Source organism: Chiloscyllium punctatum, chromosome 5, assembly GCF_047496795.1.
Source record: "Chiloscyllium punctatum isolate Juve2018m chromosome 5, sChiPun1.3, whole genome shotgun sequence".
Classification (NCBI taxonomy): domain Eukaryota; kingdom Metazoa; phylum Chordata; class Chondrichthyes; order Orectolobiformes; family Hemiscylliidae; genus Chiloscyllium; species Chiloscyllium punctatum.
Genome location: NC_092743.1, coordinates 109,375,451 through 109,519,629, shown reverse-complemented (window position 1 = coordinate 109,519,629; position 144,179 = coordinate 109,375,451). Strand labels below are relative to the sequence as shown.

The 144,179-nt window shown below is 40.8% G+C and overlaps 2 protein-coding genes and 2 long non-coding RNA genes across 5 annotated transcripts; 2 read left to right on the top strand and 2 right to left on the bottom strand.

Annotated features, from left to right (window-relative positions):
- Window positions 1-26,100: 26,100 nt before the first annotated feature.
- LOC140476769 (secreted frizzled-related protein 4-like) lies at window positions 26,101-56,107 on the bottom strand. 2 transcript variants are annotated; one of them, XM_072569571.1, is made up of 6 exons: window positions 55,610-56,107; window positions 55,204-55,275; window positions 54,254-54,319; window positions 51,572-51,770; window positions 43,862-43,925; window positions 26,101-27,642 (listed from the first exon to the last, which is right to left on the bottom strand). In XM_072569571.1, the coding sequence occupies exons 1-6, from the start codon at window positions 56,046-56,048 to the stop codon at window positions 27,460-27,462; spliced, it is 1,023 nt and encodes a 340-aa protein (XP_072425672.1). In that variant the 5' UTR covers window positions 56,049-56,107; the 3' UTR covers window positions 26,101-27,459. The 2 variants fall into 2 exon arrangements, with proteins under 2 accessions (XP_072425672.1, XP_072425673.1); XM_072569572.1 differs by having other exon boundaries at window positions 55,766-56,107.
- A 34,447-nt stretch (window positions 56,108-90,554) lies between these two features.
- Window positions 90,555-110,613, top strand: epdr1 (ependymin related 1). The gene is made up of 3 exons (XM_072571030.1): window positions 90,555-90,861; window positions 104,427-104,635; window positions 109,380-110,613. The coding sequence occupies exons 1-3, from the start codon at window positions 90,617-90,619 to the stop codon at window positions 109,574-109,576; spliced, it is 651 nt and encodes a 216-aa protein (XP_072427131.1). The 5' UTR covers window positions 90,555-90,616; the 3' UTR covers window positions 109,577-110,613.
- Window positions 110,614-110,794: 181 nt separating this feature from the next.
- On the top strand, window positions 110,795-136,341 carry LOC140477340 (uncharacterized). Its single transcript, XR_011960710.1, has 3 exons — window positions 110,795-111,276; window positions 134,599-134,696; window positions 135,129-136,341. It is a non-coding gene; the product is annotated as an uncharacterized lncRNA (long non-coding RNA).
- Window positions 126,576-128,900, bottom strand: LOC140477341 (uncharacterized). Its single transcript, XR_011960711.1, has 3 exons — window positions 128,787-128,900; window positions 128,160-128,232; window positions 126,576-127,867 (listed from the first exon to the last, which is right to left on the bottom strand). It is a non-coding gene; the product is annotated as an uncharacterized lncRNA (long non-coding RNA).
- Window positions 136,342-144,179: the final 7,838 nt, after the last annotated feature.

The window sequence follows — 144,179 nt, the reverse complement described above, 5'->3', positions numbered from 1 at the left end:
GGCAATACATGATCAATAACATTCAACAATATATAATTTCATATTTTATTGCATTATCAAAAGTCTTCATTATTTGGAACCAGGTAAACATTCAATAAATATTGGTTTTGAGTTAGTCATTGTTGATTCAAATACTTTACTATGGGTAGGATAGTATCATACAATGATTAAACATTGTTGCATGACTCAATGGGAGGTGAATTTATGATTGCAACTGATGGGTTTCTAATTTGGTCACAATGTTGTTGGGGAGTTAAGAATCTCATTCCTTGCATATTTCCTTGAGATATTAATGACCTAGACTTGGATCTGCAGGACTTCAAAACTTGTGGATACCACGCCAGTATAAAACTGGAGCATCTTCAGTACTGGCATCGTGGGTATTAAAAAATTATAAATTGTGAAGAAGATAGTATTAATCTTCATATTAAAAAGAATGAGCTGGCATGTCCAATTTAGAGTTGACGTATGAAGTCATCCATGTTACAAATGATCACTTCCACCAGAGATGGTCCAAAATGATTTATCTCATGTGACCATCTACTGTTTAGTACATAAACAGGCAAATCTGTTGCGCAGGTTGAAGGGAGAATCATACTGGATAGGCAGCCAGGTAGTTCTCACCTTTGTAGTACATTCTGGAGTCAAAGGTTCAGACACCATATTCCACAGCCAGCTAGACACTTCTTCACTCATTCACTCACTCAAAGCAGTCCTCTGGAGAGGTTCACTAACTTAAATCATTTATATAAATGATTTAGATGTGAACATAGGAGGTATAGTTAGCAAATTTGCAGATGACACCAAAATTGGAGGTGTAGTGGACAGTGAAGAAGGTTAGGAGAAAGTGAGGGCTACAGATGCTGGAGACCAGAGTTGAAAAATGTGGTGCTGGAAAAACACAGCAGGCCGGGCAGCATCCGAGGAGCAGGAGAATCGACGTTTCGGGCATAAGCCCTTCTTCAGGAATGAGACTGGTGTGCCAACCGGGCTGAGATAAAAGGTAGGGGGGAGGGGCACTGGGAATACGAAAGGTGGAAGGAGGTGAGAGTGAGGGTGATAGGCCAGAGATGGGATGGGGGCAGAGAGGTCGGGAAGAAGATAGCAGGTCAAGAGGGCGGTGCTGAGTCCGGAGGTTGGGACTGAGATAAGGTGGGGGGGAGGGGAAATGAGGAAGCTGGAGAAATCTACATTCATCCCGTGTGGTTGGAGGGTTCCTAGGCAGAAGATGAGGCGCTCTTCCTCCAGGCGTCATGTGGTCAGGGTCTGGCGATGGAGGAGGCCAAGGACCTGCATGTCCTTGGCGGAGTGGGAGGGGGAGTTAAAGTGTTCAGCCATGGAGTAGTTGGGTTGGTTGGTGCGGGTGTCCCAGAGATGTTCCCTGAAATGTTCAGCAAGTAGACGGCCTGTCTCCCCAATGTAGTGGAGACCACATCAGGTGCAGTGGATACAGTAAATGATGTGTGTGGAGGTGCAGGTGAATTTGTGACAGATATGGAAGGATCCATTGGGGACTTGGAGGAAGGTGAGGGGGGAGGTATGGGCGCAAGTTTTGCACTTCTTGCGGTTGCAGGGGAAGGTGCTGGTAGTGGAGGTTGGGTTGGTGGTGGGTGTGGACCTGATGAGGGAGTTGCGGAGGGAGTGGTCTCTCCGGAACACTGATAGGGGTGGGGAGGGAAATATGTTCCTGGTGGTGGGGTCTGTTTGGAGGTGGCGGAAATGACAGAGGATGGTACGATGTATCCGGAGGTTGGAGGGATGAAAGGTGAGGACCAGTGGGGTTCTGTCCTGGTGGAGATTGAAGGGGTGGGGTTCAAGGGTGGAGGTGCGGGAAGTGGAGGAGATGCGGCGGAGAGCATCGTCGACCACGTCGGAGGGGAAATTGCGGTCTTTGAAGAAGGAGGCCATTTGGGTTGTTCGGAAGTGGAATTCGTCCTCCTGGGAGCAGATGCGGCGGAGGCGAAGGAATTGGGAATATGGGATGGCGTTTTTACAGGGGGCAGAGTGGGAGGAGGTGTAATCTAGGTAGCTGTGGGAGTCGGTCGTTTGTAGTAAATGTCTGTGTTGAGTCGGTCGCCCGAGATAGAAATGGAGAGGTCTAGGAAGGGGAGGGAGGAGTCTGAGACGGTCCAGGTAAATTTGAGGTCGGGGTGGAAGGTGTTAGTAAAGTGGGTGAACTATTCAGCCTCCTCGTGGGAGCACGAGGTAGCGCCAATACAATCATCGATGTAGCGGAGGAAAAGGTGGGGGGTGGTGCCAGTGTAGCTGCGTTGAAGAAGGTTACCTCAGATTACAATGGGATCTTGATCAGATGAGCCAATGGGCTGAGGAGTGTCAGGTGGAGTTTAATTGAGATAGATTTGAGGTGCTGCATTTTGGGAAAGCAAATCTTCACAGGACTTACACACTAAGGAGTGTTGCTGAACGAAGAGACCTTGGAGTGCAGGTTCATTGCTCCTTGAAAGTAGAGTCACAGGTAGATAGGATAGTGAAGAAGGCATTTGGTATGCTTTCCTTTATTGGTCAGAATATTGAGTATAGGAGTTGGGAGTTCATGTTGCGGCTGTACAGGATGTTGGTTATGCCACATTTGGGATACTGCATGCAGTTCTGGTCTCCTTCCTATCAGAAGGATGTTGTGAAACTTGAAAGGGTTCAGAAAAGATTGACAAGGTAGTTGCCAGGGTTGGAGGATTTGAGCTATCGGGAGAAGTTGAATGGGCTGGTGCTGTTTTCCCTGAAGCATCAGATGCTGGCTCTTCTCTATTATCTTTTGCATTTTGGGAAAGCAGATCTTAGCAGGACTTATACACTTAATGGTAAGGTCCTAGAGAGTGCTGCTGAACAAAGAGACCTTGGAGTGCGAGTTCATAGCTCCTTGAAAGTGGATAGTGAAGAAGGCGTTTGATATGTTTTCTTTTATTGGTCAGAGTATTGAGTACAGGAGTTGGGAGGTCATGTCGCGGCTGAACAGGATATTGGTTAGGCCACTGTTGGAATATTGCTTCCAATTCTGGTCTCCTTCCTATCGGAAAGATGTTGTGAAACATGAAAGAGTTCAGAAAAGATTTACAAGGATGTTGCCAGGGTTGGAGGATTTGAGCTACAGGGAGAGGTTGAATAGGCTGGGGCTGCTTTTCTTGGAGCGTCAGAGGCTGAGGGATGATCTTATAGAGGTAAAAACAATGACCGAAGATGCTGGAAACCAGATTCTGGATTAGAGGTGCTGGAAAAGCACAGCAGTTCAGGCAGCATCCGAGGAGCAGTAAAATCAGGTTTACAAATTATGAGGGTCATGGATAGGATAAATAGACAAAGTCTTTTCCCTGGGGTCGGGGACTCCTAACTAGAGGGCATAGGTTTAAGATGAGAGAGGGAAGATATAAAAGGGACCTAAGGGGCAACTTTTTCACGCAGAAGGTGGTATGAGTATGGACTGAGGTGCCAGAGGAAGTGGTGGAGGCTGGTACAATTGCAACATTTAAAAGGTATCTGGATGGGAACATGAATAGAAAGGGTTTAGAGGGAAATGGGCCAAATGCTGGCAAATAGGACTAGATTAGGTTGGATTATCTGGTGAGCATGGATAAATTGGTTTGAAGAGTCTGTTTCCGTGCTGTACATCTTTATGACTCATACTAGACAAATACTTGACTCCAAAGATTTGCTAGAGGTTCTGCTGCTGATCATCCAGGGAAAAACAAACTTTCCCACCAGACCCAGATGACCAGGATGAAGGTAACAGCCTGTTGTTTGCACAAAAAAAACCCAGTTCCTGCGTTCAACACAGGAAAAGGATGAGCCAACATCTGGGCTCCATAAGTTAAGTGGAACATGTGTTCATTGCAAGCTCGCACTCACATGGTCATCAGCCAATTGAATTGTGAAATGGCATAGGCATTTCATTGTAGAACAATCACATAAAGTTTCAGCATTTTTATTCTTGCATGGAATGTCAGCATCATTGGCTGGTCAGTATTTGTTGTTCATCCCTAATTGCTCTTGAGAGGGTAGTGGTGAGCTGCCTTCTTGAACCACTTTTGTCCATTTGATATAGGTAGACTCACAATCCTTTTCAGAGCAAGTTCCAGGATATTGACACAGCAACAGTTTCCAAGTCAGGATAGTGAGTGCCTTGGAGGGGAACTTGAAGATGGTGGTGTTCCTATATAACTGCTGCCCTTGTTTATCTAGTTGAAAGTATTTGTAGGTTTGGAAGATTCTGTCTAAGGAGACTTGGTGAATTTCTGCAGTTCAATTTGGAGATGGCAGCTATTGTTGTTCCTGGGTGTTGGTGATGGAGGGAGTGAATGTTTGGCCATGTGTTGCCAATAAAATAAGCTGCCTTGTCCCGAATGATATCAAGCTTTGCATACCTGATACGTATTGAAGGTTGCACAGTCACCTTTTGCCACCAATGGACCAGCACCTCAGAATGACTTACCAAAAGAGCTCAAGAACTGGCATAAAGTATTCATTCACCCATTATGATCACTCACAATTCTTCCCTTTGTCTATTTGTTGGAGAAGATGGACCACACTGAGAGGGCGAGTACCCAGACAGTACCAGGAATATGAATCCTAGCCTTTAACTAACAGCAACTGCAGATCCGGCAGGTGATGACAATGACCATTCTTCCACCAGTGCAAAATAGAAATGTCACCATCAGCCAGTGAGAAACATTGCAGCCTGCTACTCTCGGATATGCAGGTAATGTTAAACATTCATTCACCAACTTTTTTTCTCCTTCTGTACAGGTACTAATGTGTGTCAGAGGAAGCACAGGATGCCACAATTTCCTTCTCCTCCCCTCACAGCAGCACCACCAGCACCTCTGACAATGCTATCTCTGAAAACACAAGGGAAACACCTGCACAGTCTTCACCTGCATTCTCCACTACCATTCACCTCTAAGGGTAGGTTGCCTTTTAGGCTTATAGAGTCATAGAGGATGGAAACAGACTCTTCGGTCCAACCACTCCATGCTAACCATAAACCCAAACTACACTAGTCCCACCTGCCTGCTCCTCACCCATATGCCTCCAAACCTCTCATATTCATGAACATATTCAAATATCTTTTACGAAGTAATTGTACCTGCATCCACCACTTGCTCTAGAAGTTCATTCCATGCGCGAACCACCCACTGCATAAAAACATTTGCACATGTCTTTTTATTAAAATCTCCTCTCACCTTAAGAATGTGTCGCCTAGTCTTGAATTTCCCCATCCTAGGGAAAAGGCAACTACCATTAACTCTATCTATAGCCCACATTATTTTATAAACTTCCATAAAGTCTGCTTCTTAACCTTCTATACTACAATGAAAGGAAGTCCCAACCTATCCAGCCTTTCTTTATAACTCAAATCTTCTATACCCAGCAACATCCTGGTAAACCTCCTCTAAACCCTCTCCAGCTTACTAATATTCTTCCTACAAATGGGTGACCAAAATTGGACACAGTATTCCAGCAGAGCACATACATAAAAACATAACAGAAGAACTAGGAGCGTGAGTTGGCCACTTGGCTCTTCGAGCCTAATCCGCCATTCAATGAGATCATGGCTGATCATCCCATAGCCTCAGCTCCACTTACCCATCCTCCCACCATAACCCTTAATTCCTTTACTGTTCAATAAATTATCTATCTTAGCTTTAAAAGCATGTACTGAAGAAGCAGAACTTCACTGGGCATGGAATTCCATAGATTCGCAACCCTCTAGGTGAAGACGTTCCTTCTCAATTCAGTACTACTTTTGAGGCTATGCCCTCTTGTCCTAGTTTCACCTGCCAGTGGAAACATCCAATTTACTTCTATCTTATCTATTCCTTTCATAATTTTATAAGTTTCTATAAAATCCCTCCTCATTCTTCTAAATTCCATTGAATGTAATCCCAGTCTACTCATTCTCTCCTCATAAGGCAACCTTCTCAAATCTGGAATCAACCTAGTGAAACTCCTCTGGACCCCTCTAGTGCCAATACATCCTTTCTTAAGTGAGGAGACCAGAAGTGCACACAGTATTTCAAGTGTGGCCGCACCAGCACCCTGTACAGCTGCAACATAACCTCTCTGCTTTTAAACTCAATCCTTTTTGCAATGAAGGACAAGACTGCATTTGCCTTCTGTTATGAAGTAGAGGGTACTATATCTTTAACAGATTTAAAAGCTAGCAGAACTACCAACAGTACCAAATGTTCTGAACAAGGTAACATTTTGTCGAACAGCTAAATTAGCTGGGTTACCTGGAGACAAAATAAAATTGAAATTCAGCCAATCAGTTTAAATTATGCCCCAAAATATCAAAGTCCAATCAAGTTTGAATTTATTATTTTGACAATATTAAAATCAATGAAACAATACAATGCTTTGGGGTATAAAACCGAAGAAAATTGAACAGTTGGTGGAGAACTGTCAAGCCACCAACACATGCAGACTGCCTGCAGAATAGCTCTCTTATAAGGACCTTTATCTATCAGTTACCTGTGAAACATAATCACTAAGAAGAAGAAAAGAAGACAAAGGAAAATGCAAAGAGAAGATTCAACAGCTGGCTGGTTTTGAAATTTGAATTTTTTGTTAAATCTTAATCGGGGGTTTTATCGAACTAGTATTATAGAAGGGAATGTAAAAGATAGGTTAGAGGAAAGAGTTGTAAACAGTTGTTAGTTAATTATTCTCTGTTAGACTTTTAAGTAAAAATAAAGTTGTTAATTTTTTTACTATGAATGGTTACCTTTGGAATAGTTCTTGGCCTCTTGAACTTTAACAGTTTACAGCTCAGAATGAATCTTTTCTGTTTTGCAGATTTAAATTAGCAGAGGGGTTTGCTCCGTGTTGTAACAGTTTGGGAGCTTGTCTGGGATTTGAACTGGTTTGGACAGATTTGAATAGATTTGGGGGCATGAAAAATCCCAGCTGATTTAAGCAGTTTGGTGACATAGACTTTTAAATAAAATGTAGGTGAGGCAATTTGTTTACTTTCGGTGACTTAGAGTCATAGAGGTGTTCAGCATGGAAACAGACCTTTCGGTCCAACCCGTCCATGCTGACCAGATATCCCAACCCAATCTAGTCCCACCTGCCAGCACCCAGCCCATATCCCTCCAAACCCTTCCTATTCATATACCCATCCAAATGCCTTTTAAATGTTGCAACTTGTGGATGATTAAATTTGAAGTGAGAGAAATGGCTTTTAAAATTGCTGAAGACTTTCCAGGATTTGAAGATGATTCTCAAATTTGCCAAGGAAGTTTAGAAGGAAAGAAAAAGGCCACACCTTTACAATTAGCAAACAAGAAGACTTGAGTTTAACCAAGGACAAAAGTAAAGCTAAATTGTAAGTGAGTTACTCAAAAACTTAAGTGTGTCAGAGAAACAAGCAAGTGCCATACAGGTAGAAAAACTTAAATTACAATTGAGGAAAATGGAGTTAGAAGATAAACAAAGGGAGAGAGAAAGAGAAAGAGAGAAAGGAGATAGAGAGAGAGAAAGGAAAAGGAGGGAAAGATGAGGTTCTTGGCTGAGCAAAGAGAGAGAAAAAGAAAGGGAGAGAAAGAGAGAGAGGAAAAAGAAAGAGAATGTTCTTAGCTGAGCAAAAAGAGAAAGGATTTGAAGTTAAGAAGTTGTGACTTAGTCAGCAAAGTCAACTGAACAGGATGGAGATTAAAAGAGAAGGTAATGATATATGCAATATGTCAAAGTTTTGCCACAATTTGATGAGAAAGATGTTGAAGCCTTCTTTATTTCATTTGAAAAATTGGCAAGGCAGATGGGGTAAGGATTTATGGGTAATGCTAGTTCAGACTAAACTGGTAGGCAGAGCTAGTGAGGTATTTGCTGCACTGTCAGATGAGGGGTCAAGAGATTATGAAGGTAATTTTAAGTGCTTATGAATTGGTACCAGAAGCATATAGACAGCAGTTCAGAAACATAATGAAGGAACCAAGTCAGGCTTATGTTGTGTTCGAAAGAATTAAACATAGTCATTTTGATAGGTGAGTGCGTGCTTTGAAAATAGATAAGCCCTTTGAGGCTCTATGAGAGATTATTATGCTGGTTTATTCTGTGTCATAATACTTCTTAATTACATCTGCAGATCAACTTTCTGTGATTGATGCACAAGGACAGCCAAGTCCCTCTGCACAGCAGCATGCTGCCATTTTTTTAACCATTCAGGTGACAGCCTTTTTACTGTTATTCCTCCAAAATGGATGACTTCACATTTATTAACATTGTACTCCATTGTGCTATGTCCTTTTGCAAAGTTTCACAGTCCTCAGTGCACCAATGTGACTCCCAACTTCTATACTCAAATGACTGAGCAGTGAAGGCAAGTATGCCAAATGCCATTTTAACCACCCTGTCTATATGTGACACAAGCTTCAGAGAATTATGTGCCTGAACCCCTGGGTCCCTCAACTCTACAATACTAACCAAGGCCCTATCATTAATTCTATAAGCCTTGTTTGATGTCTCACAAGTTATCCAGATTGGACTCCACCTGCCATTTTTCAGCTCAATAACCCAGTTCATTAAGATTCCTTTATAATCTTAGAAAACCTTCTTTACTGTCAAATATGCCACCAATTTTGGTGTTGTCCACAAAATTACAAGCCATGCCTTCTATATTCTCATCCAAATCATTAATATAAATGAGAAGCAAAAGAGGACCCAGAACCGATCCCTGTAGAACATTGCTGATGACAGGTCTCCAGTCTGAAAAGCAACCCTCCATCACCACTCTCTGTCTCCTGCCAACGTAACTGATTGGCAAGCTCACTCTCAATCCCATGTGACATAACTTTACTGATCAGTGTGTTGTGCGGAACCTTGTCAAAGACTTTACTAAGTCCAAGTAAACAATGTCTATTGCTCTACCCTCAACAATCTTTTTGGTAACTCGCTCAAAAAACGTTATCAAGTTTGTGAGACATGATTTTCCTTACACAAAGCCATGCTGATTATCCCGAATCAATTTTTGCCTCTCTAAATGTCCATGTATCCTATCTTTTAAAATCACTTGCAACAATTTACCGACAACCAAAGTCAGACTCACAAGTCTATATTTCCCTGGTTTCTCCTTACAAGCTTTCTTAAGCAAAAGTACAACACTAGTCACCCTCCAATCATCAGGCACATCTCCTGTAGTTACAAATGATGCAAATTTTTCTGCAAGAAGGTCTCGCAATTTCCTCCCTAACTGCTCACAATGTTCTGGGATACATGAAATCAGGTCCCAGAAACTTATCCATTTTTATATTCTCTAAAACCTCCCAAACATCCTCTTCTGCAAAGTGAACTGTTCTGAAAACATCAAAATGTATTTCTCTGTGTTCACGGCATCCAGTTCATCATTGCTCAACGTGGCTTTTCTCTTCTGCACTCTTCTGTCCTTCACCTCATTGATTATGCAACAGGCCTCCTGGCAGCCCTCTCGTAGAAATGCACAATTGGAGAAGCAGCAGTGTTTGCCGTAACTGGGACCTTCAGGCATTTATGCCTCTGGTGTCATATGTCAAGTCTAATTCCACACTACTTACAGTGCTGCAACCAGTCATACTATGGTGCTCAGACCTTAACACAAAGGATCTGGTCAAAAAGGCAAGTTAGCTCTCCCCAGTTCTTGGACAGGAACCTGCAGGTGCTTGGCAGATGGAGCGGTGATAAAGAAGCACATCTTCATTTCCCCTCTCTCCACCTTATCACAGTTCCAACCTTCCAACTTGGCACCTCCCTTATGGCCTGTCTTACCTATCAATCTTCCTTCCTACCTATCTGCTCCATCCTCCACTCCCACCTATCACCTTCACCCCCCACCTCCATCTACCTATCACCCCCCCAGCTACCTTGTCTCCAGCCCCACCCCCCTCCTATTTATCTCAGCACCCCGTCAGTTCACAGCCTCATTCCTGATGATGGGCATTTGCCCAAAACGTCGATTCTCCTGTTCCTCAGATGCTGCTTGACCTGCTGTGCTTTTCCAGCACTACACTCTTGACTCTGATCTCCAGCATCTGTAGTCCTCACTTTTACCTTATAATAAAGGGGGTGGGGGGGGGGCTGCGGTTCATCTTTTTATTCTGCAGATTTCCAAAATAGGTCATATTCTTAGAAACAGCCAGTTTGAACAATGATTACCACCTGGGTCAGTACTATGTTTCAGGTTAAACAGAGTTATAGAGTCATAGAGATGTACAGCACGGAAACAGACCCGACAGTCCAACCCGTCCATGCCAACCAGATATCCCAACCCAATCTAGTCCCATCTGCCAGCACCCGGCCCATATCCCTCCAAACCCTTCCCATTCATATACCCATCCAAATGCCTGTTAAATGTTACAATTGTACTAGTCTCCACCACTTCCTCTGGCAGCTCATTCTATACATGTACCACCCTTTGAATGAAAAGGTTTCCCCTTTGGTCTCTTTTATATCTTTTCCCTATCACCCTGAACCTATGCCCTCTAGTTCTGTACTCCCTATTCACAGGGAAAAGACTTTGTCTATTTATCCTATCAATGCCCTCATGATTTTATAAACCTCTATAAGGTCACCCCTCAGACTCCGACGCTCCAGGGAAGACAGCTCCAGCCTGTTCAGCCTCTCCCTATAGCTCTAATCCTCCAACTCTGGCAACATCCTTATAGATCATTTCTAAACCCTTTCATGTTTCACAACATCTTTCCGATAGGAAGGAGACCAGAATTGCACACAATATTCCAACAGTAGCCTAAACAATGTCCTGTACAGCCGCAACATGACCTCCCAACTCCTGTACTCAATACTCTGACCAATAAAGGAAAGCATACCAAATGCCTTCTTCACTATCCGATTTACCTGTGACTCCACTTTCAAGGAGCTATGAACCTGCACTCCAAGGTCTCTTTGTTCAGCAACACTCCCTAGGACCTTACCATTAAGTGTATAAGTCTGCGAAGATTTGCTTTCCCAAAATGCAGCACCTCAAATTTATCTAAATTAAACAACATCTGCCACTTCTCAGACCATTGGCCCATCTCATCAAGATCTGAAGTAACCTTCTTCACTGTCCACTACACCTCCAATTTTGATATCATTTGCAAACTTACTAACTACAATTCTTATGCTCACATCCAAATCATTTATATAAATGATGAAAAGTAGAGGACCCAGCACCGATCCTGTGGCATTCCACTGGTCACAGGCTTGAGTCTGAAAAACAACCCTCCACCACCACCCTCTGTCTTCTATCTTTGAGCCACTTCTGTATCCAAATGGCTAGTTCTCCCTGTATTCCATGAGATCTAACTTTGCTAATCAGTCTCCCATGGGAACCTTGTTGAACGCCTTACTGAACGCCATATAGCTCACATCTACTGCTCTGCCCTCATCAATCTGCTTTGTTACTTCTTCAAAAAACTCAATCAAGTTTGTGAGACATGATTTCCCACCCACAAAGCCATGTTGACTATCCCGAATCAGTCCTTGCCTTTCCAAATACATGTACATCCTGTCCCTCAGGATTCCCTCCAACAACCGATGTCAGGCTCACTGGTCTATAATTCCCTGGCTTGTCCTTTACCACCTTTCTTAAACAGTGGCACCATGTTAGCTAACCTCCAGTTTTCTGGCACCTCACCTGTGACTATCAATGATACAAATATCTCAGTAAGAGGCCCAGCAATTGCTTCCCTAGCTTCCGACAGAGTTCTAAGGTACACCTGTTCAGGTCCTGGGGGTTTATTCACTTTTATGCGTTTCAAGACATCCAGCACTTCCTCCTCTGTAATATGGACATTTTTCAAGATTTTACCATCTATTTCCCTACATTCTATATCTTCCATGCCCTTTTCTACAGCAAATACTGATGCAAAATACTCGTTTAGTATCTGCCCCATCTCCTGCAGCTCCACACAAATGCCACCTTGCTGATCCTTGAGGGGCCCTATTGTCTCCCTAGTTACCCTTTTGTCCTTAATCTATTTGTAAAAACGCTTTGGATTCTCCTTAACTCTATTTGCCAAAGCTATTTCATGTCCCCTTTTTTCTCTCTTAAGTATACTCCTCCTGCTCTTATATTCTTCTAAGGATTCACTTGATCTATCCTATCTATACCTGACATACGCTTCCTTCTTTTTCTTAACCAAAACCTCAATTTCTTAAGTCATCCAGCATTCCCTATACCTACCAGCCTTTCCTTTCACCCTAACAGGAATATACTTTCTCTGGACTCTTGCTATCTCATTTCTGAAGGCTTCCCATTTTCCAGCCGTCCCTTTGCCTACGAACATTCTCCCCCAATCAGCTTTTGAAAGTTCTTGCCTAATACTATCAAAATAAGCCTTCCTCCAATTTAGAACTTCAACTTGTAGATCTGGTCTATCCTTTTCCATCACTGTTTTAAAACCAACAGAATTATGGTCGCTGGCCCCAAAGTGCTCTTCCACTGACACCTCATTCACCTGACCTGTCTTATTTCCCAAGAGTAGGTCAAGATTTGAACCTTCTCTAGTAGGCACATCCATATACTGAATTAGAAAATTGTCTTGTACATATTTAACAAATTCCTCTCCATCTAAACCCTTAACTCTATGCAGTCTCAGTCTATGTTTGGAAAGTTAAAATCCCCTACAATAACCACTCTATTATTCTTACAGATAACTGAGACCTCCTTACAAATTTGTTTCTCAATTGCCCTCTGACTATTAGGGAGTCTATAACACAATCCCAATAAGGTGACCGTCCCTTTCTTATTTCTCAGTTCTACCCACATAACTTTCCTGGATGTATTTCCGGGAATATCCTTCCTAAGTACAGCTGTAATGCTATCCCTTATCAAAAACGTCCCTCCCCCTCCTCTCTTGCCTCCCTTTCTGTCCTTCCTGTAGCTTTTGTATCCTGGAGCATTAAGCTGCCAGTCCTGTTCATCCCTGAACTATGTTTCTGTAATTGCTATGATATCCCAGTCCTATGTTCCTAACCATGTCCTGAGTTCATCTGCCTTCCCAGTTAGGCCTCTTGCATTGAAATAAATGTAGTTTAATTTATCAGTCCTACCTTGTTGTCTGCTTTGTCCCTGTCTGCCCTGACTGTTTGACTCACCTTTGTTCTCAATTGTACCAGTCTCAGGTTGAAATCTTTCCTCACTATCTCCTTGGGTCCCACCCCCCACTTTACTAGTTTAAATCCTCCTGAGCAGCTCTAGCAAATCTCCCTGCCAGTATATTAGGCCCCTTCCAATTTAGGTGCAATCGGTCCTTCTTGTACAGGTCACTTCTACCCCAAAACAGCTTCCAATGATCCAAAAATGTGAATCTTTCTCCCGTACGCCAGCTCCTCAGCGATGCATTCATCTGCTCTATTCTCCTATTCCTGTCGTCACTAGCTCATAGCACCGAGAGTAATCCAGATATTACTCTTCTCACGGACCTCCTTTTTAAATTACTGCCTAACTCTCTGTAATCTCCCTTTAGAATCTCAACCTTTTTCCTTCCTATGTCATTGTTCCAATGTGGACAATGACCTCTAGCTGGCCCCCTTCCCCCTTGAGAACATTCTGCACCCTCTTTGAGACATCCTTGATCCTGGCACCAGGGAAGCAACACACCATTCTGATTTTTCACTGCTGGCCACAGAAACATCTGTCTGTACCTCGGACTAGAGAGTTCCCCCAACACAATTGATCTCTTGGAAGCCTACGTACCCCTCATTGCATTAGAGCCAGCCTCAATAGCAGAAACTTGGCTGTTTGTGCTACATTCCCTTGAGAAACCATCACCCCCTACATTTTCCAAAACAGCATACTTGTTTGAAATGGGAATAGCCACAGAAGACTCCTGCACAGCCTGCCTACCTATCTTACCATTCCTGGAGTTAACCCATCTATGTGACTATATCTGAGACTTTCCCCCTTCCTATAATTGCCATCCATCACATCCTTTTGCTTTTGTAGGTTCCTCATTCCTTCTAACTGCCTCTCCAACTGATCTATTCAATCTGATAGAATTCACAACCAACAGCATTTATTGCAGATATAATCCTCAGTAACCTGTAAACTCTCCCTAAACTCCCACATCCCACAAGAAGAGCATATTACTCTACTATGGGCCAATTTTGTTTCTTTCAATCTACAAACCCAGAAAATAGCATTGTCTATTTCTCTGCAAAACACTGTTCCAGGATAAATTAATACTTATGGCTTATATTTTAAATTTAATCAAGGGACATAGCTCAATAAACATATAATTAAGAAAGAACCCACTCTACTCATTACTGCAGACTTATTTTAAGGCCACACTTAAAATCCACTTATCTGCTTCTGTGCTGTGACCTTTCCCAAACAGGTTCCTCCAAGATCAGTTGTGAAGTTCATTGTTTTTTAATTTTCCCAGACGCAGTCCGATGTCCAGCGATACATGAATTCAACAGCAAAAACAGTAACTACTAACTCTGTCAGTTAGCAATGTGGGTTTCTTTCTTCCTCTCTCTCCTGCACTGACCTCACCATGTGCTTCCTTTGTCTGTCCTTCTCCCTTTTAAAAGTGCTGTTGTTTTAACTTTTTTTTCTCCAAAGTCCCAAAACAATGCAACAGCATATAAAAAAGTAATTGCTGCTCCTGGAATTCGAGGAAATCACCTCCAGCACCTAAAATACCTCAAAAAAGGAGCAGCTGTTACAGCCAGAAACTTTTCTCATGTTCCATCTTGGATTACCCGTAATGAAATGCACAGCAGTGCAAAAAGAGGATAAATCATATTCTATGCTCCACTAAGATATGTGCCACTATTTCTATGCTGCCTCACTTTAATTTTGTCATTAGACACATCTCTCACCAAAGGTCATAGACAACAACTCTTGTTATTGCCTGCATCATGTTGACTCGAAGGCTCTCAACCACTTCATCCTCCTCAACAAGTAAATAAAGTCCAAACCCAGCACATTCTTCTTGGAATTGGGTTCCAATCAGATTAGCTCTGGCTTCTTGCATTCCTGATGTGGAGGAGCCGATGTTGGACTGGAGTAGACAAAATTAAAAATCGCACCACACCAGGTTATAGTCCAACAGGTTTATTTGGAAGTACAAGCTTTTGGAGCACTGCTCCTTCATCAGGTAGCTAGTTGGGGCAGGATCATAGGACATAGAATTTATCATAAAAGGTCAAAGTATCATACAAATGATACAATGTAATAGACAAATCTAGATTGCTGTTAAGTCTTAATCACTTAGAATTGCCTATTGATTTCAATTCATTAATATAAAAATCTCAGAACTCCTTTAAGTCACATTACTGAGATAACTTAAGGTTTTATTTTAAACTAGTGACATCTCAGCTCAGACAATATATTAAAGGTGTGAATCTGTCTGTATCCCAATCTTGAGTCAGACTGGTTTGGGGGAGGGATAGAGAGGGAGTTAAAAGAGGTGGACGAGTTACATTACTGGTCAGAGAAGATATCACAGCTGTGCTGAAGGAGGGCACTCGAGCAGTGAGTTCAGAAATAGGAAGGGTGCAGTAACAATGTAGGGACTATACCATAGGCCTCCCAATAGCAAGCGTAAAGTAGAGGAACAAATATGTAGGTACATTATGGAAAGATCTAGGAGCAAAAAAGGATGGTGGTAATGGGAGATATTAATTTTCCCAACATTAACTGGGATTCACTTAGTGTTAGAGCTTTAGATGGAGCAGAATTTGTAAGGAGCATCCAGAAGAGTTTTATAGAGCAGTATGTAAATAGTCCAACTCGGGAAGAGGCCATACTGGACCTGGTGTTAGTGAATGAGCCCGGCCAGGTGGTTGAAGTTTCAGTTGGGGATTACTTTGGGAAAGTGATCATAATTCCATAAGTTTTAGAATACTCATGGACAGAGATGAGAGTGGTCCTAAAGGAAGAGAGCTAAATTGGGGGAAGACCAACTATAGCAAAATTCAGTAAGAGCTGGGGATTGTGGATTGGGAACAGTTGCTTGAGGGTAAATCCACATTTGATACATGGGAGGTTTTCAAAGAGAGGTTGATTAGAATGCAGGACAGAAATGTCCTTGTGAAAATGAGGGATAGAATTGGCAAGATTAGACAACCATGGATAACTGGTGAAATTGTGAGACTAACTAAGGAGGAAAAGGACGTATACTTAAGATCCAGGTGACTGAAGATAGACAAAGCTTTGGAAGAATATCAGGAAAGTAGGTCCAATCTGACATGAGGAATTAAGAGGGCGAAAATGAGTCATGAAATATCTTTAGCAAACAGGGTTAAGGAATATTCCAAAACCTTTTATTCATATACAAAGAGCAAGGGGGTAACTAAAGAAAGGGTTGGCCCACTCAAGGGCAAAGGAGGAAAGTTATGCATTGAGTCAGAGAAAATAGGTGATATTCTTAATGAGTACTTTGCACCAAGTGTTCACCAAGGAGAGGGACACGACAGATGTTGAGGTTAGGGGTAGATGATTGATTACTCTAGATCAAGTTAGCATAAGGAGGGAGGAAGTGTTGGCTATTCTAAAAGGGGTCTATCCCAGCTTACTGAGGGAAGCAAGAAAGGAAATAACTGGGACCTTAACAGATATCTTTGCAGCATCCTTGAACACAGGTGAGGTCCCGAAGGACTGGAGAATTGATCATGTTGTCCCCTTGTTTAAGAAGGGTATCAAGGATAATCCAGGTAATTATAGACTGTTGAACCTGATGTCAGTGGTAGGGAAGCTGCTGGAGAAGGTACTGAGGAATAGGATCTATTTACATTTGGAAGAAAATGGTCTTATCAGTGATAGGCAGCATGATTTTGTGCAGGGAAAGTCATGTCATACCAACTTAATAGAATTCTTCGAGGAAGTGGCAAGGTTGATTGATGGGGGAAGGGCTGTAGATGTCATGTACATGGACTTCAGTTAGGTGTTTGATAAGGTTCCCCATGGTAGGCTGACAGGGAAAGTGAAATCACATGGGATCCAGGGTGTACTAACTGGATGGATAGAGAACTGACCGGGCAACCGGAAACAGAGAGTACCAGTGGAAGGAAGTTTCTCAAAATGGAGTACTGTGACCAGTGATGTTCCACAGGGATCTGTGCTCGGGTCACTGTTGTTTGTGATATACATAAATGATCGGAGGTAGGTATAGGTGGTCTGCTTTAGAAAGTTTGCAGATGACACTTAGATTGGTGGTATAGCAGATAGTGAAGGGGACTGTCAAAGAATGCAGCAGAATATAGGTTGATTGGAGAGTTGGGCAGAGAAATGGCAGATGGAGTTCAATGCAGGCAAATGTGAGGTGATGCATTTTGGAAGATCCAATTCTAGGGTGAACTATACAGTAAATGAAAAAGCCCTGGGGAAAATTGATGTATAAACAGATCTAGGTGTTCAGTGGTCAGAATAGGGTCAAGAGGCATGACCCATACTTTCCTTCAGCAGACGGGGTATTTAGTACAAGAGTTGGCAAGTCATGTCACGATTGTATAGGACTTTGGTTCAGCCATATTTGAATTACTGCATACAGTTCTGGTCGCCACATTCACCAGAATCTTGCCTGATTTGGAAGGTGCTGTCTACGAAGAGAAGATGAGTAGGTTAGGATTATTTTCATTAGAAAGATGGAGGGGTTTGGGGGGACCTGATTGAGGTCTACAAAATCATGAGAGGTATAGACAGGGTCGATAGCAAGAAGTTTTTCCCCAGAGTGGGGGATTCAATTACTAGAAATCACGAGTTAAAGGTGAGAGGGGAAAAGTGTAAAGGAGATATGCATGGAAAGTTCTTTATGCAGAGGGTAGTGGGTGCCTGGAATGCATTGCCATCAGAGGTGGTAGAGGCGGGAACAATAGCATCATTTAAGATGTATCTAGACAGATACATAAATAGGCAGAGAGCAGAGGGATACAGTTTCTTTGAAAATAGACGACAGGTTTAGAAAGAGGATCTGGATCAACGCGGGCTTGGAGGGCCAAAGGGCCTCTTCCTGTGCTGTAATTTTCTCTGTTCTTTGTTCTTGACCCCTAGTTCTGGACTTCCCCAACATTGGAAACAATCTTCCTGAATTTAGCCTGTCCAGTCCCATCAGGATTTTATATGTTACTATGAGATCCTCCCTAAGTTTTTGAAATTCCAGTGAGTACAAGCCCAGTCAAATCAATCTTTCTTCACATGTCAGCTCTGCCATCTTGGGAATCAGTCAGGTAAACCTTCGCTGACCTCCCTCAATAGCAAGAATGTCTTTCCTCAAATGAGGAGACCAAAACTGGATACAATACTCAAGGTGTGGGCCTCACTAAAGCCCTGTATAACTGTAGCAAGATATCCCTACTCCAGTACTCAAGTCCTCTTGCTCTGAAGGCCAGCTTTCCTCACCACCTGCTGCATCTGCATGTCAATCTTCAGTGACTGTTCCACCATGACACCTAGGTCTCATTGCACCTCACTTTTTCCCAAACTGTCACCATTCAGATAATGGATAGTCTCACATTTATCCACATTCTATTGTATTTGTTAAGTATTTGGCCACTCAGCTAGCTTGCCCAAGTCACACTGCAGCTTCTTAGCATCCTCCTCACAGCATACACTGCCATCCAGCTTAGTCTAATCTGAAAATTTGGAGATACCGCATTCAATTCCTTTGTCCAAATTGTTAATATATATTGTGAATACCTAGGGTTGCAGCACTAAATTCTGCAGAATCCCACTCGTCACTGCCTGCCATTTTATTCCAACTCTCTGCTTCCTATCTGCAACCAGTTCTCTATCCACATCAATGTATTAACTCTGATACCCTGAGCTCTAATTTTGCTTTCTAATGTCTTGTGTGGAACCTTTCAAAAACCTTTAGAATGTCCAGATACACACCATCTACTGATTTACCCAAGTCTCTATTGGTCACATTCTCAAAAAGTTCCAGAAGATTTGTCAAGCATGATTTCCCTTTAGTGAATCCATGCTGACTTGAACCGATTCTGACACTGCTTTCCAAATACTCCGTTAGTGCATCTTTAATAATTGATTCCAGCATTCTCCCCACCATCGATGTCAGGCTAATCAGTCTATAATTCCCCATTTTATCTCTCCCTCATTTTTCAAAATGTGGGGTTACAAGTGGGACTGCCCTCCAACCCATTGGAACTCTTCCAGAATCTACAGATGCTGAAAAATGATCACCAATGCGTCCACTATTTCTATGGCCACTTTCTGAAGTATTCTGGGATGCAGAACATCAGGCTTTGGAGATTTACCAGGTTTAATTCCATTAATTTCCCCATTACCCTACTAATAATGATTTATTTCAGTTCCTCCTTTATGTTTGACCCTCTGTCCTCTAGCATTTCTGGAAGATTTTTTGTGTCCTCCTTGGTGAAGACAGATCCAACATAATTGTTCAACTGGCCTGCCATCTCTTTGTTGTCCTTTATGAATTCACCCAAAGCCAACTGTATGGCACTTACATTTGTCTTCACATATTTACAGAAGCTTTTGCTGTCAGTTTTCATGTTTTCCTCAAGCTTATTTTCATATTCTATTTTCCCTTTCTGATTTAAACCCTTTGTCCTCCTTAGCTGAATTCTAAATTTCTCCCAGTCCTCAGGTTTTCTGCTTTTCCTGGCCAATTTATATGCCTCCTCTTTGGCTTTAACACTATCTCTGATGTCCTTCATTAGGCATGGTTGAGCCACCTTCACATGATTTACCCATACACCAGACAGGAATGTACAATTGTTGAAGTTTATCCATTTGTTCTTTAAATGTCTGTCATTATCTATCCACCATCAACCCCTTAAGTATCCCTGACTACCTTATCCTAGCCAATCCATGCCTCATATCATTAAAGTTAGTTTTCTTTATATTCGGGAACCTGAAATGTATCTTCTCCATCTTAATGAAGAATTCTACCACATTATGGTCACTCTTCCCCAAAGGATCTCATACCTCAAGGTTGCTAAGTAATCCTCTCACATTACACAACACCCTGTCTCGGATAGCCTGCTGTCTGGTTGATTTTATGACATGTTGGTCGAGGAAACCATCTGTCAGACATCCAGGAAATCTTCCTCTATCGCATTGCTACAGGTTTGGTTAATCCAAACAATATGCAGATTGAAGTCCCCCATAACAATTGCTGTACCTTTACATCTGCAATTTGCTGTTTGATGCTATCCCGAACCTTACAACTATTGTGGTCTGTACGCAACCCCACTTTTGGTGTTTCACTGCTCAACCCATACAGATTCCACCTCATCCAGGCTAATGTCCTCCCTTACTACTGTGTTAATTTCCTCCTTAACCAGCAACATTAGCCCACCTCCCTTTCCTTTGCATCTATCTTTCCATCATGACAAGCTGCCTGTCTCTACTTCTGTGCGAGAAAACATACATGCCAAGAAGGCTGACAAGCTGCAACTTAGCACTGAAGAGCTGTATACTAAAACGCAATGGAAGTAAGGCGTAACTTAGCACAGAGGAGACTCTGTGCTAAAAACAATGCAAAACACAGAGACTGAGAGCTCCAACTAAGCGCAAAGTGAATGAGCACGAGGAAGGCAAGTTAACAGAAATAGATGCATTCCATGAATGAAGTGCATGTATGCCCCTGTGCACAAAACAATCTGACAGAAACATGCAAATCATGGGTATCTCTGAGACACAAAAGAAAGTGGTGAAGGGCTGAACTGGTGTAACAATTGGTCTGAGAGCAGCCATGGTACTGCAGTAAGGCTGGTGATTTGTTGATGCGTGGATGAAGGTTTGAGGAGTTGTGGCCATGGAGCTGGGCCTAGTATCCATCAAGCTGCTATTGCAAGATATCCAGTTAGACATTGTTAGGAATTAGAAAAGAGGAAATTGGAAGTGGAATAGAAATTAGGCACGTTAGGCAGTTAATGAGATGCAAATACATGGAACTAAAGTAATCAACACTGAATAACAAGATTCTAAAATTGCTATTTAAAACTTAAGGGGAAAGTCACAAACATTTTCTTAGTATTGAGATTAGAGTCAGAGTCATAGAGATGTACAGCATGGAAATAGACCCTTCAGTCCAACCCATCTATGCCGACCAGATATCCCAACCCAATCTACTCCCACCTGCCAGTACCCGGCCCATATCCCTCCAAACCTTTCATATCCATATACCCATCCAAATGCCTCTTAAATGTTGCAATTGTACCAGCCTCCACCACTTCCTCTGGCAGCTCATTCCATACACGTACCACCCTCTGCATGAAAAGTTTTATATCTTTCCCCTTTCACCCTAAACCTATGCCCTCTAGTTCTGGACTCCCCAACCCCAGGGAAAAGCCTTTGCCTATTTACCCTATCCATGCCTCTCATAACTTTGTAAACCTCTATAAGGTCAGCCTCCGATGCTCCAGGTAAAACAGCCCCAGCCTGTTCTGCCTCTCCCTATAGCTCAAATCCTCCAACCCTGGCAATATCCTTGTAAGTCTTTCCTGAACCCGTCTCACAAACTTGAATGAGTTTTTTGAAGAAATAACAAAGAGGATTGATGAGGGCAGAGCAGTAGATGTGACCTATATGGACTTCAGTAAAGCATTCAACAAGGTTCCCCATGGGAGACTGATTAGCAAGATTAGATCGCATGGAATACAGGGAGAATTAGCCATTTGGATACAGAACTGGCTCAAAGGTAGAAGACAGATGGTGGTGGTGCATTCTCATCATATTTTACCACCTTCCCCGCAATACACTAGGAAGGGGGAAATTTCATTCTTAAAGTACAAAAGCAAGCATGTTCTTGTATACCAGTATACTGCACTTGTTTGGCCTCAGTTAGACTATTGTGTTCTAGGTGCCAAACCTTAGGAAGGATGTGAAGTTAATAGAAAGAGTACAAAGGACATGCAAATTATAGGTCCAGGAGTGAATAACTTCAGTCAAAAGGTTAGACTGGAGTAATTGGAGCTGTTCTCCCTCAAGAAGAGACGATTAAGGGAAAATTGGATAAAGGAATTAAAATTCAAGAAGGGCTTTTGCAGAACAGATAGAGAGATTGGTTTCATTGCGGACCAGAGCATACCAATTTAAAGTGATTGTCAAAAAAGGTAATACCAAGAAAAATCTTTTTTTACGCAGCATGTGGTTAGGATGTGGAATGCTCTTCCTGAGACGGTGGTGGAACCAGATTCAATCGAGGCTTTCAAATGAGAAGTTGATATTTGTCAAAAATTAATATGGTTACAGGGTAATGGCGAAAAGCAAGGGAATGAGACTGCATCGGTTGCTTTTGCAGAAACCTGGCACTGACATGAGCGGCCAAATACCAACCTCTATACTGTAACCATTCTATGCTGCCATGCGACAGCAAAAATAGTAGAAATAATGATTTTCTGGAGCAAACATCTGTATTTTCTCATGGTTGATTCAGTGTGCCATTGGTTGAATGTGGTGGAATGCCATTCAGCCATGCTGTCAGCCACAGTTACTGTAGAAAGGAGGTGGAAAGGATGTTTTCTCTTGTCACTGATTCTAGAATGAGGGAGTATCCTTAGAATTAGGGAGCATCTTTAAACACATAGAAGGGGAGAGATTATTTTTCTTTCAGTGGGCTGTGTAACCAGAACACTATGCCTTTAAAGGTGTAAGCAGGTAGATGAATATTTTTAAGGTAGAGGTGGGCAGATAGATTTTATTTTAAGCATTGTAATCAAAGGTTATTGGAAGCAGATGATAAATGTGGAATTTGAAACATAAACAGATCAGTCAAGATCTTAGTGAATGGTGGAAAAGTTCAAGGTTTGAATGGCCTAACCTGCCTCCTTATGCATATATTTTTATGTCCATAAGTAACTCAGGAATATTATGGACAAGGTAGTTGGAAACAAAAACAAAACTTATTTAATTAATTTCATCTGGGAATTGTTGGCAAGACTGATATTTATTGCCCACTAAAATGGCAGTGATGTACCTTAGAACATAGAACATTGTTCAGTACAGCACTGGAACAGGCTCCTCAGTCCAGGATGGTGTGCTAAACATGAAGCCAAATTAAACTAATCCCTTCTGTCTGTCCATAGTCTACATCCCTCCATTCCTTGTATATACATTTGTTTATCTAAAAGTCCCTTAAACATCCAAACTGTATCTGCCTCCACCACTACCTGGCAGCGCATTCCAGACTCCTCTGTGTTATATACTTGCCCCTCACATCTCCTTTGAAGTTTCCCACTCTCACCCTAAATGCGTGCCCCCGAGTATTCAACTCTGGGAAAAAGATTCTGACCATCAACCCTATTTATGCCTCTCATAATTTGATCAACTTCTATCAAGTCTCTCCTCAGCCTCTAACACTCCAGAGAAAGCAACTCAAGTTTTTCTGGCCTCTCCTTATAGCTTATACACTCTAATCCAGATATCATCCTGGTAAACCTCTTCTTCACTCTCTCCAAAGTCTCCACAGCTTTCCTGTAATGTGACGATCAGAATTGTACACAGTACTCCAAGTGTGGCCTAACCACCATCTTATAAAGGTGCAACATGACATTCTGATTCTTGTATTCAGTTCCCTGACCAATGAAGGCAAGTAAGCCATGCCCCCTTATTACCCACCCTAACTACCTACATGACCACTTTCAGGGAGCAATGGACTTGAACCCCAAGATCCCTCTGTACATCAATGCTGTTTAGAGTCCTGCCATTATCTGTATACTTTTCCTTAACATTTCATCTCCAAAATTGCAGTACCTCACACTTACCCAGTCCAAAGATGTGCAGGTCAGGTGAATCGGCCACGCTAAATTGCCCATCGTGTTAGGTTCTTTAGTCAGAGGGAAATGGGTCTGGGTGGGTTTCTCTTCAGAGGGTTGGGCCAAAAGGCTTGTTTTCACACTGTAGAGAATCTAATCTAATCTAAATCTAATTCAACTCCACCTGCCAAAACTACAGCTGATCTATGTCAGTTGTATCATTTGACAACAGTCTTCACTATCTATAACTCCACCAGTCCAGAGTGAAAGACAGAAAAATGCCATTCATCCAAAGTTTCAGCCATAGTTACTGCACAGCCAAGAACATCATGGATAAGGTAGGCAGTAACAATGATACAAGTTACTTTGTTTTCATTGATTTCTAAAATATGGATCTTACTGGCAAGACTGACATTGACATCCCACCCTAATTGTCCTCAGATGATGATGATGATAAGCCATCTTCTTAAACTGCTGCAATTCATGAGGTCTCGGTACTGCCACAATTTTGTTAGGAAGGGCGCACCATTATTTTGACATAGTAATAATGAAGAAATACAGAAACTGGCAAAGTACGAAAAAAACTTATGAAGATATTGATACACTGCTTCTGAGGATCAAAGTGTGTTCACAGAAAAAAATTGGATAAATGCATGAAAAATAAAAAAAAACTATGGAGAAAGAGAAAGGGAAATGGGTTAATCGAATAGATCTTCCAGAGATCTGGGATAACCATAAATGGTTGAATAGCCTTTTTCTATTCTGTATCCATCGATAAATCAATAAATTTGCCAGACTGAGACATCAGGAGCAACACCCACATACTTGATACTGCTACTGGATAGAAGAAAATGACTGTACCAAGTAGAGATGTGAAGGATAGAATTTCTGTTCAGGGAAGCAAGGATCATGAAGAGGTGAATACCACAGAATCAATAGACAATTCCTTGCGATACGAATTCCATTTGATTATACTGAATGAAGCAAACTTTGCTTTGTAGCCATCCTACTAAAGGTAGAAGGAGCTTTGCACTTTCAAATGAATTTAGAAAGAGTACAGCAAACTCTATAAAAATACAGTGTAGAGTTTTCAGTTGTGTTAAAAACTTAACTTTAACCTACCTTTTTTACATCTTAGTATATTATTTAAGTTTTAATTAAAGTTTATTCAATTTTGATTTTAGTTTATTTATTTGAGTAAGACTTAAAACTTGAAATCATGTTGTCTGATCTTTGTGTAATTAATTAGGATTTTTTAAAAATCTATTTTCATTCGCACCTGCAGAAATTGTAACAGCATCTATGAGGAAGCTGCTACTAGCTGACTGCTGCTTGGTAGCATTATCAATAAACCTTTTCATTACTTTGATGATGTTTGAGAGTAAGCAATGGTAACCACCTTCCGTTTAAACTTGACATGGTGAAAAGGTTTGCGTGTTCCAATGATACCTTGAATGATTTCACCTAGAGCTCCTTGCTCCAGGTAGTGCTACTCAATGTGGAAAAGTAAGAAGAAGTGCAGTCCAAAAAGTCCCCAAAAGCATAGCTGGAAAAGGAAACTTAATCAGCTTCTTACTGGTGGAGAAGGGCTCAATGACAAGTTGATCTCAACCTTTACAGCTTGACACATCACTCGCACTCTGTTCATCAAACTGTCAGGGTTGAAAGCTCCACGGTCTCTACATTAAACAAAATCACATGTAGGCTTCTACCAGGATCCATTTCCCACATTCTGTGCCAATTGAGAATTGGCAATGGAGTCAAAACTATGAACCTGGGAGTCCTTAATCAAGAATCTGCACACTGTTAATAGATGCATGAAGGTCACTGAATACTTATGTTGAAATAGAGTTGTTTTAAGCAGTTACATTTGTAACTGAGCAGTCCACTTCATGATATCCTATGCTCACCCCAAATAGAGCTGAAAAATGTGTTGCTGGAAAAGCAGGTCAGGCAGCATCCAAGGAGCAGGAGAATCGACGTTTCGGGCAGAAGCCCTTCTCCAGCATCTGCAGTCCTCGCTTTCACCCCAAATAGAGACAAAGAAAAAAAATGCCCAACATTACTGGCTGGGTGAACTTTACCGAATGTTCAGAATGACAACTTGTCAATCAAGCTGCACACACTGTAAATCGCAACATTTTAGTGATGAGGGAGCTTCTGTGAAGAATGTTTCAGATCATTTACCTATCATTGGAACTGGAAGTATTTTAGCGATCAATAGTTTCAATAACATCTTGCATTTCTGATTAAAATTAATTGGCCCAGAATTTTAATTCTGTTTCTCTCTAGGTCGTTGATCTGCGGACTGTTTTAACACCATTTTCATTTTATTTTCAAAAAAATAATGTTCACCAGTGGGATTGATTTGGTGGTGATTATTATTTACCTGAAAAGAAAATACTAAATAAATACAAAGAGGTACACCTGTCATGAATGTTTATTTCATATTTCTGTGGGAGAGGAATGTTGAATTTTAGGCATTTAAGAGATGCACTTGAATGGGACAGGCAAGCTCTAAAAACTTTTCAGTAAAAAATTTCTTGTTATTTCCATTAAAATGTTGTTATAATCAATTAATTGTAGCTGTGATTGATCACATGCAGATATTCTATATTACTAACGATCTACTTTCAGTATTTCCAGCAATCACAACATAATCATTGCCAACAAAACCACCACAATCAACATTTCAGTTCTTAGGGATTACTTATTTTTGTTTCTGTATTTCTGCCTCAACTTTAATAAAATCATTTAACAGTTTGCAAATCCCTAACATGTCTTACTGGTTTGCAACTTCTATGACCAGCAGCAGAAAGATCCTGAACTACATAAAGACAGCAACACTGACTAAGGAGCTAAAATTGTACTAGCAGGTAAAAATATTTATATTCTCTTAAAATAGCTGCTTTTCATCTTATCATCACATTTTATGTTGTAAAGCACTTCTTAAACATATTTAGAAGTTCCCATGTTGACACTGATATGTCATTGTCTGTAGTCAGCAAATTCTCCAGTCCAGTAAAAACCTAATCCTAAAACTGCCAGATTATGGACATACAATCTGGATTTGTAAAAGTCACAACTAGTTTTAACATTATCAGAAACATCCATATCACTGTTTTGTACAAATTACAGGAAATTAACAAATTTGATGCATGTTCATTAAGGTGCATTCCTGGAAACACAAAACTCTTAAGAATGGCTTGAAATTTTCAAAAATTTATAAAGATAATAATTAAAAATACAAAGATAAAATCCAGTCTGAAAATCTGCAGCTCTGTATATTAAGCTGTGCGTTGCAGAATAATGTTTTAAATAAGTAATGCTAAATATCGTGTATTGCAGCAACATGATCTATGCAATGGGAAGAGTCAGTTCAAATGTAAAGAGTGACTTGTGGAGACCACTTTGGCACAAACCCAATACAGCAAAACAACAAAGTCAGTAGCACAAGTATCGACATACTAAGGAGCATTAGCTGCAATAAAGAGATTGATATCAGATGTACCTTTGCTATGAAAAATGGTAAGTGAGAAAGATGAAGGCATATAAATGTCCACCGTTTTGTAGTGCAAACCAATGAACATGGTTAGCAGTTTCTGCCTATGACATTTAAAGTTTTAGAGTTTTAACAACGTTAAACAATAATTTGGAAATGCAATAGTGCAATAATTACCAGGTTGCTTATAGGTAGAAATAATCTGCAGATTGTTACTTGCTACTGAACCAAGATCTGACTTTCCAAATATTAGATGATTGCAGTTATAGAAATTTTCCAGTTCATACTTCCTTGGCTTCCTTCTTGCCTTTATTTTTGTTGATCTTCCTGGGGTTGCTAGGAGATTTATTTGCATTCTTTGAATTTGACTTTGGACCACCACTGTGTTCACTACGTCCTGCATTTTGCTTTCTTTCTTGCATGATACGCATCTGCTGTTGCTGATCTAGTCTTTGTTCCCAGCGCTAATGAAAGCAAAATAACAAGACACCAGTAAAATGAAACAATATGGAAAGATAATTTCTAAAATAAAGCACCATCTTTGATATTAAATATGGCAAATACAGCAGTAGGTCCTTAGGGTTCAGGTACATAAGTCTTTGAAGTTTGGATCACATATAGACAGAGTGGTTAAAAAAGCATTTAGCACACTTGCCTTCATTTGAGTATAGGAATTGGGAAGTTATGTTGAGGTTATACAGGACATTGGAAAGGCCTCTTCTGGAGTATCATATCCATTTGTGGTCATCCAATTATAGGAAGGATATTATTAAGCTGGAGAGAGTTAAGAAGAGATTAACCAGAATGTTGCTGGGTATGAAAGATTTAAGTTGCAAAGAAAGGCCGAATAGACTAGTTCATAAGAGGTTGAGAGGTGACCTTACAAAAGTTTATAAAATTAGGACAAATGATAAGTGTCTTTTCCTTAGTATGGGGGATTTCAAGACTAAGGGGCAGAGGAGAGATATTTACAAAATACATGAGGGGCAAATATTTTACACAGAGGGTGGTTCATGTGTCAAATAAACTTCCTGAAGAAGTGATGGATGTGGGCACAGTTACAACATTTAAAAGACATTTGGATTTGTTTATGAATAGGAAAGGTTTGGAGAGATATTGGCCAGAAGCAGGCAGATGGGATTAGTTTAGTCTGGAATTATGTTCAGAATGGACTGGTTGGATTGAAGGGTCTTTTCCATTTTGTATGATTCTAATACTCTGTGACTCCGTGAACATGTATGCTGTGGAAAAGCACTAAGGTGACAATATATTTGGATCAGGATATATCATTACATCATTCTCATTTTATGGTAATGTGTGACACTATCAATTGGTAAATTTTTTTTATATCTTCTAAGTAATAAAGTTCGTTCAAGAAAACATCTCAAAACTTTGGTCAACAATCAGTATGAACTATTTTCTCCACATTCCCATACTTTACTGAGATATTGATAGGATGCTTCTGGGTTTGCCTGGAACTGCTGTGCATTAATGATTGTGTATGTTGGCAGGTTCTTCAGTATGGGGAAGGCACAACATTAGAACACAGTGGATTTGATTGTTGGAGAGAGGAGGAACTATAGCAGGAAGTGAAGCAAAACAGCATGTGCAGTTAGAGAAAGGGATAGGAAAGGTAGGAGGACCAACAGTTGCCCAATGTTATGAGTGCAGCATAGCGATTCCAGCATACATAGATGCATATAGATGTACAGCACAGAAACAAACCCTTTGGTCCAACTTGTACAAGCCAACCAGATATCCTAATCTAATCTAGTCCCATTTGTCACAATTTGGCCCATATCCCTCTAAACTCTTCATATTCATATACCTATCCAGATGCCTTTTAAATATTGTAATTGTACCAGCCTCCACCACTTCCATTCACACAGCACCCTCTGCATGAAAAAGTTGTACCTTAGGTCCCTTTCAAATCTCTCCCCCTCACCTTAAACCTATGGCCTCAAGTTCTAGACTTCCCAACCCAAAGGAAAAGACCTTGTCCATTTAGCCTATCCACGCCTCTCATGATTTTCTAAACCTCTAAGGTCACACCTCAGCCTCTGACATTCCAGGGAAAACTGCCTCAGCTCTATTCAGCCTCTCACAAAAGTTCAAACCCTCCAATCCTGGCAACATCATTGTAAATCTTTTCTGAACCCATTCAAGTGTCACAACATCCTTCCAATAGGAGGGAGACCAGAATTGTACACAATATTCCAAAAATGGTCTAACCAACGTATAGCCACAGCATGACATCTTAACTCCTATACTCAATGCACTGACCAATAAAGAAAGGATACCAAATGCCTTCTTCATTTTCCCATCTACTGTGACTCCACTTTGAAAGAACTATGAACGTGCACCCCAAGGTCTCTTTGTTTAGCAACACTCCCCAGGACCTTACCATTAAGTGTATAAGTCCTGCCCTGATTTGCCTTTCCAAAACGCAGCACCTCACATTTATCTAAATTAAACTCCATCTGCCACTCCTTGGCCCATTGGCCCATCTGATCAAGATTCCATTGTACTCTGAGATAACTTTCCTTACCATCCACTGCATCTCCAATTTTGGTGTCATCTGCAATGAGATAACAAGAATCAAGAGAAAGTATATTCCTGTCAGGGTGAAAGAGAAGGCTGGTAGGCATAGGGAATGCTGGATGACTAAAGAAATTGAGGGTTTGGTTAAGAAAAAGAAGGAAGCATGTGTCAGGTACAGACAGGATAGCTCTAGTGAATCCTTAGAAGAGTATAAAGAAAGTAGCAGTATACTTAAGAGGGAAATCAGGAGGGCAAAACGGGGACATGAGATAGATTTGGCAAATAGAATTAAGGAGAATCCAAAGGGGTTTTCCAAATATATTAAGGACAAAAAGGTAACTAGGGAGAGAATAGGGCCCCTCAAAGATCAGCAAGGCGGCCTTTGTGTGGAGCCACAGAAAATGGGGGTAATACTAAATGAATATTATGCATCAATATTTAATGTGTAAAAGGATATGGAAGATATAGACTGTAGGGAAATAGATGGTGACATCTTGCAAAATGTCCAGATTACAGAGGAGGAAGAGCTGGATGTCTTGAAACAGTTAAAAGTGGATAAATCCCCAGGACCTGATCAGGTGTATCCGAGAACTCTGTGGGAAGCTAGAGAAGTGATTGTTGGGCCTATTGCTGAGATATTTATATCATCGATAGTCACAGGTGAGATGCCAGAAGACTGGAGGTTGGCTAACGTGGTGCCACTGTTTAAGAAGGGCGGTAAAGACAAGCCAGGGAACTATAGACCAGTGAGCTTGACCTCGGTAGTGGGCAAGTTGTTGGAGGGAATCCTGAGGGACAGGATGTAGATGTACTTGGAAAGGCAAGGACTGATTAGGGATAGTCAACATGGCTTTGTGTGTGGGAAATCATGTTTCACAAACTTGATTGAGATTTTTGAAGAAGTAACAAAGAGATTGATGAGGGCAGAGCAGTAGATGTGATCTATTTAGACTTCAGTAAGGCGTTCGACAAGGTTCCCCATGGGAGACTGATTAGCGAGGTTAGATCTCATGGAATACAGGGAGAACTAGTCATTTGGATACAGAACTGGCTCAAAGGTAGAAGATAAATGGTGATGGTGGAGGGTTGCTTTTCAGACTGGAGGCCTGTGACCAGTTGAGTGCCACAAGGATCGGTGCTGGGCCCTCTACTTTTTGTCATTTACATAAATGATTTGGATGTGAGCATAAGAGGTACAGTTAGTAAGCTTGCAGATGACACCAAAATTGGAGGTGTAGTGGACAGCGAAGAGGGTTACCTCAGATTATGACAGGATCTGGACCAGATGGGCCAATGGGCTGAGAAGTGTCAGATGGAGTTTAATTCAGATAAATGTGAGGTGCTGCATTTTGGAAAAGCAAATCTTAGCAGAACTTATACACTTAATGGTAAGGTCCTAGGAAGTGTTGCTGAACAAAGAGACCTTGGAGTGCAGGTTCATAGCACCTTGAAAGTGGAGTCACAGGTAGATAGGATAGTGAAGAAGGCGTTTGGTATACTGTCCTTTATTGGTCAGAGTATTGAGTACAGGAATTGGGAGGTCAATGTTGTGGCTGTACAGGATATTGGTTAGGCCACTGTTGGAATATTGCGTGCAATTCTGGTCTTCTTCCTATCGGAAAGATATTGTGAAACTTGAAAGGGTTCAGACAAGATTTACAAGGATGTTGCCAGGGTTGGAGGATCTGAGCTACAGGGAGAGGCTGAACAGGCTGGGGCTGTTATCCCTGAAGCGTCAGAGGCTGAGGGATGAACTTATAGAGGTTTACAAAATTATGAAGGGCATGGATAGGATAAATAGACAAAGTCTCTTCCCTGGGGTCGGGCAGGCCAGAACTAGAGGGCATAGGTTTAGGGTGAGAGGGGAAAGACATAAAAGAGACCTAAGGGGCAACGTTTTCATGCAGAGGGTGGTACGTGTATGGAATGAGCTGCTGCAGGATGTGGTGGAGGCTGGTACAATTGCGACATTTAAGAGGCATTTGGATGGGTATATGTATATGAAGGGTTTGGAGGGATATGGGCCAGTCGCTGGCAGGTGGGAGTAGATTGGGTTGGAATATTTGGTTGGCATGGACAGGTTGGACCGAAGGGTCTGTTTCCATGCTGTACATCTCTATGACTCTATGACTTTATGACTCTACTAACCATACTTCCTACGTTCACTTATATAATCATTTATGTAAATGACAAAAAGCAGTGGACCCAGCACCAATCTTTGTGGCATACCACTGGTTACAGACCTCGAGTCTGAAAAACAACCCTCCACCACCATCCTCTGTCTTCTACCTTTGAGCCAGTTCTGTATCCAAATGGCTAGTTCTCCCTGTATACTGTGTGATCTAACCTTCCGAACCAGTCTGCCATGAGGAACCTTATCAAATGCCTTACTGAAGTCCATACGGAGCATATCCACTCCTCTGCCCTCATCAATCCTCTTTATTACATCTTCAAAAGACTCAATTAAGTTAGTGAGACAAAATCTTCAATGCACAAAGCCATGCTGACTATCCCTCATCAGTCCTTGCCTTTCCAAATATATGTAAATTTTGTCCCTCAGGATTCTCTCCAACAACTTGCCCACCACCGACATCAAGTTCACCAGTCTATAGTTTCCTGGCTTTTCCTTAATACCTTTCCATTTAATTAAGTCAGGAACTGTTAGTTTACATCTAGGTAGGCAGCCAAGCTGAAATGACGATAATGATGGCAGTTCGGTTTCAAGTGTTGCATCCTATTCTGTTGCACACTGGGAATGCTCCCCGATACAGATAGTGCTGTGGTAGCTGCATGAGTTGAAAATGTTCACTGGAATTTGGTTCTATGTCAAAATACTCAGAGAATTAGTACAGACACAGTGGACCAAATGGCCTCCTTCTACATGATAACAATTATGTGATCTGCTGATGATCATGTCCAACTGGTCCTGAGGTCGTCTTAGATATCCCCAGATTTTTTTGGTCTGGACATTGGTATTCTTCTCAGAAAGCTTGTTAAAACAGCAGTCAAGTGGTCTCTGCCCATGGTCGACTACCCAAGCTATAATGTTCACAACAGGAGGGCCATGTCTCATAGTCTGCACCCACTCATAAATTAAAATCCCCAGGAGATAAATGCTCTGCTGAAAACAGTGCTAAACTCACAAACTTGGTCTTTCTCCTCTGTAGTGGAGTACATCACTGTAGCATAGATATTAATGAGGTTAGCTGGTTCTGTTTGAATTGAGAAGCTGATGGAGAAAACATAACCTGAACCTTTTGTGAGGATCTCTATCGTTGGAAATAGCAAGTTCCTTACAGTGAGGTCTATCTTGTGCTTGAACATTTCCACTGAACTCCTCCTCTACATGACAAAGGTATAATAAGTTTCTTTCTGTGATCAGCTGTCAGTGAGCCTTTCTCTTCTCTGGAAGCTATGTCAATGTTTAGTCATTGTGATGGAATCTGTACTATTTAAGTATAATTTTGAATGTTTTTGAGGCAGACTGAACTTTAAAACAACAGTTAAGATGAAAGGCAACAGAAATATTAAGCATAGAAATGCAAAAGAACTTCCCAGACTTTAAGAAAATCTGGACCAAGCTGAAGTTGAGAAATTGAAACTAAACCTTAATACAAGATATAAAAGGATAGAAATGTGGTTAAAGCAAACATTGTTTCTGCTGTTGTAGCACAAACAAATGTAAGAAAACTTAAGGAAAAGAGGCTAGATCAAGAAGCTAGGAATAAGCAAAGAGAATAAGTCACAAGCTCAGGACTGCAGGATTATGCTCATTCCATCAGCATGCACTCATGGTGAAGTCAATGACGTCTGTACTGATAAAGCCAGATTCATCAGCTGGATGCCAGCCATATTCATTAGGATATGGTGCAGTGGCCATTGAGCCATGATCTCCTAGGCATCTGTGCCAAGGACAACCGCAAGTGAGATGTGAGGATGGCAAGCATTTATTTTGACGACTAGGAGTCAGTCAAAAATGGTCATGCCCTCTGGAGACTGGCTGTATAGGGGAATCATTGGAGAAATAATGTAACTAGATTGCCAAAGGCATTTGATAAGGTACTACATAAAATGTAATTACACAAGACACAGGGTTATGAATTTGAAGACAATATATTAGCTAAATAAAGGATTGACTACCAGACAGAAAGCAGAGAGTATGGATGTACAGAGAATTTTCAAGTTGACAGGCTGAAACTAGAGGAGTTTTTTTTATTTGTTCATGGAAGGCAGGCATTACAGACAAATTCATCACTTATTCCTTTCCTAATAGCTCTTAAGAAGGTAGTGAACAGCCACCTTTTTGTACCACAACAATCCATCTGGTGTAAGGATACCCACAGCGATCCATCTGGTGTAATCTTCGTATTCATCTAGATCTTGGAACTCTCCAATATTGCTGTGGGTATCCTTACACCAGATGGACTGCTTCATATTTAAGATCTAGGAATGGAGTTGAATATTGAAAAAATCATCAATGTGCATCTTCACGTCTGACATTATACTAAAAGGAAGGTCACGGATGAAGCAGTTACAGCTAGTTGGGCCGAGGAAACTACCCTGAGGAGTTCCTGCAGAGATGTCCTGCAATTGAAATACTTACCTTTATGCAACCACATTTCTTTGTGCTAAGGTTCCATACAGTGGAACATTTTACCCTGCTCCCCATTGACTCTGGTTTTGCTGAGACTCCTTGATGCCACACTCGATTAAATTCAACCTTGATATCAAAGCCGCTTATTCTGCCTTCACCTGTGGAGTTCACTTTCTTTGTCCATGTTTAGACCCAGCCTGCACTGAAGTCAGGAGTTGAGTGGTCCTTGCAGAAACTAAACTGAGCACCAGTGAATAGGTTATTGCAGAGCAATTTCAAATGAACTGGATTGTCAACAACAAAGTCAGAAATTGCTGGAAAACTCAGCAAGTCTGACAGCATCTATGGACAGAAAGCAGAATTAATGTTTCAGATCCAGTGACCCTTCTTCACTTCTTTCTCTCCACAGATGATGCAAGACCTCCTGAGTTTTCCAGCAATTTCTGGATTTTGTTTCTGATGTTCAGTATCCACAGTTCTTTGGTTTTTGAATACTATTATCAATGACCTCTTCCAACACTTTGTCAATGATCAAGATCAAGAGCAATTGGTATATTGGAAGCTAGTCTGCTTGCATTTGACCTGATGATTATCACACAGCGAGTGGTTAAGGTCTGGTATCAATGGTCTGAAAGGATGGTGGAGGCAGCTTTAGTTGATGCATTCAAAAAGGCATTAGCTAATTATTTAAATAGAAATAATGTGCAGAATTATGAGAAAAAGGCAGGAGAATGACACTAAGTCAAAATGCTCAAAAAGCTGAGCCAGATATAATGAACTGAAAAACCTCCTTCTGTGTTGTAACAGTTCTGAGATTCTGTGTTTGTGAACAGGACATACCATTTCAGGTTGCCAGGTAAATACTAGAGTTAAAGCTATACTACTCTGACTGTTGTTAGTCTTGGACTACAAGTATTCAATAGTGTTGTGGGAATGTTGTCAGGTCTCATAGCCTTTGCAATTTTCAGTGCCTTCAGCTATTTCTTTGCATCATTTTTTAAAAATTCATTCACAGGATCTGGACATAATTGGCCAGGCCAGAATTTATTGCCAAGTGGGTGGTCAACCACATTGTTGTGGGTCTGGAGTTGCATATAGGTTATCATTTGGCTCTTAATCCCAGATTTCATTTTTTCCTTTTGTCAGACAGGATTTGAAGCTGGGTCTCTGGATTAATTGTCAAGTGATAATGACACTAGGCCATCACCTCTTCCTAAATGCAGTGAATCAAATTGGCTGAAGTCTAGAGTCCTCAAGAAAAGGCCCAGATGGATATATCAGGATGGAAGTGTTTGCAAATTCTATGGTATTATTTTTCCACTTACAAAAATGAGGATATTTATGAAGCTTCATCCTGCTGTTGTTTGGCTATTTTTCTACTACCATTCCTGATTGGATAGAGCAGAACTGAAGAGTTTTGATCTGTTCCACGTGTTGAGGAATTTCTTAGCTCTATCACATGCTACTTCATCTGCTTGACACGCAGTTGAGTCCTGCATCGTAGGTTCTCCAAGTTGACACCTCACTTTTAGGTATTAATGGTACTGCATATAGATGTCTCATGCACACTTAATTGAACTAGGGTTGCTCTTTGAGCTCGATGGTGATAGTAGAGTAGGTGAAATGCTGAACCACAGTTTACAGATTATATCAAATGCAATTCTACTGCTGTTGCTGATTCCCAATAACTCACAGATGCCCAGGTTTAATTGCTAGATCTGATCAAATTGTATCCCATCTCACATGAAGGTAGAGCTGCAAAATATGATGGGCAGTACTGTCCAAATGAAAAGAGGACTTCATCTTCTCAAGGATAGTGTGATGCTTGTTACTATCAGTGTTGTCAATGACAGTTACATTTGTGACAAGGTCAAATAGTTTTTTCCTTCTTGTTTCCTTGCCACCAGCTGCATATTCAGTCTATTGGCAACCTCACAGCCTTAAATGTTACAATGTCCTTTTGAGGAGCCAGATGAACCTTTCTATCCTGAAATATATAGAAACAGATTCCACCATCTCTCCCTTAAGGAGTGAGAGAGGTGAACAATTTGCACATATCAGGTATTGGCATCTGCATTACATCTTCCCTCTAGTGTTAATGTCAGGCATTCATCTTTAGTGTATATCCTGCATCTTGGCTGCATTATGCAATTGAAGTGGAAGTAAATATATATTTACAAAAGTGTACATTTTACAAAAAAAATGAAAACTTGTAACACAAATGAGCCTTTCAATTATTTTTTTCCTCTCCCTCCCACAATTTCTAAGTGCACAGCTAAGTTCTGCATATAGGATGGAGTGAGTGCATTGTGTGATATGATCTACAGACTTCAAAGATTTGGGTGGTTGTCCCTGAGTAAACTTTGACATAAAAGTTGTTGAAAATGTTCTGCCCAGATACAGGTTCACCCTCCTCAGATTCAAATGCTGGAGGCATAAGGATAATAGGCAGAGGATGAGGTAGAGGCCAAGATACTTCTGGAGTGCCTGTCTATAACTCCTCCTCCCTATAAGTGTCTCCTTGAGAGGAAACGGCATCAGAAGTGAGGTAGAGATCTTTTATCCTTTTTTTTTTGCTTTTCCATTGAGCACCCATGGCTAAAGCAAAGGAGTAAAGATCTGAGTGTATATCCTGCATTCACAGAGTTCTCTGCTGGACCTGGGGGGTTTCCTCACTTGTCAGTGATGCAGGCAAGCATCGCATGCTATAACCACCACAGTAACGAGAACAAGGATGGACAGCTCCGTCTTTTGGCTAGGCAAAAGTGAGGACTGCAGATGCTGGAAACCAGAGTTTAGATTAGAGTGGTGCTGGAGCAGGAATGATGAAGGGCTTTTGCCCGAAACATCGATTTTCCTGCTCCTCGGATGCTGCCTGACCTGCTGTGCTTTTCCAGCACCACTCTAATCTAAGCTCCATCTTTTGTTCGAACCTACCAAGGACCTTTGGTAGACAAGCAGGAGGCTGGGAGAACACAGCAAGCCAGGCAGCATGAGGAATTGGAAAAGTTAACGTTTCAGGTCTAACCCTTCTTGGCTTTAGCTTAGTAGTTACCAAGGACGTTTGGTCTGGTATACTTTAACTTCTTTCTGCACTTGACAATGTGACTGAATGCTGAGTACATGGGGCTGAGCAGTTGCCTGGTCTCCAGCTGTCCTTTGAGTGTCAAAGGAGTTTCTTGCTTCTGACTGCAGACATGTATCAATGAAGTGCTCACTAGATTATATCCCTGAGTCTACTTGTAGCTAAGGTGATAGTCTCTGCACTGATCAAGGGTTTGGGTGAATGCCTTGCCAATGCATCCTTTGTAGATCCACAGGCTTGGTCCTCAGAGAGAGTGCTCATGCAGAGAGGCACAGTGTGAGGCCTCTTCTTCATTGAGGATTATTGGGTACCATTAGTGCCTACAGAAGAGAAGAGAGAGAAATGGTGAAGATAGAAAGAAGCAAAGTGTTGGCACTTGTGCTCATCCGAGAACAGTTGAGCAGAACTTTGCTTATTGGTTGCTGGTCTCCCCCCATCACCACAGGAATAGACCTGGTTGTCCCACCCAGTTTGATGACCCTTTCGTTAAAGGGAGTAAGGAACCCAATGTCTACCAACCTCTGCTAATCCTGTCTACCTCAGCCCTGTAATGGGTAGATCTTTCCTTCAATGAGATAAACAGAAAATTTGAATACGATGGAAATGGATGCTGAAGTAATCTGTGATCATGCATAACTGTTTGAAGTGGTGAACTGTCCCCAGTGAGTGAGGCAGGAAGTGCAGTGGGCAGAAAGGGTTAGTGGTTTGAAAAATTGAGTTGATTGTAAGCCCTTAATGGAATATGATGGAATGTGGTGCTGTCCCACAGTCCAACACCCTTGGTGACATGTTAGACTGAATGATATGAGTGTGAGGTATCCAAGATTGCATCACTTACCCTTGAGGAGCACAGGAGATCAATGACTCAATATTACTCTGGTTGCCATTGTTTTTGCTATCAAACAAGATTGACCTGTGCTGTTATTTGTGCATAGGCTGAATGGGTATGATGTCATGCCATTTTGATCCTAACCATTGCAAAGTGGGCATCCCATCTTTCTGTGCTCCCCTCCAGCAAACTCTGCAGGAATGTTCTGTGAAAGGGGGAGCCATTCTTATCTCTTCTGCTGTAGGAACATCCACCTCAAACTGAGGGGATGGTCCTGGCTGCAACAAGTGAGGCAGTTTACATCTGACCTTTAAATATGGTGCAAGACTCCTTGAGTTGAAAGTATTGCCAGTAGCAAGAACTTTCAGCTCTCTCACCTTACAATTTGCCAAGTAATTTGCATACCATCTTTCTTCCATAGATAATGAACTAAGAAGTATATGATCAAGTTAGATAACTCAACCCATTGGTGGATATGAAGCCACCTAATTAGTTTGCTGCCATGCTTTAACCTAAAATGGGAAAATTTCACTCATACAACTGTAATCATTGTTTATAGAAGTGCTCTGTAATATGATTTAAAAATAACCAGAAGCATAAATCTTACATCATTGATAAAATTGGACAAATTTTGGAAGATGTGTTACAAATAAAACAGGACTGACCAGCTCTTATACAGATAATTCTTGATCTGGTTCTGTCTAAGATGTCAGTCCTTCATGTTACTCTCAGTATAATCAGTCTCTGGTTCTTGCTTTAGCTTATCATTAACATTCACATCGCATACTGAATTTTACCAGTTTCCAATAACCATAGCGACTTATAAGCTTCCTTGAGTCATAGAGTCACAGAGTCATACAGCATGGAAACAGACCCTTCAATCCAACCAGTTCATGCCAACCATAATCCCAAACTAAACTAGTACCATCTCCTGTGTTTAACCCAAATCCCTCCAAACATTTTTTTATTCATGTATTTATCTAAACGCCTTTTAAATGATATAACTACTCACATCCATTCCTTCCTCTGAAAGTTCATTCTCCACACGAACCACTCTCTGTATAAAAAAAAGCCCCTCATGCTTTTTTTAAATCTTTCTCCTCTCACCTTAAAAGTATGTCCCCAATCTTGAAATCCCCCACCCTAAGGAAAAGGGACTTGTTATTCACCTCATCTATACCCCTCATGATTTTATGAACCTCAATAAGGTCACCTCTAAACTTTCAATGCTTTTGTGAAAAATGTCCCAGCTTATCCAATCTCTCCTCATAACTCAAACCCTCCATTCTCAGCAACATCTTGTAAATCCCTTCTGAACCCTCTCCAGCTTAATAACATCTTTCCTATAACAGGGACACCAGAACTAGAACAATATACTCCAGAAGAGGTCTCAACAATGTCCTACACCACCTTAACATAATGTCCCAACTCCTATACTGAAAGAACTGAGCAATGAAGACACACATTCTAAAAGCCTTCTTAATCATCCTATCTATATGTGAGGCAAACTTCATAGAACTATGTACCTGAACCAATCAGTCTCTATGTTCTACAACACTGTCCAAAGCCCTACCTTTAATTATATAAGCCTTGGTTGTTGTTTGTTTTACCACAATGCGCTACCTCACAATTATCCAAATTAAACTCCACTTGCTACTCTTCAGTCTATTGACCCAATTGATCAAGATGTTTTGTATGTGGGCAGCATAGTGACACAGTGGTTAGCACTGCTGCCTCACAGCGCCAGAGACCCAGGTTCAATTCCTGCCTCAGGCGACTGACTGTGTGGAGTTTGCCCATTCTCCCTGTGTCTGCGTGGGTTTGTTCCAGTTTCCTCCCACCTTCCAAAAATATGCAGGTTAGGTGAATTGGCCATGCTAAATTGCCCGTAGTGTTAGGGGCAGGGGGGAATGTGTCTGGGTGGGTTGTGCTTCAGCGAGTCAGTGTGGACTTGTTGGGCCGAAGGGCCTGTTTCCACACTGTAAGTAATCTAAACTTAGATAACCTTCTTCACTGTGCCATCTGCAATCTTACTATCCATACTTTCTATTAACTCAGAAAATAATTTATATAAATGAGAAACATTATGTAAAAGTGGACTCTGGAACATAACTGGTCACAGGCCTGCAGTCTGAAAAATAACCCTCCACCATTACTTTGTGTCTTCTGCCATTAAGCCAGTTGGCAAGCTCATCCTGAATTCTATGAGATCTAACTTTACTAATTAGTCTACCATGTGGGACTTTGTCAAAGGCTTTATTAAAGTCTAAGTAACCAATGTCTACCAATCCAATCAAGTTTGTGAGACACAATTCCCCTTGCACAAAACCATGCTGACTATCCCTAATCATTCCTTGCCACTCCAAATGCATGTAAATTCCATCTTTCAGAATAACTTCCAACAGCTTTTCCCCCATCGAAGGCAAACTCACGGGTCTTTAGCTCCTTACATCCCTTTTTAAGCAAAGGCACAACATTAGCCATTCTTCAGTCATTTAGCACCTGACCCATATTTATAGATGATAGTTCTGCAAGGACCCCCGCAATTTCCTTCCTAACTTCCCACAAAGTCCTAGGACACTCTAGATCATGTCCTGAACATTAATCCACCTTTATATTTTCTAAGACCTCCAGCACATCCTCTTCTGTAAAGTGAACTGTTTTCAAAACATCAATATTTATTTCTCTAGCCTTTAATTCTTTCTCCACAGTAAAACCTGATGTGAAATACTCATTTAATATCTCTCCCATCTCCTGAGGTTCAACACAAAGATTACCTCATTGATCTTTTTTCACTCTAGTTGCTCTCTTGTTCTTAATGCACTTGTAGAATCTCTTTGGATTATCCTTAACCTTATTTGTCAAAGCTATCTCATATCCTCTGTTTGCCTTCCTGATCTCCCTCTTAAGATGCCCCAATACTTTTTATACCATTCAAGAGATTCATATGAACCCAGTTGTTTATATAGTTCTTCTTTTATTCTTGACTATAACCTCAATACCTTTATTTATCCATTGTTCTCTAAATCTGCCAGCCTTACCTTTCACTCTAAGAGGGACATTATGACTCTCAACTCGCATCATTACACTTATCAGATGTCCCTTTATCTGCAAACTGTCTACTCCAATCAATTTTTGAAAATTCTTGTCTCATACCATTAAAATTTGCTCTACTCCAATTAAAAACTTCCATTTTTATAGATGGCTTGAACTTTCTATAATTATTTTAAAACAAATATTGCCCTGTTTTATAAGCCAAGAGAAGGTCAAGTTTTGCTCCATCTCTAATAAGAACATTTACATATTGATAAAGAAAATTTTTTTGAACACACTAACAAATTCTTCGCCATCCAGACCTTTAATATTATGGTAGTCCCAGTCAATGTTTGGAAAATTAAGATCACCTACAATTACAATCTTATTATTCTTAGATAAAACTGCGATCTCTTTACATATTTGTTTGTCAATTTCCCTCTGACAACTGGGAGATCTATAGTACAATCCCATCAAGGTGACCTTTTTATTTCTAATTTCAGCCCATTTATTTCACTGGATGATTTTTCAGAATGTCTCCTCTAGTTACAGCAGTAATGTTTTCCTTAATCAAAAATGCCACTCCCTTTTGTTCTCTTCTGTCTCTTTTCCTATCATTTCCATAGCATCTGAAGCTGGGAACAATGAGCTGCAAGTCCTGTCCATCCCTCAGCCAAGTTTCTATATAATGTTGCAATCCCATGTTCCCAAATATGCCTTGAGTTCATCAGCCTTACCTGTAAGGACCCTTGCACTGAAATAAATGCAGTTTAATTCTTCAGAGTTACTTCACTCTCTGACTGTCTTTTATCTGGTTAACTTGTTCTTTTCAGACTTAAACTTTTCAGCTATCTCTCTAATTTCTCAGCTAGTTAGGATCCTTCCATTGCTTCTCTCTAATAGTTTACAGTCTCCCTTAATAGAATTAGCAAATCTTCCAATGATAATATTGGTCTCTTTCAAATACAGGCAAAACCCATTCTTTTTGCACAGGTCTTTTATGCCCCAGATGAAATTTCAATGGTCCAAGAACCTGAATCCGTGAAGATGACACCACCTCTTCAGTTATTGATATTTCCTTTATCCTTTTATTCTTTCCCTCATTTGAGCTTGGCAACAGGTGATTACTACTTTTGAAGTTCTGTTTTTTAATCTTCTAGCTAACTTCTTATATTCACTCTGTAAAGCTTTAATCTTTTCCTCAACTATGTCATTATTACCAATGTGTACAATAATTTCCGGTTTCTCACTCTTCCCTTTGACAATAAGCTTTAAACATTTTCTTTAAACATCTTTAATCCTGGCACCAGGAAAGCAGCATATTATTCCAGATTGACAATCAATGCCACATTACCTCCTGTCTGTGGCTTTGACAGGAGAGACCCCTATGACAATTATTCTTTTAAATTTTGTCAAACCCCTCCTAACATAAGATTCACTATTAGTGCCCAAGATCTGACTATCTTCTATTTTCTTCTGAGAGACGATCCTTTTCAACAGTACCCAAAGCTGAGTGTCTGTTTGAGAGAGGAATAGCCACTGGAGAATCCTGAACTTCCTTCTTATCTTTCCTAACAGTCAGCCATCTATCTGACTGATCCTACTATGTAATCGCTTCTCTAAATCTACTAGCCATCTAATTCAATGTCTCTTGTATATCCTCAATGTCATTTACCCTCAAAAGAAGCAGCTTACAATAACACCATACATATAACTATCTCCTCTTTACCCAAGGAGTTAATATTAAGCATGCAAAAAAAACAATTTTTTTAAAATTCAAATGTAAAAATCTCAAATAAAAACAACCACTTAGCTGAACAATCAAATTAAAACAAAAAGATGCTTGCTCAAGTGATCCAGCAGACAGCTTTCAATCCTCTGAGCAAAAAAACTCACTCAAGATCCACTCCAAGCCTCTCCAAGAGTCCATAACACAACTTTGTTTAAAAAAATTCTCCTCCATGATTTTAAAATAGTTTCTTTAGCGATATTAAAAAAATCTCTCTTCTATGCATATAATTTTATGGGAGAAAAGTCCAAGCCATCCGCTTGTAGACCTTTCCAAAACATCTGTGAACTGAACTCTGTTTGAATCAAAAGGTCTGTTAATGGAACTCAATTTGAAAATAAACATGCTTTTTTTTGCTTTTTTGGGGGGATGTTTTGTGATCTTAAGTATAAATGAATAAAAATGAATCAAAATAAAAATCTTACACTACAGAAAATAAGAAATCTAGAAGTAAATCAAGAAATAAGCTTAAACTTAGGAACAGTTACAAGATCCACAATATTCTCAGTCCACCATTTTAGGATGGCTTCCAATGACTTTCAATTTTTCTAACCTTTAGTTTTGTACTTTAGGCCTTTGAACTACAAATCAAAATATAAGATACATTGAAAAGTTAAATTCAAAGCCTCTCTAACACGACAAAATTCTTTTCCTTCTGCATCTGTCATGCTCAACACTATTATAACTGAGCACACTGATGAGAATGAGCAAAATGTTAAACTACTTTATTGTCAATTCATTCAGTTGGTAACAAACTCATAGTTAGCATTTTTAAAATGAGCACTCAAACTGTTAATCCACATCAGCCTTACCTTCAGTCGTTTAGACCACTGATCTTTCCATTTTTCAGCTAAACATCCATTAAAGAGCATCAGTCTGTGAAAATCAGAAAGGCAAGCATCAATATGAACTTTACAAAGTAGATGGTCCAAATAAATAATCTCCTGTCCCACAAGATAGAACCCAACTTATTAATCATTTAACAAATGTAATGGATACTTTTTAGGCAATGTTTACTTTTATGTCACAAAACATTTTAGTGATGTGTTGACATTTTATCAGGACTTGGCATTTTCAAGTGATTCAGGAAAGGAGCCTTACCCATTTAACAAAAAAGACTTTTAAAAATGAAGGGCACAGTGCCTCAAACCATCTTCATCGTGACAATAAAAAAACTTTTGACCCTCTGAATTTTTATTATGCTTTCTACTTTAGTTTCATCAGCAAATTTCAATGTCCTCTGTCTGCTCCTATATAAAAATGGTTAATGTGAACAGTAAACTGAAATGACCTTAGAATAGAAACCATGTGGAACTCCAAGACCTACTTCCTCCACCATAAAAAAAATTTTCTTTAATTCCTAATTTCATTTTCCTCTAGTCTAACTAATTTGATCAGTTTTAGACTTTTTCAACCATAAGTGGATGTTTCTTCTCAGCCTCCGTTTGATTAATCAGTCATATTGTGACAGAAACAACCTGGGTTTTGAAGTTGTCTTTTCTCTACTATAACTGTTGGCTCATCATGAGTCTCCCCAAGGATAACCATTCTCCAAACAACCTTACTCCCATTTTGACTAAAGTTTCTAGTCATCAGGTTTTAGTGATCTTTTCAGAAGTGTACTTCTATTAAAAACAATTTTTTTTACACAAATCGTCATTCATAGAATTTCTGGGGAAAATATTTCTATTTCCGGAAAGATATTTATTTTAACAGTTCAAGAAAAATGTTATAAGCAATGATTGCAATCAGGAAGAAATGAAGAATTAGCAATAAATTATTGCATTCAGAATATTAGATTAGATTAGATTAGATTAGATTACTTACAGTGTGGAAACAGGCCCTTCGGCCCAACAAGTCCACACCGCCCCGCCGAAGCGTAACCCACCCATACCCCTACATCTACATCTACCTCTTACGTAAGACTACGGGCAATTTACCATGGCCAATTCACCTGACCTGCACATCTTTGGAGTGTGGGAGGAAACCGGAGCACCCGGAGGAAACCCACGCAGACACGGGGAGAACGTGCAAACTCCACACAGTCAGTCGCCTATATTTAGGTTTTTTTTATTTATGAAAGAGGATTTGACTAACCATTGTGTCTAAGCTAAAATGGAGTTTCTTTATACAGATCTATTTTGAATACAAGTCCTAGAAAAATTTATTTTGAAAGACAGAATGTTTACAAACAAAATGGATGAGAAGTGGATTCTTAAAGGGACCTGAATAACCTGAGTTCTGGCAAGATTTGTGGCAGGATCATATCAGAAGTCCAGCAAAGCCTATCTCGATGTCAGGATCAACTCACTGCATTTTATATGCATCTGCCAACTCATTAGGCTGCAATGAGTTGCGAACTAATGACACAACTCACCTCATTAATATTCAGGTTCCTTTCTTACCGAATGCATCAAACAAATTAGACATATGGAATTTTCAGAGTGGGAGTGGGAGCAGGTATCTCACCATTGGCCATGAAATGCCTCAATGTTGCTCAGCACCAAACAGTAACTCAGGATATGACCCATAGGCACCAGCTGCACACAGTCTTTGTCCACAGACATTGGCATCTGGCATTTGCCAACACCTCACAATCCTCATGGCACCTCTCCAATCCACTTCCAGATTGCTTAGGAAGCATAGAGATGCTTTGCAAGACATGCTGACAACTAATGTTGAAAGGCTGCTGCATGGACATTTGCACCTACAGACAGACACACAGCTCACATATTAAACTGGAATCATTTCATGGCTGTTGGCTTGTTCGCTTAGCATTTGCTCAATTAGCACAAACCTGCCTGGTCACAGCATTCCTGCCTTGCTTTGCTTTGCCAATTAGTGTAGGCACACAAACAAGCAGTGTTCCCTGCTAGCAGCAGTCCTCATTCAAGTGACATGCATCTTGCTGAGTGGCAATGCACCACATCAGTTTGACATTTGTTCCATGTGCCATCAGCTTAAGGGGCAAACACATTAATTGTGTGGCAAACAAGTAGCCATAACTCAGTCTTAGGGAAGTAGACCTCACTGAAATCCATGGAGGTAGCTATCAGGGGATCTCAGCACAGTCAGTCAAGAGCAGGCTCTATTAGCAGTCTGTGGGATTGACTACAGTCAAGCGTGCAGTCGAGGTGATCTCAGGCAAGGGCAACATTTCCTCTAAGCACATGCACAGCTGCTCCAAGATTCCATGTACAATGATCAACATCAGCACACTAAACACAGCACTGATTTCTGGTTCTGTAAGTTACTGTCGTGCATGCACCTTGGAGGCTTAAGCAACTGGAAAGAAAATTAGAAGGAACACTGATCGGGAGTCCATGCCTCTGTAGTCCAGGAACTGGGTCACCATCAGTCCCATTGCTTTATAACCCATTTTTGGGAGTAAGGCTAATGCAGCCATCAATCAGTGATCTGGACACTTCTCATCCAGAGCTGTCCGGTTAGGTCACTCAATAAGGTAAGCCATGGTCAGTGTAGTGGTTGGAATGAAGTCAGCCAGGTTGACCTCATAGAATATGAGTTCCCTGATACAGGCTGTTAACCTGGTCCAATCACAGAGTCCTGGCTGACAGATCTCAACAGGGTTCTGCTCACTCCAGACACTGGCTCTGAGCTAAGTGGGTCAGTGTTACGTGCTATGCAAGTGTAAATAAAGGGTGACTTGGTGATGGGTTACTGGCCTTTGTGGAGTTATTTCAGTCAGTCCATCGGGTCTGTGCACAGAAACTAAGGGGAAAGGGAGGTCGAGGGGATAAAGGGGTTTGTTCCTGAAGAGGGGACAATCAGGAGCTTATTCATTTGTATTGGGTGCTGTAGGCTATGGGGAAGGGGGAAAACACTGGCAAAGAGGGGCAATTTTATTTGTAAGAGAGACTATGGTAAACCATGGATGTAAACATGGTAATGCGAGAGGGGTGTTTGTTCACATTAAGAAGCACTCTGGTCTCAAGGGGAAGATTGCACCTGGCATAGTCACCTCATATTCTAGGGATTGGGGAAAAAGGTGGACTAATAGCTCATAAAGACTGGTTGATTGGGGTTCATGAGAAGAGCTATCAACAAGGATGCTCGGTACCTCACTGTTGAGGCAGTGGCTACTGGTTGATGAGCATTCACTGTCACCATCTAGAATGCTGAGATTTGAGAAAATGGATGTGACCACAGTCAAAATGAGCAAGATAAATATCTTTATGTAAGGGAGGGACTGCAAGATGTACTGATGTGAAGCCCATACACTGTATGGAACACAGATCAGCAGGGTTCCTAATTGCTGGTGATCTAAATGCATTGCCTCCCTGTGTGCTGACACCTCTCTGCCCTAGTCATTGTGAATAAGAGGCATACAAACTCTAACCATTCATTCTGTTTCTCTCTCCACAGATGCTACTAGACCTGCTGAGTTACTCCAGCAATTCCTGTTTTAATTCCAGACATCGCTGACAATGTCATTAAACCAACTCTATTGTACATGGGTACCAAGAAAGAATGGGGATATTTTAGGACAAGGGGTAATGGTATTAGCAGAACCCATAACCATGCATACACCTTTGCTTCATAATGCTGCAGCAGCCTCTGACCACAGACATTGATCCATTGTCATATTACATCCATTGTAGATCCTGAATGGACATGCTGCCATAGTTATGGCTACATGAGATTCAAACAAATGGAGATAATACAAAACCAATCAACTTATATATACATGTTAATTAATATACAGTGCACTGTCACTTGAGCCACCAAAGTGCAATCAATTTTTTTTACTTCTTTTCCTCCTACTACCTCTTTGTGTTGTCCAACGTTATGTAGCTGGGTTGGAGGGTGCCTGCTCATCAAATGGACCCTTTTTGGCTTGAACTTCAAGGGGTTGAGTAAAAGCAGATAGGGTAGGTAGCTAGGAAGCCATCTCTGGAACGTCCTAAGAGAAGATTTCTGAAGTATCTGTATGTAGTTCCTCATCCAGCTGGGTGCCTCCTAACACTGCCCTGTTTCCTTGTGAGTGTGCACCAGCTTCCCTATCCCCCTGCCTTCAGACATTAGGACCAACGGCTGTGGTGATGGATTGAAGATATGTGTACCTCTCCAGCAGACCTTAAGGGTGTCAGATCTGGGTCTCCACCACAACTGCCAACCTGTCCAAGGAGACAGCAGATGGTCACATGTTTAAGACAGCTGGGTCCCCAAAATTTGACAGCACTTCTTTGCAATGAATGCCATTGTGAGACACACACCTGTCTCATGCTCCTATACTCTCTGTGCATGTGCAAGATGTTCCTGACTGCCAAAACCATAGGGCCTTCTCCTATCTGAACCTGAGTATGTGCATGGTCTGCAGCAATCAACAGACCTTAGCTTCCTTATCCAGCTGCACAGCTATCACAATAAGGTATGTACTCCCTCTTGTACATACAGCAGCATGTACTCCCAAACCTTTCAAAGCTGACATTCCCACCAAATGTCAGAATCCTATCTTGCAGAAATGCAGTTGGCAACATTTCCAATGCCTCCTCTAAGGCCTCAATACTCTCATCATCAGAGGTCAAGAAGGTGCCTTCTGGTTGAGGAGGCCATTTCTCGATTGAAATCATGGACCTGCAAGATACAGGTGACAGAAGGTTATGCAGCCAATAGTTAGAAGTGGTGTGCAATGAATGACACTGACAGTGGGTTACTGTGAGAGTTGTAGTAGAATGAAGAATGCTCTTTACTCAATTATTATGATGTGGATGTCTCAGTATCTCCTTAGGAGTAGTCATGGTCTTCTGCAAAGGAGTAGAATTCTGTCCTTGTAGGGTGTGAGGAATTGATGTTGGGTACCTCTTCACTCGTCTGGATGCTTACTGCCCTATTGTGAGCTGCCTTCTCCTGGAATTAGAGTAAGAAGTGATTGAGCAAGATGAAAAGTGGGTGGCACAGCTTTCAGTACAGTTACAGATAGTCACAAGGTGGTGAGGTGTTCTGAGGGAGTGAATAGGCAATGCAGAGGATGTGCAAGGTAGGTGGTGTGGGAGATTGATGGGTATGAGAGTGATGGGGGAAAATGTGACAGGCAATAGTGAGATAGACAAAGCTTGAGCCTTGGTGAAAGATTGGTGCAGTAGCAGAGATAGAGTGAACATGAGGTATCAGACAGAAGAGTGTGGCACTTGCCTGGCACAGCATACTCTTGAGCATTGCTAGCCATTCCTCTATGCAGTGGAGACCATACTGACCTGGATCACAACCCTGAACCAGGCAGCCAGAGCCTGGTGTCCAGGCCTCCTCTGCTCATCATCCAGGAAAACAATGTTGCCAAATACAGCAGTTTTGGAATGCCAGTGTTTGTCCGGGTGCACAGCGGCTTTTTAAAACTGTTGCAGATGCCAGGGATGCCAGACGTTCGATGGATATCTGCTGAGAGGCAAGTTGTTCTGGGAATGGCATGTGGTAGGATAAGCATAGAATCAGATGAGGGGCCTGCCATTAGAGGGTGGCATAGGTATTTAACGAGGCAAGAAATCTTGGTAGGCGTCATAATGCAAAAATCATTGAAAACACTCATGCAACTGTCATTTAGCCAAAAAGATGAAAGATTCGGTCACGTGCAACAAAAAAATGAAAATCATATAATATTTTCATTCTGAAGAAGTGAGAATCATTAATGGGCAAATTCCCAGTTGAGATTGTTAACACTTTGACTGGAGGAATACTGTGGTAATCAAGTTCCACTATTCCACCAGTCTCACCAACTGTAAAAATATTTTAATACAATCACCAACATAGACAATTCATTCCCCTTTGTGCTATTGTTCAGAAAGAAGAGACTTTCAACATCCTTTAATGAACTCAAAATAATCCTTTTATTATCATGAAAAACTCATTCTGACCACATAGGTCTGCGAAAACAAATCGAGTCCAGAAAGGATTGCTAGGCAACCACAAAGCTCAGAGGCCATATAGTCTTTTCAAAGCCAGGTTTTCCAGCACTTCAGGGCCATAAAACCTATCTCTCATCTCTCTAAATGTTTGCTTGTCTTTTTTCTAATATCACTTAATTTTTTTTGTAAACAGCATATGAACATAAGAGGAACTGTTGACCTCATTATTGAAAAAAAAACACATGATAAAACCTTTTCCAATCTAGGAAATGTTCAAACAGTTTCATATCATCCAGTTTGTACACAATCCATAAATATAAAAATGTTTTCCATAACTATAAATATGTATTCCCAAAATGGGAATGAGATTCCATTATGATCAATTAGAATAAAGATCAAGCAGTTTATCACCTCCATTTAAACCCTTGTTATTAATCATTGCTCACAGGGACTGAATCGCTAACCTTGATAATCGAAATCCAAACACAATATTCAGCTGTCTGTCTCTTTGGTAGGGATTTTCCGATGACCAGATAGTCATTTCTTCAGCGTGGTTAGGAGTTGTATCTCTAGGCCTCGTAAAATCTAAGGTAAACTCAAAAGGAACTAATAATTCCAATGTGCAATGCTCCTGGAATCCACAGAAGTATCCTTTGAATTTAAATATCTCATTAGATATCCTACCCATGTGTCCAAATGTACACAGATAGAAGATTGGCCTATTCAGTTACATGAAGATCCATGGCACAATGGAGGAATAAATTAAGTTAAAAGTGTTGCCTCCAGTGTATGGAATACTGTAGTCATGGTGCCTCTAACCATGAAGAGTTTATTTGAATGTTTAAAATCAGCTATATGAAAGCTCCAGGAAAATGCTATTAGGTTTTCCAGACATGGAGTTGAAGTGACAGTTAAGTTAAACCAAAAGAGAAATGCTGGAAAATCTCAGCAGGTCTGGCAGCATCTGTAAGGAGAGAAAAGAGTTGACGTTTGAAGTCTAACTGACCCTTTATCAAAGTTAAGTTAAGCCTACTGGCATGTTAGTAAAGGAACTGTCTTCTCTGGCACGTGAACTGTAGAAGCATGCTCTTGAGTACTGTTAATGGAGTGCTTTGGGATTAATGGGGTTAAATTTCTAAGGTGTTTCAAAATCTTTAAAGGCACATCACACGTAAATAGTTGAGTCTATTATACTTTATCTTCATTTCTTTAGTTTAATAAACTTTAATTTTATTGATAAAACCAAATCTGAAACATTGAGTGTTTACCTTTCAGTGCCTCAATGAAGCCAAAACAAAACAAAATATAGTCTATGTCAGTTTGGGATCTGATTTGTTGTGTAATAACCTCAGCTGGGATCATAACAGTTTGAAGGCTTTGTAGTAATTAAATGAGTGAACAACATAAACAACTTAAAACATATCCATTCCTTTTGTGCTGTCATCCCTATGCAATTATAGATAAAAGCATCAGAGGGATTGTTAGCTATTATAAGGTATATAATGAAAAAATCCTAGTGCTATGGTCTGGCTTGGAGTTGAAGCATGAAACCACCTATTGATAAAGATTTTATAGTATTGAAGGTGCTTGTAGCCTGGTTTGGCTATCAAACTTGCAGTCGATGCTTATGGGGTTTGTTTGAAAAGCAATAACACTTACCGTGAATGCAACACATAACACATAATGAGCAGGTCATGGTTATGTGGCAGTTGAGGACATGAGCATGAAGAGTTGGTAAGAAGGGTTATGTGAGTCTGCAGGATAGGTACCAATGACTTGAATGCCTCTAAAACCTCCACCACTGTGGTGATCTCATTGCAACCACTTCTGCTCGCATCTTTTACTTTGGCTCGGATAACTAGCAAAAACAGGGGGAAAGAAATAAAGTGAAACTCAAAGTTGAAAAGCAAATAAGATTTCATATCACAACATTACCAAAGGGCTCTGTTTAGAGAATTTGATTCAATGTTTAACAATCAATATTCAAACATGTATTTTCCCCAACATTAATTGTAGCTGGCATTATTAGATATTAGTTAAAGCCTTTGCTAAGTTTAGTTATCTTTTATATTAATTTAATCTTCCAACTTTGATTTGGTTAACTTATCCCAGATTGTTTTGGTGATATCTCAATAGTTGTCTCAATCAGAAACTGCACTACCTTTAATTCTGAAGTTAAAATGCAACACATCACCACTATCTCCTGACTTAATATCAGCTACATATCCTGAGCTTTATTTCCATTGTTAGAGTACATTGAAGACTGAAATCAATAGGTTTAAATCTCTCAAAAATATCAAGAGATACGGAAAATGAGCATATAAGTGAACTTAACATATAGGGTCAATCATGATTATTTTGAATGGCAGAGCAGTTTTAGGGGCTAAGTAGTTTACTCCTGTTCCCATTTCTTAATTACATTATAGTAATTCTTGTAGTATTTTGTTATAAATTGCATGTGAACTCCATAGATAGTTTTGGTCTCCTTGTTTGAAAAAAGGATATAATTCCATGAGAGACAGTTCAGAAAAAAGCTTAATTAACTCATTCCTCGGATGAACAAATTACTTTATGAGGAAAAAATTAACTGGCTCTGTCTGTACCCACTGGAATTTAGAATAATGAGAGATGATCTTAGTGCAAGGGAAGTTTCCTGTTATGGAGTGGATTAGAACTAGGGGACACAGTTAAAAATAAGAAGTCTCTCTTTTAAAACACAGACTAATGGATTATTTTCCTCACAGACAGCTTAGTCTATGGAATTTTCTTCTTCAGAAAAATAGTGAAGCCTACATCATTGAATTTATTCAAGGAAGAGTTACATAGATTTTTGATAGACAAGGGAGTCAATGATTACAGGGGAGCTGATAGGAAAGTAGTATTGAAATCACAACCAAATCAACCATGATCTTGCTGAAGACAGAGTAAACTCAGAGGAATGAATGGCCTAGTCCTGCTCCTAACTCCATTATTCCTATGTTAGAACAGTCTAATGTGTACTTGGATTTGAAACTAGTCCAAATAATATCAATGTTATCTCTCTTGTTTGTCTATTAAATTTGTCATTAATTGAACATTTCACTTTGAAAAAATGTTCATATAAATTGTGTAAGAAATAGAAGTGGTGCAATAATAGATGTTATGATTAATGCAGAACTTTAGCCAGACCAAAAGGAATTTCTAACTGAGGTCATGTTATAATTGGGAGCATCTAATGCCAAATCTGAAAGACATTAATATTAACACTTTCGTCTAGGTAGTGAAACCCACACCCCTTATCTTACTCAATCCAAAACAATTATCATGAAGTAAATTATAGGTATACTTTAATCAACAGATCCTGCTCAACTTCACTTCAATAACTTTAAGTTTAATATTGCAATTTTAGTTTGATTTTCACTATATTGAGAGAAATCATTTACTAATATATGATCATCTCACTCAGAAAACAAAAATTAAGACCTTGGGTAGAAATAAAGTGTGCTTGAGAGACATCAAGTCTAAGACTGCAACATACCTAAACATGCTGTTAACTAACATCACAGCAAATAACATCAAGTTCAGAGAAAAGTTTCACAAGTCAATAAAAGAATACTGTCTGTTGAGGAAACAAAATTGAAGCTGTAAGGTAAAGTTGCTATCATTCCACCCTCCCATGAGGGACAGACAAATGGTGGTGGTTTTAACCAGAGCATCACCATGCCTCAGCTGATGAGAGGGTTTGAGGAGTGTCCTTCATGGTAACCTCAGCTGGCATAGGAACTTAACCTACTCCCACTTCACATTGCGTTGCAAACCAGCTATCCAACCAACTGAGCTAGCAGACTACCACATACACTATATACTGCTAATGAAAGTTTTTAAAAAATGCCAAAATCCAGCAAAAGAGGTTGGATGATGGAAAAATGTTTATCTGGAGTTGCAAGGGATGTTTTCGTCGAAGTGTTACTGCATGACTTTTTTCTGACTGAAATAGAAAACGTATCTTTGTTGTTTGAATTTAATTTGAGAGAAAGTTATTTCCATTTGAAAAGGAAAAGTGATTGAAAATTTATGAAAATGACCCCATTTATAATTTTTAGGATTATAAAATGGTCAGGGCCACTACTGTAATTAAACAGGCAACAGATCGTCTCCGCTCCCCCAAATGTTTCCAATATTTGTACACAGTCTGCAGTTTTATATGTAGTTTGGAGCTGTTTAAAAAATGTCAATGCTGCTACCGTCATAGTGTTTCTAAAACCACCCAAAAATAGGTAGCTATCACATAGTCGATTCTCCTGTTCCTTGGATGCTGCCTGACCTGCTGCGCTTTTCCAGCAACACAGTTTCATCACTTACCATAATCATAGTTCTTTTCCAAGTATGTTTTCAGTGTTGGTTTAATTTTTCTACATTTACAACGACCTGCCAAAACAAAAAAGTATAAATAATTTTAAGTATACGGAAATGCGAATACTGGAAATTTGGGGGAAAAAATGTTCTGGCAAAGGCCCTAGTCTGTCAATCTTAAAAGACCGTGAACAAATACTTTACGGCAGCGATCCAGACAGTTTGCTTTTATGGGAAAAATAATTGCCCATATATATGTTGCTGAGGTAGGGCGACGCTCACGCATTTTTTTTTACAAATCACAGAATCTTGAAATTTGCATTTTACAATACAACTGATAATTGACGCTGTCGATGAGCTAAGAAGAAAGGTACAAAGTAGCCGTGGATTCTTTAAGAACTCGGTTTCTGAGTTCAATAATCACATCAGTGCTCGTGCCCTGGGAGCAAATGACAGTGGTAAGCAATTCAGAATGTAAATTGAGGTTTACATATCCTGCGCTACATTTATAGCTCTTGCGACCTAACGTTGATATAATTCAAGACCCAGTTTCACCTCAAATGCAAAAGCAAAATTTCGGGGATGCTGAAACCAGCTCCTTACACTGAAAGGTTAACAATCTCTCTTCCACCACGGATGATGGCAAGCCACAGTGGTTTTCTGAAAATGTATTTTCAATCCAGTTTTATCTCCCCTTTTGCTATGGACAATAACGTTGGTGTTTTTTTATAATAGAATTTATCAATTTATCATGCGCAAAGTCTGTTTTGCGATTTTTGAACTTTGCTAAAGCACAGGGTAGGCAGAATAAATGTTTATCAAAGAAAGCTATAAATGTTTGTCTGGACCAGTAATCCTCCACGAGCACTTGATACACCTGATACTTGTATCATTCTGACGTGACAGTAGGAACACTGCAAGTCTTTACAAACATTTTCCCCAGTTCTCTCACCGCTCACCTGCGTTCCAACTCTTGCAGTCAGAAGGCTCCAGTACGATCATATCGCGGGTGATGTCCATCCACATGGCATCTGGAAATTTGAAACAAAACCACAATACCATTTTTGGTTAAATTAATTCCACAAACGGCCTTCTCTGCATACTGATAAGTGAGTAGTAAATTACGACAACTCCTTGGAGTTGCAAGGGATGTTTGCGCCGAAGTGTTACTGCATGACTTCTTCTGACTGAAATAGAAAACGTATCTTTGTTGTTTGAATTTAATTCGAGAGAAAGTTCTTTCCATTTGAAAAGGGAAACCGCATTTTGGCGCGTGATATTTTGCTTTTAGGATTGTTAACGCATCATTGCAAATATTAACGAAGCACTTCTGTGAAAGAGAGAAAATCGTTCACAGTGTCTCACCCGCAAGCCCATCGGTGACAATTGCCTCCGGAGAGATGCAAACCCCCCGATCATAAACAGGTAAGTCGCTGCATGCCAGACTCTCGGGCCAGCTGTGGTTGTACCTTCTCATAATAGGTTCGCAACCGTCTCTTGCCGTCTGGCAAACGGACTTACACGGCTTGATGGGGTCGTGAAGGAACTCGAACGTGCAGATGGGCGCGTACATTGCGCAGAGAAAGAAGCGCAGCAGTGGACTGCAGTTGGTGTCCACCAGTTCCTGATATTGCTCGATGGCGAGAATAGCATTCTCCTGCGTGCTGTGATGAAGATGGTTGGGCATCCGAGTGATATTCCAGGGCATTGTTTTACACATCGGGATTCTGACACGTTCGCAGGGTGCTCCCTGCAACAAGACGGCTGGCCCCAGCCAAAGGCAGGCAGCAAGCACTGGCAGCATCTTGCAAAGTGCGAAATAAATTCCGCTCGCTGCTCTACGACAGTATTTATACACTTCTTTCCAATAAAAGTTAAAAAAAACTCGGCGACCCAGATGGGAGGGGATGATAAATTCGTTGCTTGTATTTAAAGTGAGCAACCAATTAAGGGCTGACGATCAAGATGATAACAAGTAAGAGGAGGTGCTCCTGTCAGATTTCGGCAATCCAGGGAGATTAACACAGCGATAACAGGGTCCACAGAAATGATGGGAGGGCATCCAGCGTGCAGTGCAATATAGAAATGACGTGTTCTTTTTCAACTTACTTCTTTTGCTGTGTCTTTCATCTCTTTTTCCACCTACAGTAATATCATCTGCATCGGTTTCTTATTCCTTACCCGTGACAATTTTTAAAATTCATTTTTTTTGAAACGCTCAATGTTTGTTTATAGTTTCAGAGAAGTGCAGGTTTACTCGTGCCTGCGTTTGAAATCTTAAATGTTATAATACAGAGCAAATTAATATGAAATCCAGTTCTATTGATGAAGTGAATCAGCTACAATGATTCCTCTGTAGGATTGCCCTCAGAAGTGTTATCACACAATGCTTAATCCAGCGCTTCACCCGAAGTAAAAGGTGTGGGTCGAGTGCAAAGACGGGCAAGTCTTGGAGATAGAGATTTCAATGCTGATCAAATACAGCGAGTTACATTGGCCAAGAAGCAGGAGAAGGGGGTTAACAGTAACGAAGGGGGTAAACAGTGTAGGCAGACAATAACGGAGCGTCACTGCTGAATGAGAACAAAGTTCGGTCAAATGCACTGGCGGAGTTACAGGAATACTAATTCATGGATAAACCGCAGGGAACCGTCATTCGCGGTGGTAATAACCCCATCCCTTCAGCAATTATTCCAAATTCAGTCTGTGACTACGTTGATTTTGCGCGGAAGAAAGTTACTCAGAACGACTTGTAATTTTTATTAAACATTGTTTTCAATGTAAAATATTTAACAAATGTTGTCTATTTTTAAGTGGGCATAGTATGAAGATTTTAAAAGTCAAGCTTTTCCAAAAAATAAATTACTGTGGATTAAAAACACAAAATCCTTTTGTTTTTCTTATTCATTCATGGGATGTAGAGGTAACTGACTAAGTCGGTATTATTTGCCATCTCTATTAGTCCTTGAGAAGGCGGTGACAAATTGCTGGGGTTAGGAATCAACACCAATTTTAAAAAGGGAGCTCTGGGTTTTTGACTCAGCCACAGTGAAGGAACAGTAATGTAATTTTACATCAGGTTGGTGTCTGGGTAGGAGAGGAGCTTGCAGGTGGTGCTGTTCCCACACAGCTACTGCCCTGGTACTTCACAGAGATAGCAGTCATGGGTTTAGAAAATGTTGTCAAAGGATCCTGGCCAAATTGCTGTGCTGCATGTTGTGTATGAATTGCCATGTTGCATTGTGATGAAGAGGGCGAATGTTGACGGTAGTGATGGGCAGCCAGTCATGTGCCTGAAATGTGTCCAGCTTCTTCAATGTTGTTGGAGCTGCACCCATCCATGCAAGATGGAGAGTATTGCATCTATTCCTCACTCATGGTTTTTTAGATGTGGACAGACTTTGGAGAATCAGGAGTTGTGTTCCAAGCTTCTGAGTTGTAGCCACAGTACTAATATAATCAGTCATGTTCAGGTTCCAGCCTGAAGATGTTGACAGTGGAGGATTAAACAATTGTAATGCCATTTAATGTCAAGTCAAGATGGCTAGCTTTTCTCTTACTTGACATGGTAATTGCCTGGCATTGGTGTGGGTGTGAATATTATTTACCACTGATTAGCATAAGCCTAGATGTTGTTCAAGTCTTGCTGCACATGAACAAAAGCTATTTCACTTTCCTGAGGAGCCCTGAATTATATTGAACATTGTGCAAATATCAGTGAACATCCCCACTTCTGACATTATGGAGGAGGGAAAATCATTCATAGTTGTATATAGTTGTGCCCAGGACACCAACCTGAAGAACCCTGTAGTTATGTGTTGGAACTAAAATGATCGACTTCCTACAACCATTTTTTTTTGCTTTGTGCTAAGTATGACTCCAACCAGTCAAGAATTTTCCTTCTTATTAACACTGACTCTGGTTGTGCTAGGGGTACTTGTTGGCATACTCAGTCTGCATGGATATCGGGGCAATGACCCTCAACTCACCTCTGAAATTCAGGTCTTCTATTCATATTTGGACCAAAGATGCAATGAGCTCAGGAGTTCAATGGACCTAGTGGAATCCAAACTGAACATCAGTAAGCAGGTTATTTCTGTACAAATGTCACCTGTTAGCATTGATCGATGGTCCCTTCTAATAACTTTGCTGATGACCAAGAGTAAACTTAAATGTCAGTAACTGGCAGGGTTTCATTTATCCTGCATTTTATGCACAGGACATCCCTCTGTAATTTATCACATTTTCGCCAGAGTTATAGCTGGAATGGAAAAGTTGGCTAGAGTACAGATTGTTCTGGAACATAAATCTGTAATACTAATGCTTGCATGTTGCCAAGGCCCAAGGCCATTGAAATATCTAATGTCTTCAGCCATTTCTTGATATCATGTGAACTGAATTCAATTGGCCCATCCGTGATGCTGGACACCTTAGCAAATTAATCATCCATTTGGCACTTCTGGCTGAAGGTGGATGCAATTATTTCAGCCTTGTCTTTGGCTTTGATGTCTGGGTTCCCACAACATTCAGGGTGGGGATATTTGTGGAACTTCCACCTCCTGTTAGTTGTTTAACTGCTACCACCATTTTACAATTGAATGTGGCCTGACTGCATAACTTAGAGCTCATTTATTCATTGTAGAATCACTTAGGCCCATCTATGGCACACTGCTTCCACTGATTAGTGTGCAAGAAATCCTGTTATAGCTTCATCAGATTTTAACCTCATTTGTAAGGACATCATACATGTTATTTTGAAACATAAATCAGAAAGTGAGGGTTTGTAATATTTGCTTTATTTACAACTCATTGAAAAAAGAGACCTATTTGATCTTAAGAAGCTGTATTTATTCCCACTTTGAGAAATGCTGGCACCAGGTACCATTGGAGATAAAAATTGAACCACAAAGCAACTTGTGGTTTGTTCTTAGGGAAGTCTGTCACAGAACTAAGAGGAATGAGAACAGTTAGGACTCAGACTTTCAAAACATTTTCTAGTATGCAAGATCTCATTCTCACTCTCTCTTGCCTTCTCTGTCTCTGTGGGAAGAAAGAAAACACTCAAAGACTCTACCAAAAAAAAAGACCAGCAAATTCAAGCCAAGGCCTGCTGACCAGCTCCTAAATCAAGGATCAGCATAGTTGTCAACAACTTGATAATCCACCAAAAATTTAAAAAGCATTGTGAGAAAGTCACCTCATTTCTCCATTTGGTTTGGACTCTGAACCACAGGTATTGTGCTTTCTTGTCTATTTTTATACCTACAATATTCCTACAAAACATTGTTTGTCTCTTCTGACCCACATATGAATTAATGTATGTGGATTTAAAAGAGTTATAAGTTTAAAGTTGCATATTAGTAACTAATTATCAATGTTTGCCACATATTAGATGATATGTTGGTTATAATGAGGACATTGTTACTTTTTTCTTCATTGATGTAACCTTGCATTGCTTTTTTTTATCTTAATAAGTTGTAACAGTCAGATATTAACCATTCTAGTGATTAAATTGGTCATATTTCACATCTGTAATAACTCGTGAAATAGTGGGGGGCTTGATATGCAGTCCCAAACAGTGTGCTTGGTACTGCCCCGTCATTCCTCCTACACTTTTGATTGAACCAGGGTTGATCCCTGGCTTGATTAATAATAGTGGTTGATATGCTAGGTCATGAGAATACAGATTGTGGTTGAATATAATTCTGCTACTGCTGATGGCTCACAGTGCCTCATGGATGCACAGTTGTGAACTACTAGGTCTGTTCAAAGTCTGTCCCATTTAACATGGTGGTCGTGCCAAACAACATAACAGACGATATTGTCATTGTGAAGAAAGGACTTTGTATCTACAAAGACTGTGCTGTGTTCTAGATGGAGGCATCTACAGAAGGTGGATTGGTGAGGACAAAGTCAAGTAGATCCTTCCCTCTTGATGATTACCTCACTATTAGCTACAGAACCAGTCCAGCAGCTATGTCCTTTAGGACTCAGCCAACTTGGTCAATAGTGTTGCAATTGAGTCATTCTTGGTGTTGAACATTGATGTCCCTGACCTAGAATACAGTCTGTACCCTGCCATCTTCAGTGTTGGGCTGAGGTGTACAAAGTTAAAAATCACACAACACCAGGTTATAGTCCAACAGGTTTAATTGGAAGCACACTAGCTTTCGGAGTGAGGCTTCTTCATCAGGTGATAATGGAGGACTCAATCCTAACACACAGAATTTATAGCAAAAATTTACAGTGTGATGTAACTGAAATTACACATTGAAAAATTGATTGTTAAGCCTTTCTTCTGTTAGAATACAGTGATAGTTTCACTTCTTTCATGTGTAAATCACAAAACCTTTTTTTAAAAAAAAGTTACATTCTCGGGTTAGCTGTTAACAATGATGATAGCTAGACAATATGTTGAAAGTGTTGGCCCCCTGTGTTCTCTGTCTATGCCATGATGTTTAGATTGATTCTAATCTAAAAAGTGAGATAACGGGGTTTTACACAAATTCATGCAGTTTTTGAGCTCAGAGTTCTACATGAATGCATGCAGTTTTTGAGCAAAGTACAATGTAACCCTGCGAGTACAAATTCACCTCACAAAATATATGTGTGCATGTGGGTCTGTGTCTGTCTGGGTTGGGGGTTGTGTGTGGGAAAGTGTATGTGTGTGTGTAGTGAGTGCAGAGTGTCTTAAGTCTGTGATGGGGCGCATGTGTGAGTGAGGGAGTGTGTGTGTCTGTAAGGGTGTGTGTGGGTGTCTGTGTGTGCGTCTGTGTATATGTGTGTCCGTGTGTATGTGTGTATCGGAGTGCCTGTATGTGTGTGAGAGTGTGTGTGTGTGTAGGAGTATCTGTGTGTGTGTGTATAGTGCAATGTTGGTCACCTGTAATGTGACACAAACCCAAGATCCCGGTTGAGGCCCTCCCTATGGGTACCGAACTTAGCTATCAGCCTCTGCTCGGCCACTTTTCTCTGCTGCCTGCCCCGAAGTCCACCTTGGAGGATGGTCACCCGAAGGTCCGATGCTGAATGTTCTGGACCACTGAAGTGTTCCCCAACTCACTACACTGCACTCCATTTGTGGAAGTTGGGATAGTTGCTTCTGTAGTTGAGTATCTGATCAGAGTGTGTGGCTTTCATGTAAACACTGATCTGCAGTGCTCCATTGGCTTTTCATTTTACTGTGACATCCAAAAAGGGAAATCAGTTATTGCTCTCTTCTTCTTTGGTGAATTTTATACCAGTGAAAATGTTGTTTAAGAGATCGTGGGTTTCTTCTAGATTGTCATGCTACACGATGACAAAGGTGTCATCCACGTAACAGATACAAAGTATAGGCTCGATTGTGGGAAGAGCTGTTCATTTCAGCCTCTGCATAACTGCTTCTGCTATAAATCCTGATATTGGTGGCCCCATAGGTATCCTGTTGATTTATTTATATATCTTGTCATTGAAGGTGAAGTGGGTTGTGAGGCACAAGTCCATTAGTTTAAAGATGCTGTCCTTGCTGTCGGATATCTGTATTCCTGGATTCTCTTACAATGAGGCCAACGTTTCTTTAGCTAGGGTGATGTGAATAGGACCAATACATTGAAGGATACCATGACCTCGTCGCCCTCTATCTTGGCATCTTTGATGGTGTTAAGCAATTCCTGGGTAGAGTGGATGGAGTGGGTTGCGTCTTGTACCATGTATTTTAGTTTTCGTTGCAGTTCCTTTGCTAGTATGTATGTCAGTGTGCCAGGAAGTGAGACTATGGGCTGAGTGGGGCCCATTGTTTGTGTGCCTTTGGTAATCTGCAGAAACAGGGTGTGGTGGATCCTTCTGGTTTCATTCTTTGGAATTCTGACTTATTAATTTCACCTGTATTGTATAGTTTCCTTAGGGATGCTTATAATATGGTTTTCTAGCTGTGGAGTCGGGTCCATCACCACCTGTTGGTAAGTATCAGCATCAGTTAATAGTATGTTCGCTTTTTCTGTATACAATATTGTGTTCTTTCTGGATGACGATTATGAGCCCTTTGTTTGCAAGTAGGATTATAATATTTCTGTGTTTTCTGATTCCTTCCAGGACTTTACTTTCAAGTGTGTTGAGGATGTTCCCTTGTTTCTTCCTACTTTGGCTAATTAATATGATAAGAGCTCACATGGTTGGAGATAGTATTTTGGCATGAATAGAGAATTGGTTAACTCATAGAAGACAGAGATTTCTGATGAGTAATTTTCAGAATGGCAACCTGTAACTAGTGGAGTGCTGCAAGCATGAATGCTGAGCCACAATTATTTAGAATATTTATTACTGAATTGGATGAGGAAAGTGAATGTATTATAGCCAAGCTTGCAGATGACAAAAATAGATGGGAAGTCAAGTGATGAGGATAACACAAAGAGTCTGCTGGGGATATATTTTGGTTAAATAAGTGGAGAAAAAACTTGGCACATGGAACATACTGTGAGTTTCTGCACTTTAGCATGAACAATAAACTGGCTGAATATTATTTAAATGGAGAAATACTGTAGAAAATGACAACACAGAGGCGCTGGAGGTTCTCATTCATAAATCACAAAAGCCAGTATACAGGTTCGATAGGTAATAAGGAGGGCAAATTGGTTATTGGCCTATATTTCAAAGGGAATGAGGAAAAAGAAACTATACAAGGCACTAGTTGGACCATAACTGGAATACTGTGAACAGTTTTGGTTGCTGAATCTAAGGAAATATATACTGGCACTGGAGGAAGTCTAGAGAATGTTCACTAGGTTGATTTCAGGTATGGAGTGTTTATGAGGATAAACTGAATAGATGATCCTGTACTCATTTGAGTTTAGAGTATGAAAGGTGACCTTATTGAAATATACAAGATTCATTAGGGATTTGACAGGTAGATGCTAAGAGGTTATTTCCCTTGTGAGAGAGTCTAGGACCTGAGGACATAATCTCAGAGTAAAAGGTCATTCAGTCCGGATAGAGATGAGGGTTTTTTTTTCTCTAAGAGGGTAGTGAATCTGTGGAGCTCTTTTCACGGAGGGCTCTGGAGGCTGGGTTGTTAAGTATATTCAAGGCTGAGATAGATGGATTTTTAATCATTAGTGAAATCAAAGATTATGGGTAAAATATAGGAAAGTGGAATTGAGGATTATCAGATTAGTCATGATCTCATTGAATGGCAAAGCAGACTCAATGGGCTGAATGGCCTATTTCTGCTCCAACATCTTATGGTCTGATAGGAAGTAGAAAAGCAGCAAGTGAAATGAGAAGGGAACTGAAATGAAAATAAAGATTAACTATGCTTAAATTCAGTTTAATGTAAAAAACACAATGTTATTGGCATTCTAACTGAACATGTGCAGCTTTTGGAACAAGGTAGATGATTTAAAAGGCACAAATAGAGGTAAATGGGTATGATCTCTTTGTCATAGCTGCAGGGTTACCTGGACTGGAAACTAAATATTCAAAGATATTTGGCACTTAGCAATTACAGACAAAAAGGAAAGAAGGTGGTGTCACACTGATGTTTAGGGATAGCCTCAGTACATTAGTAAGGGAGGATCTCAAATCAGAAGAACAATATGTGGAGTTTATTTGGATGGAGCTAAGAAATAGCAAGGGGCAGCAAATGTTGGTTGTTTATAGGCAACTGAATAGTAACAGTAGTGTGGAGCATGATATTAATCAGGAGGTTAAAGAAGCATTTGGCATGGATCATACAATAATTATTGATGACATCAATCTGCATATAGAGTGGGTAAACCTAATGAGCACTAATGCTGTCGATAATTATTTTCTTAACTGTGTTAGAGATGGTGTTCTACACTGTTTGTTGAGTGACTGCAGAATGGTTATTTTAGATCAAGTATTGTGAAGTGAAAACTAGTTGATTAATAATCTTGTTGTAAAGGAACCTTTAGGATGAGTGATCATAAATATTATAGAATTTTACTTTATGCTTGAAAGTGAGACAGTTTAATCTGAAGCCAGGGTGTTAAAGTAAAACAAAGAAAATTATGAAGGTATGAAGGACAAATTGGCAGAGGTGACTGGGACAATACGTGAAGAGGTATAATGGTAGACGGTCAATAGAATTATCACATAATTTGTAGCAAATATAAATTTGTTCAACATACAAAATCCCGAAAATGTCAATGAACCATGACCAAGGAAGGAAGTTAAGAATTGCATACGATAAATAAAATGATAGCATTGCCAGAAATATTAACAAATCTGAGAATTGTCAGGAATTTAGAATACTGCAAAGGATGACCAAAAATTGGTAAATAATAGGAGAATAGACAATCTCGTGAAAGACATAAAAATAGATTGTAAAAGGTTCCACGGGTACCTAGAAAGGAAATATTTGCTTAAGACAAATAGATGTGGGTCTGTTACAAACAGAGTCAGGAGAATTTATAATGGACAATAGAGAAATGGCAGAGAAATAAATTGATTACTCTGAGAAAGATATAATAAATTTCATAGAATTAGAGATTAAAGGAAATTGTTAGTAAGAATGTTGTATTAGAGAAAATAATGGGACGAAAGGTTAATAAGTCCCCAAGATCTGGTATTCTACATATCAAGAGTGTTTAAAGAGATAGTTATGTCAATACTATCTAATATATGTTCCGTCACAAACATAATTAGGTGTGAGCAACAAATGCCAGCTGTAGGCCAGTGACATCCACATCCCAAATGAGAATAAAGAAGGGAATGTTTGTACTAAAATAACATTTCCACGTAAAGGTGTGGTATTGATAATAATTGTTTATAAATTTGGGGATTGCAGTTTTCATGGCTTATAATGTATTCAAAAGCACTGAAGAGTTAGAACAAAAGGAGCAAGTTAAAAATTTATAGAAATCTGTTACACAGAAATGAATGCAATGGGAAGAACAACAAGAAAGATTTACTGGCTTGTCCACTTGTTTTTTATCCATGCTACTTGGATTACATTTGTAAAAACTATTGTATTTCTATACATGCAGACATTTGGCAACATCATTCAAATAATCAATCTTTAAGATAGAAATATATTACTACTAAGATTTTTTCGTTAGGTTAATAGAAACATTTCTGCGCATGTGTACAATGCTGAACTCTACTGGCTGCAAGTCTGATATAAATGGAAATTTGTCAAACTTCAAAATAAACATTAATTATAATTTTATGACACTGGAAATAATATTCAAATCTACTGCTCACACATTTGTTCTGTACTATAATTTACTTAAATATTATGTTTTATACTTCCAAATAAATTATATATTCATGCTTTAATTGACCAGAATTGTTAGCTTGGAATTTGCTTGGAAATGTAATAGTGGGAAATTAGACCAAAAATAGTACTAATATTTGATCCAGAACTGAATTTGTGGGATCCATAGGAGGCAACCAATTGCCATGGAACAATTGGGAACAATGTCATTGTTTGCTTCAGGATATCTAAAGCTTGATATATCCACAGAGCCCCTTCAGTGTCTGCCCTTATGTTTAATGGTTATCATTCCTCTCTTTGGGTTCTTATTCATGCAGCTCTTTGAGGGCTTGGGATACGAACTTCCACTAATAGGTTGAAGACTAATCCTCAGACATGAAACCTGTGATAGCATGGAGCCCCAAATCTGGCCCCATCTCGTTCTATCATTTGCATATGGCAGTGTTCCCGAACGGTCTCGGTCAGATCCACCAACATCAAGCCAGTGTTCTTCTCTGACCACTGCCTCCTGCTGGCCGACTGTCACCTACAGGATGAGCAGCAGGCTGGTAAGGGAACGTGGAAGCTGAACACAAAGCTGTTGACCCCAGGAAACATTGAGGAGCTCAAGAGGGACTACGCAGGTTGGAGAACTGTGAAGCCCCTCTTTGAGTCCCCAGTGGACTGATGGGAAACAGTAAAAGGGAACATCAAGAGGTTTTTCATCCTCAAAGGTGTTCAGAAGGCGAGAGAGAGGCGGGGAAAACTGTCCCAGCTCCAGGAAAGTATACAGAACCTGCTGCTGCTGCAGACGATGGGGGTCGATGTCATGGAGGACCTCAAGGAGGTGAAGGACCAGGAAGCCTCGCTCTTTGCCTCGGAGGCCTCCAAGATAATCTTCCCGGTCCAGGGTCCGCTCAGTGGAGCAGGATGAGACGTGCTCACGTTTCTTCTTCCAGAAGGTGCACAGAGAGCTCCATGCTCAGCAGACTGAAGGAAGAAGATGGCTCGATAACGTCATCTCAGGCTGACGTCATGAGGATCAGTAAATCCTTCTATGCCAGTCTGTATGAAGCGAAGCTGACCGACAGCGTGACCTCCCAGTCGTTCCTGTCCTCTATCACGGAGGTCTTAGACGACAGAACATGGGAGAGGCTGGACCAGCCACTATCTCTGGATGAGCTGACCAAGGCCGTTGAGTCCTTTGAAAAGAATAAAACTCCCAGAAGCGACGGCTTACCGGTCGAGCTCTATTCCGCTCTGTGGGACTTGATTGGCCAGGACCTGCTGGAGGTGTATGTCAGTATGCTTCGGGCAGGTATCATGAGAGAATCCGTGAGGAAAGGCATCATCACCCTCCTCTACAAGTGGAAGAGGGAGAGGGAGGAACTCAAAAATTGGAGACCAATCTCACTGTTGAATGCAGATTACAAAATTCTGTCAAAGGTAATCGCCAATCGGGTCAGGTCTGCTCTGGGGTCAGTGATTCACCCTGACCAAACCTGTGCTGTACCAGGCAGGAAGATCGCTGAGAGTCTCACACTCCTCAGGGATACAATCGCCTACGTGCAGTACAGAGGGTTGGACACCTGCCTGACCAGCCTGGACCAGGAGAAAGCCTTTGACAGGATATCACACAGGTATATGAGAGATGTCCTCTCCAAAATGGGCTTTGGGGAGGGAATCTGCAATTGGATCAGACTGCTCTACACCAACATTGTCAGTGCAGTCTCATTCAATGGGTGGGAATCAGATAGCTCCCCAGTCAGATCTGGGGTCAGGCAGGGCTGCCCTCTCTCTCCTGCCTTGTTTGTGTGCTGCATAGAGCCATTTGCCAACTCCATCAGGAAACATGTGAGCCTGAGAGGGGTGACTATTCCTGGCAGCCGGAGCCTGCAGGTTAAGGCCTCCCTATACATGGATGACGTCGCCATTTTCTGCTCGGATCCATACGCAGACTCATGTGCATATGTGACCAGTTCGAACAAGACTCGGGGGCCAAGGTATACTGAGGCAAGAGCGAGGCCAATCCTCGATCCCCTTCACCGTCAGGACAAACCACCTGAAGGTGCTGGCTATTTGGTTGGGGGGGGGAGGGAGGCTGGGGCATGCGCCAAGTCTTAGGAGGAGCATATCAGCAAAGTGAGGCAGAAACTGGGCAGATGGAAGCTACGATCGCTCTCCATCGCGGGAAAAAAACCTGGTCATCAGGTGTGAGGCACTGTCATTGCTATTATATGTGGCACAGGCCTGTCCTATTCCCAGAACCTGTGCCGCTGCAGTCACCCGGGCCATCTTCCAGTTTATATGGAGGTCAAAGATGGACCGGGTCCGAAGGGACTCAATGTACAAAGATCTGGGCAATGGGGGAAAAAATACACCCAATGCCACCCTCTCCCTGATGGCCACCTTTGTGTGTGGCTGCTTCAAGCTGTGCGTAGATCCCCGGTACGCAAACACCAAGTGTCACTATGTATTGAGGTTCTACCTGTACCCGGTGTTGCAAAGGATGGGCCTGGCCTTGCTGCCGTGGAATGCTCCGAGTAGTCGGACTGTTCCGTATCACCTGCCCTTCGTGGAGAAGTTTATGAAGAAAAACACCTTTGACCACAAGTCCATCAGGAAGTGGTCAGCACGTAGTGTCCTTGAGACCCTTCGGGAAAAGGAGAGGGCGGATCCTATTGAGCGGTTCCCTGAGCAGACTGTCAAAGCCATTTGGCAGAATGCCTCATCGCCAGAACTTTCCAACAAGCACCAAGACATGGCTTGGCTGGTGGTGAGAAGGGCTCTGCCTGTGAGATCCTTTATGCACGCCCGGACTCTCAGCCACACCACACGCTGCCCTCGAATCAGCTGCAGGGGAGAGGAGACTGTCACTCACCTCCTTCTGGAATCTGCCTACGCAGAAGAAGTCTGGAGAGGAATGCAATGGTGTTTGTCGAGGTTCATCCTGAGCAGCGCCGTGATGCGGGACTCTGTGCTCTACGGCCTGTCCCCTGGGTCGCACACCGAGACGAACATCAACAGTGCCTGGAGGATCATCAACTCGGTAAAGGATGCTCTCTGGGCAGTTTGAAACCTGTTGATCTTCCAGCTGAAGGAGTTGACCCCGACTGAGTGTTGCAGACTGGCACATTCCAAGGTCCAGGACTACATGTTGAGGGACGCGCTGAAGCATGGGGCAGCTGCCGCCAAGGCGCGGTGGAGAAAGACCACCGTGTAATTTCTGCCTGCTTAAAGAAGAACAGGGGGCCCGCGCAGTCATTTGGGCTCTGCTGACGCCTCCGCTAAAAATGTAATCGTACAGACCTGTAAATAGGAATGATTACTCTATTTTCGGTATGCAAACAAATGGAATGTTTATATATGTATGGCATGTCCAGTTGTACAGATCATCAAAGTATTTTATGAATAAAGGATACTTTTGAAATAAAAAAAAGACCCAAATTTGATCGCTTCTCAGCCTTTTGGCTAAGATCAAGTGAATACCTGGCAGGGGAGATACCAGACCAAGTGTCGTTCTTATCAGGATGAGGGTCGAGTTGCGAGTCGTCAGAGATAGTGGAGATCATCGCTGGATTGTGATCGGACGTTGGAGGATCGTTTGGTTGTGCTGACCTGCTATTGGTGGATCCTCATGCTGGCTTTGGCCTAACGCCAATTCAGGGACCAGCCAACCTCAGAGCTATGGCCTTAAGAGCTGCCCGCGCCCCGGGCCAGGGCGTTCGCAACACAGTCAGGGTGACTGTCAAGAAGGTGGAGGAGCGTACAACGGTCGATCGGAAGGTGTTTGTCAAGAAGATTTTGCTTGAGTGCTGTGGGTTTGCCACAGTGGATGTGTACTGCCTGCAGGATTTCCTTGGGGAAGGCTACTTTGACGTCACCTTCAGGAGCGTGATGCAATGCGAGCAGCTCCTGAAGGTCTTCAAGGAAAAGGAAGGGGAGCCGCTGTTCTCCATCTTGTCGGCGGTCCCATTGTGTGTGTTTCCTGCACAGAGGAGTCGGGTTGTTACAATCCACACATTCAACCCCTATGTTCCAGCAACCGATGTCCTGACGTTCCTGAGAAGATATGTGCAGGTTGAGGGAGAAAGCACCGACATGGTTGACCCTTTCAGGATCTGGACCAGCAAACGACAGGTCAAGGTAACCCTGGGGGTTGATGCTAGTGGGAACATCCTCCACCCACCCTCCAGCTTTGCTATCGGAGGGAGCAGAGGGTACCTGATGTACGCAGGGCAGCCAGAAGTGTGCTGAACCTGCAGGAGGTCAGGCCACATGGCGGCGGACTGCATGGTCACGATCTGTCGGAACTGCAAGAAGGAGGGCCACCCGACCAAAGAGTGCAAGGAGGCCAAGAACTACAATCTGTGCGGAGAGGTGGGCCACGTGTACAAGGCCTGTCCAAGATGAGGGGCTGCAAGGCACCACTAACCAGCAAGGGAATGGTGTCTGGGGGCACGCAAAAGGAAGGACAGGCAGGAGTGGAGCAGATGTCAGCTACTGGGAGAGGTACAGCTGCCGAGCGAAGATCCGACAGGACAGGCGGAGGAGGAGGAGAAGGGAAAGAAGGAGGCAGAGGAATGGATCCCAGTACAAAACAGGAGGAAGAAAACCTGCCAGGCCACCAAAACCTCCCAGGAAAGGGGGAAACGGAGGCTGCACAGGGAAGACAAGGACAGCTCTTTGGAGGGTGAGAACGGGCGCAAGGAGGGTTGTCACCAAAAGAAGAGGCAGAGCGCTGCGGGGAGAAAGGAGGGCAGCAACTGCCAAACATGGGACGAACCTCCTGAGACAATAGGAAACGACCACCCCCCACCAGGTGAAAGCCAGGAGGGCCCCACCGCCACACAGCTCCAGGTTACTGGGACAGCAACCCTCTGACAGCCCCACTGTCAGATATAGAACCAGACCGGGTGGACCCTGGTCCAGGCCCAATGACACTGGAGCGGGCAAATGGGCCCAGTGAGGAGCTGGACAGCTACCTCAGTCCCGTGAGGGTCCAGCAGTTCGTGTTCACCATGGGGATGCAGACAGCTACTGCAGAGGGGCAGGACCAGCAGCAAATGGACACGGGTACCCTCAAAATGGGGATAAGAATTGCAAGTATTAATGTGCGCAGCATAAAATCTGCTGCGCGATGTGTTTCAACGCTGGCCTTCCTTGCCAACGTCAAAGCCGATACCACACCTCAGCAGTTACAGGAGATGGTCGAGCTTGTGGGCTCATGGGCCGTAAGTTTGGTTGGGGGGCAACGATAACCGCTCCTCAGGCCTGGGTATTCTGCTGCGAGGAGGTAACTTCACCATCTCCAAGGTTAAGGAGGTGGTGGGCGGGCGCCTCCTCGTTGCTGATGTTTCGTACAGAAATGCTCCCGTGAGACTAATCAATGTGTACGCCCCAGCGGGTAAGAGTGAACGGTTGGCCGTCCTGCAGCAGCTTCCACTGTTGCTGGCTACGTCCAGACCGGTCATTCTGGCCGGAGACTTCAACTGTATCATTGATGCAGATGGACGATATGGCAGGGGGGACAGTAAACTAGACGCCATGTCCAGAGCTCTGATGGACACGGTAAAAGATGCCAAGCTGCGCGACGTCTTCAGCACCCCTGCAGATGGAGCGCAGCGTAGATACACCTGGTCACGGGCAGACGGGTCTATCTGCTCAAGGATAGATTACCTATTTGTGTCCCGAACGCTCTCGGTCAGATCCACCAACATCAAGCCAGTGTTCTTCTCTGACCACTGCCTCCTGCTGGCCGACTGTCACCTCCAGGATGAGCAGCGGGCTGGTAAGGGAACGTGGAAGCTGAACACAAAGCTGTTGACCCCGGAAAACATTGAGGAGCTCAGGAGGGACTACGAGGTTGGAGAACCGCGAAGCCCCTCTTTGAGTCTCCAGCAGACTGGTGGGAAACAGTAAAAGGGAACATCAAGAGGTTCTTCATCCTCAAAGGTGTTCAGGAGGTGAGTGAGAGGTGGGGAAAACTGTCCCAGCTCCAGGAAAGTATGCAGAACCTGCTCCTGCTGCAGATGATGGGGGTCGATGTCATGGAGGATCTCAAGGAGGTGAAGGGCCAGCAAGCCTCGCTCTTTGCCTTGGAGGCCTCCAAGATAATCTTCCGGCCCAGGGTCCGCTCGGTGGAGCAGGATGAGACGTGCTCACGTTTCTTCTTCCAGAAGGTGCACAGAGAGCTCCATGCTCAGCAGCCTGGAGGAAGAAGATGGCTCGGTAACGTTATCTCAGGCTGACGTCATGAGGATCAGTAAATCCTTCTATGCCAGTCTGTATGACATGAAGCCAACCGACAGCGCAGGCTCCCAGTTGTTCCTGTCCTCTTTCACGAAGGTCGTAGACGACAGAACACGGGAGAGGCTGGACCAGCCACTATCTCTGGATGAGCTGGCCCTCGAGTTCTTCGAAAAGAATAAAACTCCCGGAAGCGAAGACTTACCAGTCGTGATCTATACTGCTCTGTGGGACTTGATTGACCAGAACTTGCTGGTGGTGTATGTCAGTATGCTTTGGGCAGGTATCATGAGTGAATCCATGAGGAAAGGCATCATCACTCTCATCTACAAATGGAAGGGGGAGAGGGAGGAACTCAAATGTTGGAGACCAATCTCACTGTTGAATGCAGATTACAAAATTCTGTCAAAGGTAATCGCTAACCGGGTCAGGTCTGCTCTGGGGTCAGTGATTCACCCTGACCAAACCTGTGCTGTACCAGGCAGGAAGATCGCTGAGAGTCTCGCACTCCTCAGGGATACGATCGCCTATGTGCAGGACAGAGGGTTGGACACCTGCCTGATCAGCCTGGACCAGGAGAACGCCTTTGACAGGATATCACACAGGTATATGAGAGATGTTCTGTCCAAAATGGGCTCTGGGGACGGAATCTGCAATTGGATCAGACTGCTCTACACCAACATTGTCAGTGCAGTCTCAATCAATGGGTGGGAATCAGATAGCTTCCCTCTAAGATCTGGAGTCAGGCAGGGCTGCCCTCTCTCTCCTGCCTTGTTTGTGTGCTGCATAGACCCATTTGCCGAGTCCGTCAGGAAGGATATGAGCCTGAGAGAGGTGACTATTCCTGGCAGTGGGGGCCTGCAGGTCAAGGCCTCCCTGTACATGGATATCATCGCCATTTTCTGCTCGGATCCGCTGTTCGTACGCAGACTCATGTGCATATGTGACCAGTTCGAGTGGGCCTCTGGGGGGCAAGGTAAACCGAGGCAAGAGCGAGGCCATACTCTTCGGGTGCTGGGCCGACCAATCCTCGATCCTCTTCACCGTCAGGACCAACCACCTGAAGGTGCTGGGTATTTGGTTCGGGAGGGGGGGGGGGGGGGCTGGGGCGTGCGCCAATCTTGGGAGGAGCGTATCAGCAAAGTGAGGCAGTAACTGGGCAGATGGAAGCTACAGTCGCTCTCCATCGCAGGAAAAAAACCTGGTCATCAGGTGTGAGGCACTGTTATTGCTGTTATACGTGGCACAGGTCTGGCCTATTCCCAGAACCTGTGCCGCTGCAGTCACCCAGGCCACCTTCCAATTTATATGGAGGTCAAAGATGGACCGGGTCCGAAGGGACTCAATGTATAAAGACCTGGGCAACGTGGGAAAAAATACACCCAATGCCACCCTCACCCTGATGGCCACCTTTGTGTGTGGCTGCTTCAAGCTGTGCGTAGAACCCCGGTACGCAAACACCAAGTGTCACTACGTATTGAGGTTCTACCTGTACCCGGTGTTGCGAAGGATGGGCCTGGCCTTGCTGCTGCGGAATGCTCCGAGTAGTTGGACCGTTCCGTATCACCTGCCCTTCGTGGAGAAGTTTATGAAGAAAAACACCTTTGACCACAAGTCCATCAGGAAGTGGTCAGCACGTAGTGTCCTTAAGACCCTTCGGGAAAAGGAGAGGGTGGATCCTATCGAGCAGTTCCCTGAGCAGACTGTCAAAGCCATTTGGCAGAATGCCTCATTGCCAGAACTTTCCAACAAGCACCAAGACATGGCTTGGCTGGTGGTGAGAAGGGCAAGAAGGGCTCTGCCTGTGAGATCCTTTATACATGCCTGGACTCTCAGCCGCACCGCATGCTTCCCTCTAAGCGGCTGTGGGGGGAACGAGACTGTCACACACCTCCTTCTGGAATGTGCCTATGCAGAAGATGTCTGGAGAAGAATGCAGTGGTGTTTGTCAAGGTTTGTCCCGAGCAGCACCGTGCCACGGGACTCTGTGCTCTACGGTCTGTTCCCCGGGACGCACACCGAGACGAACATCAACTGTGCCTGGAGGATCGTTAACTCAGTGAAGGATGCTCTCTGGGCAATCCAAAACCTGTTGATCTTCCAACTGAAGGAGTTGACCCCGACTGAGTGTTGCAGACTGGCACATTCTAAGGTCCAGGACTACGTGTTGAGGGACGTGCTGAGTCTTGGGGCAGCTGCCGTCAAGGCATGGTGGGGAAAGACCATGTAACATTTGCCTGCCAAAGAAGAACAGGGGGCCCACTCAGTAATTGGGCTCTGCTGACGCCTCAGCTAAATATATGGATGGTAAACATATATACGAATGATTAATTCCGCTCTTTGTATTTAAAGAAATGCAAGGTGCGCCTATGAATGGCACAGTCAATTGTACCGATCATCAAGATATTTTATGAATAAAGTATATTTTTGAAATAAAAAAGGTGAAATACATTCTGTACAACTTTCTTGGTGTTCCACTGATCTCCCACTGGAGTTACAAAATTCAATCAACAGAAACCCCAAAGAGCAATAGGTCCAGTATTTTTCTTGTCTGATTTGACATAGTTTGTTAATAAGTCTGGAAATAAATAGTGCAAGGAAACTGAAATAACTCCACAGAGGCTAGTATCCCTTCATAAAATCACCCTTTATTTACATGTGCATAGTACTTGGCACTGGTCAGGTTTCCTCAGAGCCAGCTCTCAAAGTGAACAGAACCTCTGACACTCCTATTTTATATCTGTCAGCTAGGGCTCCAGATTAACAGTCCCAAACAGGGAACTCATATTTTATGAGATTCACCTGGCTGACCTTGTTACAATCACAACATCCCTCCCTCTCTAAGTCTGGGGATGTCAGCTGTACTTTTTTAGAGCCTCTCCTGGGGTGTTTTCGCACCAGGTCTGGTTCCTCCATTTCAGCTTTGGGTAAGGACAACATTTACCAGACCAAAGTCTGCCTCTTGTGCCTGGAGCATCTCAAAAGAAATTCATCCTCTTCTTCAGGTGGTAAAAGCATTGAGGCTGCGACATTCACCATGTCCATCTCAGATTCTAAGGTTTCTTCAATGCTAGAGTGAGGGAGAAAACCTATGGGTTCCCACAGCCTTTCCAGTGGTTCTGAGGGGCCAGATATGTTTTGCTCTTGCCCTGTTTGCAAGCTTGCAGCTTTCATGTGGTCCACATGCTTGTTCCAGCTCACCTCACCTACCCGAACATTGTACATCACAGGACTCAACCTCTTACCCATGCAGGGCCATTTCTGCGGTTTTGGCACCAAATTTCATCCCCTGAAGTAAACTCTCATTGAAAGGAATCTTGTGTCCGGCGTTGGTGTTTGTGATGCCATTTCACCCTTCGCATCATATCTGGGAAGTTGAGAGGTTTCTCCCTATTAGCAATTCTGCTGGAGCTATCCCTGTAGTTGCATGAAGTGTGGTCTGATAATCAAATAGGAACTGGGACAGTTTGGTATTTAATGAAGCTGTTGGCTATTTCTTTAAGCCTGCCTTCAAAGTTTGAATTACCTTTCTGCTAGACCATTGGATGATTGATGGTGTGGAGCTTCCTTATGTGATGAATGCTATTTGACTTTCGGAAATACTGAAATTCCATGCTGATAAATAATGGCCCATTGTCTGTGACCAACACTTTTGGGACCTCATGTATTGCAAAAGATGCTGGCAGCTTTCCTGTTATCATCCCTGTATTGGATGAACGAACTCTATGCACGTCCAGCCATTGTTGAGTGGGTGTCCACATTGACTAAGAACCGTGATTCCATGAAAGATCCAACATAGTCAACATGTAAGTGTGTCCAGGGTTTGCTTGGCCATTCTCATGAATGTGGGGTAGCTTCTAGCAATAAATTTTATCCTTGTTGGCATTCTGGCCACTGCCCTATCAATGCGACTATGTCTGCATCCAATCCTGGCCACCAGACATAACATCTCACCAACATTTTCATTTTAATGGACCCTGGTGGAGTTCAGCCAGTATCTGGCGGCGACAATCATTTGTTTGGGATGATGACTCTTGCTCCCCACAAAAAAATGCCATCCTTAAAGATGATCTGGTCTTGCCAATTCCAGAAAGGATTAAATTCCAATTGAGATAGCCCTTTTGCTTCCCTCATCATCACCAATTGTTTTAGTTTTGCCAGGACTGGATCTTTTTACACAGTCTGATATTGTCAATAGGGACTGGAAGGGACTCTTCCAATGGCAGCACTACCACTGGTGTATCTGCCAATGGGAGGCAGCTCAAAGTATCTGCATTTGCTACCTAGCCTCCCAAACATTGTTTCAACTTGTATTTGTGCTTGCTTAGAATGAGAGTCCGCCACTGAATTCAACCTGAAGCAATGGAAAGCACAGTCTTGTCCCTTATGAGTCGCCTTAGAATGGGTTTGTGGTCTATTAGTATTACAAATTTACATCCTTAAAGATATTGGTAGAACTTTGTCACACCAAAGATGACCACCAAACCCTCCTTCTCTATTTGGGCATATTTGCACTCTGCATCAGCCAAAGTCTGGGAAGCATACACTGTTAGGCATTCCCCTCTATTGGGCCATCTGTGAGCCAATACTACCCCAATACCATGTGAGGAGGCAACACAAGTCATCACCAGATCTTGGTTTGGATCATAGTATGCCAACACCTTAGATGACCCTTTCTGTAAAGGCTACACCTTGGCTATGAAACCATTTCCAAGACTAACCCTTTTTCACTAGCAGATGTAAGGGTGCCAGGATGGAAGCCAGGTTACAAATGAACTTTCCGTTATAATTTACCAATCCAACAAGAGACCTAAGCTTTTCAATTTAAATGTGGGAGCCCCCTTTGATCACCCTCATTTTATCTTCCAACAGGTGTAACCATTCTTGTCCACTCTGGAGCACTGAAATAAAAATCAAATCACAAAGGAAACTAATAAATTTAACTTTAAATATACATTTTATAGGGTTTCACCATACGTTAAAGCAGTCCATTCCATATCTTAATTATTCTCTGCGTAGGAAAAAAAAATCCACTTCACCACTGTGATTTTTGTCAAAAACTTTAAAACTGTGCCCTCTGATCTCATATTCTTCCACCATTTGGAAGTTTATTCCTGTGTACTGTGTCCAGATCTCTCATGGGTTTACCAAATCTCATCTCAATCTTCTCTTTCAACAGAGAAAACAGTTCCAACTTTTCCAATCCATCTACAAAACTGGAGTTCCTCATTGATGGAACCATCTCATGAATCTTTTCTGCGGTCCCTCTAATGCCTCAAATATTTCCTGAAGAGTGGTGCCAGAAGTGGACACAATACTCAAATTGAGATTGAACCACCATTTAATGCAAGCTTAATGATATTTCTTTACTTTTTTTACTATTCCAGATAAAAGAGGGTGGACAGTCTCTCAAAGATATATATCTTCTCATAAACACAGACTGAAAGATTTGCCCAAGGAGAATTTGCTCAAGTTGGCCATCATACTAGTCGTCACTTTGGAAATTCTCTAAAAGCTACGGGAAGTGATGGTCAATTTTGAGAGTTACTCAAGACTATGACTCATTGAAACAGGAAGATCTGAACCACTCAAAGCTGGCTGTGGTTGTGCACTATTTCTTATAAAGACTGTAATCTTGTGGAAAGTGTTATAAGCTACATATATGTCGTATGGGGTGATTGTTCATGTTAAAAAAAGGTTATGTTTTCTGCAATTTAGAGTGTTAGTTTGTTTAGAGTAAATGGCCTCTACAGAGATTGTACCAAAATTGGGGGCTCTTGTGGGATATGAAACCAGAGGCTCTGAATGAGTATGTTAGAATTTATCAGTATAATTGAACATTTTTTTACATTTGCTTTTGCAGTGTTCATTAAACAGTTAACATTGCGATGTCTATTGCAGACATGTTTGTCAAAAGAACAGACCTAACTGTGAATGTTTGTGAATTGCAGCAATTACAAAAGTTTAATTTTTCGATGGTAACAGAGAAGTTAGGAAAAAATTTAAAAGTGGACACTTAAAAAGACAGAAATTACTGACATATTGGCTTAAGAACAGAACCCATGGGGGGGAAAAAAAAAAAAGAGTAATCCAGGTAGCATGCAGGTTGAACAAAACAGAAATTGATGGAAAAGCTCAGCACGTCAGGCAGCATCGGTGAACAGAGATCAGAGTTAATGTTTTGGGTCTGGTGACCTTTCCTCAGAACTCAAGTTCCTTGATTCCTGAGGAAGGGTCACCAGACCCAAAACATTAATTCTGACTTCACTGCAAAGATGTTGCTTCACCTGCTAAGCTTTTCCAGCAATTTCTGTTTTTGTTTCTGATTTACAGCATCCACAGTTCTTTTGGTTTTTATTTAGCATGCAGATTGAGTTAAGTAGAACTCATTTACAAATAAAACAGTTGAAAATAGAAAAAGAATTGCAAACAATTTAAGTTGAGAAAGAAATAAAAATTGAGCTCAGAGAGAAAGGAAAATATGAAAACTTGACCTTCAAGAGCAAAAGAACAGGAAAACTTTGAGTTTCAAAGGGAAAGAGAAAGGAAAGGGCAAGGACAAATCTTGCATTCCAAGAAAAAAGGAAGCAACAAGTTTGATCTTACACGGGAACGCTTAGATTATTGTGAATTGGACGTGGCAGGGAAAATTGACATCAGATTTAACTCCTGGTTTTGAGTTAGTAAAAATATTTGTCTGGTATCTTAATTTAGTGAGCAAAGAGTTATAATATATTTTGTGCTGCTTGAGAAATTTGTTACAAGTTATAATGGCTGGACAGTTCTGTTGCTAAGCTTATTCATGGGAAAAGTGATAGATACGATGGAGAATTCGGTTCTCACTGCACACAACTTTGTGCTTAAATTTTATATACAGAAGTTTATAAATCTAAGAAATAAGAAGAATCTGACTTTTGTGGAATTTGTTAGAGATATTAAATTATTTCTGACATATACGATAGAACAATAAAGTTTGAACCAGGTTTGAAAATCTTAAACGGTGATCATAATGGGAAAAAATAAAATTTAGGAATCTTTAGGAAAAAAGGTTTTATCTCAGTTACCCGAAATTTTGTAAGAAAAGGGCCACTGCAATTATGGCTAATGACTACAAAACTGTCTTACAAATATGTAGGTAGCAGCAGACCACTGTTTGTAAATCTACAAAGAAGTAGAGAGATGAAAGATCTTACAATGAACAGAATAATAACTTCAGTAAGGAAGACAGCAGATATGCAAAATAAACTCATAATGGTAAAGAAAGACAATATGGAGACTAGTTATGATCAAAGGGACAAACATGTTACTTTTGTTAAAACAGAGGAAAATCTGAAGGCAGATTGTTGAAAAGTAAAAGTCAAAACATTAGCATTTGTAGGTATATGGTACCACTACAGACAACATTGTACCTGTAGGTGGCACTTGTAACAAACCAGTCATTTTGAATGTATTTACAATCAGAAAATAGTGATATAGATAAGGATTTTGGTATGATTGAGGTCAGAGGGGTGAACGGTTTCTGAAACATTAACTCTTCCATTGGTCAGAACAAATTTTAAATTTAACCAGGTTGATGACATAGCCAACTTTATATATCTCAGACCAAATTGGGTTCAGTTTTCCAAAGAAATTGGCCAGAAAAGAAGAAACAACAACAAAAAATGAAATCTCTACTGTGTGTTAGCTTTAAAGCTTTGGTCATAATTAACATTAATACTGTAGTAATGTTTCAACTCGTGAAGAAAAGGATAAGTCATGGGTTGACCCCTTTGGTATTTCTTACATTATTGTATGCAACCACTTTTACTACTGCCTTCTGGAACCGTTGTGGTCACCTAAATTCCCCTTGCTTGAGAGGCGGATTCCAAGAAAATCCTTCCAGGAACTCTACTAGTGTGTTAATGATGAGTTTTTGTTGATCTTCAGCTTACACACTTTGCTGACAGAAGTTGCAAAGAAAGGGTGAGGGGGTGGGGGGTGGAGAGTAACAAATTGTTGCCTCTCAGATTAATATGAAGTAATTTATTTGACTGAGTCCAAAACATGCAATAATGTTAACTCACTCACAAACTGGGCTATGTGACTTCTGTCGAAAAGTCTTCTAGATTGTGTGCCTTCATCTGCACTCCCTGCTTCTTTCAGGTGCAACATTAAACCATAAGACCATACGATATAGGAACAGCAGCAGGTCATTTAGCCGCTTGAGTCCACTCTGCCATTCAAGGATCATGGCTTATCCAACATTCCTCATATCTACTTTCCTGCACTTTCACCAAAGCCCTTGATTAATAGATCAAGGACCTATCTACCTCAGCCTTAAATATACACAAGGACTCTCCCCCAGAGCTCTCCCAGGAAATGGGTTCCGAAGAATCACAACTCAGAGAAGAAATTCCTCCCTATCTCAATTAGAAATTGGCACTCCTTTACTCTGAGATTGTGTCCTCTAGTCCCAAACTCTGCCATGAGTGAAATCATCCTCTCAGCATTGACCCTGTCAAGCATCTTAAACGTCCTATTGATCTGTGAGATTCCTTTAACTCCTACCATTCCTCTAAACTCCAATGAATCCCAACCTGTTTAGTCTTTGCTCATGAGACAATCCTGCTATACCAGCAATTACTCGTGAACCTCCAACACCTCATACAGTTCCAGTAAGAACTCCCTACTCTTATATTCTAACCTCCTTGAAATAAAGACCAACATTCCATAAGACTTCCTGATTATCTGCTACACTTGTGTGCTTGCTTTCTATGTTTCCTGCACAAGTACCCCTAAGTCTTTTCATGTTACAACTTTCTACAGTTTTTCTCCATTTAAATAATATTCTGTTCATTTGTTCTCCCCTCCAAAATGAACAACTTTGCATTTTCCCTCATTATGTTCCATTTGCCATTTTTTGCCCACTTACTTAACCTACCACTATCTGTCTGTAAACTGTTCCACAAACCCTCACACAACCTGTCTTTTCACCCACAACATTGTTGCTTTTTTCATCAAAAATGAAAGCACTGTGGATGCTGGAAATGAGAAACAAAAACAGAAATTGCTGGTAAAACTCAGCAGGTCTGACAGCATCTGTGGAGAGAAATCAGAGTTAACATTTTGGGTCTAGTGACACTTCAGAACAGATATTGTACACAGTGTCCTCACCTTAGCAAAGTATCCTTTGTTTAAAAATTCAAGATACATTTATATGGGTCCAAAAAATCTCTTAAAACATATTTTGATCCCAATTCTTTATAAAAATTAATGGTCAAGGTGAAATCTTCAGAGTTTTGCCCAAAGAGGCAGGCAAACAAGTTAATAGTCTTGGAGCTACAGAGTCAGCTCAATCATTGATGATGGAAAGTGAAAAGAAAATTTCCTCTATAAAGTACACTATTGTCTTGCCTCATTGGAGTAATGTGCTGGAAATCAATCCCCACTACTCCTGAAGTCAACACAGACGTTAAAGATTTTAATGAAAAAGTACACAAAATTCCCCACTTTACCTGTCTTTTAGATCCAGGTTGACAGAAAACATGGGCCAGGTACTGTACCTAGCAAAAATTAGTATTTATGGCAAGTAAATAGACTCTAGCTACAACTAAATAATTATGAACTACTTCCACATAAATCTATTACTTAAAACTTTAATCTCCTGTAAACTCTCTTTACATACATAGACAGGAAAATATATATGGACAGAGGAAAGACTGGGAAGGCAGTGCAGTGGGCCCTCCTCACAGAGTTCACAGGGTCGATGGCTTAGTGGTATTATCATTGGTCTATTAATCCAGAAACCTCGGTAGTGGTCTGGGACCAGGGTTCAAACTCTGCTAGGCTAAATGGTGGAATTTGAACTCAATAATAATCTGGGAAATAGGAGTCTAATGATGACCATGTAAACCTGTGGTGATTGTCAGGGGAACAATACATCAGGTTCATTTTAGGGAAGGAAATCTGCCATCTTTATCTTGCCTGGCCTACATGTAATTCCAATCCCACAGCAATGTGGTTGACTCTTAAGTACCCTCTAGGCAACTAAAGACAGGTGATAAATGCTAGCTGAGCCAGTGATGCCCACATCCCATGACTGAATTTTTTTTTGAAAAAAAGCAGCTGATGTAATTCTTATGCTGGTTGGAACACTCTTTCTTCTCCAGGTGTTTTCACTGGTTGAGGCAGAGGGTGACTGGTTGACGCTTATAAAAACATCTCATTAATTAAAAGTTACAAAACTTAAATGCTTACAGCAATTATTGAAAGAAAGATAAACTATTTTCAGGCTTAAAATGACGGCAGCATTACTTTTACTGCAGGGAAAATAGAGAGTTTCTGAACTGATGGAAGGGTGAAGTCTTTTCTCTATCATGTTAACATCAAAAGCTGTTCAGCTACCTGACAGCCAATTACAGTGTTGGCAGGCAGAAAGTCATTGTCAGGGATAAAGAGTCACTTGTTAACTGACTAATTAGCTGCTTCTTACCAGCTGAATCACCATTTGTACACATCCCTCAGCTCCAGCACGTCTGCAACCGATATTTCGATTATTTCTTGAACAAGCAGCTGCTTTAATGATATTTGGAACAAACATCAGGTTATTTGTTTTCAAGACATGCAACCATCTCCAGCAATTCTTGGTTTTAAAACAGTACATTTCTCGTTACAGTGTACAATCAAAGGTGCAAAACGATACAAATACACAGTTGTAACATTATTAAAAAATATTAAGGGTTCCACTGGAGGTTGTTCAAATGTTCCATTCCATGAAATTTATTTCAAATGCTGCTTAATGTTTTGGTATTGTCATTTTGGAAAACACACTGTTGTGCATCTGGAGTACTTGTAGGCCAAAACAGCTAAGGATGGCAGATTTCCTTTTACAACAATTGATGATAATTGTCATGGTCACCATCCCAAGGCTGTTTTTTTTTCCCGATTTAGTAATTAAATTCCATGAACTGTTATAGTGGGATTTGAAGCAATGCCGCAGAGTATTAGCCTAGGCACCTGGATTACCAGACCAGTGACATTACATGATAAATAGAAATAAGGTGCCTGAATTAATTTTATGGAAGTGAAAGAAAGAGGACCAGGCACATACTGTACAATTAACTTAGATGACCTTTGAAACCTTTAAACGTTATTCCAAAATTTGGGGGCTTGACTTATACATTGAGTATAAAAAATGAATAGCTGGTTTAGGTGGCAGCAATTGTACAATTAATTTATTCAATAAACTGAAATATATTAAGAACACGAATTCCAGTTTTTTTACAGTACAAAGATGCCTTTAACTACAATGAAAGTATTTTAAAGTCAAATTCATTGCCTGAACATCCACTGCAAAAGATAATTTGAATTCATTCTCAGTCAAAGGTTGAATTTTGGACATTGTGTAACTGAAACATGGATGTTATTCCTTCAGAAGCACCTCTTGACCTCATAGCTATATGAGATGGAATCTTATAAGGGTCTGCGCAATATTAGATATAGCAAAATTTGTTCCAGTTTCTCACAAAAGGTCTGGCAAGACCTATCTCAAATTTGGCATCTCTCACCATCTTTTAAAGTTTGACAAGCAGCATGGTAGGTTTCTCACTAGGCAGTGACAAGTTGCCCAAATTCCCAGCTCATGGACTGGACTAGACTATCTCTGGACTCTTTGTCTGTTGTCATAGCACGCACTCACTCTGAACCTAATTTTGGACACTCACAACATTCCTACTTTGCACTGACTTTGTGTGCTTTGACCTTCAGCCAGAGCTACCAGGCTCATACTACTCCTGCTTTGCCTTGCCATTTAGTAGGAGGCTTGTCCTGGTTGTCAACAGGTCTCAGTCAAATAAGGGGGTCCTGGCACTGTATGTCAAGGATAGCCTCTTATACCAGTCAAGGAGCTAGGACTCGAAGTGTCAGCGTCAGAATGCTTTCCATATAAGAGGTGAGGAGCCAAATGTCGGGCAGCCCTCCATGTGTCTTTGTTCTTACTGCACTATTAAAGGTTGATTTTTTTTTTCTAAACTAGGAGGTGAATATTACATGATATGAAAGTGGTGGCACGGCTATTATTTTCTAAGCAAGTGTGCAGCGCAGAAGCCATGCCTACTGGCACTGGGGGTTGGGGTACCCATGCTCTCAGCTCATGGTCAGTGGTAGGCCATGAATCTTGCTGAGAGGAGAGTACAGTAGCAGAAATAACATGAGTGTGAGGTATCAGAGAGAAGATGGTGACACTTACCCAGGCAGACTGGAGAAGGACATTGACTTTCTTTCTATAGTGCTGGGCATTTCACCTGATGGGGGAGACTGCTCTGACCAGGCCAGCATGATTTGTTGTTGTGCTTTCTACTGTTAATGCTGGCAAAAGAGGAACCTACCCCTCTCCACCACCAGGTCCAGCAGGACCTCCAGGTTCCTGCCAGCAAAGTGGGGTACTGATTTCCCCATCAGCCATGTGTGGGACAAATATCACTTGCAGGGTAGCACCAAACTGACCAGGGATGCTTGTTAAGTCTAGTGGTGGGTTGTTCTGAGAATGCTGTGTAGTAACGTGGCGCTTGAATTGAACATAAGATGTCATGGAGGAGCAAATTACTGCAGACGCTGGAATCTGTACAGTACTGAAAACAAAAAAATGCTCGTGCTCACAGGGGTTCAGGCAGCATCCTCGGAGTCCAGATGACTCTATAGCTGAGCTGATGTGAAGTGTGGAGGGAGCAGCATTTGTACAATGGTAGAGGGGAGATTGGGATGGCGGGGAGGATGGAATGCTCAGGTAGAAAGGATATTGATTGTTCAGGTTAAGTGATCGGAGTGTGAGATCTGCCAGACGGGAAAGAACAGACAGTCCCACTGGGTGCAGGGAAGGGAAAGAGTTCATGGTGACAGAGAATGAAACAAGTAAAGTGAAAAGTAAAGGAAAGAATGGGAATGGATTCCCAGCTTGAAGGTTTTAAACTCAGTTCTAAGTCCAGAAGGTGGTAAAGTGCCTAGTCTGATTGTGAGATGCTGTTCCTCCAGTTTGTAGATTGATTCACTGGAGTACTGCAGCATGTCGAGCAGTACACTGTGTTAAAATGACTGGCCACAGGAAAGTGGGGGTCATGCTTGCACACTGACCAGAGGTGTTTTGCAAAGCAGTCACCCAGGCTGCATTTGGTTTCTCCAAAGTAAAGTAGGCCACATTGGGTGCAGCAAATACAATAAACAAGATTTGAGAAGGTACAGGTGAAAAACTGCTTCACCTGAAAAGACTGTTTAAGCCCTTGAGTGTTGAGCAGGGAGGAGGTGAAGGGACAGGTGTTGCTTCTTCTGCAGTTACATGGGAAGATGCTGTGGAAAGGAGGGATGGTGTTGGTGGTCCAGGAATGGATTAGGGTATCTAGGAAAGAATGATCTTGCCGAAATGCTGACAGCGGAGTGAGGGGAAGACGTGTTTTGTGGTTGCTTTCTGCTGGAGTTGTGAAATTGTGGAGATTGATCCTTTGAATGCAGATGCTGACGGGGTGAAAAGTCAGGACAAGGTGGGGGGGGGGCCTGTTCACAGTGTTGTCAGTGATGGGAAGGGGCAAGGGCAGAAGCATGGGTGATAGATCAGATGTGGTTTAGGGCCCTGTCAACTACAGTGGGCAGGAAGCCATGGTTCATACAGTCAGAGATGTACAGCACAGAAACAGACCCTTCGGTCCAACTTGTCTATGCCGACCAGATATCCCAACCTAATCTAGTCCCACTTGCCAGCACCCAGCCCATGTCCCTCCAAATCCTTCTGATTCAGATACCTATCCAGTTGCCTTTTAAAATGTTACAATTGTACTAGCCTCCACCACTTCCTCTGGCAGCTCATTCCACACATGTACACCCCCCACCGCGTGAAAAAGTTGCCCCTTAGGTCTCTTTTAAATCTTTCCACTCTCACCCTAAACCTATGCCCTCTTGTTCTGGACTCCCCAACTCCAGGGAAAAGACTTTGCCTATTTATCCTATCCATGCCCCTCATGATTTTAAAAACCTCTAAAAGGTCACCCCTCAGCCTCTGACACTCTAGGGAAAACAGTCCCAACCTATTCAACCTCTCCCTATAGTTCAAATACTCCAACCCTGGCAATATGCTTGTAAAGGAAGGCACAGTGTAATGGAAGGGTGGCACAGCGACTAGCACTGGTGCCTCACAGTGCCAGGGACCCAGTTCAATTTCCACCTTCCCATTCCCACTGTCAGTGGGGAGCTTGCACATTCTCCCCGTGTCTGCGTGGATTTCCTCCAGATGCTCCGATTTCCTCCCAAAAATCCAAAGATGTGCAGGTCAGGTGAATTGATCATGCTAAAATGGTCCATAATGTTAGTCAGGGGTAAATATAAGGTAGGGTCACAGGCCTGGATGGATTACTCTTCAGAGGGTTGGTGTGGATTTGTTGGGCCGAAGGGCCTGTTTCCATATTGTAGGGAATTTTAAAAAACTTTTCTGAACCCTTCCAAGTTTCACAACATCCTTCTGATAGGAAGGAGACCAAACTTGCATGCAGTATTCCAAAACTGGCCTAACCAATGTCCTGTACAGCCGTAACAGGACCTCCCAATTCCTGTATTCAATACTCTGACCAATAAAGGAAAGCATATCAAACACGTTTTCACTATCCTATCTACCTGTGACTACTTTCAAGAAACTGGGAACCTGCAATCCAAGATCTCTTCATCAGCAACACATCCTAGGAGCTTAGCATTAAGTGTATAAGTCCTGCTAAGATTTGTTTTCCCAAAATGCAGCATCTCATATTTATCTACATTAAACTCCATCTGCCAATGCTCAGCCCATTGGACAAAACTATCTCATGCCCCCTTTTTGCCCTCCTGACTTCCCTCTTAAGTATTCTTCTACTGCCTTTACACTCTAAGGATTCACTTGATCTATCCTGTCTATACCTAATATATGCTTCCTTCTTTTACTTAACCAAACCCTCAATTTCTTTAGTCATCCATCATTCCCTACACCGACCAGCATTTCCTTTCACCCTAACAGGTATATATTGTCTCTGGATTCTCGCTCTCTCATTTCTGAAGGCTTCCCATTTTCCAGACTGCAAACATCTGCCCCCAGTCAGCTTTTGAACATTCTTGTCTAATACCTTCAAAATTAGCCTTTCTCCAATTTAGAACTTTAACTTTTGGATCTGGTCTATCCTTTTCTATCACTATTTTAAAACTAATAGAATTATGGTTACTGGCCCCAAAGTGCTCCCCACTGACATTTCAGTCACCTGCCCTGCCTTATTTCCCAAGAGTAGGTCAAGTTTTGCACCTTCTCTGGTAGGTACATCCACATATTGAATTAGAAAATTTTCCTGTACACGCTTAACTAATTCCTCTCTATCTAAACCCTAACACTGTGACAGTGCCACTCTATGTTTGGAAAGTTAAAATCCCCTACCATAATCACCCTACTATTCTTACAGATAACTGAGATCTCCTTACAAGTTTGTTTCTCAACTTCCCTCTGACTATTAGGGGTCAATAATACAATCCCAATCAGGTGATCATCCCTTTCCTATTTCTCAGTTCCATCAAAATAACTTACCTGGATGTACTCCCTCAGTACAGCTGGAATGCTATCCCTTATCGAAAATGCCATTCCTCCTCCTCTCTTGTGTCCTTCCTGTAGCATTTTCATCCTGGAACATTAAGCTGCTAGTCCTGTCCATCCCTGTGTCACATTTCTGTAATTGCTAGGATATCCTAATTCCATGTTCTTGACCATACCCGGAGTTCATCTGCCTTCCCTGTTAGGCCTCTTGCGTTGAAGTAAATGCAGTTTAATTAATTAGTCCTACCTTGTTCTCTGCTTTGTCCCTGCCTACTGTGACTGTTTGACTCACTTCTTTTCTCAACTGTACCAGTTTCAGATTGATCTCTTTCCTCAGTATCTTCCTGGGTCCCATCTCCCAACCTTACTAGTTTAAATCCTCCAAGCAGCTCCAGAAAATCTCCCTGCCAGTATATTAGTCCCCTTCCATTTCAGGTGCAATCCTTCCTTCTTGTACAGGTTGCTTCTACTCCAGAGGAGATTCCAATGATCCAAAAATGTGAATCCTCCCATACACCAGCTCCTCAGCCACGAATGAATCTGCTCTTTCCTTCTATTCCTACTCTCACTAGCTCGTAGCACTTGGAACAATCCAGATATTACGATACTCGAGGACCTCCTTTTTAAATTCCTACCTAACTCCTATATTCTCCCTTCAGAATCTCATTCCCTTCCTATGTTTTTGGTTCCAAAGTGTACAATTATCTCCTGCTGGGCCCTCTCCCCCTTGAGAACCTTCTGCACCCTCTCTGAGACATCCTTGATCTTGGCTCCATGGAGGCAACACACCATTCTGATTTTTTGTTGCTAGCCTGTCTGTGCTTCAGACTAGAGAGTCCTGTAACACAATCAATCTCTTAGAACCCGATGTACCATCATTGCATTAGAGCCAATCTCGACACCAGAAACTTGGCTGTTTGTGCTATATCCCCCTGAGAATCTATCACCCGCCACATTTTCCAAAACAGCATACTTGTTTGAAATGGGGATAGCCACAGAAGACTCCTGCCCTACCTCTCCTGGAGTTAATCCATCTATATGACTGTATCTGCAACATTTTTCTTCCTTCCTACGACTGCCATCCATCACACCCCCTTGCACTTGTAAATTCCTCATCACCTCTAACTGTCACTCCAACTGATCTATTCTATCTGATAGGATTCACAACCAACGACATTTATTGCAGATATAATCCTCAGTAACTTGTAAACTCTCCCTAAACTCCCACACCTGACAAGAAGTGCATATCACTCTACTAACGGCCATTTTTGCTTCTTCCAATCTACAGGCCCAGAAAATAGCACCATCTTATTCCTCTACAAAACTCTGCTCCAGGTTAACTTAATAGTTATGGCTTATATTTTTTAAGTTTAATCAAGAAACATATCTCAATAAAACATATAATCAAGAAAGAACCCACTCCACAGACTCACAGCAAGGCCACACTTAAAACTGAGGAAGCCATGTCAGCATGCTGTTTTGAAAGGTGGCACATCTAAACTCATGGGATACATTGGTAGCAGCACTCCCTCCCATTTTCATTCTGGCTGTGCAGGCCTCCAAGGTCCATGTGTGGTAGTGGCTCTGGAACCAGAAGTCAATGCTGCAATTGCATTTTGATGCATATTGATACATGCAGAACTCTAGAGCAGAACAGCCACACAACTTAAAGGGAACATTAGTAGGTCGTTAATGAGGTAAATTTGGTAAGATGCAACAAGAAAACTCACTTGGTTCCCCAAAGTCTCTCCAACATTACATGTAAGGAACATGATGAAACTCTCTCTAATTTAAGGATGAGTGCAGCATCCAACAACACTGAACAAGCCTGATACCACCCAAGCAAAACAGCCAGCTTGATCAGCACTTCATCTGTTAGCCTAAATATCTACCTCCCTCCCTCCTCCACTGCAATGCACAGTAATAGGTCACAATAGAGAAACCTTTAGAAGCTTCATTTACAAAACCACCCTAACCCACAGTCTCCAGTACCTTGAAGAACAGTGGCAACAGATACTTAGTAATAGCACAAGCTTAAATTTAACTCCACCTCAGCTTGGGACACTTTTAACCAACACTTCACCAGTGCTGGGTCAAATCTGGAACTCCTTATCTAACAGGCAATCAATATACTATGCAAATTGTTCATCCAATTTGTTATCAGAACCTTCACCAATGAACTAGAGAGTTAACATGGGAGCTGAGCACAACTTTCTCAAGGGCAATAAGTGGAGTGATAAATGGTAGCTTTCTCATTGACACCCGGTCACAGAGTTTGCAAAAAGAAAGTATTATTTGAGATTGTCAATGGATGGGGGAGGTTTTTTTGCAAACAAAATATTACTTTCAAATAAAAAAGGAGAGAAAAAAACAACAGCCCATCATTTGAAGGTGGTCCAGATCTTGGTGCAGGGGGTAGTTTCAAAGTTTGCAGATAACACAAAACTTGGAAGAATTGTGAACAGTGAGGAGTACAATGTAGAACTACAAGAGGACATAGAAAGTTGGTAGAGGGGGTGGAGAAGTGGCAATTGAATTGCAATGCAAAGAGGTGTGAGGGAATAGCATTTTGGTCAAACAAACACCAAAAGAATGTAAAATGTGGGTACAATTCTAAGGAAGAAGGTCCATAAGCAGAGGATTTGGACTTATATACGCACAGATCACTTGGAAGTGTCAGGACAGGTGGGAAGTGAAATAGATAAAGTATCTGGAAACCTTGGTTAAATTAACAGGGTCATACTTTACATGAGTAAGAAAGTGATGTCCAACTTAAACACCTGTTTGACCTCAGCTGGAGCATTGTGTACATTTCTCAGTGCCACATTGTGGGAAGCATAATGTAGAAGTAGTTTACAAGAATGATTCAAGTGGTAAGAACCTCAGTAATGAGGACTGATTGAAGAAATTGGGACAGCACTACTTCGAGGGAGAGAGGATGTCTCAGAGGAGCTCTGATGAAGATTTTCAAAGTCAAATGTGAGCTAGATACATTTGATAGTGAGAAACTTTCCCACTTGCAAAAGGTACAAGTACTGAAGGGCATAGATTTAAAATGATGTACAAAAGAAGCAAGGGTAAAGTGAAAAAAAAATACGTCTCACTCAGCCAGTAGTTACTGTTATGGAATACAACACTTGGAGCAGATTCAATTAAGGCATGAGATGGTGATTTGGGGAGTTGAAATAAAGCAGGAGATGGGTACTATTTACTTAACAAGCAAGCACCAATGGACAGAGTGCCCTTTTCCAGTGCTGGGCCGTTTGATTGACCACCTGGCTCGCGCATGGTGCTGGTCACGCGAGCAGTGACGCGGGGCGGCGGTTAGAGTCCGAATTGTGGGGAACGTTCGAGTCTAGTGATGGAGCGCGTAGGTTTGGTCGTGGCGCGCTTTGTGCTGCTGCTCTGCTGCCTCACCCTGGCGCACGGCCTCCCCCGAGTCGACGTGCAACCCGAGCCGTGCCAGGCCCCGGAGCAATGGGAAGGCAGGGCCGTTGTGTACGACCATATCACGGGCAGGAATAATCGGGTACTTCTTTCATACGATGGCAAAAACCAGCGCGTCCGGGTCTTGGAGGAAAGGAAAGGTCACATTCCCTGCAAAAAGTAGGTCTTCGCTTAGGTAAAAACAATGACTGCAGATGCTGAAAACCAAATTCTGGATTAGTGGTGCTGGAAGAGCACTGCAGTTCAGGCAGCATCCAACGAGCAGCGAAATCGACGTTTCGGGTCTTCGCTTACACTATCCGCGCCCGTGTTGCGGTTGTCAAGTTTTTCTCTCGTTTTTCATATTTCGCTTGTCCCGAATTACATCCTTAGCTACCTTCCCCCCTCCCCCTGTTTCTAAACCAGCCCATCCCGCGTTTCAGAAAGCACGGAGTGATTGAGAGCTGTATGAACCGCCTTTTCCCAGTCCATGTAGGCCACACAAGCTGCCCTAAGCTGATGTCTGTGCTTCACATGACCTTCCTTTTCTCACTCGATCTTCCTGTCCTTTTCTCATTGCTTATTCATTTCAGCCATTTAGCGCCTTCCAACTTGGTAGTATTCTCGGTTAAATGAGATTTCCTCCGAACCCCTTGGTGAATTTACTACAGATATTCTCCCCGCCCCACAATGACCGTGGAGCAAAAGCTTACAGTTCTGGAGAAGGATCACTAGACCCGCAACATTAACACTGCTTTCTCTCCATAGATGCTGCCAGACCTGAGTTTTCCAGCTGTTCCTGATTTCTAGCATCTGTTCTTTGGCTTTTTGACCATGGAGGTAGTTTGCTGCTCCACCTTAACACAGCCTCAACAAATCCCTATTTTGAATGACTTGAAGGATGGGGAGCTATCCATCATATTTTACTCCTAGTACTGTACAGTGATATGTAGATTAAGGCATAACATTTACAGATAATGTAAAAGATTACTTTAATGGATAAAACTATTGAGTTCAATGTGGCATCATTCATTTGTGACTAAAAATTGATAAAATACAGTACTTAGAATGTTGGAAAACTTATCCAAAGAAATCTGTGACAGATATCCAGGTATTGAGATCATTAAAATGTCATTAGCAGATATAGAAAATAATCGAAGTTAGCAGAGGGTTAGAATTCATGGAAGTCTGAATCCTGCTTTAGCTATATATAGTCTTGGATAAACGTTGCCTGGGATGCTGTTATCGGTCTGACCACCACACCTTTTAAAAAGGTATTATGGCCTTTGAGGAAGGTAACATAATGTTACCCAGGCCTTTACGCAAGGACTTAAAAAGTCGAAGGTAGTTTGAATGAAGTTTAGATATTCAGGGGACCGATAGAAACTATTATCACATGCTGCCAAATCTAGAATTTATAGGGGCATAATCAAAAAAAGTTGACAGACCTTTGGGAGAGTTATTAGTCAGAGTCGTATGTACAATTCTGATTGTCCTGCTGTGGCATGTTTTTTATTTAACTGGAAAGAGTATAAAAAAGACAACGTTACTGAAACTGGAAGGTTTGATTTGTATGGAGAGGCAAGATGGCTGGGACATTCTCCCTCAAGTGTAGCAGGCTGAGGGGTGACCTTTGTAGAAGTTTATAAAATCATGAGGGACATGGATAAGGTAAATAGCCAAGGTCTTTTTCCTAGGGTAGGGAAGTCCAAAACTAGAGAGCATAGGTTTAAGGTGAGAGGGGAAAGATTTAAATGGGATCTGAGGGGCATCTCTTTCCGTAGATGGTGTGTATGGAAGGAGTTGCCAGAGAAGCAAGTAAACATTTCTTCATTGAAGAGATATCAAAAGCTTGGTCCTCTTCAAATGGCAAGTGAAGCTAGTCCTTTGTTAATTTTTAAACAGATTAATGCAATTAGCTAACAGTGTGAGGCAAAGCTGAGGTCATATGAACTTAGGTTGTGAATCAATTCACTAAACAGTGGGCTGCTGAGGTTATAGAGGTACAGATCCCCTCAGAAAATCTTGCAATCTTTACATTGCATTATCCAATACATTATTAACTATATCTTTTGGATTGTTGCCCCAGTGAGTTATTCCATACATTGATCACTGTTGTGTGAGAAAGTAAACTATTTAAATAGCCATTTCCGATCAGATATTAGTTTGAAGTAATGCCATTTATTGAAGATTGATGTTGGACAGTTCATGCTAAATTTAATTTTAAAGGGTTTATAAGAAAAGAGATTTGAAGCTACTGGTGTCTATCACTTTGATAAGCTATCCTGACATTTCAGTGTATTGAATAATACATGGAATACTTCTCCTTTTTTATAAGTAGAGGCACAGAGTACAAAAGTCAGAAAAGTACCCCAATTTTGCATACAATATTAGTTTCACCATAGTTTATGTATTATGTCTCATTTCAATTGAAAAGAACCAGGATGGCTGTGAAAGGGGTTCAGAAAACATTTAAGAATGGCTCCATGGTTAAGAAATCATAAGTATATGGAGAGATGGGGAAGCTGACCTTCTCCTTGGAGCAGGAAATGCAAGATTAAAAGGTAAAGTTGCCACAGCCTTGCCAGATCATAGAGCGCTCACTCGTTTATGCTGGTTTAAATAGTCACCATGCCTCAGGCAAGAGGAGATTTTGAAAAGGAGGCAACCTTAGCCAGTGCAGGAATTGAACCCTCTCTTTCAGTGTAAACCAGCCATTTAGCCCACTGAGCTAACCAACCCTATGTCTAATTAGATTTGATAACAGTGTTGAATATCATGAATGGTTTGAGGATTCAAGAGTTTCACAGTAGTTGAAGAGCCAAGATTCCAAAGGACAGATTTAAGTTATCAAAAGAACCAGAGGCAACATGCGAAAAAAGTTTTTTTTTCTCAAGCAATGAACTAGGGGCTGTCAAAATTTGGGATGATAACATAATATTAAGACTAGACAAATTCTGAATTTTATGTTAATCAGTCAAACCTACACTATAATGACTTGTGAATCTGTCTGATATTGCAGGTTGCTCCCAGGCAATGTTTGATTAGATTAGATTACTTAGTGTGGAAACAGGCCCTTCGGCCCAACAAGTCCACACCACCCCGCCGAAGCGTAACCCACCAATACCCCTACATCTACATCTACATCTACCCCTTACTTAACACTACAAGCAATTTAGCATGGCCAATTCACCTGACCTGCACATCTTTGGACTGTGGGAGGAAACCGGAGCCCCCGGAGGAAACCCACGCAGACACTGGGAGAACGTGCAAACTCCACACAGTCAGTCGCCTGAGGCGGGTATTGAACCCAGGTCTCTGGCGCTGTGAGGCAGCAGTGCTAACCACTGTGCCACCGTGCTGTTTGATTGCATATTTCCAGGTTCCTTCTGCTATAGTAAATTGATTTCACCACTGAAATTAAACTATGGAGCTAGATGAGAGGAAGGATTTTTCAATTAATTTAATGCCAGTAACAAAATATACTAAGTGATTGTACTAAAGTTAAAAAGTAAACTTTTTTAGGAATGTGCATATCTGCTTTATTCCTAGCCCTCTGCTCCAAACTCCATCTAGTTCCTTAAATTCTAAGGCTTAAGTGACTTCTTCTGTTCCTAACAGAATGGAACCGTGTCACACACTTGATATTCTATTTACCATTTAAACCACCTGTTGTTCAAGACATTTACATTTTGCTATATTTCAGTTTAGTCCTAATGCTGTCTCCAGTTCCTGATTTAAAATTATTTATTCTCATGGTCTTTTTCTCTTTTACTGAGGGTTGTGCCTTTGGAGTTACCTCCCTCAAAACACAGAAGCAAATCTGTGTAAATGTTTTTAAGGCAGAAGTAGATTTTTGATTATCAAGAGAATGAAAGGTTATTTAGGGATATGTAAGAATATAAGAGCTAAACAAAGACCAGATCAGCTAAATTATTATTGAATGGCAGAGTACTCTGAAAATTCTAGTGTTCTACTTTTGTTCTTTGTTCATGTGTAAACTGCTTGTGACAGCATAGATTCTTATGCTTATCAAGTAAGTTTTAAAACTTTTCTGCCTCATTTCAAACTGTTTTGCTGACTATCCCTGACTACTTGCATGCTGAACGTTGCCCTAACTCCTATATGTGGCACCCTTTATTCAGTCTTCTGAAATTCCATCACTAAAGGCAATGTTGTGGACGCAGTATCTGCCCCCTAGACAAAGTCCGAATAAGTTTGTTTAAACAAACCTACCTTTTCAAAATTCATTTGACTTTTTTATTTTTTCCACCACTGGGATAAGTAGACTATTGATTGAGTTTTTGACTCCTTTTATAAAGATTTGTTAAATTTGCTCTTCAATCTTTTCGTGCTGTCATCCTAATATCAGTAATGGATAGTAAAATTACTTTTTATAAAACAAAGAACTGTAGATGTTGAAAATCTGAAACAAAGTTCTGGAGAAGGGTCGCTGGACCCAAAACGTCAACTCTGTTTTTTTCTCTACAGTTTAGTGCCAGACCTACTGAGTTTCTCTAACAATTTTGGTCTTTGTATTTCTACTATTTTTTTGGTTCCTTTTGAATTTTTCTTGTGCATTCCATCTGGTCCTGGGAGCTTGAATGAGTGTGCCATTTTTTATCTGTTGTAATATCTATCTTGAATTGTTATCATTTCTACTTTGTTCCACTTTTCAGCTGAAGAGACGAACAAAGTAGCTATTAATTCTACCATTTTACTATCATGCATGTATTCTATATTCCTTTCATTTCACTATGGTAAAAGTGGGCCAGGCTAATAGCAATGTCAAAATTTGCCATAATCTTAATTTGATGGTTGTGGCTATTTCTATGCATGTACCAAATACATGAAACATTTTTTTTTAACAAAAGGGTCAAGAAACATGTCTCAAAATAGTTAACTGAGCACAAATAAGCTTTAAAAATTGCCCATTTCAGAAGATCCAATGCAAATTGCTGCCAGTCAGATATTAAAAGATCTCTGCTAATCATTTCAACAATTAGTGAGTTTGCGACGTAACAAATGCACTGATAATCAAAAGCACTTCTGTCTCATCATTTGCATAACTTCTTGATCCTCTTTTGAACTACTATTCAGAATAAAGAAGGCTTTAATCAGGCTGCTTAAATGAATTCCAGATAATCCGTTTGTTAAAACGTAATGCATATTCTGGAAAACAAGGGGAAAACACTGATTAAGGTTCAGTTATGAACTGGAAATATAACTACCTCTTTAATTTTAAAAAAAAACTACAGCAATTTGCAGAGATTGCCTTTTGCCCTGTGTTAAAATACAAAACACACTATATTCCATAAGACATAGGAGTGGAAGTAAGGCCATTCGGCCCATCGAGTCCACTCCGCCATTCAATCATGGCTGATGCGCATTTCAGCTCCACTTACTAGCGTTCTCCCCGTAGCCCTTAACTCCTCTAGACAACAAGAATCTATCAATCTCGGCCTTGAAGACATTTAGCGTCCCGGCTTCCACTGCACTCTGTGGCAATGAATTCCACAGGCCCACCACACTCTGGCTGATGAAATGTCTCCGCATTTCTGTTCTGAAATGACCCCCTCTAATTCTAAGGCTGTGTCCACGGGTCCTAGTCTCCTCGTCTAACGGAAACAATTTCCTAGCATCCACCTTTTCCAAGCCATGTATTATTTTGTACGTCTCTATTAAGTCTCCCCTTAATCTTCTAAACTCCAACGAATACAATCCCAGTATCCTCAGCCGTTCCTCATATGCTAGACCTGTCATTCCAGGGATCATCCGTGTGAATCTCCGCTGGACACGTTCCAGTGTCAGTATGTCCTTCCTGAGGTGTGGGGACCAAAACTGGACACAGTACTCCAAATGGGGCCTAACCAGAGCTTTATAAAGTCTTAGTAGTACATCTCTGCTTTTATATTCCAACCCTCTTGAGATAAGAGACAACATTGCATTCGCTTTCTTAATCACGGACTCAGCCTGCATGTTTACCTTTAGAGAATCCTCGACTAGCACTCCCAGATCCCTTTGTGCTTTGGCTTTATTAATTTTCTCACCATTTAGAAAGTAGTCCATGCTTTTATTCTTTTTGCCAAAGTGCAAGACCTCGCACTTGCTCACGTTAAATTCCATCAGCCATTTCCTAGACCACTCTCCCAACCTGTCTAGATCCTTCTGTAGCCTCCCCACTTCCTCAGTACTACCTGCCTGTCCACCTAACTTCGTATCATCGGCAAACTTCGCTAGAATGCCCCCGGTTCCCTCATCCAAATCGTTAATATATAATGCGAACAGCTGTGGCCCCAGCACCGAACCCTGCGGGACACCTCTCGTCACCGGCTGCCATTCTGAAAAAGAACCTTTTATCCCAACTCTCTGCCTTCTGTTAGACAGCCAATCCTCAATCCATCCCAGCAGCTCACCTCGAACACCATGGGCCCTCACCTTGCTCAGCAGCCTCCCGTGTGGCACCTTATCAAAGGCCTTTTGAAAGTCTAGATAGACCACATTCACTGGGTTTCCCTGGTCTAACCTACTTGTTACCTCTTCAAAAAATTCCAACAGGTTTGTCAGGCATGACCTCCCTTTACTAAATCCATGTTGACTTGTTCTAATCAGACTCTGCTCTGCCAAGAATTTAGAAACCTCATCCTTAATGATGGATTCTAGAATTTTACCAACAACCGAGGTTAAGCTGATTGGCCTATAATTTTCCATCTTTTGCCTTGATCCTTTCTTGAACAAGGGGGTTACAACAGCCATCTTCCAATCATCCGGGACCTTTCCTGACTCCAGTGACTCTTGAAAGATCTCAACCAATGCCTCTGCTATTTCCTCAGCCACCTCTCTCAGAACTCTAGGGTGTATCCCATCGGGGCCAGGAGATTTATCAATTTTGAGACTTTTTAACTTTTCTAGTACTATCTCTTTCGTAATGGCAACCATACTCAACTCAGCCCCGTGACACCCTTTAATTTTTGGGATATTACTCATGTCTTCCACTGTGAAAACTGACGCAAAATACTTGTTAAGTTCTCCTGCTATTTCCTTATCTCCCATCACTAGGCTTCCTGCATCAGTTTGAAGTGGCCCAATGTCTACTTTTGCCTGTCATTTGTTTCTTATGTACTGAAAGAAACTTTTACTATTATTTCTAATATTACTGGCTAGCCTACCTTCATATTTGATCCTCTCATTTCTTATTACACTCTTTGTTATCCTCTGTTTGCTTTTCCAAATGACTGAAAACAAGGATATGATTCGATGATGACTTTTCAGCCCACCAGTGTTTTCTTTTAATTTTCTGATCAACCTGTCCAGTGATGCCATCTCTCAACCTGGAGCAGGTAGGATTTTAACTCTGGTCTTCTGATCCAGAGGTGGGCTCTCCACCAGCTTTCCTGTGGACAAAGTTGAATTGCCAACAGTTGTGGATTGATGGAAGATTTGAAATCCAGCTGGATTCAAGTCTTTGGAAAGTGGCCACAGTCACCTTTTTTTTTTAAGGTGGTCAAAAATACTGATTTGAAATAATCAGGTTCTCGAAGAGACTAGGACTTGCAGCTCCTGAGATTTCCTTCCCTACAGACCTTGTGTCTGAGAAGACCAGAAAATTAATTCTTGAAAGAATTGCTGGACAATAACTAACAGGCAGGCTCCCATGGCCTTTTCAAAACCAGACTTTTCAGAAATTAAAGGCCATAAACCCCACTCTTTTATCTCGAAGCTTGTTTTGTTTCCTCTGAAGTCACTTTTTGCAAAACAGCAGGTAGATCACAGCACACAGTCAACAGTTTAATATATTTCCCAAGAAGTTAATTGTACAACCCTATCCAATTCAAAGTATTTAAACAGTTCTGTTTCTTCTACATTTTCCAGTCCTTAAATATAGATGTGTATTCTCAAACACCAGAAGATGGTACATGAGTCTATATTTGAAACTGGTCTTAATCCTTTATGTACCATGACTAAATTGAAGATGCTAACATTATGCAAGTGTTTAGGCAATGAAATTTATTAAATCTTTAATTAGTATTGAAATCTATAGAAACCTTGTTAAATTTGTTTAAACAAAATTTTAAATGAAAATATATCCCAAACTGCATATTGTCTTAAAGTTGCAGAAAATGCTTGATTTACATGGCATTGGTTTGTCTTTGAAATCTGCAAGTATTATATTAATATAAATATACTCAAAACATGCATGTCTCCATTAGTTGCAATTAATTGATTGTGGGTTGTGCAAAATGCTTCTACATTCCCTTCTGTTTGTGAACCCAACCCCCATGCTTAAATAAAGCTCTACATGATATTTGGAAGTGACCACAGGTTACAAGACACCCCACTCAGGTTTCACCCATTAATCTTATCCATCTGTTTTCCACCAGTCTCTGTTTAGTCTGTGTTTTTCATATTTAGAATTCCCTTGCCCATCTGTTTTGGACTTCCATCTTCTCTGACAGCTAGCTCCTATATCCATACAACCTAACAATATCTAAATATTCTTGACAAAAAAAAATCAATTTAGCTTTCATGGTAATTCTTCCTTGGGACTTTCTTCTTAGAATTTTGCCTTATTTGTCTTTTCAGCACTCTATACTTTATGCAATTAGTCAAAATTCAGTCTAAACCTATGAGGGAGATTTGCAACTCTTAATGCACTGAAACTTGAATAAAATTGCATTTTAATTGTCTGGAATTATTTCAAGTGATAGCAATTTCACAATATCTTTTTTTATTAACAGTAACTGCTGGTGAAGGAATAGACCACTAATTGAGTTTCCACAAATTGAGTGAATTACTCACTACTCCATATTGGAGCTTGTAGTCCATCCTCATGTTTAAAACAAAATTGCTAGGTTTGCATTATAAATACAGGTGAATTTTCAGACACTGAAGACTGATATCTTATTGTAAGTACTCAATAAACAGTAACCTATGGTGTTTGTATGCATTCCAACCTTGGAGGTGTAGAGAGGAAATAATAAATTGGTGTCTCAATTCTCTAAGTAGCAAAGAGCCCTTTACAATAATTTTGTACCTTTCAAAAATTTTTCATTTTGTACCTAGTCAATATTCCTTTAAGATCTAGATTTTTTTTTTGACCGTTTTCTTTCAGTACCTGGTCCCTTATGTTTTTCTGTGCATGTTTTCTGGGGAAAAGGTCTCCTTGGTCCTTTCCAGGCTTCTATGTAGCCATGCTCCACTGTATTTAGCAGGAACCTTGGTCTTCATTCAATCTGTCTTTCCCTTTGTCTTGCTTCCTATATCTAATTTGATTTTAATTCACAACTTCCTTCTCTTCACTTTTTCAAAGTTAATTGACTTGGGTATCTGCCCTTGCTCTCATGTACAGTTAACTAACAAAGTATAAACAATCTTGGCTCAGTTTACATCCTTCACCTTTGTACTGCACCAAAGCAACTCCAGACTGTTACTGTTTGATATTTGGTGACAGCCACCCAATCCAAAAAGGCTGCGACACTATTTTCAAGCTTTCAAAATCTACTTTTTTTTTATTGTCACTTTTTTGTTACCTTTAATGGAGTCTCTTGAAACCACATTTTTCATATTCTATACTGAAATGAGCAGATACATTATAGTTGACTTGAGAATTATTTACATTTCCAAGAAGAAAGCATGCTCTTCAAAGATGCTTATACATGATCACCTCTGTTTCTATGTAATGAATTACAGTGCCACTTGAGATGACATTTGTGAGGTCAAGGATATACTTTAAAAAATTTCTTGCATTTTGTATCATTTGGGGACAGGCTGATTTGGTTGAAACTATATAGTACTTTTTTGGAAGCTTCTAACTGGATTAATGTTGTTGGCAAATAATTAAATTGCCTACCACCATAACAAAGTTACATAGCCAAGATTTATTTATATTATAGACACCAAAGTTTGTAATTTGCATGGGGCAGACCACTTACAACAGGGTTGTGATTAAAAATATCCTTTTTCATTTCCTACCTGTTGGTTAAAGACTTTTGACTGATTCATATCAACAACAAGCGCTATACTTATTTTTGTCTCACTATTAGCAGCATGGGGTAATCTAAAAATGCAGTGACCTTTTTTCCTTTGCAATGGAAAACTCTCAACAGGAACAATGTTATATTTTTGTAGCAATATTTTAAGTCATGCCCTCCTTGATACTGTTTTGTAACTTGTCCTTGAAAGAAAAGATAAAGCATTGCCCATGTCAGTCATGGAGCAGAATTGAAAGCTTATTTGACGAAAATCCTTTCATCGTGAAATAGACAATCTTTCTGTGAAAGAAACCACATGTTTCTGGAGGTTTTTGTCTGTAATGGCTAAAAATATTTAGTGCAAGTAGAGTCATGTCTAGCAGCTTTATATCACAAAACCAGTTACATTTATCTAGCTGCCTTGAGATGATTTTCCAAGGTGCTTTGCAGGAGCATAATTAGACAAATGGAGATTGGCCCAAACAATTCTTTTTAAAACTTATTTAAAGAGGTAGTTTTTAAACAGGGTCAACAAGGAGAAGAGTTTTTATGGAGAAATCAAAGCATGGACCAAGGTGGCTGAAGGTTTGGCGAGTGCTAGAGTTGTACTGTATGGAAATATACCCTTTCAGCTTATTCATGCCAACCAGATATTCTAAATTTAATGTCATCCCATTTGGCCCATACCCCTTAACTCTTCCTATTCATCTACCTGCCCAGATGCCTTTTAAAAGTTGTAATTGTTCCAGCTTCCACCTCTTCCTCTAGCAGCAAATTCTATACACGCCCATCTGTGGAAAAAGTTGCCCCTTAGATCCCTTTTAAATTTTTGCCTCCCACCTTAAAACCACGTTCCCTAGCTTAGGCTCCCTTATCCAAGGGTAAAAGACCCTGTTTATTCACCCTATCTATGTCCCTCAGATTTTTAAAAACCTCTAAGGTCACCCCTCAGCGCCTCTCTCATTCCAGGGAAAATAACCCCAGCTTATTCAACATCTCCCTATAGGTCCAAGCCTCATGATCTGACAAAGGTTGAGTGAGTAAACACAAGGAAAATGAGAGAACAACTTTTCAGTGTCAAGCCTGTCAAGTCCCTTTCAAAATTTACGTTTCAGTGAGATTGTTTCTCATAGTTCCAACTCCAGAGTGTTCAATTTCCTCAGCCTCTCATCATAAGAATCAGGCTAGTAAATCTTTGTTGCTCTGTCTTAGTGTATATCCTTCTTCATGGCATCTAAAACTGTGCATGTGTATCTGAGATATGGTGCCAATCCCCTTGTGATTTCAAATAAAATATTTACCTTTTTTGTTATGATCCCAGATAAGTCTGAAACTTGGCTTGATAGTTTGTTTTATTTTGGTTGTAACAAGGAGGTCTCACTGAGATCAGCGCACACTTGCAGTTTTCATTTTAACAGAAGTATTTTATAGGTAAAAATAAGCCCATTGAATTTGTGTCAAATAAAAAGTGTTTTAAACAGTGACCATTAATCTCAAAACACTCCTTTTACTCGGTTAAGTGGACAAAAATCTGGAAGGTGGAGTATAGTATGGGAAAATGTAAAGTTCTTCACTTTGGCAGGAAGGAAAAAAGAAAATATTACTTGTATGGAGAATGACAGTGGAATTCCAAGATTCAGAGGGATCTATGTGTTCTAATGTGAGTCACAAATACAGAGGAAGCCCGATTATCTGAATATCAGATTATTCGACAAGATTGCAAGGTCCTGATGCTCAGCGAAACAGTTATCTGGAATTTGATTATCTAGGATTCAATTTAACTGAATGAAATACTGCCCTCCCATATCATTAGGATAATCGAGGTTTCTCTGTAGTTGGTTTGCAGGTACAGCTTGTAATCAAGTAAGTTAATTAGATGCTGTCCTCTTTACTGAGAAAGTGAACATAAAAATAAGGATGTTAAGCTTCAGTTTTACAGAGCATTGAGACCAAATCTCATACTGGGTGCAGTTTTCATCTCCTTTATTTCTGAGTATGTTCAGAGGAAGTTTCCTAGAAAGAATGGGTTGCCTTCTGAGGATGGGTTGAACAGACTTGAGTTGAGAAATGTGACCAGTGGATTGATTTGAACTATACAAGATTGTGAAAGATCTTGACAAGTTGGATGAAGAAAAATGTTTCCACTTGGTGAGTTCAGACTAGAGGGTACTGTTTTAAAGTTTGAGGTCACCCTTTTAGGTCAGAGAATGGAAATTTTATCTCGCAAGGTTAAGGGTTTGGGAGACAAGAAAAATCAGGCCATTGAATGTTTTCATGACAAAAGTTGATCTTGTTGGGCAGTGAATTAAAGGTTATTGGGGACATATCAGAATGTGGAATTCAAAACCCAAACACAGCAGTTAGATTTTATTGAATGGCGGAGCAGCCTCAATGAGCCAAATGACCATCTGCTGTTCTTATTTTGTATAGCTTGTAATGTCAGCTCATTTGAACTAGGTGATGCCCAGCATTGATCCTTGCAGTGTTCCGTTAGCTATTGCCTGCCAAAATAAAGCACTGGACTTGGATCTATATGCACAAAACTAATGCAAATTATAGGGTAGGTTGCAAAAATAGTTGCAAGGATCCCACACTCTTTAAATTAAATCTGTGTAAAGTAATGGTTCCTGCCTCAACCAGAGTATTGTGCTACGTTCTGAATATCACTCAAGGATGTGCAGGCATAGGAAAGAGTGCAGGAAATATTGAACTTGTGTGGATAAATTGAAGAAACTAAAGCTGACTTTTTAGTTGAGCAAGATTTGATCCAAGGTATTCAAAATAGAGGGGCCCAAAGAGAGTAGATATGGAGCAATGCTACTCATTCATGAATAGAAAACCAGAAGCTGCTAACTTATCATGACAAAAGACTAAATTGAGATGAGAGAAAATATTTCTATGCAGTGCCTGAGTGTATGGTGATGGCAGAGTCATTCATGGCTTTCTAAAGAGATTGTTTTTCTTTATACAATTGTGCACTCGTATGGTTGCAGGGAAAAATGCGGGGCTGTGGGGCTATTTGAACTGGGTGTGTGCCATTTCTTTAAAAAGAAACACAATGACGGATTGGCTCCATTTATGCTTTAACCATTCTACTATTCAATCCCTATTCTATACTTCATGTTCAGTAAGCATTCCTCTATTCATGCCAATATTATTCCATTTTGAGGGCCTTTGTATTATTATCAAACACAATTGGTCTGTGTGGAGCTTATCCATGCTACCTATGCATCCATATGGATTTCTGCTGGGTGCTCTGGCTTCCTCCCACAATCCAAAGATGTGCAGGTTAGGAAGTTTGACCTGGTGAAGAGGGCTGTGGGGATAGGGAGGGGAGCTGAGTCTGGGTGGGATGCTGTTCAAAGAGTTTGTCCAGACCCAATTGGCCTCTTGCTGCACTGTAGGGATTATGTGATTCTTATACAATTCTACATTATCCCCTCTGTGTAGAGCATGTTGACTCTGAACTAAGAGGACAAAGTTGATCTTCGTGTCCAGGAAGATTTTTAAGAATGGAGAGGCGAGGTGCAAGTACAAAAGGAAAATTTTTTTTTAAATTTAAAATAGTAACAAAAATGCAGACAGTATATTGGGCAGAAGCAGAGTCGATCAACTTTTCATCAGAACAAAAGATCAAAGTGTGAAAGCTTTTAAACGAGAGGGTGCAGGTGGGAGAACAAAAGGGAAGTTCTGTATTGGGAAGCATGGTACTGGATAGTTAGTTACAAAGATCTAGTATTATTTTTCACAATATTTTGTTTTTGATCCTTCTAGATTTTATGAATACATTTATCTGTTTAAAACTCCAGTCCTTTTCAAGATTGAGCAAGTGACAAAACAGTGCTCCAAACTACCCCTCTCTCAGCTGTGGGATCCATATGATATCCCTGAGAACTCCACTTACGAAGATGAATACAGTATTGGTGGACCAGGAGACCAGATTAAGGTTCAAGAATGGTCAGACAGAAAACCTGCTCGTAAATGTAAGTAGCATTCCTCTTGTACAGTTCATTAAAGTGTCATGGTTCAGTCTCTTTGAGACACTACAGTATAAGAGGCACAAAAGTTAAGATATGTTAGCATAGTGGAAATTTTACAAGTAATGCAGAGATGTGGAGTAATGACCCAGAGTCATGAGGCCAGGTCTCACTATAGCAGCTGAGGAGTTTGTTCAGTTAACTAATTCTGTACTAAAAGCCAAGTATCAGTAATCCATGTAGCCAGATTGTCATAAAACCTCATTTAATTTACTGTCCTTTTTTAAGGAGGGAAACCTGATATCCATTACCTGCTTTGGCATTAAGTCTAGACCTGCAGCAACATTCAGAAAAAAGATGGAGACAAATGCCAGCTTACCAGTGATGCACACATCCATGAATGATGTTTTAAATTGTTGAATTCTTGTTTTTCTTTAACAAACAAAAAAATCACTTGTGGGTTCTAGTCAGAATTGATTGTATTGGCTTAACATATTATCATAGTCGGTCACAATTTGTCATGGGGATGCTATTATCAGTCTTAATGTTAGAAAGTTCTGAAAATTTCCAGAAAACATTAATGTCCCATTGAAGACATGATTTTCAAAAGTATGTTTGAACAATCTACAAGATGTGTATATATAAAGGGAAAAGATATAGGTGGTTATAGTGCAGAATCTTCTATTCAGAGTGCAAAACCTGATCATTTAGACATAAACTTAGTCTGTTTCTTTCCACTATGCATTTGGTAGTGGCAATAGTATGCCACTTGCTCCAAACTTTAGAAATTTTGACTATGATAATGCCTTTAAATGAGCCTTTTTTACATCCCATATATTCAAACTCCTAGAGAAACTGTAGCAGTCACTTTGGAGTTCACTGTACACTCTCTGGTGTAAATACAATAGATTTTTAAAACAAAAATAAACAAATCCAGTCATTTTGAATTGCAGTCATGGTGTCTGTTTTAGTTTTGTGACTGAGTTAGAACCCTAAAATTATTACTTTTTAATACAAAATGATCAGTCTTTAAAATAATTGAGGTGTTCCGTTATCTGTAGTAATTTCCTGTTGCATTGTGACCTGTACAAGTCAGCAAATAGGTGGTCTATTAAAGCTATCTTGAGGATAATCTCTTACATGTTTAGTAAAAGTTGAATAGTTGAGATTGTCAGACCATTAATTTTTGTAGCCCTGGACATTTCTAAACTATACAATGCAAAGTACTTTGTCATTAAGGTTGATTACTGAGATGAAGTGGTACATCACATGTAATGGGGAAACTAAAAATAGTAATAACTAAGCATATAGAGTCATAGCGATGTACAGCATTGAAATAGACCCTTTGGTCCAGTCCGTCCATGCCAACTAGATATCCCAACCCAATCTAGTCCCGCCTGCCAGCACGTGGCCCATATCCCTCCAAACCCTTCCTATTCATATGCTCATCCAAATGCTTCATTCATGCTGCAATTGTACCAGCCTCCACCACTTCCTCTAGCAGCTTATTCCATACCCGTACCACCCTCTGTGTGGAAAAAGTTGCCCCTTGGGTCTCTCTTATATCTTTCCCCTCTCACCCTAAACCTATGCCCTCTAGTTGTGGATTCCCTGACGAGGGAAAAGACTCCTTATTTACCCTATCCATGTCCCTCATAATTTTTTAACCTCCATAAGGTCACCCTTCAGCCTCTGACGCTCCAGGGAAAACAGCCCCAGCCTGTTCAGCCTCTCCCTATGGCTCAAATTCTCCAACCCTGTCAACATCCTTGTAAATCTTTTTTGAACCCTTTCAAGTTTCACAACATCTTTCAGATTGGTTGCATCTTTCAAATTCTCTATTGTTGTGATGATGGCTGTCATTGGATATATTCATGATTGTTCAATTATCGCACAATCACAAAGTCGAGAGTTCTGTAAAATAGGTTGAAAACAGTATTTGAGTCCAAAATAAGATCAGCTGACAACTTATTGAATGAATGGTGAGGCAACTTGCAAGGTTATATTAATTACTTATCCCTATTTATCGCAATCTTAACACGTGAGCCAAGAAATTAAGTTTCCACGAAAGTGGGTGAAATTTGGAAGAGATGACTGTTAAGTCAATTGGATGGAAAAGCTTTGACCTCTCTTCTCAAAACCCTACAAATTTAATGTTTTCAAGAAAAATATAAATTTTCTTGTTCTGTCATTTAAAACCTTAACCATATCATGCATTAAGACATTAGGAGTAAAATAGACTAGCTGTGAAATTTGGTTATTTAGGATTAGCAATGTTTGGAATGGGAGCACCCCAAAAGGAATGAATGATAAAATGAGAAGAAATAGAAAAATGTGATCAGTGTGGCATGATTATGACATAAATACCTGGAGATGGTCATTACTATGAATCGAATAGTTGACAAACCAAACCCTGTTTCAACTAGCAAGAAATCTCTTGATATAGTGCCTAAGGTGCCTTTCAAATGTTTAGATTAGATTACTTAGTGTGGAAACAGGCCCTTCGGCCCAACAAGTCCACACCGACCCACCAAAGCGCAACCCACCCATTCCCCTACATTTACCCCTTTACCTAACACTATGGGCAATTTAGCATGGCTAATTCACCTGACCTGCACATCTTTGGACTGTGGGAGGAAACTGGAGCACCCGGAGGAAACCCACGCAGAAAAGGGGAGAACGTGCAAACTCCACACAGTCAGTCGCCTGAATCGGGAATTGAACCCAGGTCTCTGGCGCTGTGAGGCAGCAGTGCTAACCACTGTGCCGCCCACTATTAGCAATATTTTGAGGCAGTTACTAGAATATCACTCACTTCCCATTGATTAGTTATTATCTGACCTGGGGGAAATTTTGGTGAATATTTTGGCATTAACTGGCAAATTGTTTCAAGGGTATTTTAAGTAATGTGGGATTAGGATAGCTCATTTAAGGAATTGGCATGAAGTGGAGATATCCATGTCAAAACCACAAAAATGTGGACATAAACAGTCCTATAAGTTACAAGATGAGAAAGATGATAAATTCATTAGAGGAAAATTATCTACTGTGTAATTCCAGTTTATCCAGCCTCCCATAGTGCATGAAACAGTCACTCTCATCTAAAATCAATAGTCTTCTGGTGCAGTAACCAATGTTTGGCTTAGCAGCAGACCTTCTCCCCATTTATACTCTACTTATATTCAGCACTAATGTCTTAATTATCCTTCAATCTCTAGCTAATTTTCAAACTCCAAGTATCTAATAGAGTGTTATTCATTAAATCAAAACCAGTGTTTGATAGGGATGTCACATTTAAACTGAATTGTTGACATCATCTGGTATTCATGTAAATTCATTAACGATTGTTGACTTTTCTAACTTGTGTGCCAATTGGAGTGCATAAAACCAGGTAATTGTGGTGCCAACTGATAGCATGTGAGCAGCTTAAAATTTTGAGTTTGTATGTATCTGAAGTATCCATTTCTCCTCCTTGGTGTGTTACCACTGCTAAGATTTGTTTTGAGTCAGATTCCTGGCCTCCAGCCTGCTTCAGTGTTTGTGCTTATTGTAGATTGATACTTCAGTATGCTAATTTCTATTGACAATCTAAGCCATTCTTCCTTGCCACTCTATTCACCATTTCTTCCTTCACTGTTACTTTGTATTCCCTCTCGATTCTTCTATCAACTGTGCTGCTATTCCATGTTTTTAAATTACTATAGACAAGCTTCAGCTTCCCTATGCTTTGGTTAGGCTGAGGGGTGACCTTAGAGGTTTGAAAAAGGTGCCCCTTAGGTCTTTTTTTTATATATATATATATATATATATCTTTACTCTATTACCCTAAACTATGCCCTCTAGTTCTGGACTCTTTCTCTTCTCCTCCACTCCCCCTCTTACAGTCCTCCAGTCTGAAAAGCAACCCTCAGTCTTCTACCTTTGAGCCAGTTCTGTATTCAAATGGCTAGTTCTCTGTATTCAATGAGATCTAACCTTGCTAACCTGTCTCCCATGGGGAGCCTTGTCGAATGCCATACTGAAGTCCATATGGATCACATCCACCACTCTGCCCTCATCAATCCTCTTTTTGTTAGTTCTTTAAAAAACTCAATCAAATTTGAGACATGATTTCCCATACACAAAGCCATGTTGACTATCCCTAATCAGTCCTTGCCTTTCCAAATACATGAGAATCCTATCCCTCAGGATTCTCTCCAACAACTTGCCCAGCACCAATGTCAGGCTCACTGGTCTATAATTCCCTGGCTTGTCCTTACCACCTTTTCTTAAACCATGGCACCACGTTAGCCAACCTCTAGTTTTCTGGCACCTCACCTGTGACTTGATACAAATATCTCGTTAAGAGATATCTCAGCAGTGGCTTCCCAAAGCGTTGTAGGGTACACCTGATCAGGTCCTGAAGATTTGTCCACTTTATCGTGCACGTTTCTGAAGTTTATATATACAGTGAATGTCATTAACCCCAACCCACCAGTTTCAAACTGTGACCCTTATCATCCATATCTAAACGTGGTCTCTTCCACCCACCCCCGCCCCCCCGGCTCCAAATCTCTTTCAGCATCTCATCTGGCGGAGCAGGCTCAAATACTTTGCCATCAGATTTTTAGATATTTCTGAAAGAATGACAAATAACATCAATTCATGCAAGACTGCTGTGTTAGAATCCCCCTTACTTTTAAATGGGCAAATTGAGTAGACTTTCCAGAACCTGGGAACATGCTTACATTTATCTTTTTTTTTTCCACAGTTGAAAGATGGATTGGAATATACACCGTTAAGGATTGCTATCCAGTGCAAGAGACATACACCAAGAGCTACAATGTAACAACATCTACTCGCTTTTTTGATCTGCAGCTAGGGATCAGTGACCCATCTGTCTTCACCCCACCAAGCACCTGCCAAGCAGCCAGCCTGGAAGAGATGAGCAATGACTGTTCATTATAGGTATTAGCTGAGGCAACACAATACCATTTATCAAGTGCATCTGTCAGTATCAACTTTTTCTGTAAAATCCCATGAGTTGTCAACTCCTTTTGGCAGCTGGTGTGTAAAGCTGTCTGTTCAATTCTGTGAATAGAACTGTTCGGTACACTCATTGATTGTGGTGTTACCAAGAAAAAAAGTGGATGTTTTGCTTGCGATCTTCCTTGTTTATAAATAAATGTGCTTAAGGCTAGCCTTATTTGGTTGATACGCATAGCTGAAGCTAGCTGCCACCTAGTAGTAATAGTATTGCTACAGACATATACAAGTAATTAAATGTAGTTAACTTTTGTGTTTTAATTTCAATCGTTAAGGCTATATCTAACTGGCTAATGCAGTTCTATCTAGGGTACCTACCAATGAATAAGTGATTGAGATTTTAGTGTTTGTGAATTATAAGCACCATTTTAATGTATTTAGAAAGGTTAAAGCTTTGGCTCAGACATCAATATCTTTGCCTCAAGGGACAGAATCCTTTTATTTTACCTTTTTATTTTCTTGCTTGAGGAAGAACACATTGAGTTGTTTTTCAGTATCAAAATTGCTTTTGCAATTGTGCAATTAAAAGGTGGGAAATTTGCTTAATACTGCTTCAAGGTACTATGCAGGAATGTCAATTTCTCCAAAATGCAGACAATTCTGTAGAGTACCATCTAAAATTCATGTTGAGAATGAATTTCTCCATGCTGAATTTAATTTCAGCCTCCTGAAATGATAACTTATTCCTCCAGAGCGGCTGGCCTGTAAACTCTGCTTTGCTGTCCTAAGAACTGTTCAGACTCTCACCCTTTTCAAAGAAAACAACTATCCAATTTATTGTTTTGAAGGTGTGCTTTAATGAAATACATGGAAGAACAATTGATTGCTACTACATATTTTAAATGCATAATTCTCTTAGATGTATTTGTTTGTAAATTGAATTATTGGTGCAATCACTTAATGTGCAGTGTTTTTTTTTGTAATCATGACCCATAAAATTAAAGTTTTCCTCCCTATCATTTGCTTTGTCTATACCAACTCCTTTTTTTAATCTTGCAATATAACCAAATGTCTGGAATTTAAATATTGCTGTAAACCATGAATCAATACATTTTTAAGTGGGCCACGTTTATTTTCAGGTGTACCTTTGTAATTATTGATAACTCATTTATTAGATAATGTTAGACACTGTCAACATAGGTGAAGTGGATGGAGTTTTCAGATTGGTTGTCAAACACAGAATTAGAAGTTATCAATACACCTGAGTTATAAACCCATACTAAACTTGCAGCTGCAATTCACAAGGGAAGCATTAATTTCCTAGACACTACAGTATTTAGATTGGCACAAGACTTGCATAAATTAACAATTTTTTTATTTTCAAAATAACTGACACTTCTACATACACACACCCATGTTCTTCACTAAGCTGGTTAAATCACAGCTAATGTGTTTCATCACTAAACAAACATAAAAGCTGAAACATTTTTACCTTTTTTTTGTTTGTAAGGTAACGAAGTCACCAATTTCACACCAGATCAAACGGGTTTGCTCTCATTAGAGAGGCGAATGGCTGGTGGTGGTTTGATCTGAGGTTGAGGGAAAGTTGTGGTAACCTGAGCTAGTGTGGGCATTGAACCCATGCTATTAAGCATCACAAACCAGTTGTCTGGCCAACTAAGGTAAACCAACATTTTTATATTGCTTTACAGATCTACATTGAAAACTTGACTGATTTTGATAGCATTCTATTTTCCTCCAATAATAGCTGTTATCCTTGTTTATCAAGATTCCTTTTTCTTTGCAAGGAATGAGTAATCTCAAATTTTCCTGTATTCTGGTTAGCAATGTGTGCTTTTGACCGATTTTTAAAATTGGTCTGTCCCTCTCCCCCTCTCTCTGTCCCCTTTGTTATTCCCCTCTTCACACAACCCAACCCTTGCAGGCTCTTCCTCCCACCCCTTGAAGCCAACTCCAGTCAAATGGCCTTGATCACAGGCACTCACCCTTACTGCTGCCCTTTCCTTTTTTTCCCCACTGCTCTTCCAATCACATGTTTGTCTCAGGTGTTGATTGAAATGTTCTGCCCATATTTTCTAATTGGGAACTAATTACTGCATATTTAAATATATCAAATAAGCTACATTAGGGGTGGCTTCATTTATTTTATCAAATTCTCCACACAAGTGCTTCCAATATGTATTACTTCCCCCAACTAAAGTGCCTGTGGACCCCTTCCTGCACCAGGGCTGTCTACCATGTCTGGGCTATTTTGTGCACTTTTTCCCTCTTACTTGCCGCCCCCTCCTCTGATAGGATTCTCCTTATCTCCACTATCCGCCCTACCATCTTCCATGTTCAATAGATCATTCTCTGCTATTTTCATCATTTCCATTGTGATGCCATCACAAAACACATCTCCCCTTTTGTCACAACTTAACTGGAAAGTGTCAATAATAGTGCCGCACCTCCACAAGCCATCGTAAAATCCAAATTCTGCCACCAAAATGACCAATTTCCTGGCTATTGTTTCAGGGCAAAAGTCAAACCCACCAGGTTTTGTCACTAATAGAAAGTAGCTCTATGGTAACATGACTTTCAGATGGTAGAAGTGGGTACTGCAGATTTTGGCAATTACTCAAAATTAGAGTGGTGCTGGAAAAGTACAGCAGGTCAGGCAAAAGCCCCTCATCAGGATGCCTGCTGCTCAGAGGCTGCCTGACCTGTGCTTTTCCAACACCACTCTAATCTTTAGTAGATAAGAGAGGACTTTCAACTTTTATTATACAACTTAAACTATAAAAGTTCAAAACCACCAAATACACATGCAGTCACAATTAAGACGTGGTCTGATAGTGTGGGTGGGAAAATAACATATGCAAAATTCCAAAGATGATAAACTCTGATTTTATGATTAGATTTTATTCTTTTTATTTTAGCATTAATGATTTGCTGTTATCTGAAAAATGATGGTGGTTGACTCTGTGGACTCTGGTTTTGTTCAATTCCTTTTGCACTTTCTTGATCTATCTGTGTCCCTCCTCCACAGAGGGAGAAGGGTGCTCTAGATGTCTGGTTGCTCTTGCACTTGCAATTTTTGTGTCAAACTTCAGTTTGTTACAAATCTTCAGGCAGAATTTCCTCCATTCAGATTCTCCAGGCTACTGTCTTAATGCCCTGCAGCTAAAACAAAATGTGGATTTTTGGGGGTTTTCCCCCCTCCCCAGTTGCAAAGCTTGTTTAATATTCAAAGTATATAGCTGTCAAACTTAAAATTTCATTTTATAGTCCTGGGAAGAAAAATAGTCTTTCATAGCTTTTTTCAGCATACCAATTGAATCATTTGTCTGTAGCACTCAACTCCTGAATCGTATCCAACACCACTCCTTTCCACAAAAGTGCAGTAAATGTAGCAACTGTCCTTTCTCACCTCTTTATTATCATCCAAGGCCCTGAACAAATCACCTGGATCAAACAGCATGTTACTTGCATGTTCAGTTTAATATATTTGCTGCAAACCGATCTTCAAAAACTCTTAAACAGTTCAGAATGAAGCATCACACATTGAGAAGGACCTATATTCAAGCAGACAACGCATGGCATAATTTACTGCTCATAATCTGATCTTCTATATTTGGGAAACCAAATGCAACTAGGAGACTGCTTTGCTGAACACTTTCATTTCACAAACCAAATCCGAAGCTTCTAGTCCCCTGTAATTTTAAATCTCTGCTTTGCTCCCACTCTGATTTTTCTGTACTGCAGCTGCTCCAGTGTTCCATTGAAAATGAATCCAAGCTTAAAGAGCAGCATTTCATGTTTTGGCTGGATGTCCTATGGTTTTCTAGGGTCAACATTTGAGTTCAACAATTTTTGATTATAACCTCTGTTCACATTCTTATCTCCTCCAGCTGGATCACTTGTTTCTTCACTATCTTTTTACTGTACCTTGTGGCCTTTCATTTTGAAACAATTTGTCATTTAATTTTGCCAGCCCTTCATCTTATCACGGACTTTTCTTCCATTATTACTGTGACCTTTTCCCAGTTCTGACGAAAAGTCAAACATGAAATATTTAGCCCTGTTCCTCTCTCCACAGATATTTCTATCATTTAATTTCACAACACTGCCAGTGTTTAAGTGGAAAGAACTGGAAGTTTGGATGTTCTCTTTTCCTCTTCCACCCCACCGCCCACTTTCCTGAACAGCTCCATTTCAGTGTCTTTTCAGATATGTATTTGAGGCCACAATGAACTGAAAGCTGGGTCCTTAAAGTGCACTAGATTCCTTGACTTAAGATTAATTGCAGGAAAAACTATCAATGCTTTAGATGTTTACAATAGTGTCATCTTTGGAGGAGCCACATCAGACAATAAAATGTTTTTATAGTAATTGTTGGTTTTTAAATTTACTGGTGTGTACTATGTATATGTAAGGATGGACAGCAAGATGCCAAAACGAGGACAAGTGAAAGTTGCTGCTTCTTGATTGATAAAACCTATAATTTCAATAAAATTTGTGAGATCCTCTGCTGAAGACAGAACTAGAGACTGAAGAAAAGGAGTGGCCTTTCATTATGGGTTTACAGAGAAGAAGAAAAAGATTAACTTTACAAGAAAATTGCAGAGATAGTTCAATGGGCAGTGGTTAATGGTGGGATGAATGGGAAAGGTGTATAAGAGTTTATTAGGAGCCAATGTCCACAAAACAGTGTGGTCTTAGTCAGAACAGAGTCTTCTAGGGCCAGATTAAGAAATGAGTTGGTGTGAGATAAAGGAGGAATTTAAACTTAAGGCAGAGAATCTTACATTGGAAGAATTGACCATGATTGTTAGTTAGCTAGGACAGGATGCTTGTTGTAGAATGAGTTGAAGTTTACAAAACATGGCTGGCTGAGCAAGAGAGCATTTGAATAGCTTGAAGGCCACAAAGATTTGAAAGAGTTCAAACAACATATGGACTAAAGTGGGTGCTGTTACAATGGTGGAAGTACAGGTAGTTCTCCCATAATGCCGTAGTTGGTTTCCTTTGTAATTGTTGTGCTATATGAAATCATGCAATAGAAATAATGGGGCCTATGGGGAAAAACTGGGTTAGGGTATACCAGTAAAAATAACCAGAAGCAACATTAGTAGTTAGCCTAACACAAACACAGTCTAAGTAAATTTTGACCTGTTGTCTGCTATTGTATAGTGTGATTCATCAGAATTTTCAACTGATTACTCTCGATTAGCATCTATACCTGCTGGCTGCACTACATTTTAGCCAGTCTTCTGATCCCATCCAATGGTAGCATTACACAAGTCAGATCCCAGAATGAAACCTGCCTTGATAGATCAAGGGTTGAATCTTCATTTCTTTCACTAAGTGTCAGTTTTGTCAAGATTGTTTGGAGAGTTTCAAACCAGCCTGATTTATTACTTTCCCCACCCTTTGGTGTTCCTCTCACACATTCTACACAATCATACCATGTGCTGTTTCCAAAACAACTTACCACTTCCTGAATATCCCAGAATTGACCAACATCCATGGTGCCCAGCACTGTCTTTAAAGCTGTTGGTTTGGAGCTGCCCTGCATGGTTCCTGACATTGGCCCTGGACATGGCAGATGATGGAAAATTGGTGCCTCTTTTTGTGGGCAGGGGCATGAGATGCTGCAGAGATAGGATGTCCTTTTTCTCCCAGGCCAACAGAGGATGCCGTTCTACTGGAATCACACCAACCTGGAATAGGGTTATTGTCCTGGCCAGAGCAGTCTCAATCATCTGAAGGAATGCACAGAATGTAGGAGAAGATCAATGATCTTCTCCACTCTGCCAGTGAAGGTGCCACCATCTTGTTGATATCTCACATTCACTCTCTTTCTGCTACTGTATTCACCATTTCCCGCAATATCTTCCCCACTCAATCTGATCCTCACTAACATCTGACTGTGACTAGCCCTGAATCTCTTCTGCATAGCCTACTCACCCAGTCAGGCTACCTCCACACATGCACCAAAAGTAAGTGTGCCACCCATCTTTCTCTCCCTCACCACTATGTGCAGAGTTTCCTGATTCTGACCACTCTGAGCAGCTGACGAACCATGTCCAAACCCCAATACTGGGAATTTTTTGCAGTTGGCTACCATAGTGACTTAGTCACTGAAACAGATTCACATGAGTCTTCAAATACTCTAACATCTAAACATATTTTTTAAACAAGAGAAAGAAAGCTTTTAATACAAACAACAAAGCCAAGTTTGAAACTAATCCTCAACATTATCCTTTTACTGTTAGTCAATTCCAGTGAAATTTCACTCTTATCTCAACTCTTTAAGTTTTAAAATTAACAGATAGCTCCCAGTTTCTTGTCCTCAGGCTGTAGAGACATTTTCACGATGCTTTTCCAAGTACACTGGCACAAACATTTCACAATACCTTTTATGAAACTCTTCACAAGAAAGTGATCATGTGATGCCGATGCAGAGTTCAGAACTCCATGCACCCTTACACCTAGTGCCAGGGATGAGTAAAAGGCCAGCTATTCACAAATTGCATTACAGACAATTTGAGTTTAATAAATGAGCGTTATAGGAGAATTACCTGTCGATAGTCTTTGCACTGGAATTGTTATTGAGTTGGAAACTCCGTTCGGGCAGGAATAGGATGCTGAAGTGTGGCAGTCTGATTTTCACCTGAGGTTTTAGATGAAATTATATTTGAGGAAGATTGCCTCTGTGCAATATGTTCCAGTTGTTGTGCACCCAAGCAGCTTAGAAGAAACATGAGAGGCGAGGATACACATTTTGTGGTGGGAACTGAATGTAATGAAGTAGCTATCTCCCAAACGTATTCATGAGTAAACTCTGGATATAATAATTAACTTAAAGCCCAGATGTATTTTAGCAAGAAAATGGTCACATAAAAGAACCAAAATTAGGAACAACAAGGCATTTGAGCTTGATACAGAAAATAAAACCTGACTTGTAGGACAATTAGTATTGAGGGAAATAAATCAGGCATGGGACAGTAATTTCTCAATGATGATTAGGTCTGATTGAATTCAACCAGTATTGATCATTTACATACCTATATAGTAAACAATGACATCATCTCACATACTTCCCAGAGATATTGCTGGCTTATACCATACTCTTAAATAAAATTTAATTAAACATTAAATAAAATAATCTATGACACTATTACATTAGGTGAGGAAGATCTACATGAAAACAAAAATAATCAGTTGGAAAGATACCCTTCAAAATAAAACCCAATATAGATCTTAATATTATTTTGCCCGAATGCTCAAAACACTGACTTTTTTTAAAACAAATAAATGACTCATGGAGTTTGTAAATAGAATAATAAACAATTGGCAGTAAGTACTGAGGGCATAACTTTAATGAAACTTTGAGTCATCAACGTGAGAGAAGCTCAAATGACAATGAAGTTGATTTCAAATGCAACATTCAAGATCAACATTATATGAACTTACAAAGGTGTTGTTTTCTCATAATATGCATAACATTTCTTGTTGACCAGAAACATGTTGCACTACTACAAACCAACATGAAAGTACAGTTAAGCATTTGGATTTTTATTATTTCTGCAAAACTGTTAGAAAAATATTGTGCTGTAGTTTTAAGAAAAGGTGTCATGAGGACAATCAGAGTTTAGATACTAAAAACCAAATTGTTGAATAGAAAGATGCTTTTTGTTCCTTAGAAGAAATTAATCATGGAATATTGAGTGAGTTGAATTAGTTCTGTATTAAATTATGGCTGGTATATTGTCTAATTGATGAATTTGATACATGATCGTGTTGAAATCAGTTCTATGAAAATTACTTTATAAATTGGCAGCAGTCTTCAAGTTTGTAATTAGGGAATAGCTTAATTTACACTCGTTTCTTTGCATCAGCTCATACTCTATATCCTGTGGAAACAGGGCAAAACCTTAGCGTGAAAAAGAATGAGCTCACACCATCTGCAGAGCCTTCTCCAAGGGAATAGCAACGTGTTTAACCAAGGAAGACCCCTGCTGTGATAACACTAGTTCAAATAAAAAGTCCTCTATTACCAGAGCCATTAAGCTGGGTGTTTATAAGGATCATGACTATTACACTTTCTGATTACTGTTCCAGAATTCATTTCAAAGAAATACTGAAATAGAAATAAATTTCATCAACAGATGGGGAGTGTCATACTTTCTCGTGCCAACAACTTCTTAAAGCCCAGATGTATTTTAGCAAGAAAATGGTCACATAAAAAAACCAAAATTAGGAACAACAAGGCATTTGAGCTTGATACAGAAAATAAAACCTGACTTGTAGGACAATTAACACCAAACAATTGCTATCTTAAAATTCTTCATAAAAGAGAGACCTGGAAACTATGCATTATTCAGCATCTTGGAGCAGGAATTTCACATGCCTATGATCCCAATATCAATGAAAAGATGTGAATCCCACCAGCAATCAGATAGTTCAGACAGGAAACCCTGAAAATGTTGAGAAAGGTAAAATTGAGATAGACCCTTATGACACAGTCATTAGGAATCAAACCTCATTATCCCTTGAAGCAGAAATAATATAGAGCAATTTGAAAGAATGGATAAAAAATTTAAGCAAGAAGAGATCATTCTCAAAGAATACTATAAATAAGCATGAGGGGGGAATATGGAAGTGTGGGAATGGGTATTTGAGGTCTGGACAACAGTCAGGATCCTGTGACTGGAAGTGAAAACTCACAATTCCCCATGTCTCCTTTTTAATAACGGATGAGTCTTAATTCATCAAAGATGTAAGCTGGTATTAACATAAGTTTCAGACTGTAGACCTAAAATATCCAAAAATTGAAACCACTGTCTGCATGGAACACCTCAATTGAATGTATGCAGACCTGGAAATACATGAATGCTTGTTGAAGCCATATTACTTTTATGAAAAATTGTGAGGACCTTCAAATCATTGGCAAAATTAAACTCATCTGACTGATAATACTTTTGTCAAATCGTATGGTGCTGGAAAAGCACAACCAGTCAAGCAGCATCCGAGGAGCAGGAGAGTCGACGTTTCAAGCATGAGTTCTTCATCAGGAATGTAAAGGGACCCAAGGAGGCTGAGAGATAAATGGGAGGGAGGTGGGGCTGGTGGGAAGGTGGGTGGGCATGCATTGGATAGATGAAGGTGGGAGTTGATGGTGATAGATCGGAGCGGAGGATGGAGCAGATAGGTGGGAAGGAAGATGGACAGGTAGGACAGGTCAAGAAGGTGATGCCAAGTTGGAGGGTTGGATCTGGGATAAGGTCAGGGACAGGAGATGAGGAAACTGGTGAATTCGACATTGATCCTGTGTGGGTGGAGGGTCCCAAGGCAGAAGATGAGGCATTCTTCCTCCAAGCATCAGGTGACTGGAATTTGGCAGCGGAGGAGACCCAGGTCTTGCATGTCCTTGGTGGCATGGGATGAGGAGTTGAAGTGTTCAGCCACAGGGCGGTGAGGTTGTTTAATGTGTGTGTCCCAGAGATGTTCTCTGAAACATTCCGCAAGTTAGCCAATGTAGAGGAGGCTACATCGAGAGCAACAGACACAGTAGATGATAGGTGTGGAGGTGCAGAAAAATCTCTGTTGGATGTGGAAGGATCCTTTGGGGCCTTGGATGGAGGTGAGGGGGAAGGTTTTGTCCTGTGCCCAGACCTCCCCCCTCACCTCCATCCCACGCAGGACAACTGCAGGAGCTCGTCAGGATTGTGTCCTAGATCCAACCATCTTCAGTTGATTTGTTAATGACCTTCTTTCCAGCGTATGTTCAAAGGTCAGAATATTCACTGACTATTTATGACTTCTCGGCTACTGAAGCAGACACTGTTCATATGCAGCAAGACCCGGACAATGTCCAGACTTGGGCTTAAAAGTGGCAATGACCATCTCCAACAAGACAGAATCTAACTTTAACATTTCATAGTATTGTCATTGCTAGATCCCCAACTGTCATTATTCTATGGGCTATCATTGACCAGAAACTAAATTGAACTAACCATTTAAATACTGTAGCCGCAAGAAAGGGTCACAGGCTAGGAATTCTGTGTTGAGTATCACATTCTGCCTCCCCAAAGCCTATCCATCATCTCCAAGGCACAAGTCAGGATTGTGTTGGAATACGCTTCACTTGCCTAAATGAGTACTCAAGAAGCTCAACAAGCCAATAGTCCTTAATTTTTTAGCATCTTAAAATTTATCAACCCTGAATATGCTCACGTACTCAAATACTGAGTATCAGTTGCAATATGAAGTGAAGAATTCCAAGGATTAACAATAAAATTAGTCAGCTATATCATAAACTCTATAACTTGTACTCACCAGCCTAGGCAGATTAGCTCAAGAGTCGTGGTTAGCACCACTTGGAACCTGCGTTCAATTCCCGCCGTGCATGACTGTCTGAGTGGAGTTTGCACATTCTCCCAGTGTCTACATGGATTTCTTCCTGATGCTCCGGTTTCCTCCCACAATTCAAAGATGTACAGGTTAGGTGAATTGGCAATTCTAAATTGTCCATAGTGTTCAGGGATGTGTAGGTTAGGTGCATTAGTCAGGGTTAAATTTAGCAGAATGGGTCTAGGTTGATTACTCTTCGAAGGGTCAGTGTGGACTTGTTAGGCCAAATGACCTGTTTCCACACTGTAGGGATTCTGATTCTAAACATAGTTTTCTTACATCTACAAGGTCAAAACAATTATTAAAATGATGTGACTTTTAATCCATAAACCCACATTTTAGTTCTTATAGGAGTTTGTATCATGACAATTTTATATCATAAATGGCAATTTAAAAAGTACATAATAATACAGTCCTGTCACCTAATACTTTTGACTTGTATGAATTAGGTGAATTAGTCAGGGTAAATGTAAAGTAATAAGGGTAGGGTAATGGATCTGGGTAGGTTACTCTTCAGAGGGTCAGTGTGGTCGTGTTGGGCCAAATGACCTGTTTCCACACTGTAGGGATTCTAGGATCATGATATCTTTTACTTAGATTGTCCTCTTCATAATTTTTTGAAAAATATTTTGAATATTAATTTAAGAAAATTCCAACTAACTCGATACAGAATAGTTATCAAATATGAAAGAAAGGAACACATGCAATTATGAATTTTGGCTTCCTCAAGATCTCCTAAAATACTGTATAATCAGTGTACCATATCAGTAACATATCAGGTACAAAGTGGGCAAGATGACTAAGAGATATATGTAGCATTGTGTCAATGCAATCCACCTACCCCTCCCCCCACTTCCACCACCACACTGCAGCTGTTTCTCAGTCTTTAACCCTTTAGTACCACAAGTGTAGACAACAAGACCCAATACTATTGGCCCAAATGTTGCATCTGGAAAGGCATTAGAATTTGTGCCAGAAATTTACATACAGTCACCTAGGGAAAGACAGTGAATATTACTCTGTTCACTTGTAACCTGCTTGTGTTGAAGGAGAATCTGCATTTATGTTATGCCATATTATTCATAAAAGTTAGTCACAGAGGAAAGAATGGATTTATTCTGTTCTGACAACTTCAGTCATTTGATTAAGACTTACACAGTTGTATTGAGGCAAATAATTTTTACATTTGTCATGTACTTTGATGGGACCAGATGAAAGATTTCTCATTTAACTCCATTCAATTTTTTATTAGTATACAATAAAAATATTGCATATCTAGAATAAATATTAAACACATCAAATTGGAAATGCGTGGAGTGTTTTAGCATAATTAGGACACGACAGTTTGACATTAGCATTTTTGAGTAACAGTTGAATCATTAAGATAGGTGGGTGAAATGGGTTCTGCAATCAGAATGTGAACTAGTAACCTGCTGTACATGATCTCAATCTTTTCCATAATTGTGTGTTTTTATTACTGTTAAGATTTCTTTGATCACTGTAAATGGAAACTAGTGACTCCACGCGTTACCCTTCATCCCACCTCTCCTTACTTCAGATTGGCAGTGCTACATTTGACATTTGTAGTGGAAGTACATTATTGTATTAGCAATTGCAAGACCAGTCTTGAGGAGCACAAGATGATTCTGATCACAAGCTAAGTTGTTTCTATTTTAGTTTGTTCTTTGATGAATTTTAGGGTTTCTGGCTGACCTGCATTTATTGGCCATCTTCAGTTGCCCTTGAAAAGCTGGTGTTGAGCTACCTTCTTGAACTGCTGCACTGCCTGGGTGTAGATACAATTAGCATGCTGTTAGGAAGGGAGGTCCAGTATCTTGATCTAGCGACAGCGAAGGAATGAAGTTATTGTTACAAGTCGGAATATGTGACTTAGGGCCAAACTCACAGCTGGTGATGTTCCTATACATCTATTTCCAGATGGTAGAGGATATGGGTTTAGAAAGTGCTGTCAAAGGAGCCTTAGTGAGTTACTGCACTGCAACCTGTAGATAGTACACACTGCTATCATTGTGCATCAGTGATGAAGCATGATGAAGGTGGTGGACGGGTGCCAACCAAGTGGACTGCTTTTTCTTGGATAGTGTTGACCTTTTTGAGTGCCGTTGGAACTATAATCATCCAGGTTAATGTAAAGTATTCTATCACACTCCTGACTTATACCTTGTAGATCGTGGGACAGATTGCACCCAGTGTATACTTTTTTAAAGATCTTTAAAGGTCAAATGCAGATTCTCCTTCTCTGGACCAGAATGTCTATGTTCAAATCCTATCTGCCCCAGATATATGTAATAAACTTGTGTCAGAGCCCCAATGCTCTGGAGACATGGGTTTAATTGGTGGAAAGGCAATTGGTAGAATGTAACTTCAGTTAATGTATCTGCAATTAAAAGCTAATTTTAGTAATAGTGACCATGAAGCCCTTTGTCAATTAAAAATATCATATAGTTCACTATTGTCCTTTCAGGAAAGAATTCTAAATGTAACTACAGACCCACAGATTCACAGGCAAATGAAAGCAACCCAAGCCTATCCATTTATTCTTAATAAGTCATATTCTCTAACAAAGGCAGCATCTTGATGAATCTTTTTTGCATCCGTCCTAATACAATCAACTCATTCCTATAACTACACACGGTACTCCAATTGTAGCCTAACCAGCATTTTATACAGTTCCAGCATAACCTTCCTGCTTGTGTATTCTATGTTTCAGCTAATAAAAGCAACTATGTCAAATGACTTATTGACAACTTCATCTACATACTTTGCTGCCTTCAGAGATCTGTGGATAAATGCACCAAGACCCCTCAGACCTTCATTACTTTTCAGAGTCCTACCATTCATAGAAAGAAAAGCACAGAAAGAGGCCATTTCACCTGTCAATTTGTGCTGACGCTTTGTAAAAGCAATTCAGACAGTCCAATTTCCCACTTGATAGATTCATAGAATTAAGAAAACACTGAGAGAAGTGTGCACTATGAATCTCCTCACTTTCCCATTATGTACAGTACAATGGTGCTGGAAGAGTATGGTGCTGGAAAAGCACAGCCAGTCAGGCAGCACCTGAGGTGCAGGAGAATCAACATTTCGGGCATAAACCTTTAATCAGGAATGAGGCTTGTGGGCCAAGGGGGCTGAGAGATAAATAGGAGCAGGGTGGGACTGGGGGATGGTAGCTGGGAATGCGATAAGTGGATGAAGGTGGGGGTGAAACTGATAGGTCAGAAAGGAGGGTGGAGCAGTTAGGTTGGAAGGAAGATGAATAGGTAGGACTATTCAAAAGGGCAGTGCCAATTTGGAAGATTGGGACTGGGATAAGGTGGGGCAGGGGAAATGGGGAAACTGGTGACATCCACATTGATCCCATGTAGTGGGGGGTTTTTCTTCTTTACTTTTCAATGTTTTTTTTAATTTCTGTTTGAGAAATAGGAATGCACAAAGCATTGTAAATAAATTGTTTTCATAATTATTTCATCATTCTTTGCTCCTTTCAGATTCAAGTCCTGCACGAACTTGACATTATTGAAAATAAGGTGTGCTTGAAGTCAACAGCACTCTTGATAGCTTCTGATTATGGAAGCAACCCAGTCTCTTGCTCCAGATATTTGGAAATTTAATAGTCAGACTGTAAGCAGCTGTTAATGAATAAAAGGAGAAGACCTGTATTTAAAAAAATATTTGGTTTGGCTATTTCTGATCAACTTCTAGTTGGCTAGGGTACAGTCTGTAATGGTGATATTGTTCTAATATTTCTTTCTGCCCTTTGAAAAAAAAGATTCCTCCGGGTATTATTTAATCAGTAAAACATACATCTTTTAAAAAAAAAAGTAGAATGTACATGCGATGAAATAACCAACTCTTGATCCATTATAGTGAGCACTCAGCAGGATAAATCTGTTTAGTTTGGTTGACCTGTGGTCATTTTAATCCTCAATCAATATGACATTAAAGCGAAAAAAGATGTAATGGAACAAAGGAGATCTTTCTCCACCAGTTAGCAAGATATTCAGTGCTATCACAAGTTTCCTTTAAAATAACAAGGTTTTTAAACCCATCTGTATAAATGAAATTGTCATACAATAGTTCTGAGCTTAACGTGTCACTGACAAGAAGCAAGATGAAGCAGCATAGGCAAACCTCACCTTGATTAGAGAAGAAGAGTAATTAAAAACCAAGCTCTTAGTTTGTCCTATTGTGGGAGAAGCTAAGGGCGGCAAGGTGGCTCAGTGAAAAGGTGGATGCTAGAAAATTGTTTCTGTTAGGCGAGGAGACTAGGACCCGTGGACACAGCCTTAGAATTAGAGGGGGTCATTTCAGAACGGAAATGCGGAGACATTTCTTCAGCCAGAGAGTGGTGGGCCTGTGGAATTCATTGCCACGGAGTGCAGTGGAAGCCGGGACGCTAAATGTCTTCAAGGCCGAGATTGATAGGTTCTTGTTGTCGAGAGGAATTAAGGGCTACGGGGAGAACGCTGGCAAGTGGAGCTGAAATGCGCAACAGCCATGATTGAATGGCGGAGTGGACTCAATGGGCCGAATGGCCTTACTTCCACTCCTATGTCTTATGGTCTTATGGTCAGCACTGCTGCCTCACAGTGCCAGGGTCCTGGGTTCAATTCCACTTCTAGGTGACTGGCTATATGGAGTTTGCATATTCTCTACGTGGGTGTGCTCTGGTTTCCTTACACGTCACAAAGATGTGCAGGTTAGGTGGATTAGCTTTGCTGGATTGTCTATAGTGTCCAGGAATGTACAGGCTAGGTTGATTAGCCTTGGGAATTGCAGATTTACAGGAATGGAGGGTTGGATCTGATGGGATGCTCTTCAGAGGGTCAGTGTGGATTCAATGGGCTGAATGGCCTGCTTCCACACTCTGGGGATTCTATGATATGAGTCCTGAGTGAAGAAAACAAGCATCAATATGCTTTCATTCTCACTTATTGAGTTAAATGTTTTAGTTCTGAACTCAGCGTGGTGCTGCACAAGTTGCCACTTCTCAGAAAATAAGAACCTTGACAAGGCTCCATATATGTATTAAACTTAATTATTTCACATTCGAAGCATGGGCTTGGATATTTTTACTGGAACACATTATCTGACCGCTGTCTAATGAGCTGTGACGCCTGATCAGCAGCATACAATCCCACATTGATAAAGATATTGCACTTAGCCTACAGTGCACCTGCGCTACCCGTCACCAGGGGCTATGTCCGTATAAAAAGCACGAGTTCTAAAATAGCCTTTGCATTTTGTAATGCAACCGCTAACAGATTTTCAAGTGAAACAGCAAATGCTGCTAAGTTTTCAAGTCCCCTAGAACCTAAATATGTTTACTATCAGGATGCTAAAAGGATGCTAAAATCTTTAATTTGGAAGCAGATTCAAATATTAATTAAACTGCAAAAAATTGCATTTTAAGGTTAATGTCTAACTACCCAATCCATAGTTTAAACACCTGACATTGGCTGAACTCAGTCTATTATTGAAATCTCCACTGGAGAGATCCAACATAAACATGATATAATTACACAATCTTGTTGAACAGATACGTGGAACATTTCTCAACATCGATCTTTTCATAGAATCATAGAAACCCTACAGTGTGGAAGCACGCCATGCAGCCCATCGAATCTACACTGATCCTCTGAACAGCATCCCAACCTAGACCCATTCCCCTCACCTCTCCCTGTAACCCTGTATTTCCCGTGGCTAGTCCACCTAGCCTGCACATCTTTGGACTGTGGGAGGAAACCAGAGCACCTGAAGGAAACCCACACAGACCTGAGGAGAATGTGCAAACTCCACACAGACAGTTTCCCAAGGGTGGGATCGAACGTGGGGCCCCGGTGCTGTAAAACAGCAGTGCTAACCACTGAGCACCCATTTGCAGAGGTTTAAAAATTCACTAGTAAAAAGTGGATCCGGCATACATATAAATTCTAGCATATATTGCAGCATTAGTGCTACATTTATATTACATAACTATTTAGTCAGTATGGTTACTTACCAGAACTCTTCTTTGTTTTTTATTTACTGTTGCTGAAACATGACTATTTTATAATAGTTTAAAGTCCACCGAATTATCATCAACAATGTTATCACTGACCTGCCTAACTGATTAGGATTAATGGTAATACACCAAACTAATTTGAAGTAATAACATTCAACAATATATTTTTGAAATCGTGCAGAACTCTCTTAATGTGCAAAAAAAATTTTATTTGCAACAGTATTGTCTCCTCCTGTATTTCACACACCTGTATTCATATGTTGAATTAGGCAACAAAAGACTTTTGGAGATTTACAAAGGTTTTATTATAAATCTTTGGATAGAACAAACATCAGTTTCCACCTTTCATTCTGGAACTTTCCTTGTCCAGAAACCAACTTTCCTCTTGGGAAAAAAACTCAACATTCTTTGGTTGTTTCTACAAGTTTATTGATATAATTATTTATTTCTATAAATTCAATCCATTTAACTGTCCAAATGAAGGTCAAACAATCACCTTAATGAAACATTTTATCCCAATAGTCAGTTGCTCCAATGCTTTTATAATTGCTTCATCCAATATTATGTTAATTAAGGCCTCTGCCCAATTTATCTCACCAGGATTTGATTTGATTTATTTATTGTCATGAATACCAAAGTACAGTGAAAAGCTTTATTTATGAACAATACAGACAGATCAAAGTAAGCAAGGACATACAGATCATAGGGTGAAAAAAAAACCTTTGAGACATTCAGGTTACAATGCCCAGGTCATGCACTAGGCAAAATCAATGTTAACAAGATCAACAATCTTTTGAACTTAGAGAGTCCATTCATTAACCTAATAACAGCTGGGAAAAAGCTGTTCCCGAACCTGGTGCATGTGTTCAAGCTTCTGTATCTTCTGCCTGAAGGAAGCAATTGTAGGAGAGCATTACCGGGGTACTATGTGTCTTAGAGGGTATTGGCACCTTTCCACAGTAATGAGCCATGTAAATGGAGTCCATGGTTGGAAGATTGGCTTCCATGATGGTCTGGGTTGTACACACAAACTTCTGTGGTATCTTACGGTCCTGAGCAGAGCAGTTGCCATACCAAGCCATTATGTACCCAGACAGTATGCTTTCAGTGGTGCATCTGTAAAGGTTAGTGAGGGTCCTTATGGAATACCAAATTTCCTGAGCTGTCTGAGGAAGGAGAAGTGTTGCTTTGCCTTCTTGACCATTGCATCTATGTGGGAAGTCTAGGACAGGTTGTCAATTATCATCACTCCAAGGAACTTGACGCTCGCCACTCAAACTCAGTTCCATTGATGTCGATGGGGCATTGATGTTCTCCTCCTTTCTTTCTAAAGTCAACGATCAGTTTTTTAGTTTTGACGACATTGAGAGAGAGGTTGTTCTTATTGCACCATATCACCAAGCCCCCTATCTCCTTTCTGTATTCTGATTCGTTTTTATTAGATATCTGTCCTACCACGGTGGTGTTATCAGCAAACTTGTAGATGGCGTTCTTTTGGAATTTGGCAACACAGTTGTGGGTGTAGAGGGAGTAAGTCGGGAGCTGAGAATGAATCCTTGAGGGGGGCTCCAGTGTTAATGCAGATGATAATTCAACATTCAGGATAGCCTTTGTAGTAGTTATATCTAATTTTGACAAGAACTGATGAACCTGCGTTTACTTTCACAGAACTACTGCTCATACAATATTTTGTCTATGCATCAAACACTGTTACAGTTCTAGATTTTAGCCTCTTTGTGTGGGTACTTGGGCAGAGAGAATACCAAAGCTTCCAGTCAGTTTTGGAGGATCAATGTGCTTCATGCTGGCTTCATCATTAAACATCTCTGCAGGAGAGGTGAATATAAAAGACATGTTGACAGCCAAGTATAGTGTACTTCAGCAGAGCCCTTGGTGAGAGAAGACACTGGAGAGGATGGAAGCAGTGAAGATATTGGAGGCTTTGATTTCCCTCACAAACTCAGTTTTTGTTTTGTTAAAATCCATCACTAACTTAACCAATTACAACACTGCCTACCAGGATCAGTGTAGCAATAAAAGGATCAAAACAAGAAAAAGCAAGAGGGGGCAAACTCAGCACTTATTTTAATAATTGTGTTCAGACATGTTACAACATACCTCCAGGACAGATGGAACTTGAACCCAGAGCTCTGGCGAAGAGATAGAAGCATTACCGCTGCACCACAAGCTCCTAAGAATTCAAGAACAAATTACTAAAGATGCTGGAATCTGTACTGAAAACAACAAATGCTGGTGATCACAGCGGGTCAGGCAACATCCAAGGAGAGAGAGCAAATTAACGATTTCAGTCGAGATGACTCTTCATCAGAGCTCAAGTGAAGCGAGGTGGGACAGCATTAATGCTATAGTTCAGGGTGTTGGTGGTGGGGGTAATGCATGTAGCATGCTGGTAGACAAAAGATATTAGTAGTTTATTGAGTGATCAGAATGTCAGAGCAATGGTGTGTCTCAAGTCTCGCAGGAGACGCACCATTGTTCTACTATTCTCACATTCCAATCACTTAATGTGAACTACTAACATTGCTTCTCCACCAACACCCTACACCTACTACCCCTACCACCACCACTCCGAACTATAGCATTAATGCTGTCCCTCTGATGAAGAGTCATTTAGGCTCAAAACGTTAGCTTGCTCTCTCCTAAACATTCAGCTCTTTTGTTTCATTTTGAAAGATCCACCACCAAGTTATCAAATTAATCAAGTCACAATTAACAAACACTCACCAAAGGGGAAAATGTAGCAGTAACAACACCAAAATGGAAGGAAACACTCATTTCTTTTCTTTTCGAATGCTTCACTAATTTGCTTGTCATTCTTGCAATGGGACCATGGTAATATTGTTGGTGTATGTCCTGCCAAAGCAAGCACAGAAACTTAGCTTTCTTTTCCCATATTAAATATTGAAATCAACTTGTTCTGATATGCTGTGACACACCCCTAGTGCAGATGGGACTTAAAAATCAGTCCTTTTGGCCTGGAGGTTGGGACACCACCATCAGCATTTCATTAACTCAGCTTTTTTAAAATCTGGAATATTCACTGCCCTGAAAGAGTGATGTGCACGTCAGCTCTTTTTTTTATAAATTAAACCAGTTTTAATTCATCCAAATAATCAATTGAACAAACAATTAACAACACTGCCAACCTGATGCAGCACAATAATAACAAAAAATATGGAAAGGCACAAAGATAGGGAGGGAACATGGAGTCAGAGAGGGAAATAATGCACTCCATTCCAGTGGTGCCCACCTCTTTTTAAATAACTCAAGGGTGTTGACAATATCCTCAGCTTTTAGTTTTGATACCCACCAACAAGATGATTGATGAGGGCAGAGCAGTAGATGTGATCTATGTGGACTTCAGTAAGGCGTTCGACAAGGTTCCCCATGGGAGACTGATTAGCAAGGTTAGATCTCATGGAATACAGGGAGAACTAGCCATTCGGATACAGAACTGGCTCAAAGGTAGAAGACAGAGGGTGGTGGTGGAGGGTTGTTTTTCAGACTGGAGGCCTGTGACCACTAGAGTGCCACAAGGCTCAGTGCTGGGTCCTCTACTTTTTATCATTTACATAAATGATTTGGATGTGAGCATAAGAGGTACAGTTAGTAAGTTTGTTGATGACACCAAAATTGGAGGTGTAGTGGACAGCGAAGAGGGTTATCTCAGATTACAACAGGATCTGGACCAGATGGGCCGAGATGTGGCAGATGGAGTTTAATTCAGATAAATGCGAGGTGCTGCATTTTGGGAAAGCAAATCTTAGCAGGACTTATACATTTATTGGTAAGGTCCGAGGGAGTGTTGCTGAACAAACAGACCTTAGAGTGCAGGTTCATAGCTCCTTGAAAGTAGAGTCGCAGGTAGATAAGATAGTGAAGAAGGTGTTTGGTATGGTTTCCTTTATTGGTCAGAGTATTGAGTACAGGAGTTGGGAGGTCATGTTGCGGCTGTACAGGACATTGGTTAGGCCACTGTTGGAATATTGTGTGCAGTTCTGGTCCCCTTCCTATCGGAAAGATGTTGTGAAACTTGAAAGGGTTCAGAAAAGATTTACAAGGATGTTGCCAGGATTGGTGGATTTGAGCTATAGGGAGAGGCTGAACAGGCTGGGGCTGTTTTCACTGTCGCGTCGGAGACTGAGGGGTGACCTTATAGAGATTTACAAAATTATGAGGGGCATGGATAGGATAAATAGATAAAGTCTTTTCCCTGGGGTCGGAGAGTTCAGAACTAGAGGGCAAAGGTTTAGGGTGAGAGGGGAAAGATATAAAAGAGATCTAAGGGGCAACTTTTTCACGCAGAGGGTGGTGCGTGTATGGAATGAGCTGCCAGAAGATGTGGTGGAGGCTGGTACAATTGCCACATTTAAGAGGCATTTTGATGGATATATGAATAGGAAAGGTTTGGAGGGATATGGGCCGGGTGCTGGCAGGTGGGACTAGATTGGGTTGGGATATCTGGTCGGCACGAACAAGTTGGACCGAAGGGTCTGTTTCCATGCTGTACATCTCTATGACTCTATGATTCTATGACTCTAAATCGCCCATTTGATCAAATGAACAGTTAACAAATAGCAAACACTACCCACCAGGGGAGTGCAATAACAATAGGGGAGGGTGGGAAGACAGAGAGTGGATGAATTTAAAATGGAGTTAGAGGGGGAGATAGTGGACTCCAGTCCCCATGGTGTGCACCTTTTTTGTAATAGCTCAAGAGTGTTGAACACCACATACTCACTTTCTAAAGCCAACAAACCATGAACATAGCCAAAGAAGAGAGGCAGATAGTCAGAATCTGCCAACATGGCTCACTACTTTAGCCAAGCCCAGGGGAAGGTAGAACCTCAGACCTATTTTGTTTCCTTTCCTATATTCAGAAATGCTCTAACACACAACCAAATGTTTTCTTTTCCCCATCACCAACTCACCCATGGTTATGATTTTTCCATTTATTAATCGCCACCAGTAAATCACTCATCTTTTTCAGTTAAATAATTTATGTCCAAAGAGCCTGTTAACGATAATGTAAACTATCAAGAGTGAGGGAGAAGGTTGGGAGAGCAATGGAGCACCAGGAACGTCAGCAGTTAAATACAAAGTCCAGTATTCAATCAATCAACTCTTGGAACTGATCTGTTTGGGACCTTAAAAAAAATAGATCTGTTTGGGACAAACAAATTATCTAATCTAGAGAGTAAGTGCCAGAGGTCAGAGCTTCTGATGACACAGTAAATCCAGAGAATGATATGTGCGTCATTGTGCTATTACAGTCTATCAGAATGGCTGAGAAATTAGATTACTGTATAAGGCACTGTCCTAGCTGTTTCATGATAAAAAAAATGTGCATTTTGTTAAATGCCATCCTAGTTAATTAAATCCTTTCTCATTCATCACTAGTTAGAACTTGCTAACTATTAATGCACTGATGTAAACATGAAGTGCTTTTAATGCTCTTTAATGTAGTAAAATGTAAAACACCTTCTTCATCTTACTTTGTGACCATTGCTAAGTACTGTATATTAAGTATGGCATTGAAGGTAAAGCATTTGCTCTTAAATTCCAGGAGGGCTATAAAATTGGAATTCAATTTGGAAAGAACATTGTAATATTTATGGCAGCAAGATCAGACCTCCCTTTATTGAATTACAGTCATACAATTCCTTCCTGAATGTCAGTAACTCCATACATCATTACCTCATATATACAAGGTGACAGTTAGAAGAAACCTTTCCAATATCCACATGTAGAAGCAAAAGATATGCAATGAAATGCCATCTGATAGAGTACTTATGCCATTTTCAATGTTAAACACTTCATAGTTGATAGCACCTACAGACACATTTCAAAACATTTTTGCAAGCCAAGTACTATTCTTTTCTAAGATAGTACAGTCTTTCAGGAGCCACACTCAGTTATTCTTGACATTGTCATCATGACAAATCTGCCCTGCAAGTGCCATGTACAGTGTTTGAGAAGGAACCAGGTCTTGCTAATGGAGCAGTGCAAAAGGGCAGAGTCAGAGACCATTTATACTTGATATTCATTTCTGCCAATATATACAAATTGTGCCTGTCTGTTCTGACAGACGTCCCATTCATATATACAAATATGAATGCACTGTTTTGCATGACATTTTCTGGATATGTTGTGTATGCAAGATATCAACTATTACTTATATTCTTCTCAATTAAGGTGCTGTACAGTTTGGAATAGAAATCTTAGGATTAGAGATACAATACACATTCTTTGTATCTCTAATAATTTTTCTCATTTTTTTTCTCAACGTATCAATCATTGTAATTATTGTTTATTGTTCCAGTTCTAATAGTAAACTGCTTATTGTTTCAATGGGAATTTCCCTGCTGATTGCTTTGCAAAACAAGAAGGACCAACAGAGGGATGGGAGACAGATCAGACTCTGCAACCCAGCTGTTGTTTCCTCCGTCAGCAGGCCAGTTTGCATATCCCCTACTTTGATAGAAGATTCATGCATATAGAACACTGGTTGTCCTTTAGCAGGAATCTGATGTTGTATTAGTGGCTCATAATATTGGATGTTTCTCAGAAGATCCCCAATCACATTGGGCTGGCTATTACTTGCCCTGCTGAGGTGTGATGTTTTTTATAGGAGGGGCGATGTGTGGGGTAGTACCACCTAATATAGATTGTAAACAGCCCACTTTCTTCCTACCCATTTCTATGCTTACTTACAAAATACAGAAGGTGAGAAAGTGCTGAAATTAGCAGTCCACCTATGTGATACAACTAAATAAAGATCTTTTGAACCGGTTAAACCTGACTTGATCCCATGTCGTAAACCAGCTTAGGCAGTTGAGCAGGAAAGGCAGATTGTGTATTGCAATGTTTAAAATTATGGGAAGTGGGCTGCGTTCGCTGGAAGGTGCTCCGTACCATTCGGAGAAACCCCAGAAAAGATAGATTTTTCACGTCCTTCCTATTTGCCCATGGTACGAAATTCATTCCCCCCAATACTCACTCTCTAACTAAGATGCTGAAAACCCCCATCTAAAGGCCCAGCCTGACTTGCTTCTGGGATCCATGAGGCCTTCTTCATGGCCAGAAGTGTCCACTACAGAGATCTGGTGCTGGCCAGATCTTCTGGTAGCTCCCGAGGGTAGGACTTCCTTGCATTTCAGGGCAGAAATCCTACTAGGATCTCATCTAGCCCACCCTCAATGCTTTATAGCTACAGAGTAGGCTTATAATTGGCCTGTCTGCTGGCCACTGATGTTTCTTCCAGAGGAAATGTCACGGTCTACCCCATTCCTCCATCCATAATTTCCTGCCCTATGCCTCTTCATAAGCACTGCACCAAATTTATGACTGCATGTTGAGAAAGATATATTGGCTTTGGGGCAGGTGCAAAGCATCAGCACAGATTCACCAGAATTACACTGGATGTTGGAAGAATCAATTACAGGGTCAGGTTGCATAAACCAAATATGTTTTCCTTGAGATTAGAAGCTTGTATTTTCATGTATTCAAATAGTTTAAAATTACAAAGGGATTCAATAGAGTAAACTATTTCCTCTGATAGGAAGTCAAGTACAAGGCTACATACATTTAAAATTACAGTTAAGTCGCTCAGGGCAAATCCATTCTGCTGAATGGTCATCAGAATGTGGGACCAGTTATGGAGCAGGGAGGAGTTATATAAACTGGACAGGTTACATCTTCTTAGACCTGGATTGATATTCTCACAGGGAGATTTATATAATAAATAGGAGCAGGAGTAGGACATTTGGCCCCTCAAGCCTTCCTTGCATTTCAACAAGATCACGGTTGACCTGCATCAGGTCTCAATTCCACTTTCGAGCCAGCTCAGCAGAGCCATCAACCCCCTATGTTTCAAAGTGTTTCAAAAATCTCTTCAACTCATCTTTAAATACTTTCAGAGCAGCCCATTTGCTTAACAAGCATTCCACCACCTTAAATGTTTAATCCCTTCGCCACCAATGCACATCATCCAGGCAATGATATCAAGCGATATCGAACTATGGTAAGTATGTGAAGTATGCCTTGAGTTAGCTGAATGGTGGAGCAAGCTCAATGTTTTGCTTCCCACATTCTCATTCAGGATCTCTGCTTTTTACGAATGTCTCTCAATGATTCTGCTCTCTTTATAAATGAGAGTTACCTATGCCCATCGTATATGTTTTGGGGCTCTAAGCCTGGGAGGATTCCAACTTTAGTTCTATTTCATAAAAGAATAATTATAGTCATAAGTTTGACCAAAATGCCCATTTACAAACAGATACAATGCATTGCAGAAAATACTAGACTTCTATCGAATTCCAATTGGAATGATTCACCAGCTTCAAGTTATAAATTACTTATTGAATAATAGATGTTTTAGAGTCATTTACAACCCTGAGTGGTGTCCTGATGGCATTTGATAAAGAGCTGTGACCAAAATGGGTTAGGAAACCAAACACACATTCCCTACTTGCTTACTTGTTCTTAAATCTTGAAAATGTGTTACTTGTGCTTACATTTGTTTTTTTCTCACCAGGCATTTTGTATCAGAGGTTGAGCATTGCTGAGTTTCACAAAAACTCTGAGAAATCCTGTGCCTGTGATATGAACACTCTGTGTTTAACAGTACACCATGTAAGTCCCAGTGATGATACAATGATTATTAATTCTGTGTATTGAGGCACTTTGTTTTCACATACAATTTTCATTATTGTCTACTGTACCACACAATACTTGAATTTTGAAGTTTACAGTGTCCATTAAAGCCCTTTAATTTGATTGCTTTATAGTCTGTGCCAGGATCCCATTTATATTACAATTTTTTTTGTATATCACAGTATAAAACTGGTGTCATTTGGAAAATACAGTAACCAATACCCATCTACCTTCATGTACTTGTTGATCTATACTGGCACCAGATCTTAAGGATAGTCATTCTCTTACAGCCTTACCTAGATGCTTGTAGAATTTCCCTAGTTCAGTGATGGCCACAACTTTTAATCTCTATTCATGCACACTGGGCTGCAGGGTAAATCACTCAAACTACATATTTCCATTTTCTTTCAGGAGACAGCCTGAAGGAGAAGAAACACAGACCAGATCTTGGCCAATATCAGGGGTCTGATTCCCTTTAAGGAGAAAGCACTGATATCATAGGGGCGCACAATGGACTGAATTTTATGTGCCTCCACCTGACATGTTTTAGCAGGTGTCAATACATAAAATAGGTTGTACGACAAAGTCTCCACTATCTCACTCATGCCAAGCTATACTCATTTACTGTTAGGTTTGGCAGATACCAAAATCAAATAGTTGAGTAAATAACGAAAGACCAATTAAGCTTGATAGCTCTATTGTAGTAATATCACTGGACTAGTAATTCAGCAGTCTAGGTACCTACTCTAGGGTCATGGGTTCAAAGTTCACCATGGGATTCATAAATTGGGAAGATAAATCAAGCCATCAATATTGGTGACCATTAAATTTTCATTGATTGTTGGATGGAATAATATCTGCTGTCCTTATCTCTTATGGCCTACGTATGACTCCTGACTCACAGTAATGTGGTTAACTTTTGACTGCCCTGTGAAATGGCCTAGCAAGCCTAGACTTCTGTTTAACTCCAACTGGACTGATTCACTAGCTTCAAGATCAATCAGGGATGGACAACATTGCCAGCAATGTCCAGTCTCCAATAATTAAATAAATTCTTAATCTCTTTTTGATGTCAAATGAGCATCAAGAACAATTGAGATCAGGTGAGCCCCTAGACTTCAGCCTGCACAAGCATTGTCACTTACTCTCTACTTACTGAGCCAGCCCTGACAGAATTATCCAAAGGGGAAAGTGAGTACTGCAAATGCTGGAGATCAGAGTCAAGATTAGAGTGGTGTTGAAAAAGCACAGCAGGTCAGGCAACATCCAAGGAACAGGAAAATCGACATTTCAAGCAAAAGCCCTTCTTCATAGAATTATCCAAAGGTCATGGTGAACATGAGGATGTCCCTCAGGGTAATGCACAGAGCATGACTGTACAAGAGGACAAGGAGGCTAGTGCTCTTCAGCAGGAAATGTAGAAACATGAACCCTTTCCTGATCTCATGGACCCTTTACAAAAGATAAGTTTATCATGCCTTTACACACAGATATTGAAGACAATATTTTAGTGTGAGCTGCACTAAACATCCTTGTAGCATGGCAACCATTTTTATGCATTCGTAGGATGTGGGTATCATTAATGAGACCATTATTTATTGGCCATCTCGAATTACTCCTGAGAAAGTGGCAAATAAACCAACTTCTTGAATCATTACAGTCAATACAGTTTGATGTAGTTCTATTAGAAAGCTGCAAGATCTTGACCCAGTAACGGTGTAGGAGAAGAGATATAGTTCCAAGTCAGGTTAGTGTGTGGTTTATATGGAAACATGCCAAATTGACGTGTTTCAAACGTCTATTGTCATTTTTCCTCTTGGTTGTAGTGGTCATAGGTTTGCAATGTGCTTCTGTTGAAAGAGTCTTGTCAAGTGATTACCATGCATCTTATAAAGTGCAGAGTGGATGATCCATCTCAACTTCCTCCAGAGGTCCCGCATCAAAGATGCCAGTGTTTAACTAATATGACTCATTCAATATGATATCAAGAAATGTTTGGAGGCACTATATCCTGCAAAGGCTATTGGCCCTGACAATATTCCATCAACAATGCTGCAGACTTGTGCTCCAGACTTGTGTTCCACACTCCTAGCCAAGGTGTTCCAGTACAGCTACATTACTGGCATCTACCCAGTAATGTGGAAGGTTATCCAGGTACACACTGTACACAAAATACAGGACAAATCCAGTATGGTCAATTAATACACAATCAATCAGTCTACTCTTAATTTTTAGCAAAGTGCTGGAAAATGCTATCAACAATGCAATCAAGCACTGCCTGCTCAGCAATAACCTGCTCACTGACATCCAGTTTGGGTTCCACCAGGGCCACTTAACTGCTGCCCTCATTACAGCCTTGGTTCAACATGGACAAAAGAGCTGAATCCCAGAGGTGTGAGAGTGACAGCCTTTGATATAAGACCACATTTGACTGAGTGCAGCATCAAGAAGCCCTGTCAAAACTGGAATCATGGGAATCACAGGGCAAACCCTCCACTGGTTGAGGTTATACCTGGCACATAGAAAGATAGTTGTGGTCACAGCTGCAGGACATCTCTGCAAGGTCGTGTCCTAAGCCCAACCATCTTCAGCTGCTTCATCAATGGCCTTCTCTTGTGATATTTGCCAATAATTGCAAAATGTTCAGCACCATTTGTGACTCCTCAGATACTGAAGCAGTCCATGTACAATACAGGTCCAATACCTAGGCTTAGGCTGAAAAGTCCCAAACAACAATCATGCCATGTGAATGCAAGGCAGTGAATATCTCCAATAAGCGACAATCTAACCACCATTCCTTGACATTCAATGGCATTACCGTCACTACCAACATCCTGGGGTTACCACTGAGCAGAAACTGAAGTGGACTTGTCATATAAGTACAGTGGCTACAACTGCAGTTGAGGGGCTAGGAAGACTATAGCAAATAAATCACCTCCTGACTCCCCAAAACCTGTCCACCATCCACAAGACACAAGTCAGGAGTTTAATGGAATGCACCCTGCTTGCCTGGATGAGTCCAGCTCCAACAACACTCAAGAAGCTTGACACCATCAGGACAAAGCAGCATGCTTGATTCGCACCACCAACACAAAGTGCAGCATCAGCCATGACTCTTCAGATACTAAGCTAGTTTATGTACAAATGCAGCAAGAACTGGAGAATATCCTTGTTTGGATATGTAGCAAGTAACGTTTGTGCCATATGAATTCAAAGTAATGACCATCTGCAAAAAAAGACAATAAATCATCCCCTCCCCTTGACAATCAAATACATTATCATCACTGAATCCCATCTATCCTTACCATTGAACAGAATCTGAACTGGACAAGCCAAATAAATAATGTGGCAACAAGAGCAGTTCAGAGGTTAGCGATGTCTGTCTACCATCTTCAAAACACAAGTCCAATGTTTGATGGAATACTCCCCACTTGTTTGGATGAGTGTAGCTTCAACAACACTCAAGAAGTGTGATACCATGCAAGACAAAGCAGCCCACTTAATTTGCAGCACGCCAACAAACATCTACTCCCTTCACCACTGATGCTCAATAGCAGCAGTGTGTACTATTTACATGATGCACTGCACAAATTTGTCAAAGATCCTTAAGGAGCACCTTCCAAACCCATAACCACTATCTAAAGGAAGGACTTGGGAACCAGATATAAGGGAACAACGCTAACTACAAATTCCCTTTCAAGAGACTCACCATTCTGACTTGGAAATGCATCACCATTCCTTCAGTGTTGGTGCGTCAAAATCTTGGAACTCCCTTCTTAACGGCATTGTGAGTCTGCTTACAGTTTGCGAAGTGCAGTGATTTAAGAAGGTTGCTTTATACCACCTTCTCAAGGGCAATTAGGATGGGCAATAATGATGATCCAAAGAACCACACCTGTGTCTCAGAAGTGAATACCCTCTGGATGAGGTGCTGATCAAAAGGGCTGCTCTCCCTCAACAGTGACATTTGTTAGAGCTGCATGCAACCAGATGAGTGGGGAGCATTCCATTATTCACCTGACTCTTGCCTTGCAGATGGTGGAAAGTGTTTGGAAAGTCATGAAGTGATTTCTAGCTGAATTTCCAGTCGCTGATTTGCTCTTACACAGACAGTGTTTATATGGGAGCCCAGTTAAACCTCTGGTCGGTTGTAGCCCTAGGATGTTGATAACGATGGTATGCCATTGAGTGTCAACACAAGATGGCTAGATTTTATTCTTGCTTAAGATGGTCATTGTTTGACACTTGCCTGCTGGACATATTACTTACTACTTGAAAGTCCATGCCTGAAGGTCATCCAGATTTTGCTGTATTTAGACGCAAACTGCTTTTTGCATTTGAGGAGTTGCAAATGGTGTTGAACATTGTGCAGTCATCAGCAAACATCCCCAATCCTGATCTTATGATGAAGGGAATGTCATTGATGAATCAGCTGAAGATGCTTGCGGCCAGGACTCTAACTGAGGAACTCTTGGAATGAAGTCTCTGGATGAAATGATTGGCCTCCAAAAACCATAAATGTGTTCCTTTGTGCTAAGAATTACTCCAATCAATGGAGAGTTTTCTCTCTGGTTCCTGTTAGCTGTTCCAGATACACAGCAAACAGACCTATGGATCAGCACTAGGTTTGTCTCAGGTCTCACTGATTATGCTGCTGCCACTTAGATCTTGGGAGAAGACTTTGAGAAGACAGCCTCTTCCAGGCAGGACACAAATGGCAAACATTTAATCAATCACGAGTCAGAGATTCTGCAGAATACTCTTTTACCTGAATCTACAATTACTATGTACCACAGACTTTTAATAAGCAGCGTCCAGCAGTCACCTGACAGCAAAGTTTCTCATCATCATATTGATTCTTGCAATAACAGATTAAATACAGCCTGTCAAGCGCTAAGTTGTAATAAGGCAACAGGTTCACGTAGTCCATTCACACTGTTTTACTCACAGTTGGCTCTTTGCAGCTATCAGTGTCCAGAGAAGATGGTTACCACTGGCCAAAGGTTGTAACTGACAGTCTACAAGCACATTCTAACCACTCACTTACAAGCAGCACAAGATTAAACAAAAGTGTCACAGCACACAATAGCACTTTGGTAGGTATGTGGTCCAGGTATTGAGGACAGGAGATACATTTCTCAGATTTGCTGAATATAATGGTATTATTTCTGTCCATACCACTGTTTGGTTGTAAGATGTGAATTATGGACTTTGCGAGTCATCTAAAAGATTATAGGAAGTGGATGAATACATTAAAAATAAAATATTGTAAGGTTGTAGGGAGATGGTGGAAAAGATTATGAAAGGGGAGAGGAATAAGACAAAGTGGACAGCTTTTTATGGTCATGAACCGCATGACTCCATTTATGCTGTCATATTCTAAAATTCTATTATTATTCTTTTAAATTGTATTTTTATACTTCTTTCAACTTTGTAGAAGTGAAGCTGCAACTTGTTTTAGTTTCAGACCAAGTAATATAAAAATTAGCAAATCAGTAACAAAATCCATGATATCCCAGCATGTCATTGAACTTCTCTAATTGATTAGAGTCTTCTGCAAACATATTGCATTGATCCCAAATTGGCAGCAGCCTGAATAGCAATTACCTAGCATGATTGAAAAATATAAAACTGTGTGAGTTATGGTGACAGTACCTCGGAGAAAATTGATTTTCCCTTTTTTGGGGTGAGGTTGATTACTGGAGGCCTGTGGTGATGAATATATCACTCACTCCATAGACACAACTGGACAGCACTGGATTTATATCCAGTTTTGCAATTAGTGATAATCATTCAATGTGCAGACAGAATTATGTGCAACAAATAACAACTCGCCATCAAGGATACAGGGATTCCTCAATAGAAACCAGTTAGTGCTGGATACTGTTCTTCTATAGAATTGGATTCACAATTGACCAAATCTACTGGACCATTGGGAGAAAAACATGAGTGCTTAGAATCCTCAGGCAGTACCACAAAGCTGTAATTAGTCTGTCTGGACAGATTATATATAACAAAATGAATCCCTGACACTAAGAGTTACTGATTCATTTTGTGTTGATGAGCAGTAATAGATTTTACAGTTATTCTGAATTATTCTTGTGGCATAATTTTGGAGACAGATTCTCATTTTAGAATGTGCTGCATCTTCATCATTTAAGCAAAGCCCAGATTTTTTTTTAAAGAGTCTACGAAAACAAGTTGGAGCTGTGGCGGAGGGACAAATAGTTGGAAGAAGCAATCAAAGGGAAAGGGGACAAAAAGTGGGTTATATTTTGATGGCTGTTAAAGGGCTACATGTGATCAGAAGAGATGGGGTAGTTTCTTTAAGCCCACTAACTAGACAACAACATTTGAATTCGTTTTACTAAGTGCCACCAAAGACCTCATATGTGTGTTTGGCCCCTCACTACCATACATGACGGGCCTAAACCTGTTTCACCATGGACACTGCACACCATTTATTTGTCAAATGCCATAAATCTATCATATGATGCTTGTATAGTTCCTACATGTTGTAATGTCAATATAAAAGGCTGCTTAGGATCTTAAAAAAGGCAGAAGTTGGACAGTAAAAGTACTGCAACCTATTTTGTTGATGATTTCAAACCAAATGGTGATTGAGCGTGTTTTTAAGTCAATGATTTCATACCATAAAATTTAATTTAATGAGGACACCTGCTTTAACTCTGCTTACAAACAACTTAGTGGAACTGAGAAGTCTCATTAGGAGTCATATTGTTAAGATGGTGGGCATATTAAGATATGAAATTATACTTTTCATTTGCAGTAGAAAAAAGTCATAGCAACATTGAATACAGGAATAGGAGTAGGCCTCCAGTCCTTTGAGTCTGTTCCACCATTCAATATGATTATAAATGATCATCCAACTCAGTACCCTGTTCCTGCTTTCTCCCCCTACCCTTTGATCCCTTCAGCTCTGAGAACATTAACTAACTCCTTTTTGACAACATTCAATGTATTGGTAACTGCATTCTATGGCACAGAATTCCAATGGTCTCCACTTTCTGGTGAAATTTCTTTTCATTTCAGCCTTAAATGACCCACTCTTTTTCCTTAGACTGTAACCGTTAGTTCTGGATTCCCCAGTCATTGGGAACATTCTTTTTGCATTTACCCTGTCTAATTCTGCTGTAATTTCATCAGTTTATATGAGATCCATCCTCATTCTTCTAAACTCCAGTGATTATAATCCCAACAAATCCAGTTTCTCTTCACAAATCAGTCACACCGTCCCAAGAATCAGTCTGGTAAACATTTGTTGCTCTCCCTCAATTGTCAGAATATCCTTCCTCAGATATTGAGAACATACCTGCACACAATACTGCAAGTTTGATCTCACGAACGCCCTGTACAATTGCAGCCAAATATCCCTGCTCCTGTAAAATCATAGAATAGAATCCCTATAGAGTGGAAACAGGCCTTTTGGCCTAACAAGTCCACACCAACCCTCCGAAGAGTAACCCACACCAGACCCATTCCCCTACCCTATCACTCTGCATTTATTCCTGACTAATGCACCTAACTCACACTATTGGCAATTTAGCATAGCCAATTCATCTAGCCTGCACATCTTTGGATTGTGGGAGGAAACTGGAGCACCCAGAGGTAACCCACACAGACACGGGGAGAATGTGCAAACTTCACACAGACAGTCGCCCGAGGCTGGAATTGTACCCAGGTCCCTGGCACTGTGAGACAGCAGTGTTAACCACTGAGCCACTGTACCACCCCTGTACTTGAATTCTTTCACTCTGAATGCCAACATCTTCACTGACTGCTGCACTTGCATACCTCTTTCAGCAGACTACTCTACAAGGACATCGGGTCTTTCCTGTTCCCAATCTATCATAATTCAGATAATAATTTTCCTTCTTGTTTTAGCTACCAAAGCTACCACATTTGTCCATATTACTCTTCATCTACCATGCACTTACCTACTCACTCAACTTTTCAAATGGCCCAATGGCATCTGGCAAGCTCCTATTTACCCAACCTGAACTCAGGCAGCCAAGGGACTGTGCATTGTATAATCTCTGAGATCATGGTCCAAACTTCTGAAACACAGATCTAATCTCAGAAAGCCCAAACCTCACCTCCAAGACTCCACACCTCACCTCTGAGATCCCAATCCTAAACTCCACCCACCCATTCACTGCAACAACTAGCCACAACTTCCTGCTTTTAACACAATATAGAGTAAGAAAAGTAATTAATATTTATTTGGCATCCAACAAAAGCAAAATTTTACAAATGTGAAAACAGTTTTAATACAGATTATCTGTTAAGTGCACTACAAGTGTATTTTCTCATGCGAGATGTTGATAAATACATTTTCTGATCATACATTATAGTTAACGAGCTGGTAAATCACTTGCTACAGCTCTCAGTTGTGTAACCAATGTTCCTGATGACATTACTCTGGTGTACCCCCTTGATACCTCAGCACTTATTTTTATTTTCTGTAGCTCTGAGACTAACAAGGCCAATCTGAAGATCAGAGCTATAAAATTACACCAAGGAGGATCCATTCTATACATCAGTCTCTACAATTTCATAATGAAACTAAGGTTTGTAAGGAGCAACAAATATTGGCCAGGACATCATGAGAATTCCAACCCTCCCCCCACCCCTGCCCCTTTCTTCTTTTAATAATATCATTAACAGCCATCTGATGGCAAAATTGGGTCTTTCGGTTAATTCTTGATGAAGGGCTCTGGCCTGAAACGTTGATTTTCCTGCTCCTTGGATGCTGTCTGACCTGCTGTGCTTTTCCAGCAACACACGCTCAATTCCTTAGGTTAACATCTTACCTGAAAGAAATTTGCTGTTTACTTTCCACTAATTTTCTTTAAGTCAATCCACACCAGGGTCTAAACACAAATAATAACCAATACAATGCTCACTAAAATCAGGAACTAATTTTAACACCCAACATTTAATTTGGAAGTTGACATTTTCTCACCCCTTATAAAAAGTCTATTTTAACAAGCTTCACTCTAAGTTCTGATGAAGAGTGTTATTGCTCAATCCTGTCCTTTGTCCTATTCAGTTTTAGATTTAACAAAAAAATTAATGCTGGGATCAAATGTACATCAGCAGAATTCCAACTTTAGTAGCTAAGATAGCATTTTGAAAGCCTCAGTGAATCTCAAATTGACTGTAATTTTATTGCATACTTAGACACTTGTGGTCAGAACAAAGTGTTCCCAATTACACATTTTAATCTTAGCTGTCACCAATATGTTGCAGTTCACAAGTGTGTGCATACTGGGTGAAAGCCATCTATTACTAACTTGTGTCCTTTTCTGACCTGCCAGCTGTAATGTAGCAACACAGAATATGAGCAAAGAAGATTCAAACGTTACTATTCATTTACATTTTAAACATAAATGTTTTAATAGATTAAAAGAATATAGTTCTAAGGCAATCAAAGATATA

Bases quoted from the DNA above. Each gene is read 5' to 3' on its own strand.
- epdr1 (XM_072571030.1), top strand. From the start codon at position 90,617: ATGGAGCGCGTAGGTTTGGTCGTGGCGCGCTTTGTGCTGCTGCTCTGC. The intron at 90,862-104,426 runs GTAGGTCTTCGC...TGATCCTTCTAG, and splicing joins GGTCACATTCCCTGCAAAAA to ATTTTATGAATACATTTATC. The intron at 104,636-109,379 runs GTAAGTAGCATT...TTTTTTCCACAG, and splicing joins CAGAAAACCTGCTCGTAAAT to TTGAAAGATGGATTGGAATA.
- LOC140476769 (XM_072569571.1), bottom strand. From the start codon at position 56,048: ATGCTGCCAGTGCTTGCTGCCTGCCTTTGGCTGGGGCCAGCCGTCTTG. The intron at 55,276-55,609 runs GTGAGACACTGT...TCAAATTTCCAG, and splicing joins TGTCACCGATGGGCTTGCGG to ATGCCATGTGGATGGACATC. The intron at 43,926-51,571 runs GTAAGTGTTATT...TGATTTTCACAG, and splicing joins TGTTATGTGTTGCATTCACG to ACTGATGCTCTTTAATGGAT.